A 135,849-nucleotide genomic window follows, 5' to 3' on the forward strand; every position below is an offset into this window, starting at 1 on the left:
GCTGTTGCCATGTGAATCAATGAGTGTTTCGTGAGCCACTGTGGGAGATGAAAGCAGTCCCTGTGAATGGACATAACAGTGTTCGACACACTGCTTGTGTATAAACTCACAAAGATGTAATTGAGGAGTACCAGCAGGGTCAGCTGTTGGCCTGGCAGCTTTGGGGGTCAAATACCCATGTCCTGATGGCTTTATTTTGTGTTTTTCTTACTCAAAGCAGTTCAGTTCCTACCTGTGGGCCTTGTTCCCTAATGAAATAAACCAAAACTAGGTATGACTGCCTCATTTAACAGCTGCAAAATGGGGAGGTTGGGCTGACAGCCACCTCAGCATTATCTTGAAAGGTGAGTGTAGCAGAGAGCCATTAGTACACTATTTATCTGCAGTCTGATGGGTAAGGTAACCGAATCTGCTGTAAGATGTGCCGGGCTGGAGCTCATTAGATCTTCTCTTTCATCTCCATCAGTGATCTCTGCCACCTCACTGCACGACCTTGGCAGGCCGTTCCCTCTCACTTTTGCACCAGAAAAAGAGACTTGCAGCATCAGCTGATGTAAGCAGCACAGGGAAGGCAAAGCACGAGGGACCCACAGGATATGGGACCTGCTGGGGAACGGGCTGCTGATCTCTGTCCTCAGTGCAGAAAGCACCAGGATTTTAACTTCTGCTGACTCTGAAAGCAGCAGCCCCGACTTCTGCTTAGTTTTTGTCAAGCAGGGCTATGTTAAACGCTAGCTGCAAACTGTGGGAACACATTTTTTCATCAGACCTGAGCACCGCTGGGGAGGGCAGTGCGGTTGCAAAGCCTCCTCTTACAGCTCCATGCAGCAGCATGGGCTGGACACGAGCCCACTTCTAGGAAGTAGAAGTGCACTTCTACACTGCTTTAAATACGGCTCTGAAAACCGGGTGAACTTTGCTGCTGAATTTTTAAAGAGATTCTTTAATGTTTAAACGATGCTGATTTTCTAAGGGTTGTTAAACACGTGTGAAAGACAGCTGGGAAGTGACTTGGTGTGACGATGCAGAAAGAGCTGGGCTGTCTGTGTGATGCTGGTTTGCCATCATCTTCTTCCTGCTGTGTGAGACAGCCCCTGCAGGGCTGACCACTGCCACAGACCTTCTTCAGAGGTCAGATGCTTTTGTAATGAAGTAAACAGGAATAAGAACACCTTGAGCAATCCCTACAACTTCTTTTCCACTCCTGATTCAACTCTCACTTGAATTGCTGCTGGTTTTTGGTTTTTTTTTCCAACGTATACCCAAAAATGAAGCAGGGAAGTTGAAGAAAGAGAGAAAAGCCATTGGAAATGGGTGAAGTGGAAGCTGGATGGCGTCTACAGACCAAACGTCCTTCCTGGGGGTTGTTCTCATTTCTAACCACAGAGATCAGGTTCCTATCAGCAGCACTGAGCTGCTGCAGGGTGAGAACTTCCTTCTGAACAGCTCCTGTGAGAAACACCGAGGGCTGAATGCCAGCCCTTGCAGCCAGCACCCCATCTGTGTAGGTGGTAGAACAGTAAACTGGAATGGATGGGTTTCAGGGCAGTGGGAATGCCTGCAGAGAGCTTCCTCTGGGTTGGAGAAAAGGTATCCTACCACAACTGCAGTGTTCCAAGGGGAGTTGGTGACAGGAGACCAATGCGTATGGGAGAAGGGGAATTCTAGTCAGGGCTGCCCAGCAGAGGAGAGGATGGGAAGTTACTTTCCAAGATACTGACCTGTTTTCTATGACTAGAACAAGGTAAGAGCACTGCTATTGAGCCACAAAGTAGGAACGGGTTGGTGCATTGCAGCAAGAGGGCAGAAACAGTATTTTTTGTTTCCTGTTCCCTCCGAGGAAACTTAACATTAATAGAGGTGGGAGAGAAATACCATTCCTTTGAAAATGTTACATCCTGAATGGGAAAGGAGAGCATAAAAGCAGGTGTGAAGGCAGATGCAGGGTTTGGATGACTTGGTTTCAGCACCCAGCCATTCAGCACAGCCTGCAGGAGAAGTTGGCTGCTCTGGCCATGCAGGATGTGGCTTTCCCAGAGTTTTGCCATTTGAGGGCTGTGTGTGTTCTTTACAGAGCAATGGCAGGCTGGCCCACTTGGTTGGAGGCAGCAGAACGTTTCAGGAAACATTACTGATCAGAAATAGGACCGCAGCTTCCTGAAATGCCTGTCTAGAAAAGGAGATGCTCTACAGCTTGAAATGATAAGGAGGCAGGAAAGGAAACGTGATCTTGCAAAGTGTCAGCTGGTCCCCTGGGAGATTTTGAAAGGAGGTTTTTGAAGGTGTAAAACATTGCCAGGTTGGTCTCTCACATCCCCTTCTCACCTCCCCTTGGTGCCCTGTGCTCCTGCCCACAGGTGCCACCAGCATGGGCAGCTCCTCCTCCAGTGCAGCCACATACAACCATAGAATCATAGAATCATAGAATTGCTCAGGTTGGAAAAGACCTTAAAGATCATCGAATCCAACCACAACCTGACCATACTACCCTAACTCTAATAACCCACGACTGAATCATGTCCCTGAGCACCACATCCACAAATTTTTGATTAAACACACTCAAGGACAACGCAGAGCTGGTGACACCTTTCTGCTACGACTGCCTTGTCCAGCAGGTGGCCCGACAGAGAGCAGCTCTCTGCTGTAACACATTCTCTGGTGCAACACGGGGAATTGGAGCACCGAGGTGAGGGGTAACACTGTGAGCACAGGGTGAGGTGAGCCCTGGGCACGGCTGATCTGCCCACCTCAGCACTCAGATGTTGTCTGCTCACCCCCTCCTTCAGGGTCCTACAGCCCTATAGTCCTTTGACCCCATCTGCAGTACTGCATCCAGGCTTGGGGCCCCCAGCACAGGAAGGACGTGGAGCTCTTTGAGTGGGTCCAGAGGAGGGCCACTAAGATGATCAGAGGGCTGGAGCAGCTCTCCTGTGAGGAAAGGTTGAGGGAACTGGGATTGTTTAGCTTGGAAAGGAAAAGGCTCCATGGAGAACTCATTGTGGCCTTCCAGTACTTGAATGGAGTGTATAAACAGGAGGGGGAATGGCTGTTTATGAGGGTGGGTAGTGATAGGACAAGGGGGAATGGTTTTAAACCAAGGCAGGGGAGGTTTAGGTTGGACATTAGGAGGAAGTTTTCCACCCAGAGGGTGGTGAGGCACTGGAACAGGTTGCCCAAGGAGGCTGTGGATGCCCCATCCCTGCAGGCATCTGAGGCCAGGCTGGATGTGGCTCTGGGCAGCCTGGGCTGCTGGCTGGGGACCTGCACGCAGCAGTGGGTTGGAACTGGATGAGCACTGCGTTCCTTCTCAACCCAGGCCATTCTGTGATTCAACCCTTGCAGCGTGCCCCACCTCGGCCCGCCAGCCAGAACCCCAGGAGCGATAAGCCGGGCTCCGAGCACTTCACTCCGATAAAAGCGGGGCGCATCTCGGTTCTGCTCCGCCCGCCGGATCCAGCCGGGCCCGATGGAGCCGGGGCGGGCGTTGAGGCGGAGCCACGTCCCGCAGCACAATGGACAGCGCTCTGCGGCGCCGCGTGCGCTGGGGCGGGGCGGGCGCGCGGCGGTTGAAGCGGAGCCGGGGGCGGCGCAGCGCGGAGCCGGGTTGGGGCCGCCGCCGTCGCTCGGCATGGGGTCGGCGGGGCTCCGCCGTGGGCGCGGTGAGGACGCGCGGGGCCGCGTTAGGGCGTCATGCTGCGGGGCGGAGGAGGCGCCTCGGTGAGGGTCGTGTGAGGGGTTCGGTTCGGGGCTGAGGGCTGCGGGAGGTGCTCCTCTGAGGGGCTGAGAGGGGAATTCCGCCCTAATCGTGGAGACGCGGGGAGCGGCGCTCGTAGCGTGCCGGAATACAGGTTGTGGAAGTTCAGGGCTGACCCCGGTGAGCTTCTATTGAATGCGTTGATGTATTTGGGTCGGTTCTATATTAAAGCTTCACCCCTCCCCCCCGCCCTGGGCTTTAGGGCTGGGTTAAACCATGCGTGTGCTGTTCGCCATTGGGGTGTGGGCAGGGAATGGGTCGCGTGGTGACACCGGCTGTGCAATGTGCTCAACACACCTGGGCCCGAGGAAAACACGGCTGTGAGCCTATGGGTCCCATCCGGCTCGGGGTGTGCTGTGAACCTGGACCTGTTGTGCTGTGCTGTCGGGGCATCGCAGGTGGACTCGTCTCTGTGTTAAGCTGGGGCACATCTCTGCTCCTATGTTGGAGCTGTTGTGTGCGTGTAGCAGTAGAAAAGGCTCTATGTAACCCCTGTGGGTGAGGAGTGAGGTCTGCACCTCCAGGATGACTTTGCTGCTGCCAGCCAGCAAACTTCAACTGCCAGGGAGTCAGAGTTTGGCTGTGTGTGATAGAGAGGTCAGCGGTGGTTCCCTGGCAAGAGGATTCCCCACCAAGTATGAGATAAAGGCACAGAAATATTAGGCATGAAGCTGATGTTGATGCTTGCGTGGAGGAAATGGCTCACTCGACAAATATTTGAGAGCAGAATGCTTACGCTGTTCCTTTTTCTCCTTCCCCTCTCAGCCAAAGGCGCTGTTCCCTATTGTGTTGTGCAGAATGTGGAAATGCAGTCGGGGTGTTTACGTTGTCCGCCCTTGGTTGTAATCCACCACTGGGCTCACATCCGTGCAGGATGACAGTGTGGGGACCAGGCTTCCAGCAGCTCTGCCTTGCAGCCCTCCGTGCCCCCTCACATTGCTGTGTGCACAGCTCAGGGCTGAGCAGAGGATGGAGCCCTGCCTGAGAAGACATCAGCTTCTGAAAGACACCAGAGGTGTTTGCTGGTGCCGTTCTGTTTCTTGTATTGAGCTGTAATAGACAAAACCAAGTTTTTGTGTGCAGAAGCTCTAATAAGCATCCTGCAGCTTGGTACCATGTTGTTATTTAATAAGTGAGGCGTCTGTGTCAGCACCTACCACAGCAAAAGGCTCTCGAGGCAGAGAAGTGTCATGCACAGCTTTGTGCATTGATTTGAAGGGAGGATTATAGGCCGCAGCCCACCAGAGTCATAGAATCCTAGAATGGCCTGGGTTGCAAAGGAGCACAGTGCTCATCCACTTCCAACCCCCTGCTGTGTGCAGGTCGCCAACCAGCAGCCCAGGCTGCCCAGAGCCACATCCAGCCTGGCCTTGAATGCCTGCAGGGATGGGGCATCCACAGCCTCCTTGGGCAACCTGTTCCAGTGCCTCACCACCCTCTATGTCCCCCCTTTCTGTCTGTGAGTGTCAGCTTGGGGACAGCTGGCTTTCATGTGGCAAAAGACAATTTGAGGAAGTCTGGAACTCTTGCTATTTTCAGCAGGGCTTTGTGAAAGCAAACAAACAGAACCCTCAAAAACAGAACCAAACGCAAAACCTGCTTGGTGGTTCTCCCTCTGCTGAGAAGAAACCACCATGGGTAGGAGAAGTGAATAAAGGCTGTGGCTGCTAAGTTCTGCTACTTAACAGGCAATGCTAGCTCTGGATGAGAAGCAGAGCTTTGTGGGCTTCAATCTGGGGCTTTATGTATATTTAATTTCGAAACCCAATTTCTCATTCCTAACCATCTGGCTGTAGTCTGTCAAGTCAGCCTCTCCTACAAATAATAGAATAAAAGTTAAGCATATGGAAAATCCCTCAGGTGCCTGCTGGGTGATTCTAAATAAAGTGGAAGCGTATCGTTAATGTCACTGCCTCTCCTCCCTCTGCTGTGTGTTGTGATTCGTGCTCCCTGCAGGAGCCCTCCCAGGCTCAGCTGATAGTGATAGCTCTGCATGCTGCACGTGCACTTGTCAGGAGCTCACCTTGTCCCTGAAATGCCACCGAAGTTGCAGTGGGGAGTTGTGTGCAGTCAGGAGTTGTTTCCTTCTCTCTCCAGTGCAGTGCCAGAGGTGAATTCCCGAGCTCATAACTTGCTGCCATGCAAGGTTCGGCTCAGCTGTGAGGTGCTGTAGCAGAAGGGCCATGCTGGCCTCTGCAGGGAGCCCCAGCATGCCAAGCTTGCATGCTACTGGCATTGCTGGCAGCATCATGGGGTGCTTTGTGCAACACGGTAGCTGCTGCTGTCCGATGCATCCAGGTGTGCAATAGCTGAGGTGCTTCTAACATCTAATTGGGATGGTTACAGGGATTAGCTGCATGTGTTGCTTCAGTGCACCGGCTGCTCCGGTCTCTCTGAGTTTTTCAGACTGTTCTGGGCTTGGCCAGGCACTGGTGTTACCCAGTGTGGGTAACACACTGCCTCTGAGTGTGGGTTAACCATTGTAAGCCATCAGGCTGCAGGTTACTGAATCACCGCTCTTCTGCCCAGTTTCCTTGTGTGCTTTCAGCCAGATGCACACACGAAGTGGAACAAGTAGCTGGGCTACTGAAGCCTGGAGTGGTATGGTGGATGTTTATGGAGCCAGATGTGTTTCTGTACTCGTGGAGCTGCTTTCTGGTCTTCTTTATAAAGAGGTTGAAAACATCTGTTATAATTTGTGTGAAATACTCAACGACTGCTAAAACAGGTCTTTCTCTGAGAACTAAAATCTATAGGATGTGTTAATGTGTATGTCTTCAGCAAATCTGGCTCAGCAGCCCTCTGGTAGCACCTGGAAATCCTACATCGTTATCACTGCTAATCATCTGCCTGCATCCCCGTGCAAAAAGTCACTACTCTCACTGCCTTTTTTTCTCTTTCCTCCTCAGGAGTTCTAGCTGAAGTCCCTCTTGCTTTGAGAAGCACAATGACTGCTCAGTCTTGAGAACAGAGCACAGAAGGTCTGCCAGCACACTCTTCCCAAGGTATGAGAGGTTTCTAGGGCAGGTGTGAGTTATCAGCTGCCTGTTCTCCACTCCTTCTGTGGGTACAGTTATTGCTGACCCCTTTGCTCTAACTTCCCTCAGCTAGAGCAAACCTGTGGCAGGCTGGCGTTGCGGCTGCAGGCTGGCGTAGCGACAGAGCAGTCCAAGCAGTGTGGTGAAGGCTGTTCAGCTACAGCTTGTGCCGTCCTCTTGTTCTTCTGCTGCCTTTATTCCCAGGCTGTGGGTGGCTCCAGGCTGCTGCGTCCCGAGGCTTTCTCCTGCGGAGGTCTCTGACCCCTTCCTACAGCAGTGCCAGACTTCCAGGTTTAGCAAGCAAGGCTAGAATTGGAAGCAAGATGACAGCTAAAGAGGTGTGACGAGGCTTCTCTTGCTATATTTGCACTTACTCGGAAGGTTCCCGCACAGCGTAGGTATTGCGCTTGCATAATCATATTACAGCATTGCATTACAAGGTGCCCCATGCCTCTCTTGGCTCGGGTATCTGATATGTGATAGCAGTCTGGGCTTCCTGGGTGTTTGCTTGCTCCCGCTGTGCTCACTTCACTCTGAGGTGGGTGCTGTGCTGATGCCTGCTCTCTGCATTTACTCGCTCTGCGAGGACCGGCTCTCAGCATCGATAAAGCTCTCAGCCAGCCAGCAAGTCCTGGTTGTTGTTCCCTGGGTAACGTGATCCTCTGCAGAGTAACTGTCTGACTGTGAGACCCTTCTACAAACATTCCCCGCTCTCAGGTACCCAAACTTTTTAAAGCCTTTTTCCCCCCTCCCTTGCTGAACGCTTGGATTTCTGTGTGCGATGGCGTTTTGCAGCAGTCCTACTAGAGCAGGATCTACTGCCGTTTGCTTTTTTTTAAGTCATGTTTCACCTCCAGGTTTTTGGCTTGAAATGTCAGGGATAAGTTGCCTTGTGCTCGGAGTGTTGAGTTCAGCTATGCTACACTGCGTGGTGCTGCCAAGGGCTGTGTCTGCTTAGCAGAGGAATTTGAGCAGGGTGGAATCAGCATAGTCTCAAACCAGCTGTCCAGTTTGGTGCTTCAGATGTTTTCGGATGACATTAACGGCAGCAATGTAAAGGATTCTAAAAGAATTGCAGGAAGCAGCCCAATAACCTTTATAATGGTTTACCTGCTTCCTTGAGCTGCTCACTATTGATGCCTATTTAAGGGTTAAAACCTCAGCAGAGGAGTGTGAGGGAGGAATCCTGATGAGAACAGTGAGAGGTGGCTTGGAGAAACGAAACACTGAGAGCTGAATTGTTTCCATTGCATGCAGTTATTCCCTCAATTCAACTGGAGGCAGTGGGCATTCAGGCAGTGGGATGTGATTGCTAGCTTAGCATCAGGCATGTTCTGTAAGCATGCTGTTTCCTTTTCCTTTCTTTCAGTGAGTTAAAACAGCTAAATGGTACTTTGAGCACGAAAGTATTTAAAACAATGTACACGAAGCTGTGCAAGCTTTCAATAGGAGGGATTTTGCATAATGGTGTCGAACTTAATGCAGAAAATAGAAGGCAGGAAAAAGAAAAAAAGAATTTCCATTTAAGCTTTTGCAAGATCCCTCGGAGAGGCTTCCTTCTCCAGGTTCTGGCTTTACATCTTTGCTTTAATTATTGTGAGCTTTGTTTGAGCTGTAAGTCGAAGTAGTTTGTTGGGAAGCAGCAAAGGACTCTGCTGTGTGCTGGATGTGCTGGGCTGGGGCTGCACACCCCTGCCTGCCTTTCTTCCCTCGGTGACTTACGAAGTGAGACTGGGCAGCAAACAGACCTAAAATCTCTGTCTGTGGGAGAGAGCTAAGGCTTCCAGGTCTGTTTGTGAGCATTGCTAGAATGTATTAATGCTTGTTATCAGGGATCTGAAATTGTCCAATTTGATCTGTATTCCAGGTGCGTGCTGAAGATGGTGCAGAAATACCAGTCCCCAGTTCGAGTCTACAAATACCCTTTTGAGCTCGTCATGGCAGTGAGTAATGCTCAGCACTTTTACTTCTCCAGAGGTTACAGGCTGCAGCCTCAGGCCAGTGGGAGGTGGGGACTGCAACGTGGTTAGCTTATCTTTGTGGCAACCTCCTGCGGGCATGCTGCAGGAACACAGGTTTAGCTCTCACTGTCTTTTCTCCTTCGTTTTCCATCAAATATAAGGGTCAACATCTCAACGTTTTCATGGAGACAGTTTATTAGTCACTGTAGGAAAAAAGAAACCAAACCAACAACTTGTAAAAACTACTAATTTGTAATTCCCAGTTAGGCACTGGAAGGAAAAGGCTGCTTTGTTGTAGACAGAGTCATTTTGTTGCTATGCACCACCTTTGTGTCATCACCAAATACCATTCTGTTCAGAATGTCTTTAGATATGATCCCAATCAGTATCAGGCTGCCCAGAGGGGCTGTGGATGCCCCGTCCATCCCTGAAGGTGTTCAAGGCCAGGTTGGATGGGGCACTGCACAGCCTGGTCTGATATTAGATGTGGAAGTTGGTGGCCCTGCCTGCAGCAGGGGGGATGGAGCTTCGTGATCCTTGAGGTCCCTTCCAACTGAACCATTCTGTTATGCTCGTAGGATTCTATTATGATTGTAGGATTTGCATATCTAAAAAGTCTTTTCTAAATCAGTGAGCTTCCTGATTTGGTTTAAAAACTAGAGATCTTTGGATAAAATCTTTCAAATTGTTCTTCCTTTTCACCCCGTGACTGAAATGCTGGGAGAGATCTCTCCAAGTTTTGTGTCATCCAGAAGGAGCTTGAGAGCTGTAGTTCAAGTTCTTTTGCTGGTGGTGCAGAAAGCTCATGTCGCCTCAACAGCTCCCTGAGGTGAGGCTTTAAAAGTATTTGTGATATTTTGGACTTTTCCACTGCTCTTCAGGGTTCTGAGAGCTCTCCTCCTTGCATTTTGAGGGCAGCACTGAGCACTTGGGTGCGCATCTGAGATGCTTCCATACAGATTCTTGCAAGGTTTTGTTTAGTAACCTCTGTTGGGCGTTTCAGTCTGCCCTAGGAATCCATGAGATTCGGTGTTTGAGACTTTCAGTCTGGTATTTTCTTCCCTGCTCAACAAGGATACCAGTTGTCTTTGGTCTTGCAGGAATCTCAGTAGGAAGGTGGAAAGCTGCAGAGTGAAAGCAGTCGAAGTCATTTCCACGAATGGAAGGGAGAGCCCAACACAATGCATTGTGTTCCTTTTGGCAGCATTGCCTTTCCTAGATTCCAGGCAAATAAGTGCCATAAAATTGGTTTTATCCAAAGCAGACTCCAGTCTTTTGATTCGGCAGTTAAAATTGAAGGGGAGATTCTTTGCTTCATCCTCAGTGTAAATAAAAGGGCAGCAGCAGTTCCTCAGCTGTGAGCAGCTGCCATTCCCTTGGATGCTCTCTGATTATCAAGACCTATCAGCCTTTCTTTCCGATAGCTGGGCTCCCACCGCCCAGTTTTCCCCTTTTTTCTCCTTCCAATCTTGTCCAAGTTTGCTGTGTCTGTAAGCAGCTAAGCCAGTAACATGAGGTAGATGTGCCTGCAACCAGTCTGAGGTTAATGTTTGTAGTAGTGAAACTTTTCTAGCTTTGTTTTCTTGTTCTCCCAGTGCATTCTGTGTTAGAATTAGATACCAGTGCTTGCTATGGAGGTACTTGGCTCTATGTACACCTCTCCATGTTCTCACTGCCTGTCTTAGTAGGATAACCCTCACTAGATGCCCATCAATAGACTGGCTGCTCATACAGCAGGCTGCCTCTAGACAAATCCTTTGTAAGCTTGTTAGCAGAATGCCTAAAGGCTGGGGTTTGATGGGTTTATTTTTCAAGTGGTTTAGTTTTATTTGCTTCCAGTTTTTCCAACGTGATAGAATTTAAAATTCCCTGGGATTTCAAGGTTGGGATTGTAAATGTCGTCCTTCAGGAGCTCAGCAAGCTCAAACTGCTGTTACCTTAGCAAAGTTATTAGTCCTCTTATAAAGATTAAATTACTTGCTCCAAGGTCACCCAAAGGACTGTGTGGTAGTCTAGGGAACTGAATATAGACCCTGTAGTCCCTCTGTAATCTCCTGTGAAAATCCACAGCAGGACCTGCAGTATTACAAAGACTGACATGTTAAAAGATTCTAAAGGCAGTGGTTGAGGCTGGAGGCTGTCCTCACGGGCCAGATTGGATGCAGGCTTCGTTATCATATTTGATGTGTTTGGATGGAGCCCTCCGTTTGTGTGGAGGCAGCGTGGATCTCACAGAGCTGTCAGGCACTAGCTGTCAGTTGCTGGAAGTTTTGCAGGCAGTGTAGGCGTACAGTGAAGCTGTTTTGCTCCTCAACACGTGGCATTGCTGTTAATCTGCCTCAACATAAATCTGACAGCAGCTTCCTCAGTACTGGGAACCTTATATTCAGCTGCTTTCATCTCTCCACCTCAAATGCTGTCTGTGAACCTTTGGAGCGCAGTGAGCTCATGCTGAGCTTGGTGTCAGGAAGGCAAGGATGGTGTGAGTAAATTCCCAGACATCTCTCTATTTTAAGGGTCCCTGTGCACTGATAACACTTGTCATGGGGAGAGTGAGACTTCTGGGGCTCTGTACAGGCTGTGCTGTGAGGGAAGGAGGGTTTGTTAGGAGAAGTACCCCAGAATCTCTGATGTTTGGACCCTACTATGGTAAACGATGCGTGTGCTTCCTTCGGTTACGAGGAGCTGAGAGTAAGGTGGTTGTGGCCAAATGATTCATTGCATCCTGGCCTTGTTAAAAGGCATTGTGTTTCCCATGCCTTTTGTTGAACCCTGCCACCAGGAACATGATTCATCTTGTTGGAGCTTGCACAGTGCACACTGTGCTGCTCATCCTCAAGACAGCACAGGGCTGTGCGTGGCAGAAGAGCCCGTGTTAATACCTTTATTACTGTGTATCTCTGGATAATTGTCTATGGATTTACACTCTACTGGTTATTAAAGCTTCTGCTGCTGGCATTCTGGCACGGGCAGGCAGTAAATTTGGCACATCCACAGAGTCCTTCACACTGCATTCCCCTTCTTGCTCTCTTTGTTAGTCCTGTGCATCTGAGAAATAAAAGGGAATCTAAAGGCTTAGCAAGCATCTCCTGGTCATGCAGGAGTTTCAGTTGTTTTTCTCTTCCTCTTACTAGAAAAGTGCTCCCTTCTTTTTAAACAAAGGATCATCTTCTCACACTTGTCCACATCCACAGAAAGGATTTTTCACATGCTTTGTTCCTATTCTGTGCTTGTATCAAAGGGTCACAAATTAGCTCATTAAATTATATCCAGTGCCTGACATCTTTGACTTGAAAAGAATCTTGACTGTTTTTGTTATCATGTCATATTCTTCCCTTTCCATTCTGTCTTTCCCTTCCTTTTCCTTTCCCCTTTTAAACGTAGCTGTTCAATCAAGTGGATTGTCCTCTGATACGTGGTGTTGAGTTTGTTTTGGGCGTGAGTCCATAATGTCTAATTGTACAGGAAACAAGGCTAAGAGAGAGACTGGATTTTTCACATTATTTGTTGCCAGTGAATTGTTAGGTCAGATATGGGAGGGATTCTTTCCCTGTTAATTTTAGTAGTGCATTCAGCCTGTTACACTTGCAGTTTACATCTACCATATTTGAATACTCTGTAGCATACCCTAATTCTGCTTTGTTTCCAATGCTACAGACCTGAAATAGCTGTGCACTCTTATGTGGTCTTCTGCACTTCACGTGCAGTTCTAATTGCAGCCATAATGGTGTGAAGGACAGACTTCAAGACAGCACTTCTGTCAATTATTTGCTCCTCTTGCTGCATTTATGATGCACTTCATATTCAGCTCTTATTGCTACTAATGGCAGGTAATGGTTTCTGCTAAGAGAAATGGTCTTTCTGCCCAGCCTTAGAGATCTGTTAGGGACAGCTCTTCTTCCCTCTGTGTTGGTCTGCAAGTAGAAACTTGACTGTCTAAGGTCCTGATCTGCCTCCTGTACTTCCAAGCTTCTATCATTCTTTTCTAGTTGTAGAGGCAATGCAGTGTTCTTTGTGTTTACTTGATCTGAAGTTCATTATTTGTCAGGTAAGATTAACTGAATGGAACCACGATGGTGGATGTACTTCTGCATCTCTTCAGTGTGCTTTGAGTGCTAACAGGCTGGCTGGCGAGTTTAGTTCAGGCTGCAAATGTTGCAGTTTTTATCTCAGAAATGACTTCACATTGAAATTAGTAGTAAAAAAACAGTCCTCCTCCATCTTTGCCTCGTGCTGTAGCACAGAGCTGTAGCACACAGCTACATCCCATCAAAAGCAATTACTTGTGTCCTTGTGTAGGATGTCCTTCTCATTAGCCCAACCCTGCTGAAGCAGTCCTGCTGATCTTCACTGGCTCTGCCAGGGATCTTCAGTCTTGCCCCCAAATAATCACCCAGCAGATCAGCCTTGTCCTCTGGGTATGTCCAATTGTCCAAGCTGCTTTGCAGCCACTGAAGTTTTTCTCAGATGCACCAGTTGAGGATCTGGCCCATAGCTGTGTGCAAGACTCAAACATCCACTGCAATTAAAACCAAAATGCATCATTTTCTATCTCACTGCCTGGTATTCTTTTGTGCTAACAGGGACAGGAGGTTTGTATAGCAGTCTAATTGCAAGCAGCTTGTTGCTATTTCAGCTGTCAGGATTAGTTGTAGGAGGAGAAACTAAACACTGTTGAAGTCCTAATGGCTAGAATTTCTCTCCACATAACTTTTCAAAACTATTTTTGTTCCTATCTTTGCATTATGAGTATGTGCTGCATTACAGATGTTAGGTCTTTAGGAAGCTTTACCTAATGACTGATTCCTGTCACATGCAGCACATTGGCTTTATAAAGAGGCTGATTAAACCCTGACACACTGCGTGTGCTCTGCTCTCTGATATTGTGGTTTCTTAAAGGATTTGATATTTCACTGACTGGTGCAGGTTCCCTTGCAACAGAGCATCTCAGGCTTCTTGTGCCAGGTAGGTACTGCGGTTTGGCCCAAACAGCTTGCAGTACACATTGGTAACAGAGGGAATGGTGTGCGAAAGCAGTGCAGTGTACAAGCAGAATGATGTCTAGCAAGAATGGTGATAGCTCTGAGGGTGTGTTTGGTGTGACAGGTTCAGCGTGTCTTCACAGCCCATCTGGGTCTCAGAAAGGCTGCTGCTGTTGTGCTGCATCAGATGTGCAGATCAGCTGTCAACTACAGTGCGGTATCTTACAGTACCTTACAATGCCTGCAGCACAGATGCACCACAGAATACATTTCTGGGCCTTGCCGTGTACTTAATTATAATTACAGACTCCCCAGCTGGAGCTTCAAGATGTCATTAATCTGGGAACATCCCAGGCTGATTTTTAAACAAAACAGAATCTTAACCAAGATATTGGATGCTGGTTCACAGCCTCTGCTTTCAAGTGTGAGCCTGGAAAAAGAAGAGCACTTGCTGCAGGGAGAGCAGAGCGGCTTCTGGCAGCTGGAATGCTTCACAAGCACAGAACAGCAGTGCTGCAGCTGTGCAGAGTGGCTGAAAAGATGGGAGGAGAGCTCTAAGTGCAGCACCAGTGGAGTTCCAAAGAGGAGGTGCAGTGCCTGCTGCCCACTGTGTCCTTGGACAGCCACAAGTGAGGTGTGGTAGAGCTTTGCAGCCCAGTGCTCGAAGGCTCCTTTGGAGCAGCTGATGTGGATAATGAGACAGATTTCAGATTGTGTTGGAAATGGGATTTCTGACTGGCAGGGCCCTAGAGATTGGGAAAGAATCAAGGTGAAAGGAGGAAAATGTTTTAAAATAGCTTCTCTTTGGTGCTCAGTCCCTGTAATATGTGACATGAAGTGTCCCAGTAGGCATCCAAGCACTAGCTGAGAAATGGATGCTTCCCTAGAGAAGTGAATGTACTGCCTGCAGCAGGACTGTTAGGTATTCAGAACATGCTTACTGAGTGCAGACAAATCATCTTTGGATCCAGGTGGTCTGTGTCCAACCATTGTCCATGCTGGTATTTTAGAGGAAGGCAGCTTCTCTTGCCTCTTTTCTTGCCATGCTGTGAAGGAAGGCTTGTTGTAGCTGTCAGAAGGGTTAACTTTGCATGAGCTTACAGAGGATCTAGTGTTGACTCAAGACGTGATGCTTTGGTGTGACTTGATGGCTTGAAACCACGCTGTCAAGATGCACTATAAATATCCCATCTTACTGCTGAGAAGCATTTGGCAACAGAATTCTGAAAGTAATGATTCCTGCGTTAGCTGGGATAATTCTTCACAGCTGTATTCAGTTGTTCAGCCCCTGTGCCCTGCCACCACCTCCTCAAGTTATTAAGCAGGCTAAGAGTGAGCAATAGTCAGGCTGAGCATAGAGCTGACATTTCTCTTGAGATTATGGTGTGGAACGCTTCCCCATAGGCAAGCAGATGATGTTTACCACAGCTGCTGGAAGTGGATAGAAGTGCTTATTTGGATTTCTGGAGACAAGATGCTGGCAGTAACCATGTGCCCTGGTCTGCTTTGTGTGCGCAGTGGGCATCAGACAAGTCATAGAATCATATCAGAGAATGGCCTGGGTTGCAAAGGATCACAATGCTCATCAGTTCCAACCCCCTGCTGTGTGCAGGTCACCAACCAGCAGCCCAGGCTGCCCAGAGCCACATCCAGCCTGGCCTTGAATGCCTGCAGGGATGGGGCATCCACAGCCTCCTGGGCAACCTGTTCCAGTGCCTCACCACCCTCTGGGGGAAAAACTTCCTCCTAATATCCAACCTAAACCTCCCCTGTCTCAGTTTAAAACCATTTCCCCTTATCCTATCACTACCCACCCTCATAAACAGCCGTTCCCCCTCCTGTTTATACTCTCCCTTCAGTTATTGGAAGGTCCCTTGAACAGACTTGCATCGCCAGTGCTAAGACTCCATTAGCTTGGCAAGAGTGGTTTAGGAATGATGAATCTGTCATCATGTGTGGATTTGGAGAGGTACTGGATCATTTGAGGAATCTGTATGGGGTTGTCCATGTTTTCTTTGATCACCTGCTCCAGGTGCAACATAGGATCTTATTGCCTTGGAGAAGGATTCATTTCTCAAGCTTTGTTTGAGGAGTGCAGTCTGGGGCTGGAATGGATGAGCTCTGAACTAAGTGGCACTGCAGCCTGGTGCAAGGAGACACAATATAGCTGGAAGTTCAGCTTGTATTCCAGTCGTGTCTAGAAGACTTTTTTTCTCTTATGCCAAGTATATAAATGTAGAAGTTAAATAATAAACTCTTGAGCAGGGAATAAAATTGGTGAGACAACTTAAAACCCATCATCAAAGGTTAAATCTCAAACAGTGTAGATTTTAAATTCCTAAGCACAGTGGCCTGTTCAGATTTGACCCTGAGTTTACATAAATCATCCACAATTCTTACAGCTGCTTCTGGCAACAACAGATTGTCGTGCCAACTAAGCATTACTTTGTGAGCCAGCCTTTTTGATTTGGGGCTGGTTCACTGAGCAGCCTGCATGTGATGTAACGCTTGGTTGCTGTGTTTTGCTCTTTAAGGTGTTAGTCACCAGGGATGTCTGTTTCCTTGCCTCCTAGTTCTGTGCATCTTGCATCTTTCTGCAATAGGCAATGGCAAACCTGCCCAGCCATGTAGCAATCGTTCCTGTATAAGGCATTGCTTCTGTGGCTGCTGCACAGTGCATTGTGTTGTTTGTGACTTGAAGTGCTCCATCACCAACCATTCAACTCTTTATGAGGGTGGATGATAGCAGAACAAGGGGAAATGGTTTTAAATTGAAGGAGGGAAGATTTAGGCTGGATGTCAGGGGGAAGTTCTTTACAGAGAGAGTGGTGAGGTGCTGGAACAGCTGCCCAGAGAGGCTGTGGATGCCCCATCCATCGCTGGAGGTGTTCAAGGCCAGGTTGGATGGGGCCCTGGGCAGCCTGGGCTGGTATTAAATGGGGAGGTTGGTGGCCCTGCATATGGCAGGGGGTTTGGAGACTCATGATCCTTGAGGTCCCTTCCAACCCTGGCCATTCTGTAATTCTCTGACAAGCAGAATACTATATCAGAGTAGCTTGAAGGGGATAACATTTCTTCTCAGACAGGAAATTGGGCACAGTGGTGATTTCCCAAGTTAGCTCTGTGCAGCTGCAGTGCATGTCTTGCTTTTGGTGCCATGTCACTCGACTGTGCCTGTGTTGTCATGGGCAGCTGGTGCTCCCTGAATTGTTTCATTCACCCAGATCTGAAGGAATGAGACAAACTGCAGATTGGCTGCAGTCCAGAGAGGCAGAATCCATGTTCCCAGCCTGGGTAACTGTGGTCCAGTGGACCTCTGGCAAATCAAAACTGGCTTCCCAAAAGATTGTTATGTTTCTCTGCAGGTTGTAGTGATTAAGAAGCAGATGGGTTGTTGTCTGATGAATGTGTGTGCAGAACCTTTGTTTTCCTTTCTGCATTTAGTAGGAGGCTTTCCTGGATGAAATGATTACTTTTTTCTGGAAGGCCATAACCTGAAAATACTTGAATCTGGAGATAAGTATGTCTCATGAGAGCTACTGAAAAGGTAGAATAAACTCCTCCACTTCCTGCTTAAAAGTGGTGAGGGGTCCTATCTTGTTCTTGCATCCCTTTCCAAAAGGAGGATGATCTTGACACGTTTAGATCAAAACGTGATACCGTATCTTCTGTTTCCCCATTCATCTGAACATAGATGCGTTTTTCTGTCACTTCATCCTTGGTTTGGGTTTGGAGGTGTTTTGTTTCGAGCAGTAATTCAGTGCTTGGACTTCCCCATTGTTTGTGATTCCTAAGGCCTCTGTTGTGTAACTGACTTCAAGGTCGCTTGCCAGAGAAGTTGTTGAAACCTGCAGAGGAGAAACAGGAGTAGCTGTTATAAAAGATCAAAGAGTTGTTTGAGTTGAAAGGGACTCTTAAAGGTCATCTAGTGCAATTCCCCTGCACGAACAGGGCTACCACAGCTCCATCAGTGCTCAGACCCCATCCAATCTGACCTTGGGTATCTCCAGGAACGAGGCACCCATCACCACCCATCACCTCTCTAGGCAACCTGTGCCGGTGCTTCACCACCTGTCTTGTAGCAAACTTCCTTATATCCAACCTACATCTCCCTTCCCTTAGTATGAAACCATTTCCCCTTGTCCTGTCACAGCAGACCCTGCTAAAGACTCTGTCCCCTTCTTTCTTAAAGCCCCCTTTATATACTGAAGGGCCATGATCAGCTCTCTCCAGAGCCTTCTCTTCTCCGTGCTGCACATCCCCAGCTCTCAGCCTGTCCCATAGGAGAGGTGCTCCTCACGAGCAAATCACGATGAGTGACTTCAGCCTGATGGAGATGACTACAAAGATTTAAATGACTCCTGTATGTTTGTGAGAGGATGGCATACAGTCCACCACCAAAGGACAGCATGGCAGCAGTGGTTCTACAGGAAAATGGAGACAAAACCTCTTGGCTTAGAGGAGGACACTGATGGGCCTGAGCCACCATTTCTTGTGAAGTGGTTGTTTGGGAGTGAAGCGGGGACAGAAATCTGAACTCTAAAGAAAAGAATTTCTTGTAAGCTGAGATGTTGAGAGAGTTTGCTTGGTTCACCACGCGTGCACAGTGCTCAGGTTTGTGGGACAGCCCCTGCAGCTGTGCTGGGGGATTTTCTTCCAGTCCAAGCTGGTGTGAAGTCAATAGCAGAGTCTGATGATGCTGGGAAAAGGAGCCCAAGCCCAGGATTCAGGGTGACGTGCTGGCTTGGTTGGGTGGGAGGATTTGCAGGAGGTGTGCAAAGTGCAAGCTAGTGCTGCCTGACAGTGCTAATCCCTGTAGGATTTAAGGAAGGGGAGGGAGCAGCTTCACTGAGCCTTTTTTTTTTTTTTTTTTTTTTTTCTTTAATGCAGCATTCAGTGCTTTGGTCATCACAGTGTTTGTCTTAAGGCATAGTGAATATGCACTTAGGGACAAATGGTGGCACAACACTGCTGTAATTCCTGCAGCAGAGAAGGGAGACAAGTTGTAGTTTCTATATACTTGTCAGTGCAGAGTTGCTGCAGCACAGAGATGAGAGCACACGCAGATGGATTAGCAGCTGAAGTATTAAAACAAGCTAATAATAAATCCCTGTGCCTTTCATTTGACTGGGGTATTGCTGTTCACCTTGCACTCTGCAAAATCATGGAGGAGGAGAAAATTATGACCAGTTCTGGTGCTGGATGGGGATAAAAAAGGAGATGTTTGTGTCCTGATTTTCCTCAATTTCTCTGCTGGAGCAGGAATGTGCTGTTCTATAGATGCTGATCTTGATAAGAGGATGCTGGATGCTTGTGATGGAGGGCTCCTGAGAGCTCACTCTCTGCAGTGGTGAAGGATTGAGCATGTTGACAATGTAACTTCATTGTGGGTGAATCGTGGTGCTTCAGCTGTCCTTCATGTGATCTCGGGCATCTTTGGGCTGCTGTATTTTTAGAGTTGTTGCTGCGCAGAGAAGCTCAGCAAAAGACTTAATATCAGTGTGTGAAAGGGATTTTTTTCTCAAATATGGAAACGTTCCACCTCTGCAGGTGATGGGTTTGGGCTGTTGTCTTGGTTGTATCACCACGGTTGTGCATAGATGTGTGCATCTGCTTCCAAAACTGAGTCTGACTGCACTGTTAATAGGTGACCTGATCTTGGTTTTGCAAGATTTAATGATGGTATATTAGGAAGCCTGTCTCCAACTGGGTCAAGCACATACTCAGTGGAGGGAGGAACAGCTGTGTGTTGAGATCCTGGGGCCTCATCTTCAAACAGAAGCAGAGGTACCTGGGTTCAGTGAAGTTCCAGATTTGCCATGGTGGTCTCTTTATGGCAATGAAGCACTCACAGGTCTGTATTCCAGGTACAACTGCTGAGGTGGGGCTTTTGGGCGATATCTGTGCTTTGATTGTTCACCATCTAGTGGAAGAACAGCTCTTGTTTCTCTGCAAACTCCCTCGTGAGTGTTCTTGGTACAGCTGCAGCCCTGAAAGAGCAGAGGAATAGAGGCTACCATTGCTACACTTGAGCTTTTCAGTCTGCCTGCTTTGTACTTCTTCAGCTTGTGGGAAATGAGGAAAAAGCCCAGCCTTAGTACTGGCCTAGGGGTAGAGATGGGGTTGGCTCATTTTCTTATGGTTAATCCTTGTTCTGTGTAATCCTTGTTCTATGTAATCCTAGTTATGCTTCTAGCAGGTGTGTTAAGGGCATATTGATGTGACCCATTCAAATAGCATCCTTTGGTAGGGTCTGACTTCATAGAATGGCTTATCATTATAACGAGTTCAGCTTCTTAAAGCAGTGGGTTTGCATTCAGTACGTGGAGCCATGCAGATTGGTGTTGCAAACAGTCACTTGCTGTGGGAAGATTTATGCTCATCTAAAATAGTTTAATTTTTCCTTGAGATTAGAAGAGAAATGCTGAAGTGGAGGTCTCATAGGTACAGCAACAGCCCTCCAACAAATACAGCAGAGCATCACTTAGTGACTTGTAGAAGGAGTGTTAAAGGCTTTGCTTACGGCTGGGACTCCAGCTAATAATCTGCTTTCCCTTTCTTCACGATATGGCCATCTGAAATAACTTCTGTTCTGAGGTCTAGGATCAGGAGATAGGAAATGTGTCCTTAAGTGCCTGAGCTATTTTAAGAGCAGGTATTTTTCCCAGCACTAGGGTACACGAATGCACGCTGGGCCATCCAACCTATCAAACTGCTGTGGGAGCAGAGAATGCAGCCAGCTCTCAGCAGGGCTGTTGTGCTGGGCTGATCTCAATGATTATCACGTTAATAATTCTGAGAGAAGATGGGGAGACAGCATCATTTTGCAGATGGTAGGGCTCTCTGTGGCATCATAGCAGGAATGTCTTGTGACCAAATGGATGCAGCTGTCCATGAGAGTGTAATGGAAAGGGAGCATGGGTTACCCTGCAGTCACAACTGCAGGTGAATCCTGGGCTTCTTATGCAGCATCTGCTCGTGTTGCTTCAGTTATGTTTGCAATAGCAGCCCAGTGTGCAAGATGTTCCCTCTGAAATGAAAGGAAAATGTTCCATCCAGCAAAGATCTGGAGAGTTAAGGAGAAATTGACAAGTAGGGACAAATGAGCAACAGTAGGTAGCTGTGCGTGTTAACTTCATTTGCTGCAAGTGCCATGGAGACTGAATTTTTTCTTTTTTCTTCTTCTTTTTTTTTTTTTTTTTCCAAGAGCTGATAAAGAACCTTTGGATAAAAGACTTTTTGGAAGGAGGGGAGTTAATTAAAGCAAAGGTTTCAGAACTAGAACTGAATTATTTTGGAAGCGGGTGGATCATGGTAAACTGAGTAGCCAGCAATTGCTGGTCTTACCCTTGGTGGTCTGCAGCATCCATAACAGTTTGACACACCACGATTTTAGGACAAAGGAATATTAAATATTTCAAAACAGTTTCTTCATACAGGCAATATATCTGATTGGAATGTTGTCATCCCTGGGTCAAGTCCATAGCTAGCAGAAATCAGCATAGCTGACCTTATGTGATAGCTGAAGATTTGTTCCTGATGTTCAGGGTTTGATTCTCTTCCCACTACTCGTTAACAACATGGTTTTGTTTCTGCTTTGTGTGGGAAAGAAAAGAGATGTGAAGACATGATTAGCTGTATGACTGGCACGAGTGGATGCCAGTGGTGTTCACACGTGTTTGGATTTAACTTCACCCCCTTCATTGGCTCCTCTTTTATCAGAGAAGAAAGGCATTCATGTGTTGGGCTCTTACTCTAAGGGAAACAAGTAGAACAGTTTGGGTTGGAAGGGACCTTGACGATCTTCTTGTTCCAACCTCCCTGCTGTGGGCAGGGTTGCCAACCATTAGATAGGTGCTAGATAGGCAGCCCAGGGCCCCATCCAGTCTTGAACACCACCAGGAATGGGGCATCTACAACTTCTCTATAGGCAACCTGTGTAATTCACAGCCAGTTGGTTGATCTGGCCAGAAGCAGAAATACATATATGTACAACTTCAGCTCTATTTTTTACTTCCAGGCATACGAAAAGCGCTTTCCTACGTGCCCAGAGATCCCGGTCTTTCTAGGAAGTGAAATCCTGCATGAATCCAAAAGCGACGATGGAGCAATCCATATCATTGAACGGAGCTGCAAACTGAATGTGGATGCTCCTAGGTTGCTAAAGAAGGTGAGTGGAATCCAAGGGGCACGGAGTGCTGGGTTTTATTGGCAGGTTCAAATCGGTGAAGATTCCTAAAGCTGTTCTTTCTCTCTTCCTCTTGCTTTTTTTCTCCTCTTGGTTCTCCATCCTTCTCAGATTGCAGGGGTAGAGTATGTTTTCTTCATACAGAAAAACACAGTGAACTGGAAGGAGCGAACTCTCCGCATCGAAGCCCACAATGAGACTTTTGCCAACCGTGTGGTCGTCCTTGAGACATGCAGCTACTCAGTGAGTGCCTTGATCCTATTTGTCTGTGAGGAGATGATTGAAAGCCACGTGCTAACGTGTAGGGCAACATTTCTTGAGAGAATTTGAGCTCCGGACAGTACAGTACAATTAGATAATGGAAGGCCATTGGGTTCTGGGGAACAGACCTTTTCCAGGGCTTTTGTAGAGCCTGGGAAGTTTCCTTAAGTTGACTTTTTTCTGTAATTGGAGTGTTAGGATCTAGAGTGAGAGCAGAAAACAGGAACGGTGAGCCAGAATTGACAGTGTTCCCTGGATTTCTTTAGGTTGAAATTGAGGATGTTAGAGCATTGGGGTTTGGGACATGTATCTAGATTTGGGTATTTAGGAGGAAACCTGTACTGCCAGGGAAACTTGGCAACTATCTTATCTTTTTGCCTACAATTGAAAGCTTTAGCATCTATTTTGTAATGATCTTCTTGCTCTAAACATAGAATCATAATCACAGAATGGCCCGGGTTGCAAAGAACCACAGTGATCATTTAGTTTCAACCCCCTGCTACGTGCAGGTCCCCAACCAGCAGCCCAGGCTGCCCAGAGCCACATCCAGCCTGGCCTTGAATGCCTGCAGGGATGGAGCATCCACAGCCTTCTTGGGCAACCTGTTCCAGTGCCTCACCACCCTCTGGGTGAAACATGTGGAGAAAAGGTCTTATCTGTGGCCTGGGGTGCCTTGTTTTGTGTCTGTGCCTTCAGCAACAGCGTGCCACTTCACTCTAATTGTGCTATTAGGGGTCAATCACCATTAAACAGCTTTGACTGTTTCTTGAAGCGATCAGAAACTGCTTTTTGTTCCCTAAACAAAAGTCTAGATCCCGTTACTTACCTGCCCTTTTGGCAGCTGGACAGCAGCTCGGTTTCTTGGGAGTGTGCAAACTGTGAGTAGCTTCTGCTTCAAGCAAGACAAATAGTTGAAAAGCTGTTAACCGTTTTGGATGGTGAGGTGGAGGTTCCTGAGCCAAAGATCAGTCGGTGGCTACGTGGCGTTTCCCAAAAATGACAGGAAATCAAACTCCCATGACTGTGAAGGGTGTTGACAGTTGTGAAATGCGTGCAAGGTCAACTCTGGAATTGCTCACGCTGCTGCACTTGCTGATTTTGGCTGTGCTGCCTCTCCGGCTTGAGTCCTTCGGAAGGAAACGTCAGCAGCTGGGCTTTGAGAAGAGAGCTCTTCCTGGAACAGAGTGGGAGCAAGCTGTCTGCATCCTCAAGATGGTTCTCTGCTCTATTTTTATCAGCTCTCTTTTCCCTGCCAGGACGTACCGGAAGCAGGTTTATTCTCATCTTTCCTTTTCTGCAGTGTTCTCTGAAGCAACTTACAGAAATACGATTCTTCTCTTGCAGCTGCTGTATTTTTCCCTGAGGGAATTTGTGTCCTTTGTAGAGCTCGCTGTGTATTTGTGAGTGGGCTGGGTTTTCCTTTCACGCCAGTTTGTGAACAGCAGCACCTGCAGAGAGGAGGCAGAGCCCCCCCAGGAAAGGATTAAGTTCAGAAGATGAAAAGAAAAGCTTGTGTAGATTTTAACCATGTGTAGGGTAACCAGGGGGAAGCAGCTACATAGATAAGATGGATATGAGGAGGGAGTTTTTCCCCAGAGGGTGGTGAGGCACTGGAACAGGTTGCCCAAGGAGGCTGTGGATGCCCCATCCCTGCAGGCATTCAAGGCCAGGCTGGATGTGGCTCTGGGCAGCCTGGGCTGCTGGTTGGTGACCTGCACACAGCAGGGGGTTGGGACTGGATGAGCATTGTGCTCCTTTGCAACCCAGGCCGTTCTGTGACTCTATGACATTGAACTGGTAGTGAGAAGATGCCTGGTTCTACCACACAAGCTGTGTTTGGTGGGGAAGTTGATGTTCAGAGGCTGAGTTTCCTACCCAGAAGTAGAAAAACCCTGTTTTTCTTCCTTTGCTATAGATGTAGATTGAAAGATTGTCCCAAGCCTTCTGCAAGGAGGTTTTGCCATGACAGTTTCAAAACAGCAGTCATGCAGCTATTTTAGTTTTGCTATTAATGCAGCTGTTCAGGTGTGCTGGGTTTTAAGCTTATGTTCTTTGTAAGCGTGAGGAATGCTGCTTTAACCACGAAGGTTCACATGTCCAACTCGTGACGTGCTTCTGTAACTCTGGGAGATTCAATCTGTTAGATGTGGGTCTGTCAGCACCCTGCAGGATGCCTCGTCTGCCCCTCTGTGTAGCTCTGGAATTAAATTCAGCCCAATTCAGTAGCAGGAGTGAGGGCCCTGTCGTACTGGATGCTACCATCCAACCCTGTGTCTGTCTGTCTTTGGGCTTAGGTTCACCCTGAGAACGAGGAGTGGACGTGCTTTGAACAGTCTGCATCTCTCGACATCAAGTCGTTTTTTGGCTTCGAAAGCACGGTGGAAAAGATTGCCATGAAGCAGTACACGTCAAACATCAAACGGGTGAGATGGGCTTCCCTCTGTGCCTTCACTGAAGTGCCTGCTGTCAGTGCAGCTCTGTTTTCTTTTCTGTAAAATAGGCCTACTGTAGCTTTCTATTGCTGCTTATGCCTCTGGAGTTGCTCAGTAGGGCAAACAAAGAAAAAAGCCACTGTGCAGTGAGCAAAACCAGGCTGTTCACTGAAATGCTTCTGTGCAGGGGAGGGAGCAGGCTGTGCCAGCGGGTGCTGCGGTGCCAGGCTCCTCAGACACTGAGGACACTGTTCTCATGTAGGAAGAGAAAGTTGTGGCTAAAAATCAGCACTGTCCCTCCAATTGCCCCGGGGAGAGGTGCTTCCCCATGGCTGCAGAGGAACAGCCTGGCTGACTGACAGCTAATAGGATAAACGTGTTGTAAGAGTTACATCCAGAGCATCGCAGTGTGCCTGGCCAGTCCACCATCTGTACGTGCTGGTATTTCTCCTGGAGGTTCATGCAGGTGGAAGGAGTCAACTACTTCCGTTTTGTTTATCTCTAACGGCGATAGACATCCATCCTGAGGAGGAATCTTTGGCATCTTGCTGGCTTTGAGTAGGTGGGGGTATTTCTTCCTAACGTCAGTTTTCCTCTATCAGGGCAAGGAAGTTATTGAGCACTACCTGAAGGAGCTGATCTCCCAAGGAATCACGTTCATCCCTCGTTGGACACCTCCTGTGGCACAGGGACAGAAGGCAGAGCAAGCCCCAGCAGCCAGCCACGACACCAGTGATGCAGCCCTCGAGGCTGGGGCTCATGGAGCTACCAAAGAGCAAACGGGCAGCTCCTGCCCCCCAGCAGAGCCCGTCAGCCCTGATGGTATGCAGTGTCCAGGCAGCAGCAGCTGCTGGCAGTTCAAATGCCCTGAGTAGCATTTCATAATGAGTTTATTTATATATATATATGTATTTTTTTTTTTTTGCATGAGGTTTTTTTTCTTCTCGTTGCTGATGGAGAAGAGGGAATGTTATTTTCCTTCTTCAAGAACAACACAAAGATTTTTTTCCCCCAGCCTGAAAAGCCAAGAAAAGCTTTATAGGCAGTATAAGGGGTATTCTTTTCAGTTTAAAGAAAAACCCAAACCCTTGGCTTTGATCTGATATTTAAGACATTTTATACTTTAAACGTTTTTACTTTATGCACTACAAACTATACTTTTTTACATTTTATACTTAAAACTGGAGAAACTTAAAAGTATCCTGAGCACAGTGCCGATGAATTACTGCTAAATCCTTTGTCCGTTTCAAAATGAGTGTTCTCGTGGTTTTGTTTGGTGCAGTGGATTTTCCCCATACCAATCTAAGGCACGATCACAGGATCGAACCTCATCTTTATGTGCATCGACCTGATGATGCCTTCTAGACTAAAGAAACTTCTCTGACTGATAGGAAGAGAGCCTTTTAATTTAGATCAGTGATATTGGAAATAGCTGTCACTTCTCAGAAGCAAAGAGCTGCTCCTTCAGCTGAATGTAACTCAGGAAAAAGCTTGAAATTTGGAACTTTTCAGGGCTCTGCTCTGTGTGGGCCTTCTTTTGTAGCTTCTCTTTATTGGAATTTGCCTGCAAATACGATCCAAATCCATATAGGAGCTGAGAACAAGAAATCTTTCTGTGCTTTGAGATTAACTTTAATCTAAAAGTGGCAGATTGTGTCTAGCAGAAGGGGAGAGCAGCTCTCTTTCTGTTTATATTCATGTTCATAAAGTGATTAACTTCCTCGAGTCTGCTTCTCAGCTTGCTAGCTCTGTGCATTCTGTGTGGGTGTAGCACTTACTGCATATAATTTCTATATCATCAGCCAGAGACGGTGCATGCTGTGGGTGTCCAGTCCTTATTCTGCAGTTAATGGTATCTGCTGGGGGAAAAAATTAGCCTGCTGTAGAGCTATCTCTGAAGTCCTCCTCCCAGCCCTTCTCATGTGCCTGCCTGTCTCCACACAGCGCTGCCCTGTGCTGTTCCTTTTGGGACCACATTCTCCTTACTGGCATCTGCACACACCGGCCTTGCACAGCACGGCTGTGTCTCCCTCTCAGTGCTGGCAGGCTCAGAGCCCTTGTCCTTTGTCCCTCTCTGATCTGGAGGGACTTTGGGCTCCTGGTTTACACAGGGCATCCTCGTGCCAAAAGCTTCGCTTGCTGTCTGAAGTGTTCAAGCTATTCTCCCTTTCCCTCTGGTGTCTACGAGCAGAATAATGTTTCAAATAGCTGCTTTGCAACCTCTTGTCGTTGAAATTGTGAGTGAGTTTTTTAGGACGCCGGGGGATTTAAGTGCCCAGGCCTCGGAGTGGTCAATGAGATGTGTGCCAGAGCTTGTGATGATGGTTCTTTAAAAGCTTCTGTCGGAGTAGTCAGGGTTGAATGGAATATCAGTGTTCTGAGAGACAAGTGGAGTGACCTGGCTTTACACAGTCTGTGTCCTCGTGCCCTAATCACCATGGGAATTGCTCACCCACTTTTCTCAGGCGTACATAATGAGTAACCTGATGTGTAGAAATAACCGCATACCTCTCTTCTGGCTATGTCACATCTCCTCCGAATTGCTCTCTTTCTTTCTCCAGCTGACAAATTGGATGCTGATTACATTGAGCGATACCTGGGCCAGCTGACTCCAATGCAAGAGAGCTGCTTGATCCGACTTCGGCAGTGGCTTCAGGAAACCCACAAAGGCAAGGTGGGTTGATAACACAGAGAGAACCCTTCTGCAAGTCTGAAAGCAGTTGTTCTCAGAGCTCGGATGTCCCACAGTAAAATGCAGTTGTGATAATTGTGTGTTGAGACTCAGCTGTCGTGGCAAGGTGAGGGTTAAGCATGGAGAACAGCCTGTGTGATCTCACAGCAGCATGGACTGCAGCTGTAGCCCTGTGTGTGTTGGAAAGCCTGCTCTCTGGTACCCAGGCATAGTGGTTTGGCTGTGCATTTACAGTGGGTGCTAATCAGGGTTGGGCTGGGATGGATGCACTGTTTCCTGGGATGGATGCACTGTTTCCTGGGATGGATGCACTGTTTCCCAGTGCAGTGACAGATGTGGTGTTGATGGCACAGTCCTTCTCTCTTGGCAGCTGCAGCTCATCAAAGAGGCAGTCAGTAACCCCTAGCTCTCAGTGCACGTCAGCAGCGTCCTGTGCGTGCTGGATCAGGCAGGTTGTGTAAGCTGGTACAGCCAAGGGCTGAATTCTTTTGAGCAGAATTCGTTCTGATCTTGATTTAATCCCCTTTATCAAAATGTACTGTTTCAAAGCCACACTGAATTCAGAAAGTAGAGAGCATGTGAGGTATATTGTGTACACTGCTGAAATAGAGGAGGTGAGGGTGCTAAGCTGGAGCAAGTACAGCTGGGCTTGGCCAGCTAATATAGTAGAAACATGCTTTTACCCCCCAAAAATCAACGTGGGTACCATAGGCTAGATGCACCTCTGAGGCTGCTGTAATGTTTGTAAGCTACCTTGACTCCTCTTAGTTGAGGGGGAGTCTCTATATCAGGCTAGACAGTAAGGGGTATGTGACTGAGAAAAGACCTGGTGCAGCTCAGATGTCTTCAGAGGGGTCTGTCTGCAGATTTACTGATGCAGGGAGATTGGTGAGAAGGAAGAAAGGACCAACGGTAGCATGAGATGGGTTAATTGAATGGTAATGGTAGCGAGACTTAGGAAAAGAGGAAAATGGGAGATAGTTGGGGCTGTGATCTCCCTTGACAATAGAGTAGAGCTAGATATGTTTTCAGTAATAATATTTTCCTGGCCTATAAGATGACTGCCCAGTCAGTCACAGAATCATTAGGACCCGCTCTGCATTCACAGGCTTTGGAATAGCAGTGTTTGTTTGTTTGTTTTTAACTAACTTTTCTGAAAGAAGCTATTAACAAGGAACTGTGCCAGTAGTTTCTGCATGCTTTGCTGCATCTTTCTCACCTGTGGATGTGGATGGAGAAAAAGTTAAAATTAAGAAGAAAACAGGAGGCTGAAGATAATAGCAGTGTGTGTGTTGAGGTGGGAAGTGAAAGCTTTTGAGAAGCTGACAGTCTCCAGCCACCAGCAGTGCTGCTGGGTTCGTTAGAGCTGATGAGTTTGGAACACCAAGCACCTGGCAGATCTGTCCAAGGCCACTGGTATGTGGCAGCATCAACAGCAGGTTGTGAAGGTTGGACCATGCCCAAGAGAGTGGGGGCTGCTATAGACAGGGCTACGTAACATACATGTATGTGTGTGCACTTGCACACAGTAGAACAAAGGACCCCCTGAGGGACTGTCTGAACACCTACCAGCAAGCTGCTAGCATGCTGCTGTAGTGATCTGAGTGCACATATCTGGGCTTGGCTTCCCAACCAACCAGGTAACTGAGGGCATGGGGGTGAACCATGTGAGCAGTTACCTGCTAACACCAGCAGCTTCACTAATAAAATATGCTGTACTGCATATTGGCTACCATCTGGGTCTGCCCTTGTTTCAACCCGCTGTCAGATGAAGGGGAGCTGACAACAAGCAGGCACAAAGCAAGGGGCAGGGATTCCCAGGTGTAGTTACGCTCTGAAATAGAGGATGTGGGTTTTCAGGTCATCAGTGATGTGTCAAATGAAACAGTGTGGGCTTTCTGTGATGGGTAGGAGATGTCTTGGCTATTGGGTGTCCAGCTGAAAATGAGCCCTAGATGAGAGCAAGGCTCTGAGGCTTTATCCATGTGTGTGATCTGCTAGGGTCTCAGTTTCAGGTGGAGGAGGGATGTTCTAAATGTTTGCTTGCTTTGTTCTGTAGGTTTTTCTTTCTCCTCTTAGAGGCCAGGAAATGGTAGCTGGGAAAGGTAAAAATGAAAGCAGATGAGCAAAGTGAAACAACAGGCTCTTGGAGAGGCTCTGTGAGTGCGTGCAACTCCCTTCCTCTTCAGTCCTCCCCTTTTGCTATCCAGTTCCTGTCCCTTTCCAAGCAGACATTGTAATCAGATTTATCATTCCTTGTGTGAAGACACAAACTTCAAATAGTTACAATTGCAAGTACTTAAAGCTAGTAATGGTACTGAATGAATTTGTGCCATGTAGTGCACAGTACACAGAATTTCACTGGTAAACACCAGACTGGAATTAAATCTGTCTTCTTGCAGATGGAAGTTACTGCTTTGGTTGGGCAAAGACAATCAAGAGAGTATGTCCCCTTGGAGATACCTTTCTTTGGTCTAAACATAAGCACTGAATTTGCCTCTTGCCTGTTAATACAGCCTAGATTTGAAAACCAGTAAAGGCAACAATGCAGCAGCCGTAACCTCTCCCTCCCCTTGCAGGATATCCAGGACTGTTGTAGATGTTTTGTTTTTGTTTTTTCTGTTGTCCTGAGAGTTACGGCTTCCTCTGAGCAGCAAAAATGCAATTTAAATCATCTGATGAAAATGCTGCTCTCTTTAATCTTACTGCGATGCAGAAGAATTTGGTGACATTCATCTAAATACGTCTCAGATCCTGCTTAAGAAAGCTGCCGTTTTCCTTTCTGTGATATGCAAATGCAAAGTGCTTGAAACATAACATTGTGCTGAACAGGACTGATATCCTATCTCATCTGCAGGTAGTTGGCTTTAAACTCCTGAGCTCTGCCCATCACTATATGGACTCAGTTCTTAATATTTCTTACAGCTGCACAACTGAGGTTGCTCCCAACCTGACACTGCTGGTAGCTTTTCTTCTTTTCTTTCTGTTTTCATGAGCCTGTCAGGGAGCAAACAAAAGAGCTCTGATTCTGAAGGCAGCCGTTTTGTGTCACAGCAAGGCTCAGATGGCTCAGATGCATTGTGCTGAGCACAGACACTCTGGGGCAGGCTATCCCAGCACTACAGAGCTTACATTTTTAATGGGAACTTGATGTAGCAACTGAGGTCACACACTTCTGGGGAAGTTGGGGTGAAGGAACTGAGATGAGGAATCAACAAAGTGTGAAAACAGTTGGGTTCCAGCTGCATAGAGGTTTAGGTTGGATATGAGGAGGAAGTTTTTCACCCAGAGGGTGGTGAGGCACTGGAACAGGTTGCCCAAGGAGGCTGTGGATGCCCCATCCCTGCAGGCATTCAAGGCCAGGCTGGATGTGGCTCTGGCAGGTTGGTGACCTGCACACAGCAGGGGGTTGGGACTGGATAATCTTTGAGATCCTTTGCAACCCAGGCCATTCTTTGATGTGATTCTATGAACTGAGTGAGAGGATGTCGTGATCTTTGGGTTATTTCTTCTGGTAAGAGTTAATGTAATGTGATGGGCAGTGCCTGTGGAAGAACTGGAAAGCTTTGCTGTCCAAACAACACCAGCAGCAAAGCAGAAGAGATCTGCACAAGAGCTGAAATGCGGTGCTAAGGGGTAATTGTTTGAAGCGTGGACAGTGCTGATCCACCTCCAAAGAGCACGTGGGTAACTTGGGCAATGTGTTACCTACAAAGGCTTCTCATCCTTTGCTGATTTGCCCTACAGGGAGGTGAACTTGCAGTTGTGTTACTGAACAGAGGTGTTTGGTTTGTCCCTGTTGATAGGTAGCTGTGGGAAACTTCAGCCAGACAGGAGCTCATTGAGGTTTCTGGTTGTTGGCTCTTATGATGAAGGGGCAATGCTCAGAGAAAGTAACAGGCCCATATCTCTCAAAGAGATGTGGATTCCTCACTTCTTTCATGCTCACAGCACCACCTGCTGCACTGGGCTGGACTAGGAAAGGAGAAGGAAGAAGGAACATATCTTCAATCTTTGTTATCGTGGCTCTGAGAATTTAAAACCTGGTGCACGCCCTCAGAATTTCTCTCTTCCCTCAGATCCCCAAAGATGAACACATCCTTCGATTCCTGCGGGCTCGTGACTTCAACATTGACAAAGCTCGGGAGATGCTCTGCCAGTCTCTGTCCTGGAGAAAGCAGTACCAGGTGGATTACATCCTCCAGTCCTGGAGGCCCCCAGCCCTGCTAGATGAGTACTACACCGGAGGATGGCATTATCAAGACAGAGGTTAGAAGCTCCCCCCCTCCACTGATCAGTGTAGCTTGCATTGTAAGACCTCATAAGTCACTCGTGTTTTTAGGAGAAGGTTGTGTTCGTCCTTTAAACACTGACAAAGGAGTTTTAACATCTGCAAATAGTCAGCCTCTCTCTTTTGCTGTAGCTCCTTTATTTTCTCTGCACAAATCAGGCAGACTAGAGCTAGTGCAGAGCAGCTCTATCTTTGATAGGATGTCCTTTGGGTGTGATTTTTATCCTGTTCAAATATTTTGTGTGGCATTTGTAAAAGGCACTGGAGTGATAGCCTGGGAGGTTCTGTACACATCTGTTTGCAGTAGAAGCTTTGTTCTGTGCTTGATGTGGAGAGACTCTAAAATCTAAGGGGACATCCCAGTTCCAGACAGTCTGGCTGTGTTGCTCTTACCTTGTCCTCACTGCACTGAGAATACCAAAGACCAAGCAGTGTTTTGCCACAGGGGACACTACAAATGGGGAGTGCTCCTAGCAGCAGCCCACTGAACTTTCACATGCAATGGTGTATTATTTCTTGCAAGAAACACATTAGGATAACAATCTGCATACCTGCATTCACTGAAGATCTTTACACCTCTAAGCATTTTGAGGTCAGTTACTGTTTTTAAACCTGTATGTTTGTTTTGAAGATGGGCGACCACTCTACATCCTTCGTCTTGGCCAGATGGACACAAAAGGTTTGGTGAAAGCCCTGGGAGAAGAGTCACTGCTGCGACACGTAAGATCTACATTCATTTCCCACTTGAGGAACTGTATTTCTCTTGGTGTGTAAAAAGTCTTGCTGTAGTGCAGCAGTAATCTACATGCCTGACACGAATAATTCCTGTGTTTCATGACTGGAAACCCCAAGCTACACCTTTGGCATAGCACAGCTTCTCGTCCTGTGCAGGAAGTGGTATTTCTGTGATGGTGTGAATGGACCAGAAGGATGTTCTCTGGTAACATGCAGTTCAGCTGTAAGCTTTCCGTGCCCTTCTATGCAACTCAGCTAACAGCATTTGACCTTGAGACTCTTGTACTCTATCTTAGATTTTCAGTGTCTGTATCTTCTATGTTAAGCTGAACTTCTCAATAGAGAAGCTTTTCTACGTATTTTTTCTGCACGTAGACTCACTGCTTTGCACACTGTAAGTTCTCAGACTGGTATATTTCTGGATTCTGTATTTTTTTGAGAGGTTTCAGGAGCTCACCAGGTTCCTCAGTCATACTTGGCCTAATCCAAGTCTATTCTGTCCTTAATTTCAGGTTCTGTCAATTAACGAAGAAGGACAAAAGAGATGTGAGGAGAATACCAACCTCTTTGGGCGCCCCATCACGTTAGTACATCCATTTTTCTTGTATCCTCATAGGCTTTGTAGTAAGAATAATAATTCTGTGGGGGCTTTCAGATGATGTTCTTAGGGTTAAACTGCAGGCAGCAGTGTAGTCTGTGTCGTACAGTCAGTTCTTGTCTGGACTGGGGGTATCTTACATAGCAGGCCTAACTTTACAGCTCCATATGAAAGCAAGTATTGGTTCTTCCTTACATTTTTTTTTCTGTCCCCCTTCAGATGAATGTAATCACGCAATTACAGTGATTTCAATTCAGAACCTTGACGTTCCCTCTCTTTCAGAAAAACATTTCCACCTCAAAATATAATTTGTAGGACTTTTAGAAATATGCTGTTATACCTCTGCCTTCTTTCACACTGACAGCTTGTGCTCCTGCCTTTGGGGCTGGACATCTCTTTTGTCCTTTTTGGATTTGGTGTGCTGAAAGCTCTCTGGGTTCAAGCTGCATGCTGTGCGGGCAGAGATCCGCTCATCATTGGAACTGCTGGTCTCTGCCATTGGCTTCTTTAGGTCCTGTTCAACCCACGATGTTACTGTGGGTCGTATGCTGAGCAGCCACTGTGCGGTGAAGGCTCTGACTGGTCATCTTCTTCGTGTTTATTTCAGATCCTGGACGTGTCTGGTGGACTTGGAAGGGCTGAATATGCGGCACCTCTGGCGGCCTGGAGTCAAGGCCCTACTTCGGATTATTGAGGTTGTAGAGGACAACTACCCTGAAACTCTGGGACGACTGCTGATAGTGCGAGCACCCAGAGTTTTTCCTGTGCTTTGGACTCTGGTGGGTGAAATCGGGACTGTAGGATCATAAGTGCATGTACAATTAGCTAAATCATCTCGTTATCGTGAGTTCTGCTTATTCAAAGAGTTAGGGAATGAATAAACTTCCAGACAGCTCGTGGCTGATCTCCTGAAGAGACAACAGCTTTGCTACAGAGCCAGTGTGCTTGGTTCTAGTGGCTGTCCTTCTGCCAGGGCAGGGTGGAGGAGCTGAATTATAAATCCTGGTGCAGCAGGGGTAGCCCAGACGCGGTGGGGTTTTATGTTAATGGAAAAAGACAAATAGTTCTTAATCTCATGCTGGAGGGTAGTAAAGAGAAAAGAAATCAGTATGGATCTGCCTGGTGCTTACTGGTTGTGATGGCAACGTGAGAGTGTGCCTGATAAATTTCTTGTGAGGTTTCTCTGTGATGTTGTGAGTGCACGTTTATTTTACCAGAGTAGAAAATCTTTTCTTCCTCATTATTCCTCTCTCTGGGAGAGAACTTCAGAGTTGAGGAGTTCTGTGGAGTTCTATACTGCTGCTGGTCTGCATTCTTGCTGATGGGGCCTTCCAGTCTGGACTCCAAAGCATCCATGTTTGATTGTACCTCAACAAAGTTGTTTCTAACTTCACTCAGTGACGGAGGTGTCCTTTGTTCACTTCTTATTTCAGGTCAGTCCATTTATTAACGAGAACACAAGGCAGAAGTTCCTTATTTACAGTGGGAACAACTACCAGGGTCCAGGAGGGCTGGTAGACTATGTAGACAAGGAGGTGATCCCAGACTTCCTAGGAGGAGACTGCATGGTGAGTTTTCCTTCCTGTTGCATAGGTGGAATCTGCAATGGTTAAGCTCCCTCAAATCTCCTCCTATGCACCCACCTACCCCACCAACCTTCTGCTCCTTTCTGATTTCTGCTGTGGTTGGGGTGTCACTGCTGTTAATTCATGCATGGGAGGCTTCGCTCTGAAGCTGTGGTGTTGTCCCAGAGAAGGGAATTTCAGGTCAGCTCCTTCAACAGAACTTAAAGAAATCATCACAATAAAAATAAACTTCGTGAAATCTTACACCAGCTGAGGATGTCTGTCCTGTGTCCGACAGCAGGCAGGTGCTCAGACTCAATAGTTTACCACTGGCTTAGTATGAAAACTCCTACATGTTTGTCTGACTCTTCCAGTGTACTGTTCCAGAGGGTGGGCTCGTTCCCAAGTCACTTTATCAAACGGATGAAGAGCCAGAGAATGCAGATCACATCCGATTATGGACAGAAACTATCTATCATTCTGCAAGTGTCCTCAGAGGAGCTCCACACGAGGTACAAACCATCAGAGCATCAGAAAGCTGAAGGTGGTGCTGAGCTGATGTGTTCCTTTTGTTGAAGTTGATTAGAACAGCAGAGAGCTCCAAAGCAGTGAGCATGATGTGTTTCAGCAGCATCATGTGTTTAGTGGGAAGCCCAAGGCTAGCTAACAGCTAGAGGTCGGGAGGTTAAGAACTGTAATGTAGAAGCAATGCTTTTCTTGCCCATGGCCTGATTTCCTGTTGATGCAGTCTCTTCCTCATCCTTTTGGGGGAAATGAAGCTCCCTCTGCTTCTCTTTTGGTAGTACTGCTTCCATGCTCAGTGGCTTAGCAAGGTTGGTGGTGATACATAAGCTGGGCCATCAGGAAGGAGAGCATCCAAAGAAGGAGCACTTCAGTCTCAGAACAGTTGGTGGCTTCCTGGCAGTGGGTAACACTGACTTGGTTTGTCTGGGCTCCTTAAAAAGCCTCAGTGCCTTTTGGAGTACGCAGCTGTCCTGAAGGTGCTCTTTGCTGCATCCTGAATGCTTTGCTGCTGCTCCATGGAGGTTTTCCTAGAACTGGCAAGTGATTTACAAGCAGCTCTGATACAGGGGAGAGATGGCATAAAAATGGCTGAGCAGATGTACTGGGGCAGCAGCTGGCAATGGGAATCAATCTGTATCCTCCTTAGGAATGGGGCCAATCCCTTACCTGGCAGACTGTAGGGAAAAGCGTGTTTGCAGAGTGGGAAGGCAGAGGCTGGCTGCAATGAAGTGCCTGGCTTGTCACTGTGCATGAGCTTGCTGTATTTCCTTTACAGATAGTTGTGGAGATTTTGGAAGGGGAGTCTGTGATCACCTGGGACTTCGATATCCTGAAGGGAGATGTGGTGTTCAGCCTCTTCCACTCAAAAAGAGCTCCAGAAACAAGTCATAAAGAAGCCACGTTACCAAGTACCTCTGCTGCTGGGGACAACGTGCAGCTGATTGATAAGACGTGGGTCCTTGGTGTAGATTACAGCCGTGTGGAATCTCCACTGGTTTGCAGGGAAGGAGAGAGCATCCAGGTGAGATGTTTGTGTCCTGGCCTGTGCCTTGCAGTCCTAGCATGCTCCAAAATGGTCTGCTGGTAGAGAAGGGAAGGAATGAGTGGGACGGGAAATTGTGAGTTGCTTGGAAATAGTTGTCATGGCAATCCGCCTCTGAGTTCCTTGTGAAAATGACTACTATTGCACTTTGTAATGGTTTTAAACTAAAAGAGGGGTGATTTTAGATTAGATGTTGGGAAATCCTTCACTCAGAGGGCAGAGACCCACTGCTGTGGGTGCCCATCCCTGGAGGCGCCCATCCCTGGAGGCACCCATGGCCACAGATGGGCTCTGGGCAGCTGAGCTGGGAGGCACAGCCCACGGCAGGACTGGGGCTGGGGAATGGGATGGCCTTTGCAACCCAACCGTGCTGTGATTCCAGTTTAGGCATAGCCATTGCAAAGAGATTCCATAACCTGTGATTAAAAAAACTGATGGAATATAATCAGATAACCTTTTTGTTTGGTGGTGGTTGTTTAGGTTTTGGGGGTTTTGTTTGTTTTAAACTAGCATTACAGAGGTGTGTCTCAGGCATGTAAAATGAAGTGAATGATGTATGCTTCCCCAGGTGGTTAACTCAACAGCGTAGGTCTTTCACCGAGTCACTCAGTCATGAGACTCGCAGTAGTCTCTCAATAGCACTCTTACTTCCAGGGATCCCATGTGACTCGCTGGCCCGGCTTCTACATTCTCCAGTGGAAAATGCATGGTCCCCTGCCCTGCTCTGGCACCAGCCTCCCTCGGGTGGATGATGTTCTTGCCTCTCTGCAAGTTTCCAGTCACAAGTGCAAGCTAATTTACTACTACGAGGTGCTTGCATCCAAGGACTTCAGGTAGGAGACTTACTGTGCAACTTGCAATGAAAAAGCCACATGGGAGCACTAAGTGTGACTTTAAACACCCAGATACCAGTGATCTCTAGAAGGTGTGTGTTTAATTGCTAATAAGTTGGGTGGAGACAAACTTGGTGTTTTGTGGCAGCCCTCCATTAGCATGGGAGGCAATAGGGTTTTCTCTTTGTAGTAAATACCTTTTGGATGGATGCCCACCGGTGGGGTTTGTGCTTCTTGATTACAACTGCCTGAGGCTGGGAGGTGTTTGGGAGATGAACTTTTTGATAGCAGTGGGGGACATTTTGAGAAGTGACTGAATGAATCCCAGCTGGGCTGTTTCATTCATTCTTCATCTGGCATTTGAGGATGATGTTTGTTGTGACTTTGAGAGCGCCTTCCCAAGTTGTGTACATCCATCTCTGCAGGATCTGTTTAGCCTCCTTTAACACAAAGCATCCTTTTCAAAATCATCCAGTAGTTTGAAGACTTTGCAAGGATTGCAAGGACTACTGTAGGAGCTGGGAGGAATTGTTAGGTAGGCTGGGCTTGCAGATAGGTGGGTGCTGACCTTGAGAATGTGTGGCCTGGCCAGATCCACTGGCTCAGAGCAGCAGCAAGTTCCTGACTCAAGTTGCACAAATCCGTTCCCTGTTGCTCCACCTGCATAAAATGTGCCAGACACAGCAAGCAGTCACAGCGATGGGGACTCCAGGCTGGGTTGGCAGGGGCTGAAGACAGCAGCTGGAAACACCAGGGGCTGGGACTCTTGGCCTGGTGGGCTGCAGCAGCTGGGCTCACTAAGCTGTGCACTCCCAGGTAAACTGTAAGAGCTGTAATAGCTGTTGCCAGCAAAATGTCAGTGACAATTTAACTTTTCATTATGATACAGAGGAACCCTGAGGTTGTTAATGATAGGACAAGGTTTTAAATTGAGACGAGGAGGTTTAGGTTGGATATTAGGAGGAAGTTTTTCCCCCAGAGGGTGGTGAGGCAGTGGAACAGGTTGCCCAAGGAGGCTGTGGATGCCCCATCCCTGCAGGCATTCAAGGCCAGGCTGGATGTGGCTCTGGGCAGCCTGGGCTGCTGGTTGGGGACCTGCACACAGCAGGGGGTTGGGACTGGATGAGCATTGTGCTCCTTTGCAACCCAGGTCATTCTAGGATTCTATGAATGTGGTGGGACGAAAAATAAAATACTTCTCTAAGCATTACAGAAAGCTGATCTCAGATATCTGAAGTTATCCATGAAATAGCAGCCTGCCTTAGCAAACACATCCGTTTTGTCCCATGACAGGGGATCCATGTCAAGCCTGGAATCTTGCAACAGCGGATTTTCCCAGCTGAGTGGAGCCACGACATCTTCCAGCCAGTCCCAGAGCAGCTCCCATCTCTCCAGATAGCAGGGCTGATGCTGCAGCACAAGGAAACGTTGCTCAGGGCTTCCTGGCCGCCCCGGAGCTGCTCTGTGCACAAACCAAAGAACCTGCAGGGCTGAGCAGTGGGGCTGGCACTGTGTGACTGCAGGCAGCAGCCACTGCGCAATGAGGAGCTTCTGTTCCCAGCAGGGGACTCAGTGCTGAAACAGCAGGTGTAGTTTTCTATCAGATGCCTACTTCTCAGTAGAATATTTCTTAAATGGTGTTTTTGGATGAATGTCAGTTTGCATGAATTTGTGTATTACTCAACTCTCAAGGGCTCCTTCCAATCAGTCCTTTTCCCTCGCGTGGTAGAGGAGACTGATGTTGCCTTATCTGATTGGTCTGTAGGACTAGATTATTCACCTGTAGCAAAATTAATCTCGTTTTCTGGGTGCCCAGGGTACCAATTGCTTGTCAGAAGGTAAAGTGGGCATTTCAGGTGCAGGGACTTGAAGCAAACTGTAAATACTTCAATATGGGTATTTTAGAGATTAGATCCAGGTCAAACCTAAAACCTCTTCCTATCTGACAGGATGCTATTAGGAAATGTGTTGGATTTTTTTTTAACCCACCGAGACACAAAAATCAAAACTGTTCTCTAGAAGGTAGGGGCAGAGACCCTGCCACCATGAGCAGCATCTTTCTTAAAGATACCTTTCCTTTTTCCTCAGGTTTACAAGCAATAATAGGTGGATCTGACCCATCTCATCAGAGTAGATGGGAACCAAATCAAATAATAAAGGGCTAAGAAAAGCAATATTTTATTTCCTGAAGGCACAAAATTTTATGGCAGTATTATGGAAGTCTTCAAAACGTGAGCTAACTTGAAAGCTGTAGAAAGGGGGACAAAAAAAAAAAAGCATGTATGTATTTGGGCACTTACTGAAACGTATTTATTCAAATGATAGCTTATTTTAAGTTCATTTTTAACTTATTTATAATTTGAAAAATGAGTTTTTATTAAATCCAATTGCCTTTTATTATTATTATTATTTTAAACGGGATGAACTTTGTTTTAGAAAGGAATGACTGATGATGGAATGATCAGATGCATCTCCTGATCCCTGTGGCTGCTGGATGCTGTTGTGCAAAGGATTGATGTTGAGCACTGCGTGCCTGCAAGGTTCAGTTAAAGCCCAAAGCTTCTTGGGCTCTAGAGGAATGTTTCCCAGGGCTAAAAAGCGTTATGTGCAGGAGCTGTGACCAGGTGGTGCTGGGCTTGGGGCAGAGTTGAAGCAGTTTGTGGTGGAAGTGTAGCTTCTTCCAGCACAGCAACTCAGGTATCCATGGCCATGTTTCTCTGTTCAGACCACCTTTCTTCCTCTCACTGAGCTTTTCTTAAGGTTGAAGAACTCGTGCAGATGAGAAGGTGCACACAGAGTGATTCCTTCTAACTCTGTTTCTTTAACCAGTGATTTTGAAGCACAAAGATGAAAAGAGCCCCAATAATTGGAACAAAAGATGATGTGCTTATGTGAGTTGCTTGGTGGTTTTATTGTCCTTCTTTTAAGGAACAGAGCCAAGGAAATGACTTCCCCAGCTTACATCACTGTGTGAGCGTGGATCAGGTAACCCAGTTCTGCAGGTCCTGGGACAGTTCTGATGTCCAGGAGTTCCTCAGCTGCTCTGCACACTTCACCATTTCTCCCAAATGAATTCAGCTTCTGTGTCTGGGATTTCAGCATCTGACACAGAGGGAGAAGCACTGCCTTTGCTCTGGAGAATCGAGAGTCCTGGAATTAAAAGTGCACGTGTGCATCCTGAATGTGAAACCCTGCCATTAGTTCAGATGCTAGAAACACAAATCCAAACTGATTCCTAAAGCATGGTGAGCAAACCTTGCCCTTCTCTCTCTGTGATGTTTCAGGTTTCCAGCTTTTTATGGCTGGTTGGTCTCATCCCATAGTAGGAACATCCCTGTATTCCCTGCATGTGGCAGGGCAGTTGGAGATTCGTGATCCTTGAGCTCCCTTCCAACAGGGGCCATTCTGTGACTTCTAGATCCCCATTAGCTTGCTCTGGTTGCGAATCTTCTCTGTTATGCTGGATTCATTTAATTTTAACATGGGGCACGTGCTGTTCTCCTCCCACCTGTAAAAGCTTCGGCTGCTTGGCTCTTGCCAGGGGAGGTCCCTGATGAGCTGGGCAGAGGTGGAGGGCTGCTCCTGCGTTGCTCCTTCCTGAGCTGAGATTGCAGCTCAGTTGAGACGGAGTTCTGGATTCTGCTCCCAGTGGCTCCTTGCAGATCTTACAAGCCAGAACCTAGGGAGGGAGCTGGTGATGCAGTAGGGCCTCGCAGCTGTTTTTCAGTACAGTGGGCTTGGGCTGCGTTCACACAACCAGCTGGGTGTCTAATTAACTCCTCAATTAATGAGGGCTTTCTCCTGTTTCAAATATTCCACGTGCAAAACGTAACGCCTACCTCAAAGAGCTGTTGCCATGTTTAATGTGTTTGAAGGGAAACGGTACCGTGGGTGAGCTGGCACACGGCATTGTGCTGTTGTTTACGACTCAGGCCATACGTGCAACCTTTGTTCTTAGCAATCCCTGCAGGTCCACCTTGTCCTGCTGCTCCCTGCTTCTGCCTCAGTGGGACCGAGCACGGATACGGTGCACCACAGAGGGTGGATGTCACACCGTGCAGAGCAGCAATACGGTGACTGAGCCACTTGGGTGAAACGTTTTGGGTTAGAAAAGGGCTTTTTTTTTTTTTTTTTTTCTTTAATGGTTGTCGACAGAATAAGTTGGCCTTATGAAAGGCCTGAAGGAGACTTTAGTCCAGGGAGATGCAGAAGCAGCACTCTGGGCTTTGTACCACTTTCCACATGCCAAGGGTGAAGCTGAATGCTGGCACACAATGCACTCTTGGGCGCTCAGTGCAGGTCTGTGTTGCTCCTGGGCTCTGTGCACCCCTCTGTTGGGGGGAGGAGTAACCCTCGTTGCCCCATCAGTACATGAGACCACAGATGTTTGCTGCAGAATTTCAAGCACAGCCATGTTCACTTCATTGCAAGGTTGGCCAGGTTTTTTATTTTTCAGTAATCAGAGGCAGGGGTGCAAAATATCACAGCTTTAATATGAATTTACAACCCCTGATTTAACAAAATAGCTGAAATACTGTTGAGTTTTCCATTCTTTGGTCAGCTCTCTGTTCTATCAGCAGTTCTGGCAGCAGTGCCAGCACTTCTTTATTACCTGAAGTGCTCCCACTGGGAGCCAAATCGAGCAAAAAGCTGAGCTGTTCGATCCTGAGGCTTAACACTGACATGTGTCTGTCAGATTCCTGCATGCTATTGGCTTTAGCATTTCTCTAGCTTGTTTGCAATGGTGTTTCTTATGCATAATTATTTCTCTTCTGGAAGGCTAAATTGGTATTGTGTGACACGTGCTGGCTTTTAATGACATCGACGTCCACTTCCAAGCTATCAGCTACATACAAATTAAATGGGCATTATTTTTTTATTATGATTGATTTTTAGAAAGTAGTGTTACTTTCTGTCCCTCGCAGCTGTCTGGTTTTATATACTGGGGTCCTGATTTCTCTCAGCCAAAAAAAAAAAGGGGGGGGGGGAATAAAAGAACCAAGGAGCTATTCTTGAAGAGCAAAAGGCTGGGTGCTCCATACCATGTTACTTGACAACAAATCTGATGCTAAAAATGTACTTGGTTACAGTTATTTGTAAAATTAAAGAAAAAATACAGTATTTGTAAAAGCTGTACATTTCTGTATGTTGGGAATAAAAAAAGAAACCTCTGAAGTATGTCTGCTTGTTTGATGAAACTCAATTCTTCACATCTGTGGCAAATCCTGAATATTTCAGCACATGTGCTGCTCTGTTTGGGTATCCGCAGTAACTGACGTTGTTTTGCTTGTATCCAGTTGCTTTTACCATATAAATAACTGAAATGTCTTTATCTTTTCCTGTAGGACCAGCACTTGCTGTTTATTTCTACACCGTGCCGCAGTTTGGTAAGGGCAGCCCTGCAACTGAGACTGCTCTTTAACATGGGAAGGGCTCACTAGGTCTAAATGACCCACTGAGAGCAGAGCAGCTGGGGAAAATGGTTCCTCCTCCTGCAGCTGAGCATTAACCAGTCCACTTTCAGGCAGTTATTACTAATTGACTTTATTCAAGTTTCAAAATGCCACTGTAAGTAATAGAAAAATAGAATCTTCAGTTTACAAGTTGATTTGATGCCAACAGTGGCACAAAAGTTTACATTTCCTTTGCTTGAAGAGATTAAAAATAGAGTGCATAAAAAAAAGTTCAGGCTCAGTCTTTCAGGCTTAAAAAAAAAAAAAGTGCAGCATTAAAGTAGCACATTAAAGGCTAGTTTCTCCTCACAGGGAAGCAAACTCGGACACTTTTTTTTTTTTACACTGTGCAAGTACGTGTTCCAGTAAAACATCCAGTTTCCAGCTGAGATGTTCAGGATATTGGGCTGTCTGAAGTAGTGAGCACAGCCCCAGCTCCCTGGTGGCTGCCACCCCCATAATGGAATGCAGTTCCAGCAGCAGGAAGCAGAAGGGCTGCAGGGACCCTGTGCAGCTGAGGGAGGGCAGCCAGGTGCTGAGAAGGCTGAACAAGGCTGTGGTGTGGTGAGCCCAGCCCGGGGCTCAGTCAGGTCCTGCTGCCTCCTCCATCGATTCCCCAGCTGGGAGGGCTCAGTGCTGCAGTACCTCTGGCTGAGCTGCTCCTGGGAGGTAGGAGAGAAGGCAAGGCTGAGGTGCGTGCACCAGTCAGACTTCTCCTGTTGCTGTGCTGTAAGAATTGACCAAAAAGACAGTGCTCATGAAAACCTGTTAGACCAGTCCTGGGACTGAGGATGTTGACTGCAGTCACCGTAAAGTTTGGAGGGGGGCAGAGGGAAGAAGGCACAAGAAAGCCACAACCCTGTGTGTCAGCCTCTGAGCCTACTGCTGTGGCAAGGAGGAAGAATGTTGTGGTTTCATTGTGTTTAGCATCTTAAAATCTTACAAGGGAAGTGCAGATAACCATAGATCAGATAATCCTTAAGGCAGCTTCCTTATGCCTATATGCAAGAGGCAACATGCAGTTTATCTTACCTCTTCAACATACTTAGCGACTGTACCACTGTGTGTGACAAAGGACCTTTCTGAAGTACCCATGGCTCCAATTCTGCTGCAGCTGTGGAACTCCCTCCTATGTGTGTGGAAGCTGGCCCCATGGCTTGCATCCTCTCATGGCAGCTCTCATCTGCTCCAGTCAGAGCAGGTGGGGAGGTGAGGGAAGCCAGCCGTGTCCTCAGCAGGGCTGGGCAAGAAGCGAGGGAGTTCTTGGACTAAAATCTCTTGCTGCTGCTCTTGTGTTTGTCAGCAGTTTTACACTCTAGATCTAAAAATTCTCTGTAACAGTCAGTGCTGAATGGCAATACAAGGTGCAGAGTGAAATACCTCTTCTCTTTTCCCAGCTGGGATTCTAAAGGAGTGTCTGACTTTGGTCCTGAGCATCTTCTGCTTCACAGGCAGCAGACGTGAAGGTATGGCTGGCTTCTCCATTCATCTCCCTCAGGGGGTGATAGCGATAATCACCACCTCCCTGTTGCCTCTCTGACCTGGCCTTCAGAAAAAGGCCCACGTTTCCCATGGCACTAATTGCGAGAAGCAGAGCCAAGACAAAGGTCACGGAGATCCAGGTTCTTCTATCAGATAAAAGAAAAATCCACATAAGCAACGTCTCCTGACCTGCTCTCACATGTTTCAGTGTGCAAATGTTTTCTCAAGGCTTGTACTCCCTTCTGTGATGACAAGCTTGTGGTTCTGCTCTCAGGTAGGCAAGAAAAGGCTCTGTGAAAGCCTTTGAAAGGCTCCTGTGGCAGCTACAGCTAGTGGGTATTTTCTGCTTTACACTCAGCAAGTGACCAACTGTGCCTGCAGAGAGGCTGCAGCTTCACTAATAGTACAGAAGCTGTGCACTGGTGTTGGGACTGTCACTGTCCTTTTGTTTTATACACAGTACATCAGTGGAAGAGTAAAAGCAAGTGGTATTTAAGTGTAAGCTGCTGTGTGCTAGGCTCAGTGTATAAATAGTCACCAAAGGTGCTTCAGCTCAGCACTTGTTTTACAGTTGGGATTTAGCAGTTTGCTCTATCACTCTGTGCATGCATACTTGTCTGATTAGTGTTACACGCTTACTCTGACAGAGAGAATTTTTCATTGCTTTTTTCCTTATCTGGGCAAGCCAAACACCTCCAAGCTGGAAAACAAAAAAGAACAGAGGGAAGAAAGTGAGAGGTTAAAATTCCATGTAACAAAGGTAAGCTTAATGAAGGTAACAGAAACCCATGCCTTGTAACTAAGCAAACAGAACATGTGCCAAAGCTGCTCTTCCAAATGCTCAAAACAAAAACAAACAACACACAAAAAAAACCCACCCCACACCACTGTAGTGGGCAGTACCTTTGTTGAGCTGGTCCTGTATGGCCAGTTCGTAGGTGATGTTACAGCTGCCTGTCTGTGGGTTGCAGGGACACGAGTGCTCACATGCACAGAGCTGCTGGCAGTTGGGCCCATACCTGCCCATGGGACATGCTAGGGAATGGATTACAAAGAAGTCAGCCACTGTCAAACCTCCACGTGCTCTGCATTCATCCAGTCTATCACCCTGCAGTTCCTTCTGATCCCCACCCCATCCTCCATGCCTGTTCTGTCAGCTGCACCAGCAGAGTGTCAGGAGATAGGGATGTGCTCAAGGCATTAGGAGAAGCTCAACCATTGCATGTGGCTCAGGTGTTCAGGTTGCTTCTGGCCCCATGGCAGTCTCTGACATTGCTGCTTTCAATGTGTCTTCCTCCCTGCCACCTCTGAGCTACCATCCTACTCTTTGGCTTGTAAGCAAAAGCTGGAGGGGGTGAGGTGGTGTAATGGCCAATCCCTAAAGGGAAGGAGGTACTTGTGTTTGAAGACAAGTATCCAGACCTCTTTAGCTGTGCTGAATGATCAGATTCCCAGTCCCAAAGCTTCCAGCAGCTTGACAAAGCTGTTTGCCTCCCCCCGCATTCTCCAGCAGCCTGAAAGCACCAAACTCTAAGTTAACTGCCTTTATTTTGTTTACTTCAAAGAGGTTTTTGTAAAATTGGGATTGGGCTGAGTGTTCCTATGCTGGGAACAAAGCATCACTGAAGTAACCATGCACAGCAGAAGTTCACACCCACACCATAATTAACTTGTCCTGTCAGCAGAGCAGGCTGTTCAGTCAGGTTTGCAGGAGCCTTGAGTACTTCAGGGAAGCTGCAGTTACACAACTGAATGAGTTGCCAGCTCTTTTACTGCTGTATGTGCACAGCTGCAGTTCCAAGGCAGGAAGCCAGAAGGGCCCTCAGGAGTCTTTGCAGCTGCTGATTTGGCTCACCTGAAGGCTGAGCTCCAGGCAGAGCCTTGCACAGCACCTCCAAGGGAAAGGCATTCAGATATTCATGTTCTACACTCAGAAGCTTTGGAAAAGCAACACAGCTTTTCTGGGCAGAGACTCAACAAGGATCCATAGCCTTCTAATGATAAAGAGAACTCCTTCTTCCTCTCTGCTCCCTCTGTTTCATTTTAGCCAACTCAAGTTGGAAGGGAGGCCCTTAAACTGGAAACCAGCAGCTTACACTTCAGCTGTGAACCTGACCTCACACTTGATTTGCCAATGTGAGGTGGCTCAAACAAGACAAGAAAGGCTCTCCCCAGTCCTTACCATGCTCACAGCTTGTGCCATAGTACCCGGCCGGGCAGGAGCAGGTTCCATGCACAGGGTCACACGAGCCACCATTCTGGCACTGGCATTTCTGGCTGCAAGCATTCCCGTAGAAACCGCTCAGACAAGCTGCAGGTGAGCAGAAATCTCATCAAGCCTCATCACAGTCATAAGCAGCCTCACCCCATGCTTATAGCCCAGAGCATTCCCTGCCCTGGGATGTTGACATCTGCTCAGAAAAGCAGGTGAGTCTGGGTCTCAACCAAGGAGCAGCAGGTCTCACCCCGGGAGCAGATGAAAGGAAAAGGGTGGTTTGCAAAGGGCTTAAATTAAAATGTTTCATACCAACCCTATTGTAAATTTTCAGGCTGCAGTTAAACTCACACTGACAAAAGAGAGTGCACTGCAGCCTCCCTCCCCCCACTGCTCCCTCTTGGAAAAGGCTCTTAGAGGAACTTCCTCACCACTGCAGGCAGCCAGCCCACAATGAAGGGGTTCAGACCATCCCCTTGTTGTCTATGAAACATCAGAGTGGAGTAGAAATCAGCATTACCTTCACTGCAGTTGCTGCCAACCCAGCCAGCCTCACACAGGCACCCAGCTGTGTAAAAACAAATGGGCATTAACAACAACAACAACACAGGTTTAGAAACAGCAGGAACTCAAAATTAGGAGCCTTGAGATCAGGCTGCTTCTGCCAGGGAAGCATCAGAAGTGGAGTCCTGAACTCACTGAGTTTAGGCACAAACACCCACCCACGACAGCTGCCAAACAGGGTAGCTCCCAGCACACCTCCCACTGCTCGGATTTAGAGATACTGACTCAGGGTCAGCTATTGGTACCCGCCGAGCTGCGTGCAGCAGGGACTCACAGGCGGTGCAGGTGCCGTGCAGGCTGCAGTTGGAAGGGCCACAGTCCAACGTGTCACAGGCTGGGCCTCTCCAGAAGTCCCCAGCACAGTGGCACTGCCCCTGCACGCACTCCCCGTGGCCGCTGCAGTCTGCAGGCTCGCAGGCAGGCTCGTGGACACACACAATGGTTGAGATGCTCCGAGGGCATCGCCACATGTTGTCAAAGGAGCTGGGGATAGAAGACGGGTCCCGTGAGGTGTGCGAGCACTTTGCTGCTTCCAGCCCTACGTGAAACAGGTTGGTACAACCACAGATACTCATCCTGATTCTCATTGGCAAAGGAGGATTTCAATAACATAAAATTAGATTTGAGTCAGTGTTTTAACTAAGTATTAACTCCTATTGGACAGGAGTCATCTCAAATACTGGATTAAAAGTAACATGCAAGCAAAGTGCCTCTTTAAGCAGTCTTAGCTTTCCCAACTTAGGTGTTCAACATGCCTTTATTTGAATGGTAAATGCTTGGATGAAGTGACATCGCTGCAGTAACAGCAACACTTGGCTTTCAATGGCCAGACTGTAAACAGGACTTCCTCTCATTTCTTGTTTACAATCAGAAACAGCCAAAAACCTAAATCCAATGCACGTTATTCTTTAGGTACCCTGCATGAGGCAGGACAGGGTCTCCAAGTCAATGCTTCTCTTCCATAACAACAATCTGTTTACAGATCTCTGCTGATTGGGGTGAACATGTAACTCTGAACCTCACAGTGGAAGAGCTGCTTTCATACCCCATTCTCACATGTCCCTGATGAAAAAGTAGGTAGCCACTAAATTACTTGAGACTCACTCTCTCTGAAAACCTTGACACTTGCCTTTGCACTGCGAACTCTCAGCAATACCAAAAGAAACACCTGCAGACCAGCAGGGTGGCACTGAGCTCTGCACACTAACAGAGCTGTGCAGTGACCATGCAGCAGCACCTACCAGTGCTCTGAAGGGTAGCTTGCGAGGGTCCCGTTCAGGACCAGCGTTGCCGACCCTCCACCATCCAGGTTGATTGCATTGATGATTCCCTGCTGTTTCAGAAACTCGGCCATTTCCCAAAGGTTGATCCTGCAAAAGCAAATGGTTCTTCACTGATCATTCATGCTATTGAATGATGCTGCTGTGCTAGAAACTTGGTTGCTCTCCACAGCAGAAGGGGAGCAGCTCTCCCATCCCAGACATGCTGACCCTCTACCTGAAGGCTGCCATAGCATCCTGTGGCTCTGCCTCTCTATTACCACAAATTGTCAAGCAGTGCCTTTAGTTGAGCTCTTGAGCTCTGCACATCTCTGCCTTATAACTCATTACTGGAAGTTGCAGAGTTCCTCCAGCTTTGGTGACAGAATTTAAGGACTGGACTTGCACCTTCCCTGGGGGGTTACCACAACCTTGGCCTTACCCTCTAGATTCGGTCTGTCCATCCACGTGAACCAAGACCAGCTGCCCCTGACTGTCATGTCCAACTGCAGTCCTGGCTGATATCACACTGATGAACTTCTCAAAGGTTCCTGTGCAGGAGAGCAAATAATTCACACAGCAGCTGGGTGACAGAACTGGCTGTTCAGACACAACTGCCTGCAAAACAGCTCCCAGCAAGGAGCTCACTAAACTGAGACACAATGAGAACAGAGCCCAGGTTCCTCTTCTTCACCCAAGACTCCTAGGAATCGCATTTGCAGAAGCACTCCTGTCAAGTTTCTATCTGGCACCGGACAAAGGAAGGGGGTTCAGAAGCCCTCAGTTTTAAAATCCTACAGGAGGTATCACCTGCTTTGTTTCTCCAGACAAGCATTAACAGCAACCATGTTGTACAACCACTTGTACAGTTCTTAGCAAATTCTCTTCAGCACTGGGCAGATGAGCACAGCCTCACCATGCAGACAGTCAATTTCCAGTAGTGCACTTGCTGCAGACTTAAGGTAAAGCAGCACAGAAGAAATGTGGACCTCTTAAGTGAGTAGCAACTAGACAACAATCTCCAAAGCTTCCCTCACCTTCCAAAAGCCTTGTGAAGCTTTACAATATTTACCTGTGGTTTGAGTTTCATCACACTCTGCAATTTGACTCTGATTGATGTACACTTCTCCATCTCTCAGGAGCCAAACCACCCCGCTCACGAGCTGCACAAAGGGGTTTACTTGATCCAAGACATCCTCCTCAGACAGGTAACTAGGAAAAAGAGAGCAGGAGGGGTTATCCATAGTCACAGCAGCGTCACGTAAAAGCCTCTTCTGCTGCCAGCAGGCTCCAGAGGGGCAAGAGGCAGGTGAACGAATGCCAGTTACATCCAGAACTAGAGGCCAAGCAGTGCAAAGCATCCCTTCAGCACCCAGAGTGGACCCTCTTCTCAGTTCTAATATACAAAGCCACTGTTAGCGACTGTCCCCTGCACCAAACAACTCCTGCCAATAATGTGGCCTGTGGACCTGAGCCAGGATAAGGGCAGAAAGCATCTGGCAGATCATGAGGACAGAACCATTGCCAAATACTCAGAGATCTGGGGAAGTATCTTTAACACCTCAGCATCTGTCAGCTTCCACTCTGCACAGCAGTGGCACCAAACAGCCTTTGAGGGGGTTTTCAGCAACAGCAACCAGTCTGCCTGCAGCTGCTCTGAGGGATGCTACCTGCTCCCTCCATCAGGGATAGCTGCCTCTCCTCTTTCAGACAGCAAAAGCTTCCCCTGGCAGGCAGCAGGAAGGACTGTTCAGCTACCATTTCCATAATTAGGCACTGTGTGTCATGGTGGGATGCTTCCTAAGGGATATTCTCTCAAAAATGAGGGTGCTGATCTGGTTCATCAAAACTTGCTGCTGCTAGTTGGTGTCTGCAACACACAGAAGACAGCAGCAAAGGTTGGACCTGAACAGTTGTACTCTTGCTGCAAGATCTGCCAGTGTTTTTTGGTTTAATGCCAATTGCTTTACGTGCTCCAAACACGTCTTGTGGGAGCTGGATGCTTACCTGTTCGTTTTTTAGTGTGTAATTGTTGCTGAAGAAAGCATCCTTGTTTGAAGAAAAGCATAACTGAAAATGCCTGAATGGAAAACATGCAGAAAGAAATACCTTTTAACGATAGGAAGTGAACCCAGAATGACCACAGCTGAAAACTGATCAAATTGCACACCACTTTGCAGCAAATCTTGCCGGGTCTGAGGGCATGAGGCCAGCAGAGCAGTAAATGCAGCCAACAGAAGCAGCAGCTTGCAAATCAGTTTCCAGACTGCTTCTCAGTCTTCTGGGAACCACCAGAGGACCCCCCTAGGAACTCTTCTGGGACCTTTAGTGTACCTGCTGCTGCTGGGGAAGGATAGCTGCCAGGCGTTGTACTTCTAGCAAGTGCTTAACTCCTTCTGTCAGCTCTTTGTGATCAAAGGGAGCTCTGAGCTTTTGCCTCCTAATTAGGGAGTGTCACACACCCTTTCAGCTGGTGCCAGAAGAGATCTATATAGCTGCGGGGCAGAGACCACAGCTCTCAGGAGCCAGCAGATGCTGCAACTTGTGCAGAGAGCAGCTGGAAACTACGCAGTGAGACAAGGTGACATCACAGGGCGTAGCATCCAGTATAGCAGATACCCAGGTGCAGTATGAACTGCAGAAGAATGCAATTCTCCAGTCTAAGGCTACAGGCTCTCACTCAAGCTGTGGCCAAAGGAAATGGTGTCCTGCTATATCCTGATTGAAAAGCTCTGCTGGCAGAACAAGTCGCTACACGAGGACATCAGTGCACTGCACAGCTACTGGGATGATGAAAATGCAATGGACAGATAATAACCTGCAGAAAGAGAAGCCTCAACCATACAGCACCCATAAGCAGCACCCAGAATCTGCTCACTGGTATGGCAAACCCTGTGATGATGAAAGCTGGAAGGCTCTCAGCTCAGGCAATAGGGTGGAGCTCTTCCTGCACCCCCAGATGTGTGCCTACAGAGCAAGATTAGTGCTGTATGGAAACTGCTGAATCATGACCTGAACCCCTGATTGATCACCTGAGGTGAGCAGTGAGTCAGCCCTGGGAGCAGGGGTGAAGGCAATTCACCTGTGCTGCAGGAAGGGGTGGAGCCTGGCTCCACCTCTCCTAGACCCATTTAAGAGCTGACTACCAGTGGGGAAGGATCTCTTCTGGAGATCCCCCCCTTTTGGATTTTTCTAGTGAGCTCAGGGCAGGGGTAAGCCCTTTATCTATTCTTTTTGGTGTAATAATCTGCTTAGCCAAACTCTCTTGTATATTTCTTAACTATAACACTTGTGTATTTGTTGATTATACAAGTGCCCTACAGCAGGCAAGGAGCTGGGATTCCTGTGAAACCAAGTGCCAGCCAAGCATGACCCACAGCAGCACCAGAGATAAGTGAGTGATAGTGGAAGGCTGCCAACCTTTCTAGAGAGGTCTGTGTGGGGCTCAGACTTCGGATGCTGTAGGGAGATTGCCGAGGCTTCTCCAGCCCTCAGATCACTGCTGCCTACTGCCCTGCTGTGTGGGCACCAACAATGCTGCTGGGGATGCTGTGAGTGTATCAAGAGCATGGCTCAGAGGCTGCACTGGGATAGCGGTCAAGTGATCAAAAATACGTATAAGGAGAGATCACAGAAATCCTGGAGTGTGTTTGCTTGTGTGAGACGACCTAGCATCCGAACTTGCCTAACTCTATGGGAACTGGTCACTACAACTTACTGAAAGCAGGTTGTAGTGTGGTGGGAGTTTGGGCTCCTCTGCTGTGTAACCAGTGATAGGATGAGAGGTAATGGCCTCAAGTTGCACATGAGAAGGTTCAGGTTGGTTATAAGAAAAATTTCTCTGAAAAAGGTGTCAGATGCTGGAACAGGTTGCCTAGGGAGGTGGTTGAGTCACTGTCCCTGCAGGTTTTTTTTGCTGTTGTACTGAGGGACAGTGTTTAGTGGGGAAATATGGTGGTAGGTGGACTGTTGGACTGGATGATCTTGGAGGTCTTTACCAATCCTGGTGACTCTATGATACTGTTACTCAGTCTGGAGAAGAGGAGGCTCAGGGGAGACCTTATCACTCTACAAATCTCGAAAGGAGGCTGTGGTGAGGTGGGGGTCGACCTCTGCTCCCAGGTAATAGCAAGAGGATGAGAGAGAATGGTCACAAGTTGCATCAGGGGAGGTTCAGGTAGGTTAGTAAGAAAAACTTCTCAGAAGGTGAGGCATTAGCACAGGCTGCCCAAGGAGGTGGTGGAATCACCATCTCTGAAGGTGTCCTGTGGAGGTGAAGAAGTGTGGAGATGTCACACAGTGGGATGTGGTCAGTGGGCACTGTGGGATGGCTTGGGGTTGGACTTCACAATCTCAGAGGTCTTTTCAAACCTTAAAAATTCCATAAATGAACACATCATCTGTGTGTGAGATGGGCTTACTGCACAGCGGGTAACGAATCCACCTTCAGGCAAGTAGGCGGCTACACCTGAGCAGTGCTGTCTGCCTGCATGACCCCCGGCAGCCTGTAGGAGATTCCTGCAAACCCAACCCCCCGTCCTTACCCAAACACCATGCTGCCATCCCTGCGGATGCCGAACTGGGCGTTCTGCAGGCCGCGGGCGTTTTGCACCAGCCTGCCGTCGCTCACCACGTTCCCGAGGCACTTCCCGCTGCTCATGTCGAAGTAACCGCCGTTCTGAGCCACGAGGCACCGGCCCAGCCGCGCCGTCTCCTCCACGGTGACCCTGCGCTGCTCCCCGCAGCCCCCGGCACCGCCGGGCTCCAGCACCGACAACGTCTTCAGCGGGTTCCTCACGAAGGTGAAGTGGCCGTAAACGGCCCGGCGCTGCTTCTCGGCCGAGGAGATGTAGGAAACGAAGGTCCGGGTGGTGGCCGCGGGCAGCCCCGTGCTGTTGTCGCCGGGCCAGGCCTCGTGCGTCACGTTACCGTGCCGGACGGGCTGGCAGGCCCTGACGTGGCGGTGGCTGTGCCGCGGCCCGTGCTGCCCGGGCGGGTAGGGCTGCAGCAGCCGCAGGCCGGAGGCGGCCCTGTAAGACAGCAGTGCGGGGTCACGGAGCGCTCTCCTCGCCGGAACGAGGCCTCCGCTTCCCCCTTCTACCGGCGAGACCCCGACCGACGGAGAACGGGCCCCGCGGGAGCCACTCACCCGGCGCCGCCCGCCGCCTGCAGCCAGCCCAGCGCCGCCACAGCCAGAGCCCAGCGCCGCCAGTCCGCGGCTCCGGCCGACATGGAGGCCGCCATCTTGGCGGGAGCACGCCGCTACTGCGCCCCCTGGCGGCGGGAGGCCGCGCAGCCCTCCGTGCGGGAGCAGCCCGCCGTCTTGGCGGGAGCACGTCGCTATTGCACCCCCTGGCGGCGGGAGGCCGCGCAGCCCTCCGTTAGGAGCGCGGGACTCTGCCGGCTGGGAGCTGCAGCGCGGCGTCCGTCGGTGGCCGCGTTAAAGAGCGGCGGGATGCGGAGCTGCTGAGTTTTAACCATGGGGAGCGGCGGAGTCCAACGCTGCGAGATAATCAGTAGGTAAGCACGGGAAAACTCGTGGTGTGAGACAGGAGGTTTAGTCGGTAAAGCAGAACTTGCGCGCGCACACACACATGGAAAGCAAATGAAGGTGATTCCGCTGTCTCCCATCGGCTGGGAGATGTTCATCCCACGTAACGCGGGCAGACGTGGGCAGCGTTCACCTGGACCGCTGCGATGCACTGCTGTCAGCAGCAGTGGTAGTAGAGGAACCTTCCGAGCGATCCTGCTGCCACAGCTGCGGGATGTGAAGAGCACCCGGCTGTGAAGAAAGTCATGGCACAAAGTGATGCGGCTTGCCTGGGTGAGGGTCTGCACTCCTTTAAAAACCATATGCCTTGGGCAGGCTGATGCAAGGATTCGTCCAGAAGATCAAATGGTACAACTGAATGGTGAGGTGGGAGGCAGAGATCTGTCTCTGAATTGTCATTTAATAGTAAGATTCCTCCCTGTTTAAAAAAAAGTATTTCCCCAAGAGACTGGGAGCTGCTAGAGAGGGTCCAGAGGAGCCACAGAGATGATCAGGGGGCTGCAGCACCTCCCTACAAAGACAGGCTGAGGGAGCTGGGTTTGTTCAGCCTGGAGAAAAGAAGGCTGTGGGGTGACCTCATTGCTGCCTTCAGTACCTAAAGGGAGCCTACAGACAGGAGGGGAATCAACTCTGTGAAAGGGTAGATAACTGCAGGACAAGGGGAAATGATTTGAAGTTGAGGGAGGGAAGATTGAGGTTGGATGTCAGGGTGAAGTTCTTTATAGAGAGTGGTGAGGTGCTGGAACAGCTGCCCAGAGAGGCTGTGGATCCCCGTCCATCCCTGGAGGTGTTCAAGGCCAGGTTGGATGGGGCCCTGGGCAGCCTGGGCTGGTATTAAATGTGGAGGTTGGTGGCCCTGCATGTGGCAGGGGGTTGGAGATTCGTGATCCTTGAGGTCCCTTCCAACCTGGGCCATTCTGTGATTTTTTTTTTCTGCCTTGGATGCAATTTTTCTGATGTTGATCAGACTTCTAACACGTTGCCATGCTTGCCAGTGCAGTCACACGCAAGCACCCACTCCAGGAAACATTCTGCAGCAACAGAAAGAGCAGGGTCCTCACCTACAGCTAATACCATTTAGTGATATAGTAGTGCCAACACAGTAATTAAACATGGGCGTAATTTAGCGTGAAGACTCTTTTAATTTAACTTTGCCTAACAGCAGAGCAAGAGGAGAGCTGCTTCAGCAGCTGAGCCGTCAGTCTGTGGCTGCTGGGATGTCACCCATGCCTGAGTTCAGCCCCCTCCATGCACCCAAGGACTGGAGTCCCCTGGGGATAATCACTTATTTTTGGATGTACCATGCAGGATGCCCCAGCAGAAGACTGAGGAATATTATTGAAGTAAGAACACTTTTTTTTTTTCTCTCCCCCAAACCAGATTCTAGGGATGCTTGCATTTATATCCGTGGTTGGCTGAGCCACGGCTGGTGCCTCTCGCCACAGGAGGCAGATGTTTTGCTCATACTTACTCAGACAGGCTATTTCTGGGAAGCAGACTGAAACAGAGGCACCTGAGATTGCAGGGGAAATGGAGCCACTTCTTATGTTGCAATTAGCTAAAAGCAAAGAAGGCACCCATGTCCCACGGTGATATCTTCTTACATCATGGACTCCAAGAGGAGCTCCAATTTCTCTGCCTGCCTGAAGGTGTGCCTGAAAATTATTATTTTTATATATATATATATATATATATGCTCCAAATGGAAAAATAGAAGCCAATTAGCAATCAAAAAGAATTTTGTCACAAATTGCTCAATTTGATTGCGCTCTGCAATCCCAGACTTTCCACTGCAAAGCAGCTCATTTGGGAGATTTTTGCCAGCACAGTTCTTACCCTTGCTCTTCTAATTAATAAGATGGCGGCCCTGCAGCTTGATTCTGTTTTACTGCTCCAGTCAAACTGTTTAAAGATGTGCTAATGATTCATTCTTCTTTCAATTAGGAGCAGCAGTCAGACTCTGCTACACTCCTGCAAAGTTTGCTGTGAAGGGGGCAATGCAAGCACAGTAACAGTTGCAGATCTCTATCGAAAATCAATGGCTGTTAGTTGGCAAAGTACATCTGGGGCTCTGAACGCGTATTTAATTCTTGTCATCGTCCATTTGCAGGAGGCGAAAGACACAAGGGAAAGCTGTTTCCTTCTTTCTGTGGAGATTGTGTAGGGTATGTCCAGGTGGAGGATGGCCACGAGGGGTGACCCCCAGGGTCCCTCTTGGGACTGGTGCTCTTCAGCTCCTTTATCAATGACACAGACAGAGGGACTGAGTGAACCCTCAGCAGTTTGCTGATGGCACAACAGAGAGGAGGGACGGCATGAAGAGGGACCTGGACAGAACCTGCCATGGCAAGGGGGTTGGAACAAGGTGATCTTTAAGGTCCCCTCAAACCTAAACCATTCTATGATATTCTTAAGCATTTGATTTTTGACTTGGTCTCTGTATCTAAAAATCCAGGTTGCAGGTGCGTTCCAATCTTAATTACCTCGTGGAAGATCATGCCAGTGTTTGGGCATGTGCAGGTTTTGAAGACATGGCCTCCTCAAAAACCTCTGAAGGTGTTTGAAAGGTGAGCTTTAGGCATCTTTATCCCTTAGAAGTTGTAGAGGAGGGCATTTCATGTTACACGAACAATTCTGATCAGTCTTCTCCGTAAGTGGCAACTCTGCCTGTCCTTATTTGTGGAAATCTTTGCATAGAGTGATGAGGGTAGCTGACTTTGTGTCTAACCTGCAAATAATAACTGCTGTTTTGTTAATAGGAGCAGGGCCTACAGTACACATGGAGGTTATCACTGTAAGGACATTACTGTTCCTGGTTTGAATGTAACACATGAACTGGAATCTGTTATGTTAATCTGAAAGGACAAGAGCCACACTCACTAACAGGACACTCTCTAACAGGATACCCTACATCTATGCACTGATAATCACAGACATACACAGATAAGAGAAATATGTGGATCTAAAACAACACTTGTGCAACAAATGCATACAATTAAAAGGCATAAATAAGTAGGGAGGTGGATGTAAGAAGAATGAGCTGGCCTCTGCTCACGGTTTCCCTGTACTTGAATTTAGAGCAGCTATTCACCATGCAATGGCATTCCTCAGCAGATAATAACTGTGGCTGACTTGAGTGGGAGGACTTAGCCACAGCTTCTGTTGATCAACAGCCCTGAGGATAGGTTCATCCCTGAGAGGTGTCCCGACCCAGGTTTGACCAGGTGCTTGTACAGAGCAGCTCCATGGATGGTGCAATCTTCTGGTACTTACCACCAGCGGCACAAATGCCAGCACTTGCTGGACTCACAAATTCCGTGCTGCCGCCTTGGCCACGATCCAGTGCAGATGCACTGGGCTGTCAGGAGATGAGTGACTCCACCGCTGTTCTTGGGCAGTGGGATGAGAAGCAGGAGTCAGATCCAATAAGGGATTGCCCTAACGCTCCAAGCCGCTGCCCCTTGCTGCCCACGGGCAACAGGGTCTGGGCAAGGAAAGGGGTGTGCTGGTCGTACTGGGTGTGCATCTCTTGTTCACAGAGAAGAATTGCAGCATGCAGCGAGAGGCCTGAGAGAAGGGTGCGAAAGTGGGAGGTGGGAGTGGGAGGTGGGTGCTGCCGTTGACACAGGCACTGTCCAAGGCAGCAGAACTCCAGAGCTTCCTCGTGAATCCAAAGCAGAGTATTGCCAAGGGGGGAGGAAGGAAGAAGTTTCAGGTTCAGCCTTCTGGATGGACGTCTTTCTGTGCCCACACAAGTGCTTTGTGCTCTTGATGCTGAAGGCATCCACCCAGAGCTGGGGAGTGGGTGCACAGCCCCTGAACTCTGACCAGCAGGGAAATCGGGAGAACAGAATGCAGGCACTGCTGATTTTTACCAGTTTGCTTTAAGACTCATTGCACTGTTTCAGGAAAAGTGTCCCTCAGAATAAGAAAGAAAAGGAACCGGGTTGAAAAGAAAAAGGGTTGGTCTTAATTGTGTTTTAATTGTGTGTTGTTGTTGTTGTTTTAAAATATGCAATCAGACGATGGTGTTGCAATGTCATTGGTCTCAGAGTATCATTAGGAGCTCATCTGTACCCACAGTGTCCTCATCAGTTTCTCCTTCCTGTTCTTCTTCTGTGATTTCCATCAGTAACTCCTCGAGGTCTTCATCCTCAGAGAAGAGTTCTTTCCCTGCCTCTGTGCAGCTCAGCTGCTGCACCTGATCTGTTTGCAAGGTATGGGATGTTGAGTTGATCTCTGACTGTGCCCCAGAGTCTTCCTGGCTTCCTGAAAGCAGTTCCCAACTGGGGAGAACAAGGAAGAGAATAGTCTGTACCTGGCGTTTCTAACTGGAGATACACTTTCAGCAAACCAGCTCTGAGATCTGTGGTTAACCCCTCCCGCACCTCACACTCACACAGGGATGGCGATTCAGTTAACCTGCGGCTGCCTTTAGAGTGCAAGATACCAGCAGGCACATTGCTCGAAGTGGGAACTGATCTGGACAGACAGAGCAGTTTGAGCCTAGCCAACAGGGGCCAGGTTTTGTAGCAGAAACACATCGCCAGCCTCATTATTTGACTGTAAATATGTGAAGAAGTCATCCTCTGCATAAACCTGTTCACTGACTGAGTTACTTCTCCCCATGACACGCTGTGCAGAGACTTTGAGTAAGCAATTGAAATGATTGCAAATGACCTCTTCCTTTGTTGGATTATGCCATGACGCATCTCAAACACTCGACTTGTCCCCTGATGCGAAAGAACTTATGTGTAATGGCTGAAGGGCACTGGTGAAGAACAAGTAGTGGTCATCACCTGCTTGGAAGCTGTGGGACTTCAACGCTGTCAACGCTGACCAGGGTGTACTCGGGCGGGACTGAAGCAAGGATCGCCTAGGAAGAAACAAGACAGTGTGTACGAAGCAGGGCTCAAAGGTTTTCTGAGTAGCTGCTGTTCTCAGAGAAGTTGTGGATGCCCCATTCCTGGAGGTATTCAGGGCCTGGCTGGCTGGGTTTCCAGGCAGTTGAATCTTGTGGCCGCCACCCCTGGCCACAGTAGGACATGTGGAACACCGGATGGTCTTTGAGGGCTGCTCCTCCCTTCCCTGGGCGCTGCTGAGCCTGATCCCAAGTACGGAAACACAGTGCTCCTGAAGAGAGCGTTCCCTTGAAGGTTACGAGTGACCTTGGGCGTTTTTAGCAGCACAGCATTCATGGACAAAATCTGTGTACATCTAATCACGAGAGAAAATTTCCACAAGTCCCCTGTGAGACATCCGCTGCCTTCGGAGGAAACAGAAGAGCTGTAGAACGTTTGAAATTTCTACCATTACTACAAGAGCAATGTAAACCTTCCTTATGCCCTACTGCTGTTGCTGTTGTTCTTACCATTGGCAGTTTTCTGGCTGGGGGCTCATCGGTGTCCTCAGCAGCAGATGGTTGCATCTGTGCTGCTTTCCGCTTCAGTCTCCGCATTGTGGGGAAGGTGGTCTTCCAGTCAATAGGCCTCCCGCGCACCTTGCGTCCATCTGGAGTAAAAGGAAGAGATTGCTGTGCCTCCAGAGAAATCCACGTTCTCGTATCATTCCCACACAGTGCTCTCTGTCTACCCACAGCACATCGAAAGGAACGAAGAAACCCAGGAGCTGCACTCAGTAATAGTCCAGGGCAAGGAAAACTGACCCAGAACAATGCTAAGTGACAGCATTACTGTGCTGAGGCACTGTAACAAGCTCCTTGTGCTCACCCTTGACTCTCTTCTTGCGAGGCAATTCCCTTGCTTTGCCCGTCTCCTCAGATCGCTTGCGTTTTGTTGCAGCCGGGCCATGGGAGGAAGCTGGGATGTCAACTGCAGAGAACAGTCCAGGAGAGAACAATCAGAAAATCTGAGGAGAAAGACAGCGCATCCAACCCAGATGCCTGTTCAGTATCTGTACCTGTCTCTGGTGCCTCCTCAACCTCTGTCTGGTTCTCCAGGCTTTCTGCAAGGCCGCTGTTCAGAGGAAGGCCGCTCGGGTCAGCTTCTGGCAGAAAGAAGACAAGAAATAATTGAAGAGCATCTGTTTGGAGGAAGGTTTCAGCACAGTCAGCCACAAGCTTCCAATTTTCAAGCATGGTTTCTTACATTTGCCTTTCTGCTGATAAGCTGTTGTGCCATTTCTGCAGTCAGCACAGACCTGCAATGCATTTACCTCTCTCCAGAAAAAAACCCATCCCCATTCTGAAAGCCAAAACGCAAACCAATATTTCACTTATCAGGACTCTTCCCTGCCCTCCCCAATGAATGGTTACCTGACATCCTGCACCCGCTCAGAAGTAATATTCATAATTAAGTCTTTCATGCTTCATGCCACCAGGAACTCACCGTTGCTTGGTGGTACGGTCGGTGCGTTCCCACCGCATTCCTTCAGGTGAAGAAAAGGGCAGTGGGCTTTCTGACAGCCTCCCAGCTGATTCTCCCAATAGCAGGGAATCTCACTGCGCTTCTTCTGAAGAGAGAAAGGAAGGAAGGGTCACGGAAACAGGCAGAGGAGGTTTGCAAAGAGATGCCGTGCTCCAGGTTGTGCCTGAGATAGGTCTGTCGCAGTGCTGAAGCATCATTTATCCCGAAAGGAAACACCTGGGAGCATGTTCTCAACATCTGCATGAGCTGTAACCGCTCGGCATATTTTGCTTCCTTATCCTTCAGGTAGAGCAGACACGTGCTCTCAGTTCGGGGGCTGAAACCAACGCACCTGCAAAATGCTACCATTATTTGGGAGATACAGTGCCTTCAGATGTCGTGGTTTAGTGCGTCAGAAATGACTGGACCAAGCCTTAGCTCTTTACCATCATTTCTTGCCCCACCCTTCTCTACTCCAAGCAGCAAAACAAACTGCTCTGAAGAAATCCAGGACACAGCAGGCGTGATAGAGCAGAACCAAGCCCCGCTGGCAGGAGGGCAGTGCCCGCTCTTTCCTGCCACCCTGCTCCAGCAGATTAAGGTGCCTGTGCAATGCGGTCTTTTTGTACCTGGGGAGGAAATGCCTTTGGCACCTAATGCGATCGTCTCTGGCTAAGGTATACCTAAGGCATTGAATTCTCTTCCCCCTACCTCCTCCCAGTCTCCTCTAGAAACAGAAACCGGTACGATGTTCACAGCAAATGTATCTAGCCTGCAGCAGTGCATTCAGCCCTCCTACAGCAATGAACAGTGGTTTTGTGGACTATCTAGGAGAGCACATCTTTAGGCAAACACTCACATCAATTTTCATGTGTCTGAACTTGCAGTCATTCCGGAAACAGCAACCCTGCACCCACAGTCGGCAGACTCGTTCACTCCCCAGAGCCGCTTCACAGTGGCGGAAGGGACAGCTGTCTCCCTGCAAGCAAAAGGAAGCCACACAGGAAAATAAGAGTACAGCCTGAAACGTGTCCGTGCTGTTAGCCCAGGTTGTTAGCAGCAAGCGCACAATCCCACTGCTGATGAAGGTAACGCATCACCAGCAGGTCCCCACTGCTCCACCGCTTTCTCTGAAAAGTGTGGGAAGGGAAGAAAATCCAGGCAAAAGACAGCCAACCGTACCTTCAGACAGACGGAGTAGAAATAGTAGTAGCAGTCGTCTCCTTGCTGAGCCATGGGGAACTTCTCAGAGCAAGTCTGAGTTGTCTCCAAAGGAATTCCCCGCTCTTGGAAAGAGCCGGCTGCAGTCTTGAACTGCTTGGATCCCCAAAACGTCCTCTCGGACAGGAACCCTACAGGAGGCATCAACAAGGGCAGAATCATGAGGATTAAGCATTTTCCCAGCTTTCTTCTTTTATGCCGTATAGACTCTCGAGGCGGGCAACGTCTCCGAAGCAGCTGGCTGCAAGAACTGTGCCAAGTCTAGATCCAACTTGTGTCTAACTGCCACGGCTTCTCCCAGCAAGTACTGTCCTCCATCTCATCACCAGTTATATACCCTGCAGCACACATGTTGCGTTCCTGACATGAAAAAGACTCCCTTCATCTTCTCTTGCTGCAGCTGCAATGGATGCACTGGTGCGACTCACATGTTTGACAAACGTACAGTTCTGGCTTACCAGGCACAGCTGCAGTCCTTCTCCCTTCCAGCTAACACACCAGACAATGGCTGAGCAGCACCGTCAGCGAGAGCGGGCAGCACCCGTCAGCCACCACCACTATCACTGCCAGCCGGGACGAGAGCTCACGCAGCGTGTCCACACTCCTGCGCAGCGCTCACGGCTGTGGCACTCACTGGTGCAGCCACGGCCCCAAGCACCGTGCTTGTGGTGTCACAGTGCTTGTGGTGTCACAGTGCTTGTGGTGTCACTGTGTTTGTGGTGTCACAGTGCTTGTGTTGTCACCGTGTTTGTGATGTCACAGTGCTTGTGATGTCACCAGACAGTCCATGTCCCCAGCTGAGCACCCGGCTCTCCACCATGACTTCAGTGAGGTTTTGTTAAAAATATGCTGGATACGGCACAGCCAGGGCTCCATGGGTCATTAAAGCACAAATTGCACTGCATGGAGTCTGTGCTCTTCTTCCTTTGTCATGTCTGAGAGGAAGGCTGGCGCCCGGCAGCCATTTTGCAGGGCTGTAGTGGCAATGCTCAGTCACAGCTTGAAGCAGTGATTGAGCACCTGGTGGGAAGGCAGGGCCAACCCAGGGCAGCTCGGGCGCACGCAAACCCTTCCCAGACATCAGTGAAGGGTTGGCAGTGGTGGCAAGGGTGCTGTCTGTAGATCCCTGCCTTCCTGAGGCCTTCCAAGGCTCAGCAGCTTTTTTCCTTTCTTTCTGTGACCCCAACTGCTGCACTTGGGCAAATCCTCACTTGCTGCAGCCTAGGACTTTGCCACTCTGTTATTACTGCTGTGCTTTCCATTGCACTGTAGCATTACACAGGGGAGCGACGACAATTCGTCATCCTCACCGAAACGTGTGACAGAATCTCTCAGAGAATCAGTTTCCCCTGGAAGCAGCCATTGGGAAGGGCCTCGTTTGAGCTGGGAGCTCCTCCCCAGCCCAGCTTTTCTGCTGAGACTCCTTCCAGCAACCCCGCAGCACCAAGCCCAGCTCACCTCTTTGTCCAGGTCAGTCTGGGCTGTGCCCAGGTCACACACACGCCGCAGCGGTGCTTCTGAGAGCTCTCCAAGGATGATCCTTCCAAGGACCGCTCAGAGCTCAGTCTCTGTGTGCAGCACGCTCACCAGAGCACCAGCTCTGCTCACCAGCTGAGGGCCAAACCCACCCACCCCAGCAATGATTGTGACCTCAGCACGGTTCCGCATCACTTCTGCGCTTTCATTATAAGCAAAGGAAGCGGACGCCTCCTAGATCCAAATTCTAAGAGACCGACACAAGGGGCACCCAGTGGGGTTATCTGAAGTAAGACAACAGAGAAATTAAGGTGACTCTTGGGCAGCCATCTCGGGTTGCCCTCTCGCTCGGCTCCACATGATTGGACCCGGGAGACGTTGCCTCCGGGCTGCCTCCAGCTTGGAGGCTGGATGAATTTGAGCTTCCAATCAATCAGCAAGCTCTGGGAGGAGCCAGCCCTCTGGTTTTTACGCGGACAGACACGTCCTACTTGGGAAGCCAGCCCGGCGAAGGCAGAACAGCTCTGGTCGTGGGCTGCAGCACTGCACTGCCAGGCGCCGCTCAAACACCCGGGCTGCATTTCCTCCTGGGCTCCCGCGCATGCTCTGACTCTCCTGCAGGTTTCTGCCGGTTTTGTGGCTTCCTGCTGGGGAGCTCCTCACGTTCTTCTGCAACTGTCCCCCGACATCATTACTGCCGCCTCTGGTAGCACACCAGGAGATGCCTCAGAGTTCATTAGCCTGGACTTCCTGCCTCCCATCAGCAGCTGCTCCTGCACCGACCTTCATTCACAGTGTGATAGCGGCCACTTCCAGCACGAGCTGCCCTGCAGGGCAGAGCAAGGAAACGTGGGATTAGCACAAACACGGAAGCCCGAGGCTGTGTCACCACCACCTATTGCAGTCTTGGGAAGTCAGCTGCAACCCTCCAGCCTTTGTCTGAATTAAAACGGGCACCTTAAATTTTAAGTGGGACCTCTGAGCTGAATAATTGCCACAATCAGAAATAGACACTGAAATCGCTTGCTGAGCTGTAGGTGGTTACCTCCAAATTCTGTTCTTTTGGGAAAACATGGGCTTGGAATTGAAGGATATTAGAAAAACGGAATCCACTTCACTGTAGGTGCTAAGGGTTGGAAGTCGGACTCTGAGAAGAGAAGGTTTTCAACTCCTTGTAAGGCACAAAGTGATGGGATGATTTCCCATGCCTGCAGAAAGCCTGATCTGCTCTGCACCAGGTGGCTGAGTGAAACAAAAGCTGTGCTGCCCATTCAGAAGCACGTGGGGCACGGGCATGGAGCGGTTACACACCAGCACGTGGGATGTGAACGTTCCTTGGGCACTTTTTCCCCATCAGAAGGGAAATCCCTTTTCTGTCATGCCGTATCCCTACCCGTCCTCAAGGGTTGTGGGAAGGCTGCAGAGGCTCTGCACAGGAGAGTGTAATTTCTCCTCGGTTGGTGCAGGATATGGTGTGACCTCTGGGAGCAAAGCAGCATAACGAATGTTGCTGCGTCCCAGTGCATCAGCCGCCCTGCCTTGAACTTACTTTTGCTGCCTGATAAAAGTGATATAAACAAAACCAGTCTGCAGGCAAAGCTCCACAGTACAGAAAAAGGAACTCTAAAGCCTGTGACACTTTTGAGGTGAGAGGGAATTCCAAAATCCAACTGAAAGATTCAGTTTCCTCTATTGTTTTCCTTGCCTTTTCTCAGGGACTGAGGCATGTCCCTGAGGGTGCAAGCACCTAAACCTGCTTTCTTGCACTGGAGGTGTTGCATGGGACTGGGAAATGATTCCTGTGAGCTGTCAGACTGTGCTGGGATGGATGTATGAAAGTATTGCAGCAAGAAGAGCCACATCATAACTCACTTGTAACTTGGTCCTGTTCTGTGGGAGAGGATGCCTTCCCTTGCTAGTTTAACCACAGGTATGCTGCTGTGGTTCACAGAAAGCCTGACTGCCAGCTTCAGTGCCAGGAAATGTCTCTGGACTTTAAATGTCAGCTAATACACTCAGTACATCAGTCCAACAGCCCAATGTCGATCTTCCTCCTCAGCTTCGATGCAGTTCTCGTGGCTGCCATCACAAGGGGGACCTTCTTGCTCATAGAGAGGAGAAAGACTGTCCATCTGCAATTCAAAGTAGAATGCTGTAAGCGTGTGCAGTGTTTTTGAGGAAAGCACTGAGAAATCATTTCTTAGAGCACTACTCTGGCAGGGGTGTGTGCATGTGCGGAGTGCTCAGGTGAGCAGACTGTCACACCTGGGGACGAAAGGCAAAGGGGGGCCTGCAGGTTGGAAATGAAGGGCTGTGCAGAGGAAGGGCTGTATGTTTCTGCCTGCTCTGAGTCCTGACCAATAAATACATTGAGTGTGTTTATCCATCTCCGTGGGATGGTAGTGCAAGTGCTGGGTTGGCACACTGACAGGGCCAGGCTGTGAATGCTGGCAGGCAGGGACTGGGGAGAATGAGGAGAGGAAATCTGTGTGCGGAACCATTCCAGTACGGTGTAAAAGCCGTGGCCCAGGCAATACAGTAGGCGGTGCTGAAGATGGATCCACCTTCCTGTATTCTTGTTTGGTTGTGTTTTGTGTGTAGGTAATGTTAACGGTGCTGCGTTTCATCACGTTTTTGTCAGTCTTGGACACTGGCAGATTTGTGTTTGAGCGTGTGAAGGTCCCTTAGAGCAATGCAAGCTCATTCTTTGGGTTTTCCTTTTCTCTTAATTGCTCAGTGTTTGTCACTCACACACACACAGCCTTAATCGCCCTTTTTCTGTTAGTGATTAAACACCTATCTCCCAAGTTAACACCAGGAGCCCTCCTGGTCAGGCAGGAAGGGGGCGCTCTGCCCGGCCGGGCTCCCCAAGATGGCGGCCGGCGGTGCCGCTCTGGCCGCGTTGGTGGCGCTGGTGGCGGTGACGGCGGTGCTGTGGCGGCGGCGGGCGGTGCGCGGTGCGCGCCGGGTGTGCGTGGCGGTGCTGGGCGACCTGGGCCGCAGCCCGCGTATGCAGTACCACGCGTTATCGCTGGCCCGGCACGGACGCGGCGTCTCGCTGCTGGGATACTTCCGTGAGTGCGGGCGGCGCTGAGGGATCCGCGCTGAGGCGGGCGGCGGGCGGGGCGAGGCGAGGCGAGGCTGGGGAGCCGCGGCTCTCAGCCTCCGTCCGCTCCCACAGAGACGAGGCCGCACCGCGACGTGCTGAGCAGCGGGGAGATCCGCGTCGTGCCCCTGTCGGAGCTGCAGTGCTTGCGAGGTGCGTGCGAGGCGGGCTGTTCGGGAGCTCCTTGCTCTGTGAGGCGCGGCGCTGCTGCCCGGAGCTGTGGACGCCCATCTCTGGGGGTGCGAATGGGCACGGATGGGCTCTGGGCAGGTGAACTTGGGTGAACCTAAAGAGGTTCAACGCAGCGAAGTGCAAGGTTTGGCACTTGGGCCGGAGGAATGGCAGGCATTGATACAGAGTGGAAGGAGCGGTCCTTGAGAGCAGCCCTGCAGAGAAGGACCTGAGGGTCCTGATGGATGAAAAGCTGAACACGAGCCAGCAGTGTGTGATTGCAGCTCGGAAAGCAAAGGGGATCCTGGGCTCCATCCGCAGAGGGGTGGCCAGCAGGGACAGGGAGGTGATCGTCCCCCTCTGCTCTGCTCTTGTGAGGCCCCATCTGCAGTGCTGTGTCCAGGTCTGGAGCCCCCAGGACAAGAAAGACAGGGAGCTGTTGGAGAGGGTCCAGAAGAGCCACAAAGATGAACAGGGGGCTGCAGCACCTCCACTACAAAGACAGGCTGAGGGAGCTGGGCTTGTTCAGCCTGGAGAAGAGAAGCTGTGGGGTGACCTCATTGCAGCCTTCAGTACCTAAAGGGAGCCTACAAACAGGAGGGGAATCAACTCTTTGGTAGGGTAGATAACTGCAGGACAAGGGGAAATGGTTTGAAGTTGAGGGAGGGAAGATTGAGGTTGGATGTCAGGGGGAAGTTCTTTATAGAGAGAGTGGTGAGGTGCTGGAACAGCTGCCCAGAGAGGCTGTGGATGCCCCGTCCATCCCTGGAGGTGTTCAAGGCCAGGTTGGATGGGGCTCTGGGCAGCCTGGGCTGGTATTAAATGTGGAGGTTGGTGGCCCTGCATGTGATGGGGAGGTTGGACCTTCATGATCCTTGAGGTCCCTTCCAACCTGGGCCATCCTGTGATTCTGTGATTCATGAGGATGGTGATTGTGTGGCCACAGGGCTCTGCTGTCACCAAGGGCCGTTATTATGAAGTTTTCTGATAGCTGCTGCTTTCTGACATGTGTTGCTGTGCATGGAACTGTGATCTTCCCATGGGATTTTCTGCTGTTTTGCAGTTGGGCCAAAGCTTTTGCAGTACGTTGTGAAAGTCATTGCACAGACCGTGCAGTTACTGCACGCGATGCTGAGGATGGATCCGCCCTCCTATGTTCTCCTCCAGGTATGTCTGTGTGTGGGTAACGTTATTGGTGTTGCACTGCAATGCATTTTTAGCAGCCTTGGACACTGGCCTTCTCTAGCCAATAAATTCAACATCTCTGTTCATTAAGATCCTTTAATGGATTGTTATCTCCTCCTTTTTATTTTCCTTTTCTCTCTGTTTGATGTTCCTTTTCTCCTGTGCTGGTAGATAGCGATAGGACAAGGGAGAATGGTTTTAATCTGAAAGATGAGCAATGTAGATTAGATATTAGGGTAAAGCTGTTCACTGTAGGGCTGGTGTGGCCTTGGCACAGATTGCCCAGAGAAGTTGTGGATGCTCCATCCCTGGAAGTCTTCATTGGCAGGCTGGATGGGGCTCTGGGCACTGACGGGGTGTTGGCAGAGCTGCCCAGGGAAGGGCTGCTGAAACTCAGTCATCTCTGAAGTCCCTTCCAAGCCATTCTGTTACAATTCTAGTTAAGTGTTTGTCACTCGACCTGAGTCTTAGAATATTTTCCTCTTTTTTATTAAACAGAATCCTCCGGGTTTGCCCAGTATAGCTGTTGCCTGGGTTGCCTGTCTTTTCTGGAGAAGCAAGCTGATAATTGATTGGCACAATTATGGATACACTATCATGAGTCTGAATCATGGAAGGAATCACCCACTAGTGCTCATTGCAAAATGGTAATTACTTCTCTTTATTAATTATGTCCCTTTGCAGGACTTGGAACAATGGGAAGTAGGGAGGAGAACAGATTAGCAAAGGTTTGTTTCCATGAACAAGTTCTGGATTTTGCTATGTTGAATTTTCATTTCAGTAAAAGTGTTCTTTCATATGCTTTTGTTAAAGACTTAGGAAGGTGTTGGTAGTTGGAATTCTGCAGAATACACTAAAGATTCTGTCTAGGTGAATTTCTTCTGTATGTATGTAGCTTGAAGGAATTACATTGTTTTCTAAATAATTTGTGAGCAACTTCTACAGATTCCTTTCTTTTACTTTCTACTACATACTGCAAGACATTCAGCTTAAGAGTTAGGAAGCATTCTTGTATATATGCAGGATAAAGTGCAGAAAGCACGTTTTGTTCTAAGAAGAATAGGCTGTAACAAAAAAACCCCAAATATTAATTAAATTTAGGTGATGGTACCCAATACAGTGCGTGCTCATGCCCTGTGAGCTACCTAGAAAAAGGGAAATGAAGTCATTAGAAACCTTTGTCTTTAGGTTGGTGTGTGAATGCTGCAAGAACTAAAAGATTTGCTGATGTGGTTTAAACATGTTCCCATTAGTTGAACCTGTTTGGTGAAGTAAGTGGAGTGCATATGCAAACTTGGATCTTACTGCCGTAACTTTGTCCAGCGTGGTGTTTTTTATTTTAATTTCTTATTCTCTAATACTGCTTTAAACTCCAGTCCATCTTTAAAGGTCATTTTGTTTCTTGCTGAATCAAGGTGACTACTTCTTGGTAACAGCTTTAGAGAGTTGTGTTCTTAGGCTTTAAAGGACAAGGAATCACACATATCCCTTCTCATGAACTGATATCGCTGTAGTATAACAGTACAAGGAGTAGATGTGTAATTGTTAATTAAACTGAAGTTATTGGGAGCAGTTGAGATTCTTTTGTTTTTGTTTGGCTTTTAGTTAGCATCAGTGCTGGAGGGAAGGTACTGCGTGTGTGTTGGGGTTGCCTTGGGTTCTTAGTAAATTTTAATTTCTGCCAGGTATGAGAAGCTCTTTGGGCGTTTGTCTGACTGTAACCTGTGTGTCACTGATGCCATGAAGGAAGATCTGTGGGTGAATTGCAACATCAAGTGAGTTTAATACTTGTAATGTTACGTGTGTGTGCTCAAAGCAACATGAAAGCATACAGCCCTGGTGAGCCTGGGCCCAGAGTAATGCTAGAGAAGCAACAGTCAGGACAATTTTGTCTTGTTTTTATGGTTGTGTTTCATCTACCTAAGAGGGACATCCTTTGTACAGGATTTTTTGTTGGATCTGATGTTTATTTAACTGGTGAATTTATTCCATTACAGGGCAGTAACACTGTATGACAGGCCAGCTTCTTATTTTAAGGAAACACCATTAGAAGTTCAGCATCAGTTGTACATGAAGCTTGCCAAAGACTATGAACCATTTAAACCACAGCATGTGTAAGTAAAGCCTGCAGTTACAGTCCTTAACTAAATGGCACAAGGTTATGGCATTTAGTCACAGAAATACCTTTAGATGGAGGCGTAAGCTCCTGCATATCAACAGGTGCTGGTCTTTGTGTGCTTTTGGCCAGGAGTAGATACTGTGCAAGTGCATTTAATTACCACTGGAGAGGCCAGAATGAATGAAATCATTGAACTGTGATAGCACATGGCTTGGTGTGTAAACTAAGTGGGGTTGTTTGTTTGTTTGCTGTAAATGTTGGCACTTAGGGAGACTGTAACAATTTCTGAAGTGTAAAAGTAGTTAACTAACTCCTGCTGGACTAGTTGGCAGTGATTGGATGCCACATTCATAGCATTAATTTAGGAGTTGTCTTAGTAATGAGCTCTCCATTCTTTTCATATGGAGAGTTTTCAAGGTCTTGCTCTAAGCATTAAGCATTTTCTTCTGGTTATGTGCAGGACATCTGCTGTAATGGACAGCTTAACAGGCAGCTGCTATACCAAACTAATGCCTGAAATGAAGGGGGAATCCACAGTACATAACAGCTTCCTTTTTGGCAGTGCCAACCATTGGTTGTGTAGGTTCTGACTTTAATTAAAGAAATGCATCGTTGGCTGTTGCCCTCTAATACGTATTTGAGACAGAGCTGGAGAGACAGTTGAGAAAGCTGCCTTAAGGAGAACACAGCATGAAAATATGGGGATATGCTTATAGCAGTAGGAGAGGTTAACACAATCTCCTGCCATCAGGGATGTCTCTGCAGTAATGACTGTTACCAGAGAAGTCGTGTTGCAAATCTGAAACCAAGTGCTTGGAAATTCATGCCTCTGAAGCATTGCATTTCCTTCTCTGTTGGGCTGTGTTTGTGTAGTCCATATTCAGAAAGTTCTGTTTGTGCAGTACAGAGTCTGTCAGTTGGAATGCTGAGAGGTCTGCCTTTACAGAAAGGGATGAGAAGAGTGGGGCTGTGATGAAAAGCAGAGGACGGCCAGCTCTTCTCATCAGCAGCACCAGCTGGACAGGTTTGTAAACTGTTAATTTTGAATATATTGGCACTTTTTAATAAAAGAAAATTAGGTCTGTTTGTACTTCCCCACACTGGACACTTGCCATGCTGTATTTCCATCACAAGTATATAATTGTAGACTTTCAAAAATGAGCATAATTGCAGCACATTTTTAACAGGAATAGCATATTCCATACTTAAATCTTTGAGATGTCATTGATTATAAATGCTAAAAACATGGATGTTGCTAATAAGACCCTTTCTTTCAGAGGATGAAGACTTTTCAGTCCTTCTGAAGGCATTGGAAGGTCAGTACAAGGAATGCCTCTCATCTGTACAAAGGGAGGTGCTTTTTTGCTGGATAGTTGGCGAGGGCTTTTTCTAAATAATACTGCCGCTGTATTCAAAAGTGCAGGTGTGTGTGATTGGCTTGCAGTGGTTTAAGAGTAGGAGCTGACATAAGAAATGAGGCATCTGAATTCAACTCAGAGTGGTGTTGTGGGGAAATTATATTTCTCACTTGTAAATTGCAGTTTATTTTCTGAGCTCTGGGTTTACTCTCCACAGGCTGCTGATAATAGGAAGGAAGGGAATATGCGTTGTCTCTTTAGAAACTACAGCTGCAGTTTCTAAATTCATGTAATGAAATGGCCAATATGGCCTAGTCAAAGAAATGTTTTATGGTTAATGCTTTTTAAACATACTGTAATTTATTTCTATAGAGGTTTGTGGCTTTAATATGTGAGAACATACAACTGTTTGGTGAGACAAATGTTTATGAAGAAATTACTTGATGTAGGAAGCTGAATTATTTGCACAGGGTGACCCTTTATGATCAGCCATCCATTTACTTGTTGGGTTTTTGTCTTCCCCAGATTATGAGCAGTATATCAGTGAGGGAGTCAAGCTTCCAGCTTTAGTATGTGTGATAACAGGTAATGCTTTCTTCGTGTTGTAATTCTTTCTTTTTGCTTTCTGCTAATAGAGGTGTTCACTTTTGTCCTGTTTGCTCTGATGTTGAAGGGAGAGGAGGTTGTGTTGTCTTTATCTGACTGGAAGTCAGAGTGGTAATTTATAGTTGGATTCTTACAGCAATGTAACCATGGTATGTTTTTAAAGAGGAGAGGCTCTCACCTGCTTATCTCACAGCTGTGGGTTGCACCACGCTCAGCATTCAACCTTGACATCTTTAGCATCAAGATCCTGCAGCAAAAGAAACATGAAGGCTGATGTTTGGAATGTTTTAAGCAGAAAAGTTTTCTTACTGCTGACAAAAAGGCTTAAAACAAAGTTTTGCAAAAAAAAAAAAAAAAGTTGAATGAATGCAGTTTAGTCAACTTCCTCACTGAACAGCAGGCTAAATCTTAGTGTGATTTTAAGAGCAAATTGTTCTGATCCTGATGGCTGTAAACAAAGTGCACGTCAGCACTGGCTGATAGTGATAGCAGGCTCTTTCAGTTTAGTGCCAGTTCATCTTGCTTTCAGGAGGACTTCATCTCTTAGGTGTCTTTTGGAGGGTGGTGGTTGGTATATTTTGATGCCTGTCAGGGAGTTTGTCACCTGCACAGCAAGCAGCATGCACTGATTGCACCTGATTTTCAATCATCAAAAATCACTGCTATCTTTTTTTTTTTCCTTGCTTTAAAAAGGCAAAGGGCCCCTAAAAGAGTACTACAATGGACTGATAAAGAAACTGCACTTTAAACATATCCAGATCTGTACACCGTGGCTGGAAGCTGAGGATTACCCAGTTTTACTTGGTAAGCAGTGAATTATGAAATAGATTTGATGTGATGAAGTATGGAAAAACAAATCAGCAGAATCATAGTGCCTGTATTGCTATTACTGCCTGTTATTTATTTATTTTTTCCCATTTTTCTAACTGTGCTGGAATACAGTGTGTGTGTTCATGTTCCAGTTCGCTCTCTTAAGCAGGTCAGAAAAAACACCTCAGTTTTTGACTGAGCACCCAAAAGAAGCTGAAATTCTAAATAGTGATGTTTTTGGAATAGTGTTCCCTTGGCACATTCATGGTATTACATACAGCGTGATAAGCTCAGTGCAGTAGTCACAGAATCATAGAATGGCCTGGGTTGCAAAGGAGCACAGTGCTCATCCACTTCCAACCCCCTGCTGTGTGCAGGTCCCCAACCAGCAGCCCAGGCTGCCCAGAGCCACATCCAGCCTGGCCTTGAATGCCTGCAGGGATGGGGCATCCACAGCCTCCTTGGGCAACCTGTTCCAGTGCCTCACCACCCTCTGGGGGAAAAACTTCCTCCTAATATCCAACCTAAACCTCCCCTGTCTCAGTTTAAAACCATTCCCCTTGTCCTGTCACTATCCACCCCTCTAAACAGCCATTCCCCCTCCTGTTTATACGCTCCCCTCAAGTACTGGAAGGCCACAATGAGGTCTCCCCAGAGCTTTCTCCTTTCCAAACTAAACAGTCCCAGTTCCCTCAACCTTTCCTCAGAGGAGAGCTGCTCCAGCCCTCTGACCATCTCAGTGCCCTCCTCTGGACCCGCTCCAAGAGCTCCACGTCCTTCTTATACTGTGGACCCAGGCCTGGACACAGCCCTGCAGATGGGGCCTCACAAGAGCCGAGCAGAGGGGGACGATCACCTCCCTCTCCCTGCTGCCCCCTCTCTTTTTTAATGCAGCCCAGAACACAGTTGGCCTTCCAGGCTGCAAACACACACTGCTGGCTCATGTCCAGCTTCCAGTCTACCAGGACTCCCAAGTCCTTCTCCACAGGGCTGCTCTCAAGGAGATCTTCCCCCACTTTGTATAAATACCTGGGACTGCCCCAACCCAAGTGCAGCACCCTGTGTATATGTACATATCCAACTTGATCTTGGGTTTCAGATCTGCTGGCTGTAACACGTGGTGTTTAATTGGGAATTGTCGAGTAATGAAGATAACGTCCCTAAAATGACGTGATTTCTCTGATCTGGAATCACTCGAATAGGAGGAGGTCAGTAGTGAGCCGTGCAGCATGTCCTGCCTGGATTGGGGTATCTCCTGTGTGGGTATCTGTTCCGAGCAGGTGAAGAGGCCAAAATGCTGTTCTGTGAGAAATGTGAGATTTACAAATTCTCTTTAATTTGACAGGAACTTGCCTGCTATGTTTCTAAATACAGTCATATAGTTCAATATCTCTTGCTCATATTTAGCTCACATCACCCCAAAAAAGCCCTCACGTATATGTGAGTATGCAGTAAGACCAGAAGAGCTGCTTCAGAATTCAGGGTCTTGCTGAATTCTCTGCTTTGTTTGCTTTTCAGGCTCAGCAGACTTGGGCGTGTGTCTCCATAAATCATCTAGTGGATTGGATTTACCTATGAAGGTGGTAGATATGTTTGGCTGTTGCTTACCTGTCTGTGCAATATATTTTGAATGGTAAGAGTTTGCTTATTCTGCTACTAAGATTTAAAGGATCATATGAGCACTATTCTCATAAAGAGTTCAGCAGCTTCTGCATGTATCAGTGAGATTCCAGTATTGTGCCATAACAACTATTGATTATGATGCAAAAGGACAAACTTTAAATGTCAAAGTTGTTTTATTTAAGGGCAGCTAAAAATTAACATCCGTTTTCTACAAACTGTGGAGCATTTAATGCAACCAGTTGCCTTGGAAATGAATGACCCATCATCCTGTGTTGCTGTATACTTCATTTAAAAAACAATCAAAGCTTCATTCTGAGTAGACAGGTCTTTGTTGTGTGAAGAGGTGAGTATATGCAGTAGTCAGTGCACAGTCCTTTGGGGGAAAAAGTTGTTCTTACAGATAAATAGGTATGAATTGCAAGTATCTCGTGTACTGAGCACGGGCAGATCTTCCTTATGGATTAAAGTTGATTATTGCCCTCATTTTGACATACGTGCAGATGAGTGGCACAGTGACTGAGTGAGGGCCCTTTTGTATTGTACTGCAATACAGTACTGCAGGACAAGTTTAATTTAAACTTCAGTAGCTGCCTTTGGTTCCATTTTGTCAGGAGTTCAACCCCCACCTGTGCTCTTCATAGTGAAGATACACAGTGCAACTTTGGAAACGTGTATGTCCCACTCACTTTTTTTCTTCTGTTTTTTTTTCTCTGACTTTTGTTCACAGTTTACATGAACTTGTGAAACACGATGAAAATGGGCTGATATTCAGGGATTCAGATGAACTTGCAGAACAGCTGAAGGTAAAGACATAAGAGATTATTCTTTCCTACTAGCTCTAACCACAGAAGTGTTACAGTGTGAGCTACAACATTCTTGTGTGACAATCATCTGTATATTTTGCGTTCTCAGAGGGCACTGCTTTGTCTGCTGGGTCTTATTGGCCACATTTCTATTTGAATAAAAATCTGAAGCTGTCGAGAACATACCTAAATATTTCAATATTGAACTGTGTAGAGGGTAAGACCGAAGATCGAATTCTTACTGCAACACTGAAGTCAAGGGTTAGCACTGGAAAAAGCTAGAATTAATCCAAAATGGAAAGCAATGGTGCTTTTCTGTTATTTTTTTTAACTTACAGATGCTTTTCTTGGAATTTCCCACGCTGGAAGGCAAACTCCATGAGTTCAGGAAAAACCTTCGTGCATCCAAGCAGCTGAGCTGGGATGAGAGTTGGGACCAGACTGTTCTTCCTTTACTTAGCCAGACTGAATGACTTTTATGGGGATATTGTGTCAAAAAAGCTACCACTTGTATGCACCTCCAGGACTGTCTTAAGTGGTGAATAAACACTTGGTATTGTTTGCAACTGTAATTTTTAACTGATCAGACACACCTTTTCCCTTACAACTGGAGCTTCTTGTGAGGGTAGTAGTAGTGCAGAAGGTGCAGCTGAGGTTCCTTGTTATGTGTGAGTCCTTAGGGAAGGTGAGGTTCCTGTGCTGAAGAGGCTGATCCTTGTCATCTGCCTGCCTGTATTACTTGCGATGGGTCTCTAAAGCATGGGAAGTTGGGTGACTTGAGGAACTCATGTGTCAAGTCTGTTTAATTGGCCTGCTTGGAGGCTTCTTGTGGCTGAAGGTATTTGAATACATGTATAAACTGCACCAGTTTTACCTCCTGTACAAGAAACACATTCCTGGCTGATTTTATTCTGCAAGTGGGAAACTTCTATTTAATTTGAGTTTTTGCTTGAAATGATGGTACAGTATTTTTCTCTTTTTTCTTATGGTTAACTTTCCTGGCTAGTCTTCCCTAGCCATGTATTTTTTTAAGTTGAGATAGAACTACTTAATTTCAGAGGTTTTTTCCTTTTTTTAATTATTTTTTTGATAGTGTATGCAAGAGTACAGCAGCCCAGCTGCTGGTATGGGACAGCTTTATTCAACACTGAGAGGAAAATACACCTTTCAGTGACTGTTGTGCTCATATGCTGAAGTAAACATGCCCATTTCCCTCGAGAAAGGAATGCATTTTATGTATTATTTCAATAGAATAGAAAAGGAAAAAAGATGAGATTAAAGTACGAGTGATGTAATAAAAGTGCACTTCACTTTCTGAGCAGTCACCCTGGTGTAGTCCTCATCTTTTTTTTTCCCCCTCCTTGTTAACATTTATATGCAGACCCAATGCTTACAGGATGCTTTCTAAAAACCATCTTTTTGAAATAGAAGGCAGCCCTTTAAGGAATAAACATGCTTGGTTTTATCATAGAGCTGCTGCCTGCTTGGCTCTCTTAAGAGTCCCTAGTTCAGCAGTGATGTGTTGTTGCAATGGATCCTGCAGCAATGCTTTTAAACCAGCTTACAGAGTAATCATTTAAGATCTGCTTTTGCCAAACCAGGCAGTCATTTGCAAATGTGACCTTTCTCTTCCACCATGGTAGACACACTTGCAAAGACTGATTTGGTTCCACTGGGAGGAAGATGACAATAAGTTGCTTCCTGTAAGGGTTTGGCAGTTCGACTAGCTCAAATGATCCAGAGAGATTTATTTGTGATTGTTTTTCTCTACTGTTCTCCAGCAAATTCCTATCCAGTGTTACAGCAGTCCCCTTTAGCCAGTGATACACATGGAGGTAAACTAAGCATTTCTCTGTCGTACACAGTGATGCTGGTAAAAGCTTTAGAGAGGTTTGTCTTCCTGTAATAAATTTGGTTAGATCCAACATGAGCCATCTAGCCATACAGAACTATTTAGTGACACGAGGGCTTTTGTAGCAGGGAAGATAAAAGCAACTGCTGATTGGCTTCTAGTTTGCATGAACTCCAATTCTTCCTTCTCAGGAAGAAGCAGCTAAAATAAAAATAAGGTCTGGTCAGGCTACTTCTGTATATCCAGCTTAATGCCAGCAGTCGTGGGCTTCTTCAGCTTGAATGTTTCTTCAATTACCTGCCATTTGCCTTCTCTCAATTACTGCAGAAGGAGGAAGTGAATGCATGTCTTCATTTTCTTAAAGTAGCTTCTAAAACAACATCTAGAAATGCAGGTTAATGGAGGAGAAAATAATCCTGAAGCAGAACTGAATACATTAATACTGTCCAATGGCAAACTGGCTAATGGATTATGTGAAGTTTCAAAGCAGGTAAGCTAAATTCTTCATCTTGCAAAAGTGACAGTCGCTGTGTGAGAGAAATGCAAATCTGATTTTTGTCAGCACTGCAGAGCAGAGATGTTCCTGCAGCATCAAATAATCCTGTGACACTCTGCATATTCTGTAGGCATTGCTCATGTGGTTCTGGGATGACACGCATTGCAATTTTGCAAATATGCAAACATACCAAAAAAGCTGACATCAATTACAGCTGGTTTTAGTATTAAAAACGTTTATTATAAAACACTGTTCTACTCCTCTGTCAGTATGAGATGCACACCTGCAGGAGCACAGGGCGAGTCTGTGTTGTTTACAAATCAAAAGTGCATTTAAATAATTGAATTCAGTTCTACAGAATCAAAGTGCATCACAATTAGGGCGTTTTTCTGTACAGCTTGTGGTGCACAGATGCTTCTAAGGCGCAGCTGCTCGCCTGCACGCATGCTGGCAACTGCAGGAAGAAACATAACTCATCTTGACAACAGCTCGTGCACATGAGGTACGTGCAGAAGGGTATTCTTGGTGCATGCCTCTCAGATGTTTCTAGAATTTAAGACAGTCCTGTAGCAAGGATAAGATAGTTCCTGCTCCTCTGAAATCCTGTGTTGTATTTACCAAATCTATATGAATAGTTGCAGGATAGTCACGTTGGGCTGTGTGTCATGGAGAAAAATACTACTGCTGTGGGCTGGAATGATCTGCCATCTGATCCCAGCTTTGTCTGCAAAGAGAAACGTTGGAATCATATTTCTGCTTAATGAAATAAAGGGCAGAAGTTGCACGTCTAGTTCTGTACAAAGAGATCTCTGCATGCTGGTACGAATGTAGCAGCATCATTTTGTTAATTAGCCACCACTGTGGTCCAGCTGTACTGCTGTCAGGCTGCAGAAGATAGAGCTTTGAAGTGTGAGAAGTCCTGCATCCCTCCCCTCTACTTAAATCTCTCCTTAACCCTCAAAGAACAGTTACAAGCTGCAGGCCACATTTAAACCTTTTCACAGTTACAATGCAGGTTTTTTCCTGTTCTAGGCTTAACCCTTACCATCTTTCCTATTAGCACCAAACTTGTGATGTGTCTCAAACTGATGCTGTAACAAATGAGAGTGGTGACAGGATGCAGCAAAAGGCTGAGATGTCTTAATTTCCTGAGCAAATCCATGCAGGAGGGTTGTTGCTCTCAGGCAGAACTCTCCTGAATCCAAGGATCCCATTACTGGACAACACCCATTGCAAAAAGGAAATGTTCCTGTTCATCTCCACTGCAGATTAAGTAACTGGGAGAGGCCAAATCTATGGATACAGTGAATGAAAAAGGCACCTACCAAGTTCAGCCTGGAACACGTGGTAAGTGTCTGCGTTACGGACTGTCAAGGCAATATAGACCTCAGGTTTTCTATCTGCTCTTAAAGTGGAGAACTTCTGTAGCATGCCAATAAGGGAGAAGGTTACCTCTGGATCATACACCACATCTGCATGGGAAAAAAAGGGAAATACTCAGTATTTGTTAAGAATTGAGCAGAAGGTAAGCTACAGAATATAAAAGATCAAATGTTCACCTGAAGGAGGAAGGATAATTACTTTTAACTGAGAGATCAGAAATTTCCAAGAAGAGATTTTAGAAGATGCACTGTTTTCTATGATTCTATGATAGAAAATTCAAGAAAACAGCTGTTTCCAGTGTTATCCCTCATGAGAATGCTGAGATTCCTATTTAAAATTATGAGGGTCTTAAAGTGGCAGATTTATTATCTGTTTCTGGATTAAAAAAAAATACAGAAAGAAAAAATAATTTGCTCTTCACTGTTAGGTAAATAGCTACTGAATAGGTGAAACAAGACAAAATGGTGCAAGGAGCTGGGAGGTACAGTACCTACAGGTACAGTAACTGAGGTAGGGCTGTCTGAGCCCTGTACGCAAATCATCATAGAATCACAGAATGACCTGGATTGCAAAGAGCACAGTGCTCATCCACTTCCAACCCCCTGCTGTGTGCAGGTCGCCAACCAGCAGCCCAGGCTGCCCAGAGCCACATCCAGCCTGGCCTTGAATGCCTGCAGGGATGGGGCATCCACAGCCTCCTTGGGCAACCTGTTCCAGTGCCTCACCACCCTCTGGGGGAAGAACTTCCTCCTCATATCCAACCTAAACCTCCCCTGTCTCAGTTTAAAACCATTCCCCTTGTCCTATCACTATCCACCCTCACAAACAGCCATTCCCCCTCCTGTTTATACGCTCCCCTCAAGTACTGGAAGGCCAACAACGAGGTCTCCCCAGAGCCTTCTCTTCTCCAAGCTAGATAAACACAAATATCTTTGTGTTTATTTCTGTTATTCTGCTTTTTCCTGCATGATACTGCAAAGTCAGGCATAACCAGAAGGGAGAGGTACCTGCTGCAATGATGACATCTGCTTGCAGAGCCAGCAGTTGCTTTTCTGTAACTGAACCCCAGTCGAGCTCTGCAACAATGAGTTTGGGCTGTTGGTATTTCTGCCCTTCTGCCTCCTGCCCTTGGGCTGGATTCGTAGTTTCAGGCTCCAGGGTAAAGCCATTCAAACGGATGTTTTCTGTCAGCTGTTTGAGAACACAGTGGTGGTAATCACTGAATATGTATGTCTTGGGGTTGCAGGTTTTGCAGATCACCAGTCCAGTGAAGCCGACTCCACTTCCTAATTCCAAGACTGTCCTAAAGGTTAATGGTATTAAATAAGTATTAATGAGGACTCTGTCATTTAGTTGTGTAATCAGAATATTCCAAGTTTATCTAAAGGTAAATTCAGCTACAGATTATCCCAATTTTTGAGCAAACCCTATAAGATCTAACGTCTGTTTCAAGTAACTGGTAAAGCTGGCAAACGAGATAATTATAAGAATTAATCACTGGAATTATTAATTCCATCATGGGGGTGAGAATCATTCCACCTATTTCTGGACTTCTGCAGCAGTTATCTGTATCTGAACTGGCTGTCCACTTCTTTTCGTAGTGGAGAGAAGCGGGTGTTTCTAAAGCACAGTTCTTTTCTTCGTGAGGTACTTGAAATTAATATAGCTGAAGCCGTGCCCAGAAGTGCCCATTCCTTTCTGGTGCTTAAATACAAAGCATCTTTCAGTATCTGCAGGAGGGCTATAAGAAAGAAAGGGACAGATTCTTTAGCAGGATCTGTCGTGATAGGACAAAGGGAAATGGTTTCAAACTAAAAGAGAGGACATTTAGACTGGATATCAGAAAAGAAGTTATTTAACATTACAGTGGTGAGGCTCTGACACAGGCTGCTGTATATGCCACATCCCTGGATCACCCAGAGCCATGCGTGGGGCCCTGGGCAGCCTGAGCTGTAGCTCTCAGCCCACACCATGGGCTGAGGATGGAGGGCTGTAAGGCTCCTTCCAACCCAACCATGCTGGGATTCTGTTCAAAGTTACTGGTTAGACAGGATGTGAGCTGAAATTCAACAGCCTGCAGCACAGAGCAGATTAAAATAGGTGCTGTAATGGTTTTCATCTTAAAGCCTGTTTTAAAGTAACTATGAAGTCATCTCTTGAACTGTTGCAGGATAGGAGGAAAGCAGTTGTTATCTGGCACCAAATCTCATTTCTGTCCATGATGCTGTTGTTACCTGTTAGTGAAAACCTTGGGGTTCTCTGTTGCCCACTCAGCGAGATGCAGAGCAGCATCCCATGTGACGAGCCCTGTGGTTCCCTGAGAGATAATGGCCACATTCTCAGAAAGGGTCACGGGTTCTCCTGAGGGCTGGAGGTCACACACAGGGGAGAGAGAGATGTCAGCAAAGGCAGCAGTGCTGCAGCCTGGAAAAGAGAACTGGAAGCACTCTGGGTTTCTGGAAGTAATGAACACTGATTCATAGAATCACACAGAATCACAGAATGTCCCGGGTTGGAAGGGACCTCAAGGACCATGAATCTCCAACCTCCCGCCACAGGCAGGGCCACCAACCTCCACATTTAATACCAGCCCAGGCTGCCCAGGGCCCCATCCAACCTGGCCTTGAGCACCTCCAGGGATGGACGGGGCATCCACAGCCTCTCTGGGCAGCTGTTCCAGCACCTCACCACTCTCTCTAAAGAACTTCACCCTGACATTCAGCCTCAATCTTCCCTCCCTCAACTTCAAACCATTTCCCCTTGTCCTGCAGTTATCTACCCTTTCCAAGAGCTGACTCCCCTCCTGTTTGTAGGCTCCCTTTAGCTATTGAACAGCTGCAATGAGGTCACCGCACAGCTTCTCTTCTCCAGGCTGAACAAACCCAGCTCCCTCAGCCTGTCTTTGTAGTGGAGGTGCTGCAGCCCCTGTTCATCTTTGTGGCTCCTCTGGACCCTCTCCAACAGCTCCCTGTCTTTCTTGTCCTGGCGGCTCCAGACCTGGACACAGCACTGCAGATGGGGCCTCACAAGAGCAGAGCAGAGGGGGACGATCACCTCCCTGTCCCTGCTGGCCACTCCTCTGCGGATGGAGCCCAGGATCCCCTTTGCTTTCCGAGCTGCAATCACACACTGCTGGCTCGTGTTCAGCTTTTCATCCATCAGGACCCTCAGGTCCTTCTCTGCAGGGCTGCTCTCAAGGACCGCTCCTTCCACTCTGTATCAATGCCTGCCATTCCTCCGGCCCAAGAGACCTTCAGAGGTCACCTGGTCCAACTCCACTGCACAGAACAGGGACAGGTGCTTTAGATGATTAAAAGCGATTTGAAATGAAGCAGTTTTGTCGGTGCTTACCAGTAAGTAGCTTTTGTAGCAGCGAGTGGATTCTTCCTCATTTAAGATAGGTGCCAACGCATCGTACAGCTCGTCCAGGGGGTCGGCCGCCGTGGATTCGTGCTGTGAAAAGAGAGCAGAGCTTCAAACCGTGCCCCAGAGCAGAAAACACGCTAAATACCCAATTAACGAGCTGAAGCACAGAGGTGCGAGCAGTCCTGAAAGCAGCGCTACCTTCTTAATGAGCTCGGTGAGGAAGCGGCGTCTGTAGGAGGCGGGCGGGGGAAACCGCACACAGAGCGGGTGGAGAACGGTCTGAAACAAGAAATCTGCCACTGACCCGGGAGGGTTTGTGAAGTGCCGATGGCTCCGTGCTGCGCTCGGAGGCATCGATGCTGAAAACACCCGGCGTATTTTCCTTCGTGTGCGCGGTGCTTTGTGCCGTACCTGGTGCAGGATGTCTGCGAGCAGGGAGGACTGGGAGCGCTGCGGGGCGGCCGTCAGCTGCTGCTCCAGTTCCTAAAGCACAGCGAGAGCGGAGCTGAAGCGCAGCGGCCGAGCGGCCGAGCCCCGCCGCCCCCAGCCCGGCCCAGCTCACCGCCCAAGGCATGCCGCGGAGCTGCCGCGCCGCCAGGAAGCGCCGCTGGAAGAGCAGCCCGAGCTCCGGCCCCGCCATCTGCCCGAAGCCGCCGTGGCCCGGCTCCGCTGCCGGCGAAGGGGAGCGGCGAGAAGGAGCAGCGCCGACGCCCGGAACGGGGACTCGAACCCGCGACCCTCGGATCGAAAGCCCGACGCTCCCCGCGCCTGTGACTGCGGCCCCAACCGCGCTGAGCTCCACTTCCGGCGCGGCGCGATGACGTCAGTGTCGCGCGCCGTCGCTAAGGACACGGTGCCCGCTGCGGAGCTCCGCGCCGGGCCGAAGGCCGGGTTGGGGTCGGGCCTAGCGGCGCTATGGGCGGTTACACCGCGGACGAGAAGCTGCGGCTGCAGCAGCTCCGCGCCCTGCGGCGCCGTTGGCTGCGAGACCAGGAGCTGAGCGAGCGGGAGCCCGTGCTGCCGGAGCGGCGGCTGGGGCCCATAGCCGCCTTCTGGGAGCGCTTCCTGCAGCCCGGCGGCCTCTGGCGGCAGAAGGTGAGCGGGGCGGGGGGCCCGGCCCAGAGCCCCGGCCCTGAGCCCCTGCCCCCGAGCCCCGGCCCTGAGCCCCGTTCTGCTGTCCCGCAGGTGTTCAACGCCTACCAGACCAGCGGCTTCATCTTTATGCGGGTGCTGATCCCTGCCTGGCTCCTCCACTACTACCTGAAGTACCACGTCTCGGTGTGTGGACTGCGGGGCTGGGGAGGGCTTGGCAGTGCCTAAAGGGAGCTTTTAAACAGGAGTGGGAAAGGGTTTTTACACGGGCAGATAATAATGGGACGAGAGGGAATGGCTTCAAATTAAAAGAGAGGAAATTTAGGTCGAATGTCGGGAGGAAATTCTTTACCCACAGGGCAGTGAGGTGCTGGCAGTGCTGGCCAAAGCTGGGGGTGCCCAACCCTGGAGGTGCCAATGGCCATGGATGGGCTCTGGGCTGAGCTGGGGGGGGGGGCAGCCTGCCCACAGCACGGAACCAGATGGGCTTCTAACCCAACCCTGCTGTAATTCTGTTACTGTCACTGATCCTCGGAGATGCTGGGACAGCTGGGCTGCAGCTGTTGGTGTGGGAGGGAAGCATGCAATGACCTAATGCAAGGATAAAGCTCCCATTCCTATGTCTTTTCTGGCATTTTTTTAACTAGTAAGAAGAATCCAGACTAGTGAGCTTTACATTTAACAGTGCAGAAGGGTTACACTCTCTGTTTTGGAAATTCTTTGTACTCCCTCTGGGTGATGTTCCTTTTTCTTTCTCCCCCTCTGTGCTTTCAGAAAAAGCCGTATGGTATCGTTGTGTCCAATCCAGCAATATTCCCAGTAAGTCCATTCATACTTGTACAATCTTCTAGCTTTGTTAAACAGTGGCAGAGAAAGGATGGCTTCAGAAGTAGGGGTTGGTGCAGCAGCTGTGCAGGGAGGATTTCTGGAAGGAGGCACCTGATGCTCACAAGGCAGCTCATCCTGGAGCAGCGCTGCACAGTGGGTACAGTATTTGTTGAGCCCTTAGAATAGATGGTACTGATTTCTTAATTACCTTCCTTTTCACTGCAGACTTGTAAGTATTTGGGCTGATGGCTCAGTCCACTCTGAGCACCATCATCCCCTCCCAGGGCTCTGATAGTGCCTGTAGTGGGTTCTGTTGCTGGAGGGGCACACAGAGACCACGGGGGATTCACTGGAGTCTGAAGCTTTCTTGTTTGGTTCTCACTTGGGACAGTGGACAGCATCTGTCAGACTGTTTGGTCTTTACTGCTTTTCAGTTGCTAGCTGATGGCATAGTGAGTTAGTGAGCAAATATTCTCAAATAAAAGTTACAGCCCTAACAACTACATAGCAACGTACTGAAGGTCAAGCTGTGAGCTGCTGACTTCAGCCTGATCACTCGAGCTAGGTCAGCTCAGCAGGCCAAGGCAACGCCTGCAGCTTGAAGAAGCAGAAGTCAGGCATTGGGTTGATTTTGCTGAGGTTTTGTAGCTCTCCACATTCAGCTGGCTTTTGGGTTAGAGACTGCATGGAGATCAGCAGGAGTGGTGCTGTGTTGGAGGTGGTTTTGCAGAGCAACAAGTCCAGTGTACGTTTTTAAAGCAGTATTCATTTTAAATGCTCGGCTGCTTTTCTGTGGCATCAAAAGGGTGAAGAGTAGAGATTTCACAAAATTTGGCTGTGATGTTATGGCAGCATCTTGAGAAATGTTGAGGAAATTACACCGTTCTGAATAAATGGAGTTCTTGTTTAGAAGTGGGACAGTCACAGTTTGATTTACAAAGTGCGCTGCGTAAAGGAATCGATTGTTTGCAGGAGAAAACCTCACCATGTTCTCTCATCCCACCAGGGGGACAGAATTTTAGAGACGGGAGAAGTTGTTCCACCTCTGGCAGATGAACCTTCTGAGCACCACTGACAGCTGAAAGCTGATGTCCCTCAGCAAAGAAGGCGAGAGCTGCAGCCACCTGTGTTCTCTCTTCCATAAAAGAGTCTTTATTCTGCACTGCCTTCTCTTTTCTCTCATTTACTTTCTCCTTAGTCCAGACTCTCCCACTTGGTACTTATGTGGGAGTTTCCCTTGCTTTCATTGAGATTTATTGCTAAGCCCTGGTGATTTCCCCCCACCCCCATCCCTTTTTTTATCTGGCTTGACTGTTGAGCAGTGTGGGCTTTACAGTAATGGCAGGGACAGTATAGATTGCTGGGAATTGGGCAATAGTCTGCTCAGAGGAGGGGTCTCATGGCAAGCTCCTGCATGCAACAGCTGTCCTCTACCAGACAGCCCAGTGAGCTCTCTTCTGCTAACTTCTGGTATTTACAGTGAAAATGAAGCTTCCCCCTGTGTCATCCCATGTCCCAGCCAACAGAGGGGAGCAGAGACAGCACCATTGCATAGTGGTGCCATCCTCCCCATCCCAGCGTATGAATTGGTGTGATGTGGGTTTAGACACAGAATCCAGCTGGGAAGGAGAGCAGAGGTTTCTGAGTCATCCCAAAAGGTTGGTTGGTTTATTTGAAGAGAAGTAGGAAAATGAGGTTCTGAGGAGCTAAGCCAAAATTCTTTACTCCTTCACCTTTAACACTTCATTCTGTCTTCAGCCTTTCCTGACTTGGAGTCTTCCTGCCTTCTCTGTCCCCTATTACTGTGGCATTTTCTACTGGGAAATACCAGCCTTTAATCTAGTGCTAAATCTGCAGATATTTTGGTGACTACTTTGATGATAGAAATGACTAAAAGAGGAATCCTGGGTGTGCCTGGAGGCACGGAATGTGAGGGGCTGGAACAGGAGCGTGGTGACCTCACAGAACTGTGTGATAGCAGCAGTCTCTGTTGACATTTGTGACATCAGGCCTGCAGAGTCGTGGCCAACACGTGGATGAAAACTCTCCTGCAGTCAAAGGAGATCCAGGAGGCCATGGACCCCTTGACAGGCAGCCAGGCACATTCCCTTGCCCCCCCTTCTTTGCTGGTCCGCCAGGTCCCCACCAAGTATGCAGCCACCTCCACTCCTAGGTAAAAGGCAGCTCAGAGTGGGTACAGGGAGTAGGGGAGTGAAGGGTGGTGGTCGTGGGCTGTGGGGAGCACCGGGGGCCGGGGGGAGCAGCAGGATCCCTGCAGGTCATCAGGAGGTTCTGGGGAAGGGAGACGCTGGGGAAACTAGAGGGTCTATGTGAGGGCTGGAGGGGACAGGGGAAAGTAGAGAGTAGGGAGATAATGGGGGTGATGGAGGGTTATTGGTGGTGGTAGGAGACAGCAGGGTTAATGGAGGGGTTGGAAGGGTCTCGTGGGTGGGCGAGGTGCTGTGTGCTTCCTTGCCATGACTGTGGGGGTCACTGCCCCACGATGTGTCAGCTCCCCTGGCACAGAGTTGCCCAGGATCAGCTCTTCCCAAAGCGGCTACAGCCTGAAGCGATCCTTCGGCTGCACCAACTTGCTGCTGCTCAGCCTGGCCAGCCCTGACGACTCTGTGGGCAGTGAGGCATCCCTTGTCCCCCACATACGCGTGTCTTGCTCCAAGGATAAATCCAAGCCCACCACCTCCACGGTGAGTGACTTCTAGGGGCACCCCACATCCCTGGGAGCTGCCTGGTACCCCATCACACAAATGAAGACTGGGGACATCCTGACACCACTAGGGATGCCTGATACTCCCAGGGAAACACTGGCACTCCCCACCTGTAGTGAAAGATCCCCCAGAAGTGCAAGGCATTCACAGTACCTCCTGAGTTCCATGGACATCACAGCTCCAGCACCCCTAGGGGACCTGATGGTTCTCCCCCTAATCACCCATGTCCCACGGAGGTGAGGCTTTGGTGGCTGTTCTAGGATACAGACTTGGTCCCAAGTCTTGAGGACTGGTGTCCTGTGCCAACCAGTGCACGCAGAGCTGGTATGTGGGGCGCCGGGGTTGCCATAGGAAGGGAACAGATACCTCTCCCCAGAACAGAGAGGGTTTGCCTGTCACAACCCACCAAAAAAGACAAAACACGACGGAGCACGTCATGGGATGGTTACAGCAGGAGAACTAATTATTACTGCAGGAGAATTGATCATCACCACGACTGTCCCACTGAAGAAGGCAGCATGTGCCACGCAGTGAGCAGGACCGGGCACCCACTACAGGACATCACAGTGCTAAAAGCATGTTGCTTCTGTGCAATGAATATTCTTCTGTACAAATGTGGTGTGATTCTTTACACAGGCTTTACCTGTACCTCTCTGAAAAGTCCTTCTGAGTCTTACTTACATCACCCACATTTAGCACAAGAGGCTTTATCTCGACATTGAGTTCAAAGCTATTTGGGGTTTGTACAAGATCATTATCTTCAATGTCCTCTATACACATAGGATCCCATATGCATGTATGCACTTGAGTACATCTACTACATAAACTGCACACACACACACACACAAACAGATTTTTAGTCAAGAGTTGCATGTTCTTTCACCTTTGTTGCATAAAGCTTTGCTACTACAGTTTAAGGACATGTGGAGGAGGATCTCCTCGTAAATAGGTATTGCATCACATGCTCTGAGCCGTGGCTTTCCTTCAGAGCTCAATCAGGACCTTCTTGTTCCTTATGCTGTGGTTGAGGACAGGTGCCAGGACAGCGTGGGAAAAAGCCATGTAGTGGTCTGGAGTCAGGGTAAATTGGAAGGTAAAGGTGGAGGGAAATGCTCATTAACAGCTTGCTGGTTTGGGAGACAAAGGCTGGCAGATGCTCTGTTGGTTGGCCGCCACAGCCCTTCCTCCCTTTTACCTGATGCCCCTCGAGCAGGAGCTGCTGGCTCCAGCACTGGCTCCAGGAACTCAGCCAAGAAGTCTCCACATCCTCCTGTTCTCTGCATTGCTCTTTGTGCCATCCTTGGTGTTTGGCTAGCAGGGTGGGCTCCAGCTCAGCCCCACCACCATCCCATGGGATATCCATCCCTCACGTCCCTCACTAACATGATGGCTCACCTGAGGAGGAGACACTGCAGATTTGGAGCCCTCTCAGTGCCTGCACTGATACACAGTGAGGTTTTGGATGGCATTTGCTCGCTGGATCTCAACTGTGCAAGTCCGTGGGTCTAGGAGGCTGCACCCAGGGGAGCCAGCTGATGTCCTCACAGAGCTCTTGCTGCAGTCTTTGAAAAGCTGTGGTGACTGCAGGAGGACCTTCAGGCCTGCAGGACAGCAACGTTTGCACAATCATCCAAAAAGGGCCCAAAGGATGATCTAAGCCAACCAGCTCCACTTTGGTCCTCAAGAAAAATCATGCAACGCGTCCCCATTAGAAGCTATTGTTTGCAGATGGAGAAGAAAGGGCAGGGGAGCAGTCAGCATGGAGTTACAGTGGGCTTACAGTGCCTGAAAAATGCAGTTGTTTTCTGTGATAAGATGGCCAGGTGTGATAGGGCAGAGCTGTGGATGACATTTCCCTGCACTTCTGCACAGCATTCAGTGCTGCTAAGGCATCCGTTTCCAAGAGCACCGTTCATTGAAATATTGATGCCTCCGCTGCGTTGGCTGAACATTTGATTCTCCTTAAACCAATGGCAGAAATAGGAACTTATCTCAGGTGCTGTAATAAGTGAAATCCTCCTCTGCAATTATCTTTCTCCATCGCTCAAACACGTGGTGGTCAGCTCCATTTAAACGCCTCAGTTCATCCATTTAATCAGGTGATGTGAACCTGTTGGTGTGCCTTCCCATCATCCAGTACTTGAAGCTGCTTTGTATCTATGCACAGTTGGACGTTTATGTGTCTCCTGAAGGCAGAGGAATGAGCAAGCCGTGCCATCTGAGCCCCGCGGCAGCAGCAGAGCTGGATGTCACAAGCTGGGAGCGATGCCTTACGATGCTGGAAATCCACGGGCAGTGAGCAACTGCATGAAATTGAACGAGCGAGTGCTGGAGGCTGGCTGTGCTGCTGGGGGCAGCCCTGGCTGTATGCACGGAGCGGGGGTGAGAGGTGGGGGGCAGCACCAGGGAAGGGAGCTGAGGGTCCAGCTGTGGTTCTGTGACAAGGGATTGAATTAAGTTCTTTACAGAGGTGATGGTGAGGTGCTGGAACAGCTGCCCAGAGAGGCTGTGGATGCCCCGTTCAAGGCCAGGTTGGATGGGGCCGTGGGCAGCCTGGGCTGGTATTAAATGTGGAGGTTGGTGGCCCTGCCTGTGGCGGGGAGTTGGAGACTCATGATCCTTGAGGTCCCTTCCAACCCAGGCCGTTCTGTGATTCTGTGAATTGCTGACCGGCTTCTGCACCTGTGAAACGGGAGCACGGGGAGCTCAATTGGAGTCGGGGCTCCCGGGTTTGCAGAGGTTCCCGTTGCTGCGTGCCCGCCCGGCTCCAGGCGGACGGAGGGATGAAGCAGCCCGAAGCCAAATCCTAATTCGCTTCACGCACCGCCAGGTCATTAAGAGATGCAATTAGCAGCCGGGCGGGTACGGAGCACGGCAACGCCGAGCCTCGGGGTTCCGATCTCAGCACCGGGCACGCCCGAACCCCGACCTCGCCTCCTGCCACCCCCGGCCTTCAGAGCCGCCGGCTGTGATCCCCGCCCCTCAGCCCGGCTCCCCCCGCCCCTCAGCCCGGCTCCCGGCTCGCACCGCTCCGCCGCCTCCTTCCGCTGCTGTCGCCCGGCGCCGCTCGGGGTTTGTAGTTCGCTCCTGCTATTCACGACGGCCTCTGCGCCGTTTCCGCGCCGTAGCGTCCGGAGGGCGGGATGGGGCGCTACGCCACGGCGGCGGCGTAAGGGCGGGCGTGGGGACTCTGGGGCAAGGCCGGGCCGGCGGCGGAGCGGGAGGAAGGCGGCGGCGGAACGGCCGTGCGCCGCGGAGGAGGGAGAGAGGGAGGAGGAGGAGGAGGAGGTGGAGGAGGCGAAGTTACTGCGCCCGGCGGGAAGTGCGGGGCCGCGGGCACGGCGAGAGCAGCGCGGCCGCTCAGGTAAGCGGGGCCGGGGGGCCTCTGGGAGCGGGGGCCGCTTCCTCGCAGCCCGGCTGGGGCCGCACGGAGCAGCCGCGTTGCCTGCGGCCGGGCACGGGCCGCCCCCGCGCCGATCGGCACCACCTGTTGGAGGAGCGCGACTCTGCCCCGGGCGGCTGCGGGGCCGGCGGACTCGGGGGCTCCGTGCCGTGCCGAGGCGCTGGAGCTGCTCCGAGGGTCCGCTGCCGCACGGCTCGGGGAGAGGAAGGAGCGCCGGGCTCTCCGTAACCGCTCCATTTTCTGAGCGGCTCATCGGTCCGCATCCCAGCCCTCCTCGGCTTCGGGAGCAGAGAGTTGGGATAGCTGGGTGATGGGAGCTGGGTGTGCTGTGATCCTGGTATCAGGTTGGGATGGGAGCTGGGTTTGCTGTATTCTCATGGCAGGTTGGGGTGGGAGCTGGGTGTGCTGTGATCCTGGTATCAGGTTGGGGTGGGAGCTGTGTGTGCTGTATCCTCATGGCAGGTTGGGGTGGGAGCTGGGTGTGCTGTGATCCTGGTATCGGGTTGGGATGGGAGCTGTGTGTGCTGTATCCTCATGGCAGGTTGGTTCCTCTGAGCGCTACCTTCAGACTGAAATCTCAGCATGCAATGGGTGTGGATTTCAGGTGGTTTTCCATGGTCAGACAGAAGGTACAACGATGGAGCTGATGCCCTGGGGAGCAGCAGGGCCTGGGCATGATGCCTGTTGATCTCATTGTGGGATCGTGGTCACAGAGTCACAGAATGGCCCAGGTTGGAAGGGACCTCAAGGATCATGAAGCTCCAACCCCCCTGCCACAGGCAAGGCCACCAACCTCCAAGTTTAATACCAGACCAGGCTGCCTGTGCTCATGTTGGAACCTCTCCTCACCCTGCTGTGGGACTCTTGTAGAACCTCCTCTTCCTCCCCTTTCGTGCTGGCTGTGGCGAAGTGCAGCAGGACTGGGCTGTGGGTGAGGAATGAGCTGCAGGAGCATTTGGGGTGGGTGAAGCACCTGGTGCTGCTGTCCTTTGGCTCCAATGTGAATGTGACCCTAACGTGTGTCAGAGAGATGCGATCCAAAGTGCTGTGGTTTCAGGTAACTGGGGATGTTAACTTGCTGTAACTTGTATCAGCTGCTGTTCGTGTCCGAGGCTGATGCAGCTCCTTTCCCAGGTGGGCCCTGAGGCTGTGGAGCCCTTTGGGGAGGTTTCATGTGACTTGGAGCCTGCCAGGCCGGATTGCTTGGTCAGGGAACAGGAGAACTGCAGGCTCAGTCTGGTGACTTGGAGCGTACGGGAGCACAAGGCATGTGCCAGTCATAATGCTTTCTGAGTTGGAATAAAACAAAAGTGCTAAAATTTCACAATACAGGGGAAAAAAAAGGAAAAAAGCTGGGTGTGCTGTTCAGCCTGGCAGTGGCTGAGGGATGGGGTGAGCCCTGGAAGGGCTGGGCTGCTGAGGAGCTGCTGTGGAGGGAATGGCCCAAAGCCTATGGCTGGGAGTGGGGGGTTTTATCATGGGGGAAATCCACTGCTTTTGGTTGTCCCAGAGGTTTTGTGGGGAGGTCCGGAGGTGGCTGTGTAACAGACTGGGAGCTGATAAAGATGAAGGAGAGTGACTTTTTACGTGGGCACATAGTGACAGGGTAAGTTGGAAGGGTTTTAAACCAAAAGAGGGGAGATTTTAGGGAGAGAATTCTTCATTCAGAGGGCGGTGAGGCACTGGCACTGCTACCCAGCGCTGGGGATGCTCGCGTGGGTGAGCTGTGGGCAGCCTGAGCTGGTGGGGGGCAGCCAGCCCATGGCAAGGATGGGTCTGGGGGGGGCTGTGAGGGCCCTTCCCACCCAGCCACGCCGTGGTGCTGTGCTGGGGCAGCACCCCTAGCGAGCGGCACTGCACACCGTCCCAGTGAGCTGGAACATGGGGCTCTGAGGAAGGTCACAGGTAGCGCAGCCTTGGGCAGGTTGCTTATGTGGGTTGGACGTGGGATCTGGGAGCTTCCTCCTCCTTTTTCTGCCTCAGCAAGTGTGCTCTCCCAGATTTTCCTGCACTTGGCTGTTTCAAGGGGTGTTGCTCTCCTTGTGCTCAGCTGAGGAAGGCACAAGGACTGCTGGCTGTGCATGAGGAGCGTTTCACTCTTGCCTTCACAGCTCCCTGCACGTTTTGTCTTGGATGGTGGGAAATGACAGTCGTTCCCAAAGCTTGCTCACATTTGGTTTTAAAGGCGAGGAGAGGTTTTTTTTGCCATTTCCTCTCACTCTGGAAAAAAAAAAAAAGCATGCTGCCCGAGTGTCTGGGCAGAAGGGGAAGCCCTGGAAAGGAAGTAAGATCTGAAGAAATGTGTCACCAGCAGAAAGCACAATTGTTTTTCTACATTCACATCGCAGAGCGCAGCCCCGCTCATCCAGCTGCTGTTTGACAGCCAAGATAATACATTTATATTGATGCAATTAGCAGGACGGGGGTTTTGCTGGATGGCTTGGGGGCAGCGAGCTTTTCAGTCTAACTCCAGCAAATAGATTGGGGAGGGCTGGAAAGCTGCCGTGGTTTGCTGCAATTGGCCCTTTGGGTTTCTGGAGGTTGAGTACATAACTGCTGCTATTTCCTATTGTGTTGTACCCTGCCTCGCTGAAAAGAAAATAACTTGAGGGAAGACGGGGTTATTTTTGCCAGCTTGAAATGATCAAGTTTGATTTCTAAAAACCCGAGTCTTTAGGCTTGTACATTAGAAACAGCATTGGAACCACATCGCTGTTCAAGTGCGCTTTGCCGATGGTAGGAACTCTGAAATGCATTCATAAAAGAGAAACAGCTCTTCTGTTCCTGCGATGCAGCCCCTTTTGTAGAACCCAGGGTGCCTGTTCAGTGCCGGGATCCTGCCTGGTGTTGGCGTTAGGGCTGATGGAGCTGTGTGCCTGTGGCTCAGCCCGCACTGCCTGGGCTCTGGGCACAGCCAGAAGGGCTTTACTTTAAGCTGCTGGGAGTTAAGCGGTTTGTCTTCCCAGACAATGCGTATGTGGACACATCTCCTGCAAGGAAAATGACGTGGTGTGCTGGCAGCTGATGTAGGCAGCTATGGGGTGCTCTGTCCTCCCGTGTTTAGCTTGCCGTCTCATCAGCTCTGAGAAGACCTCTGGCTTTGCTGTGAGTGCATGGCAGTGCTGCAGGCCAGGCATTCCCTGTGCTGTGCAGAGCTTTGGGCCAAAAGGGCCAGGGCGGTCCCTTCAAACCTTGATCAGAGCATTACTTGCTTTCTGCTGGTCCCTAAGCAGCATTTCTTGCCTGCTCCATAGCATTCTTCATGTGCTGGTTTGCTGTGGCTAGCAGTTTAGGCCCAGCTGTTCGCACTGGTCCTCCTTTTCCTACTGCCTGGAATCTCTGTGTTATGCAAGGAGAGAAAATCCATGAATACTTGTAACCTGTAACTGTAACAGCAGCAGCCCAACGAGGTGGCTGAAGGGGCAGGGTGATGGGCACAGAACAGGGTCTGTCGCTCTCCTGTGCTTCTCTCACACCCCTCAGTGTGAGAGATGCTCAGTGATGCTCTGGCTCAAACCTCATTTGCTTTTTTGCCTCCTCCCCAATCTAAAATAGAGATAGCAGAAGTGTGCCAGCAAACCAAACGGTGGTGAATGGGGGTTCTTGTTGCTCTGTCTTATAGAAGCCCACCCTAAAGGAGTCGGCGCTTTCCCTGAGTGAGAATTTCCTTAAAACACGTTGCTTCAAGAGCAGGGAGTGTGAAGGGGCGTGGGGAAATGTCCTGCAGGAGGGAGGACAGCTGGGTTTGCTGGGGCTGGTGTTCAGCCTCCATACCTTTTAGGGACGGGATGGGCACATTTGACACGATCACATTTGTACTTGGCAATTAGCAGTAGCTGTAAGCGCTGACGATGCTGTGACCAGCAGGGTAGTTAACGTGTCTCTTTGTGTTTGACCACGCAGGCAGCGTGCCCCTCCAGTCCCTGCACAGGAATCCTGCCCTGCTGCTGGTTGTGGAGAGCCGTCCAGAGCCCTTATCGTTGGGATCCTGCTGTGCTCCTGAGGCGCTGTGTTATTCAGCACAGCGAGGCCGAGCAGCCGCCTTGCTTGCAGGGTTAGCAGGGCGATAAATCACAGCCAAAGGGGCTGAAACCCTGAGTGAAGAGTGCGAGTCGACTCAGAAGCAGACCAAGCTCTGTCTCCAGGCGGGACCGAGCGCCGGCCCATCGCCAGCCTGATGCTGCAGGAAACACGGAGCCTTCTGGGAGCTGTAGTTCAAGCGGACGCCGATTGAGTGACCCAAAATGTGAGAGGTTGGTGGCGTGGGCTGCTGTGATGCTGATCGGCCCCCAGTCTCAGCAGCCCTTATTCTGACGTGTCTCTCCTCTCTGTTCCCCAGCCTGGTGCAGCTGCCGCTCCTCCTGGCAGGCGCAGCTCGTTGCCAGGGCTCTGTGCAGACCATCTAGCATGCTCCTCCAAGCGGGCCGTGCAGCTGGCGCCTGCAGCAGCCGTTCCATTCCGGGGACACCGGGCTGAGCTCACACCAACTGGGCATCGCACCCGCAGAGCTGAGCTGTCTTGGGTGAGAAGGCTTTTCTGGCTGCAGCTGGCTCTGTGCTGGGCTGGGAGGGACTGGAAGGAAAAAAAAAGGCCTTTTCTCGTCTGTTTCGTGAGCGTGGTTACCCCTGCTGCTTCTCTCCTGTGCCTCTTGTCTTTCTGTCTTGTTTTAATTCCTTCTTGAAGTGTTCTCCTCTCTGTCTGTGTGAGGGCCATGGATGCTGGCCTACCCTGGTTTTATCACAACGAAGAGGAAATTGAGAATGGAAGAGAAAGCGTGTGGTCATTGCAGCCTTAAGCTGTGGAATCTGTGTGCCTGACTGAGGATGTATATGAGGCAGTGCATGAGTGGGAAAACTAATCAAAGAAATTCTGCACTGCATTTCCTGTGATGACTGCAGAGCCCTGGCAGATCCCTGCACGAGAACAGCAAGGTCTTTTTTTTTTTTTTTTTTTTGGTTTGTTTTTTTGTTTTTTTTGAAAGCTTGGCTGCTTTCATAGTGGTGGTTCAGAGCCTGTCCTGCAGGGCCAGGTGGCGGGCAGTGGGCTGAGCTTGTGCTGAGGACATGCCTGGGGCATCCCATGCAGGGGGATGGTGTTCTGATGGTGCAGACCTTGCATACAACTGAGCTAAGCTAATGTGGCTGTTCTGGAGCAACACGGGTTGGCCTTTTTGGGCTGGCTGTGCTGTGCTACAGCTTCCTGAAAGCATCTGCGTTAGTTTTCAGCCCCCTCATCTGGAGCACAGTGTTTTCCTCGTGCAATGGTTATATTTGTTCAAATAATTGCTCTCATGGGCGAGGACTGCTTAAGGCCCTGTGTAATTGAACACATCCTATGGCTTCGACTGGATTGGTGTAGCTGTATAGTGAAGCAGACAGCAAACCAGTATGGTTATTCCAGGGAGGAAAGGGGAATGTCATAGTGGCACCAGGCACCGCTGTATCTATATCACCTCAATTACACCAGATGTTATTCCAGCCAAATCCAGAGGTGGAGGAGAGGAGTGGGCAGGAAGGTGGTGCTTTTCCATAAGGTAACAGCACTGAGCTCTCCCTGCAGAGAAACCATCCTGCCCCCTTGGGTTCATTCTCCCTGTCCCTTCCCAGTTCTCTGTGCTCCTGGTGAAGTTCTCAGCCATTCGTATACTTTTATCTTCTGGTTGTTTGTGATGGAAATGCCAAATGCCACTGTTGTCTGTCAGGCTCATCCTATCTCTGTGCTTGCTTGAGGCACAGCCAGAGATGTGGTGGTTTAAATTGAGGTTGATTGTTTGGAAATTGGGACACGATGCTTCATTAAAGCAAGGAAAGTCTAAATTGCATTCAAGTGGCAGAAGGAGGCATGTGGTACTGCTGCTCTTGTGAAAGGAGGCTTTTTTTGGCTCTGGACGTGGCAGTGCACTGAAGACTGGGATTTGTCTCTAGTAAAGGAATGCAACTGGATGTGGTTTGGGTAAATTACGTATTTATTGTCTGCCTAATGTCTGTTGAATTAAAGCTGTGGCTGAAGTGTCTGGGGACAGTGTGCTCAGGGGACATCTCCTCCTCCCTCTTCCTCTGAGACTGCTTTTCACATCTGTGCCCTGCGCTTTCACTGGCTCTTAGACTGCACTTCTTGCTGCAACTCTCTTCCCCTCCCTTCTTCAGGCCGGCTCTTCATCTGCTTAACTGTCAGCTTAGCATGATCGGAAAGTACAATCCCTGATGCCCTTTTGGGTATGACCTTGCGTTTGTGCTACGCTTGGGCATCTGTGACTCCCCATGAACTGAGTGGCTGATGACACACAGCTGAGATCTGCCTTTCTCAGAGACCAAGAAGAAACTCCTGGGTCAAGTCCAGTTCAACACTGTTGAAAGCGGTGTAGGTCGTGAACTTTACCAGGAATTAATTGTTGGAACTAACTGCGTGCTTTTTCCCCAGCACTTCTGGAGCAGTTGGTCCAGAGATCTCCACTTTGAAAGGCTAGAAACTCTCCTCTGACTTCCAGCCCTTTCAGCATGCGGTTCTCCTGGGCTGGTTTCTTGTTCTTGTGCCACAGCAGCGTTGTCTTGCAGATGAGAGATGACTTGCAAATTTTGTTTTCCTTCCCTGCTTCATTGTAACTTTTACGTCCTGTATCAGCCGTGGCTCTTGGTGTAGATTTATCCTGAGATATGTGAAAGCTGTTTTGTTTTTCTGTTGTTTCTTTCTGGGAGGTTGGTGTTGTGGAGCCTGTTTATTTCCATGTTGTGCTTTTGTCTGTTCTAAGTGCAGGTGGAGCTCTGAGCTGCACAGTTGGAGTGTTAGTGAGTGCAGAGGGGCACTTTTTTGCATTACTGTCACTTCTCTTTTTTTAATGTTTGTCCTTGCTACTTTTGCAATCTTGCCCATTCAGGAGGGAGAGATGTTGTCAGAAACAGCTGAATCAAGGTGAACTTGACAAAGCAAATGTATTGGAGAGCCAGTGCCTGGCTCTTACTCGTGTTTATCTCTAGCTGTGAATGTGCAATAACAACAGTTCTGTTCTGCACAGGCTGGCACAGCCTCAGACTGGAAGATCTGCTGTTTACCAATCAACACTCTGCTGTAAGTGAGAAGGGGAAGAAAACGTTTTATTGCTGCTGGGTAACCCAGTGTCTAGTTAAACCTATCCGAGGGGAAAAAATAAAGAAAAGGAAACTAAGAGCGCACGTGTTACTCAAGATGGGTTTTCCTGGCAAGAGGCCACGTATGTGTTTTTCCTGCAAAGCATCCCTGCTTATGCTACTTCCCGTTGAAGCCATAGCATATCAGTAGCAGCAAATAAAGGCTTCCTGGTTGTCACAGTGTGACTGGTCTCAGCAGGCAGTCTGTCAGAGTGATTTTTCAGCCCGGCATGTTTTGTTGCTGGGGTATTCTGTGGGCTGAGGAGGATGACAGAGCTCTGCTGCCAGGATTGTAATGCACAGAGAAAAAGATCTGGAAATTGGATCTGTTGGTAAAGCTTCCCAAGACTGGATGCTGTGGCTTGTCTTGTTTTGTTTCTTCCCCTTGTCTCTGTCTGTGGCAGTACTGCGACGTTGCTAATGAGATGAACAGTGCCAGCCCACACACGCTTCTGTTAGCTCTGCACTCCAAAGGCAGCCACAGTTGGCCAGTAAGCTGGAAGATACAAGTTGCCCTGTTGCACTTCACTGAAGTAATGCTAATTGACTATTTAATAGAGCACCCGGTTGGAGAGATTTGTTTGTTTTGTTTTTTATTCTGTGCAAATCCAGGCCATGCTTCTGCTGTGGCTTTGTTGCTGTTCTTCATGCTTATTCAGATGGGCCTTCCCACTCTTTAGTGATGGAGATGGGTTTGAAGTTAACCTTTATTTTGAAGAAGCCTTCCTGTCCGTCGTCTTCACCACAGCTTGTAATTAAGGTGCCTATTTCCCATTTCAAATCTGTATAATCCCCTCTCAAAGTGACCGTGATAGATCTCCAGTAGCTCACTGGGTAATCTATCACTGGTTTACAGTGTGCTGTGCAAGGGAGAAGAGGAAACTTTTCAGGCTTTGACGCTAATTGCTTTGTGGCTAAGCTGGCTCTGCAATAAATCTACTTTTCCTATCAATCTTTTGCTTCAGGCTTTGGACCCCTCTTCCTCTGCCTGCATACTTATGAAGAGTCGGTGCTGGGCATTGAGTGCAGCTCAGCCCAACTCAGCTGATGTGCATGAGTTTCTTCTGTGTTAAAGTTGGGCCAGAACCTCTTTCAAGGCAGCTGAAAGAAGGTAAAGATCCTCAGGCTTGCCTTTGCATGTTCATGTTTGTGGCCAGAAAGGTGTGCTGCTGTTCTGGACTTTGCTGAAGCGTAGCATGAAGTATGAGGTCCTGTTATGTGCTGGTCGAGGTTTCCAGGTTAAATTATCTTGTTACCTCCTTAATAGCCCATCTAGAAAACTGTGTCCAGGCACCTAATTTCATTTAATTAGATCTCCACAAGTGGATCAGCAATTTGTTTCTTGCTGTGATTAAGAAAACAGCTTATTTGCAGCTTCCAGTCTCCTAATTGTCATCTTGGGCCAGGAATCCTGATACTGGCCTCTCTCCTCCCAGCCCTACTGCCCCATAATGAACATTTGAGTGGGTAAGCTTTTCCCTTTTCTCCATCTCCCTGCCCTCCCATTTGTGGTGCTGTGTAACGCCTGGCATCCTCGTGCCTTGTGAGCCTGAGTGCTTCTTGGCCCTGGCAGGTAGAGCAGTGCCTGGAGTCACAGGACTGTGCCCTGAGTCACGTGGGAAGCTCTGTGCTAGAGCCTGAAGGCTGAAACAGCTTCCCACTGGGCTGTCCTTCCTGTTAGACCTATTCCTCCTCAGTCTGTTCCTGGAGGGACTTTCCCACCTCTGCCTTCCGGCAACTTTGCAAGGAACTGGAACTTTCTGACAGCTTAATTTCCTGCCAGGGCTGCAGCACTTGGGCTGTCTTACAGTGCTGGCTCAGCAGGTGAGGGCGGGAAGAAAGAGCAGCAAAACTCCATTTGTTGTCACCAAGACTCCAGCTTTGTGCAAGACATGGGGCATTTGGTTTGCTTGGCTATTTTGCAGCATGGGTCTTGCTGGCAGCCGTGGGAGCTTTTGCCGTGCTCGAGACATAGAGCTCTCCTTGAGTTGGGGCTTAGCATCTTGGATTTCAGTCTGGCCTGTTTCTGTCTGATGTGGATGTCTTTCTGCTTGTCTGCTCTTTTCCTGCCTTGTGGGGAAAAAGAGAGCTTGTTCTCCCATCCTTCCCTGCTGTCTCTTCTTTTATCCAGGTCCTCTCAGCATGGTGAATGCAGATCGTGCTCAGCTTGGTGCCCATCCCTGGCTTTACACGCGCACAGGTTTTGCCACCCTGCTCTGAGCAGCGAGGAGCTTGGCTGCTTGTCACTTGCTGTGTACACAAATGCTTGAGCTGCTTTTACTTGCTCAGTTGGTATGACACCATCAGGTGCTACGTCCATCCCTAGTTACCTGTGCCTGACCTCTGACTATTTAGGTGGGGATGTCTCAGGAACCCTTGTTTCTGCTTGCAAGGAGCAGGTTGCATGTGTGTGAAAGCAGAGAGCTTTGCTCCTGAGGGTGAGAGCAGGTCCAGCTTTTCTGATGCCCAAGGCAGGGACATGCACACAGCTGAGGGAAGAGAAGGGCTGGTAGTAGCAGGAGGCTCTCATCTTCCTCTGGCACAGCTCTGAGGATGCTTTTCCTCCAGGTACATGGGGGGATGCTGTGAGCAGAGCTGTATGGTGTGCAGGGTGGCTGTGTTTTCATTGCTGGGTCCTAGCAGAAAAGGCAGTAGCTCAGAGGTGACTTTATGGGGTTGAGAAACTAATGAGGTGACAAAGTCTTGGTCTTAGGTGTGGGAGGCTGAGAGCAGCGAGATGTTGGAAGACTCAGGCAGGAGCTGAGCTGTGTTACGTGAGCAAATAGATAACAAAGGAGCATGGGGAGCATCTATCACGTACCAGGGGGCTTCTGCACACAGGACCAAGTGAGGTGAGTCTGCCCTTGGCATTCTCAGGGGCTGGAGCAGCTCCAGAAATCTGTCTCTTCCTGCTGCATGCCGGAGGGAAGAGCTTGGGCTCAATCCTAGGAAGATCTTGGGACAAGCTGATCCTGCAGTTTCCTAGATACATTGGAACATGTGAGCTAGGTCTTGTTTTTCTTTTATCTTGTTTGTTTGTTTGTTTATTTGCTTTCCACTTCAAAATGGAAATCTGCTTTGGAAGGGAAGGTGACTGAGGACATCTGTGCTTGGCTTCGTGTGCTGTGGCAGAAGGGCTGGGACCCAACCTGCTAGCTGGTGTTGAGGCATAGAGTTCATCCTGCACCCTGGCAGCCTCTCTGCTCTTCCCGCAGCAGGAGCAACCTCTGCAGGGAAGCTCTGCTGTCCTGAGCTTGCTGCCAGTGCCTGCTGCTCCTGGTGTCAGTGGCAATTTGAGGAAGGGTCTGCCTCGCAAACCAGCGTGAATGCATGCGAGTGACTTGGAAGCAGAAAGATGAAATCTATTTTAGTTTTGGAAGCAGTATTTTGGGAGCAGTTAAGCAGTGTCAGTTGATAATTATCACAGCTGCAAGGGGTAAAAAAAAAAACAAAAAACAACAAAATCCCAACTCAGCATCTTACTAAGGTGCTGAAGTGCTCATTTCCATGAATGAGTTCCACCCTTCCCGAGACACTTCAGTCTATTCGCTTTGTTTCTTCCTGTCCTGATGAAGTAGGTGGAGGCAGTGCTTTATTTATTAGAAGGAAAATCCTGTTCCTTCGTGCCAAGGCAGAGGAGCTGTTGGCAGTTTGCTCCCCCTGAGGTCTGCCCTGCTCAGCACGGGCTGTGTACCTGCGTGGGGCACCTCCTGGGGTTCTCCTGCCCAATGGGAGAAGCTCCTAAAAATAAAGCTCAGTGCTTGCAGAAAGGCTTTCCTCTTTGTAGCCTTTTTTAATTGACCCCTTGCCTTGCTAGGGTGTAGTTTGCATTCTCATCTTTCCATCTTGCAGACTCTTCCTTTGCTTATTGTTGGCCAAAGGCGTTTTCTGGCTCAGCGTGGCAAGCAGGTACGTGTTTTGCATTGAGCTGCAGTGATGCCTCTCCTCCTGTTTGCAAACGGACTCCGTTCAGCGCTCCCCTCCGTGCACTGTTTGCTGGCTGCTCTCACCTGGTGCGAAGGGTAACCCTGGAGAGCAGGATTTACTGCTTTGCCCAGAGAAATCCGATTTCACGCGGCGCTCGCAGCCAAGCAGCCCATATAGACCAGACAGTCTTGGAGATCACCGGGACTTAGCAGGGTTATCCTGCACCTATTTATAGGTCCCTGCCCACCTCCACCCACCGTGGGGTTTTACCACAGGGTTTTAAAGCGGGGTTCCCAGCCTCTCTCCTTCCTGCAGCGTGCTCTGGTCCCTGGTGCAGACCTGAGGAGGAGGAAGGGCTGAGACGTGAGCCAGCAGCGATGCCGGCAGCAGGCATGTCTTGTGCCTGTTGTGGTGAGCTAAAACTGACGGTTCTGCACGTAGGAGGAAGAAGCAAAGGGCTCTGCTTTTCCAGCTCAGGACTGAGAGGAGGAAGCGATCTCGATCCAGCCTGTGGAATGGCTTCGTTAGGCAGTTTGGCTTTGTGCAGGGGAGAAGGCTATTAACAAATCGAGCATCCCACCTTCTGCTTGGCACTGCCTGGAGTGAACTCTGCGGGGCTGTTTCTGCCCAACTTGCTTTTACTTTATATTTTTTCTTGTGGGAAAACACAACTCCTAAGGTGAGGCAGCTTGTTCTCTTAGCAGGGTGCTAACTGGGCTGTCTCAGTCAGAGTTGAGCTGATGGCGCTGGGAGACACTTCCCCTCACATCGCTGCTTTCAGTTAGCCAGAAAATCAGATTTGTTGCAAGCTAATTGCCTAAGTTGGAGGAAATGAGAGGGGAAGCGCCAGGGATCCACGTTGGCTGGACCTGCAAGAAATCGAAGTCCTGCTGTTGTGCAGGGAGCTCAGTGTGGAGATGTGTTGTCTTCAGTCTGCCTGATGCACAGCAATTAGGCAGAGCAATTACAGCGAGGTAATCGAGGTAGGGAAAATCGTGTTCTTGAGCTTTTATTTTTACCAGTTCTATTTCCTTGGCTTTGCAGGTTACAGAGAAGGCACCATGACAAAGTAGCTAATGTTCTTCAGTTAATGGCCTTATGCAGGCACGTTTCAGTATTAAGCTTGTAGCAAAACTGCACCTGCTCCTTGAGCTGCTGCATTTGAGAGGCTGTTATCTATCAAGGCCTTTCTTGGTCCCTTAGAACAACCCCGGGATTGAAAAGCTGTATTTTAGAAATCTTTGTTTCAGCCTTTTCGCTGTGCAAAGTAGATTCTTCGCAAAGGTCTTTCTACAGTTCATTCATCTCTGTAAATCCTGGTGGGTAATTGAATAAGCTCAGCTGTGCTAATTTTTTCTTCTTCCTCCTTTCTTCTTTTCTCTCTGTTAAATGTTCCCTTGATCCGTTCCTTCTGACACACATCCAGATTGCCATGCCTCTCTCCTTTAAGGAGACATATATGTTTAAACTTCTTTGAATGTCAGAGGACAAGAAATGTTTTTGGGTTTTAACTGTGAGATTCTAAGAAGCATGAAAGAGAGAGGGTGAAAAGGAAGAACATTCAAAGCCCCAAACCCACTTCTTTGGGTAGAAGAATCTTTGCTCAGAATCTGCTAAAAATTGGCTTGAGCTGAAAGAGAGCGTTTCATTGCCCTGTGTGAGATGGTCACAGAAAACATAGCTGTGCAGACAGCCAGTCAGCCCGTGTGCAGCGTTACTGCAGTGTCGGTGGGAAGCAGGAAAAGAGGGATATTTAGTTTTACGTACATACATCCTCCCTGCAGACAAACCTGAGCCTGGAAACTCCTGGTGCTTCCCTGGGGAAATCCTCTTCTGCAGCCCTGCGCTGCACATCTCCAGGCAGCAAAAGCAGGCTTTGGTGACATGGCCCTGGTCAGAGCACGCACTAACAGGCTTCTAAGACAGGAGGGGTGTTGCTGAAATCATACCTTATCTTTCTCTCTTTTTCCTTTTTTTTTTTTTTTTTTTTTTTTTTTTTTTTTCTCCTTTTCTCTTTGTTTTTTCAACTCTTGATCAGAACCGACCTTCCTTTCTCCAGTGAGTCGGGAACCTTACAGCAGCCCATGCCGCGGCGCTTCGCCTATCCCACCCGAACTGCCTGTGCCACTGCCTTGGACCTAACCTAGGATAAAGCTCTGCGTGGCCTGGGTAGGGGGGAACCATGGGGAGCTCTGCCTCGTCGCTGGCCGCAGAGACGGAGTCGGACCATGGCTTCACTAGCCCACCCTACCCAGGGCACCCAGCTGTGGGCTGGTATAGGAGTAGTCACGGTGGTCCTGTTTGGGAAAGTGACCTTATAACGCGGCAGCAACAGAATTTACACCACCGGCTGCGAAGGTAAGGAGAAGGGGAAGGAGCCTGCTTACCTGCTTACCTCTCAGCTTCAACCCAGGGCAGTGCAGTGGGGACGAGTCGCTTTGCGTCCTGCTGAGTGTCGGCTCTCATCCAGAGGCTCAGTTCCAGTCCTTGTGAAACTCAGAGCTGAATTTGCACCGATAGGAGGGTGCCAAAGCTCATCTTATTTACCAGGCTGCCAGTGTTTCCTGCAGAATAAGTGCAGGACTCATCCCACCTCTTCCTCGCTCACCCCAGTGGTGAAGATGTCTACCTGGGAATGGGATCTCCATTCCTTTAACAAGCTTGCCACCTTCTTGCTGCTCCCTTTTCACCTCCCAGCTAACTGTAACTATCAGAGATGAAGCATTATGACTCCAGGTTGAGTGGGAGAAGTAGCAAGGGTCTTTGAACTTAAAAGAGCAAGAGATGCTGTTTTCCTGAAAGTGCAGTGAAATGCTCTGAATACCGGATTGTGGGGAACAAAACACACCAAAACAGAATGACTCTGAAAAAGAGCTCAGTGTTTCCTGCTCTCGTTTTCTGTCCCTCCTTGATAAAATCAGCATCTCAAGATGTGCCTCTGAGTCATTTGGCTGTGCTCGCTCCCCATCAGCCACCTGAGAGTGAGGAATATTTTCTCCCGTTGGAGGGCTGTGTGCTGCATTCAGACTCTGCTAGGCTGAGAGGTATGCTGAAAGCAGCTAAAAATCCCCAGCCCGGGGGCTTGACTACAGAGACTGCCGTGTTTAATGCTAACACTATCTGAGCCTTTGCCTGAAGCCTGCTTTCTGTAATGCCAGCCTGGTTGGGTGTCTGTACTTGCTCGAGTCTGTTTGGAGCCACTAGTATTTTAGGAATAGCTGCTTGCTTCTGAGTGTGCCCGAGCTGTTGTGGCTTTCCACTGGAGACATTGCTGTGATGGTCACGTCCTACCTGTGGTGTAGTCCTTGTTTTTGTTGCTGCTGCCAGTCCCAGCAAGTTCACTTCCCAGTGTCTGGTGAACGACTCGGGGTGACCCCAGGGCACGCAGCGTCGCGCTCTGCTCCTTTGTAGGCCCTGCCTTGGGTTTCCTTGCTGGGCTTATAATGGCATGGAAGCAATTCGTTGTTGTCTTTGCTCTCGGTCACGAGTTCTAGCAATGCCTAAGATGCTTTTAAAGGCTGTTTTGTGCAGTTCCCCACCACCACTGCTGCGTGTCCCAACCTGCAGGGCTGCCCATCCTGCTTGGACCTGCAGCTCTTGGGGATCCTGCAAACAGAGTTGGGCCCTTCCTGCAGGATGACTCCCTCCAAGCTGCTGCTTTCTCCTCTCTTCCCCAGATGAGTCGGGGAAAGTGTGGAAATGGCAGCAGACTGCCCTGGTACTCCTGTGCACGGCCAGCAGTGCCTCTCAGGAGCTGGCAGTGCAAATCGGTGCTCGGTGCTGCAGGGTGATGTTTGTGCAGCCCGGTTTGTGCCAGCTGTGCCTGCTGCTCCCCATCCTGAGCCTGCAGCCTGCTGGAGCTGGAGAAATTACGTGAAATCCTCATGTGTAGAAGCACATTTCCTGCACAGCCAGCCTCCGCAGCGCGGCGGATGTTGGGGCAAGCACAGGAACTTCTGCTCTTTGTGCAGATAAAGGCAGTGTCCTGTTAGGAGCAGTTTGGTGAGAATTATGCTTTTCCTCTGCTGAAGGAGAGAGCTCATCCCGGCTGAGTGCTGCGTGGTTCCTGGAGACAGGAAAATAGCTGGCCATGATTCACCGAGCAGCCTCTGCGTGGGAAGGACTTGCTTTAGGCGGTGATTATGGAAGCGGGTTCAAAAGACGTGCTGAGATCAGCCGGGCTGCCAGGCATCAAAGTCCCCACGGTTCCCATGGTGAGACTGGTGCAGCAACGGGGTGAAGCAGCAGCAGCTGCTTGGTTTCAGAGAGAAACAGATTAATGCACTTTTTTTTTTTTTTTTTAAAGTAAATAGAAGCAGTCCAAGTAGGTGGGTCCGCCTCTTCATGGCCTCATCCCTGGAGCCATATAGTGCAGGAAGGAAATGGATACTGGGGAGTTGGTCTGAGGCTGGCCAGGAGTTCTGGGATAGACTTTGCTTTTCCTGCTGGTTTCCTACCCCTGCCTGAGGCCGCCTTCAGAGCTCCTAATGTTTGGCTGCTGAAGGCCAGCGCAGAGCCAAGCCTGCTGTGGTGTATCCCATGCCTCAGGGATGCATGCATATCTTGTTAGGAAAACAGGGGTGGGAGTTCTTCATGAGTGGGTTGTTCTTGGGGGAGACTTCTGTCACAGTGAGGATAGGATTGAGGGCAGAAATCAATGCTGTGTGGTGTTGGAGGTGTGCTGGAAGCTATGGTGCCTTGAGGGCTGAGGCTGGTGGTCTACAGCCCTGTCTGCTGGGGACAGCGAAAGGACCTTGGTGATGGAAGCAGTAGCCTTGTGACATCCAGATCTGAGTGCCTGTTCTCTTCTGAACAAAGCTGCTTAGTCTCTGTGCGTGTTAGCATCTCATCTTTTAAACAGGAACACACCCCTGCTTTCCCCAGTGTACCAGGAGGGTACAGCTACCTGTGGTTAAAGTTACAAGTGCATGGTAGTGAAAGGAGTCTTGTTGCTGAAATCTCTGCTTGGGGCAAAGATTTTATTTTTAAATAAATCCTCAATAGCTGTGTGTATATTTCAGATGAATTCTGGCTTAGCTTCAAGTCTGCTTGGGCTCCTTCTTGCTTGCACACATGGAGGTGTTAGGGCGTTCAGCTGAGCCTGCAGACTCTTTGTGGCCAAGGTGAGGTGCCACCCCTTCATGGCAAGGTTCCTGACGTGCCAAACCCTTCATGAAGCCGCTCAGCACAGTGCCACAGGTGCTGGTGGCAGGACCTTGCTCTGCTGATGCCATTGAGTGCATTGGGAGCCAGGGGCTTGCAGTGCCTTCTCATGCTGCTGCTGGAAGTAGTGGTGGCAGCTCTTCACCGTGCATCCTTCCGTACCTGTAAGGTGCTAGGAAGGGATCGGGACACTGATTGTCTTTGAGATTCCATCCCATTCCCCATCCATCGTGAAAAGGGGAAGCAGGGTCCTGTTCTGGTCAGGGCTTTTGGTAGTTGCTTTTGCATCACTGCAGAGAGATGGGCCTTCGTGAGGTCCCTGCTGGAGCTGTGCACATATCAGCACCAGGCTGCTGTGGCTTGGAGCACCCGTGGGTTGCAGCACAGTTAAATTGTGAGGTCTGTGTAGCTGAATCTGAGCGCTCTGTCCACCACTTGGTTTGGCTGGAGCTTTCTGGATGCCTTCCCTTTTCTGGAGAATTGGCATTTTCTGGAGTTTCCTGCAGCATACTGGAAAGGTTTTCTATTTTTCTCTAAAAACCTTTTCAGAATGAATACCTCTTGTGGTAAAAAAAATTATCCAAGAGATGGAACACCTCCCCTGTGGCCCAGCAGGGGCTGTGCAGCACGGAGAAGGTTCCAGGCAGACCTGATGGTGGCCCTTCAGTGTCTAAAAGGGCTGTAAGAAAGAGGGGGACAGACTCTTTAGCAGGGACTGCTATGACAGGGCAAAGGGAAACAGTTTCAGACTAAAAGAGGAGAGATTTAGATTGATGCTAACATTGGCTCTGATGCTCAGGATGTGCCTGTTCATCACGCTGGAGCAGAGCTGGTGTTGTGCAAGTGCTGCAGTGAGGTGGCTGCGTCCCTGCATCCAGCTGTGTGGCATCCAGCTGGGATGTGGTAGGGAAACCATGCTGCAGGTCGTTGCGGATACCTGCTTGGTATCCATATGGGAACATTGGACTTGGGACTGTTTGCCAGTTCTCACCAAAGCACTGGCAGCTGGAATGGTGCCTTGCCCCAGAAAGTGTGCAGTGCTGAGGAGCTGGCAGCACGTCGTGCTGTGGCTTCCATCCCTGTCCATCCGCTTTCTGTGCTGGCTGTTCCAGCAGTCCGTTTCCTCTCAAAGCCTCTTAATTGTCTAAAATGAGGCTATTTATAGCTCTGGAGCTGTAAAGAAATCAGAGGATGGTACGGAGTAGGAGAAACTGAAGTTTTAATATGGCCCCAGATGGCCCCAGTGGTATGAGGGCAAATTTCCCTTTCTCTTCCTCTGCTGCTCCTTGCCTCCAGGTCACCTTCTTCATCTCTGTTTTCAACAAGCCCGGGTAAAAGCCAGGGCAGGAGGCAGAGCTTGTGCTAAGATCTTACTGAGATGCCTGAGCGCAGTGCCTGCAGTGTTACTGTTACATGTGGAAGCTACAAGTAGGCCTGCCACTTAAATATGCCATTTAGACAGAGCAGCAGCACCTTTTCGTGGTTTTGGGATGCTCTGCAGCAGCTGAGCCCTCTTGATCACAAAGGTAGGGTCAGGTCCTCATCCAGGTGCAGGGATATAGGGTCAGATCATTCTCCAGGTGCAGGAATTGAGTAGTTTTGGTGCTCTCAGGATGTGGCTGTGCATGCAGGAGGTTGGTATCCATCTTTAGCTACGGCCAGATCCAGAGTCCTGTCCTCTTCCTCCCTTTTAGGAAGGGATCCTGGAGCTGCAATCTTGCTGTGAAAGGGGACAGTCTCTTGTGTGCTGTGGTCACTCGTGCTGGGAGGGCCTGGGAGAACACTTGGGTGTTGTGTTTGGAGCAGGTTGTTCCCAGGTGCACATATGCTGGGGGTGAGCTGAGGTGGATTGACAGGAAGTGAATTTGTTGTTCGTTTTTTAAGAGTAAAAGGAACCAAAGCAGGATTTTTTTCTGGAGCAGCCCTTCTGCCTTGCTCCTTTGGCTTTTCTTTGGCTTTTCCTTTGGCTGCAGAGGCAGAAGCCTGGCCAAGTCCAATCCCTTGGCCCCTGGAGAGGTGTCATGCATGTAACCTGGAGCTGTTGGAGAAGCCTCGGTCCTCCAGCAGGAGCTGATGAATGGATGTGGTGACAGCAGTTGCTCAGGAGCCTGAGTGCTGCAAGGAGGGAGCTAGTGGGGAACATGAAGTATGTGGAGCAGAGTCCCTTGAAAGAGCCAGGGAGGAACCACATGCCCTTCCACCTGATGTTGTGCAGTGTCTGTCCTTACCTTAGGGCTGTGCTCCTGCTGCTCTGGGCTTGGCAGAGGGGGCTGGGGGCAGGACCAACTTGCTGCCTGTTTCCAGGGAACTCCCTGCCCCCTCTGAAACTGTTCAGCGCTGCCAGCTGCCCTCTGTCTTCCAGGCTTGTTTTGGAGCTCATTCCTTCCTTCCAAAAGCAGCAGGCACCAGTTGCTGCTGGATTTCCCCTGCTGGTAATTTAATCCAGTTTGACACCAGTGGCTCTGGCCTTGGGTCTCTGACTAACGTGATTCAGAAATGGGGAGGAGAATGTGTGGAGCTGCAGTTCCCTTTAGCCTGCCTCCATCCCTGGCTGCCAGCACCGAGGTGATGCTGATCCCATCTGGGCTTGGGGCCGGTGCTGGTGTGTGCCGGGACGGGGCAGCGCATGCTGAGCAAACCCTGTGTGGCCTTTGTTTGCTCATGTGAAACTGTCTAGCTGTGTGGGACTGCCATGAATAAAAGGCACTTGTTCAAGGGACACAGAAGGGAAAGATAAGCTGTGGTTTGATGCTGTTTCAGCTTGGCAAACTGGGGCTGCAAAACAAAGGACAAATTTGTCTGCTCCTGCCCAGGGGTCCGTGGTTTGTCTGAGGAGATGGCCTTTTCAGCATCTCTCCATCTCAACAGTCTGCTCTGTGCTTTCATTTGAATTGGGATCCTCTCCGTGCTCCATTATGACCCTGCCTGGTACGGCAGGGCAGCAATACTGCAGCCAGCAGTACAATGCATCCTGCAGCATCTGTGCCTGCAGCAGCACCGAGTCCCTGCGAGGGGCAGGTGCTGGAGGCCACAGAGGGGTGGTGTGAACAGCTGATCCAAAAGAACTACTCCTGCCTTCCAGATGGTATTTATGAGGCTGCAGTAGGATGAGAAAACCGGGAGGAAACTTGATCTGAATTGTGAACGCAGCCCTTCTGGATGGCAGTGGGACGAGCAGCAGGAGGCTCAGGGCACTGCCTGGGATAGGGAGGAGAGTTTGGGCTGCCAAGCTGGCAGCTTGCTGGGAGCCAGAGGGACCTTGCTTGCCCTTGCTCAGAGCTGCATAACACAGCTTTGTCTCCAGATGCCTGGGTTTGTGCCCCACTGCACAGTGTGGGGTGGTACTGCATGCTGGAGCTGATAGGTGCAGGGAGCTGGGCTTCTGCATGGAGCTCACTGCAGGTGCTGGAGGCTGGCTCCTGCTGGCTCTTACTGCCTTTCAAGATGCAAAGGACAGGTCTGCACCTGCTGTCCTTCCATAGCATTCCCTGATGGCAGAGTGGGGAGAAGGAGGTGCAGGTGGTCACAAGCAAGATCTTTCATCTTCCTGAAAGCCTTGTTTTTACCTGATTTTTTTTTTTACCTGCATTGCTTGGAAAAGTGAAACTCTGTGTTTATAGGTGATTTTTTCTTCTGGTTCCTTGATACACCAGGCGCTGGTACAGCTAGCTGTACTGTGCTGTGCTGGCACTTCCCATCACACTTGTACCTCCAACTGCAGCAAATGGCTCCTCTTCACCTTTCCCTGCCAAGGAATCCAGGCTTCTTCTGCTGCCTCACCCCACAGCTGCTCTGACTGTCTGCAGAGAGGGACAAATGTGGAAACACCTGTTGCTTCTGAAATGTGAAAAAGCTGTTGCAGAAGCTGCAGGGTTGCAGTGCGTGGCACAAATCTGCCTGGTCACTGCAGCTGTTGTCATTTTGCCTAGCAACTTCTGTGGTCCATGCAGTAACGTGTGTTGGGCACGTCCTTGTGTCCCACGTACCCCAGGGCATCTAGCAAATAGCAAAGCTTGGCACAATGGCTTGTTTTTCTTAGTGCTCGAATGCTGTGTCTTGCAGGCATGCTGATGTGGGAGCTGCAGCCCCTGGCTCACCGTTGTGCTCACAGTGGGGATCCATCCATCCATCCATCCTGTGCAGAGATGAGGTTGGGGCTGTGCCTTCTCTCTGCCCTGCACCCATGGGTGGGCGCCTTCAGGTTGTCCTTGCAGACCTGAGAGACACCAGTGGGAGCATGCATGGTTGGAGAGCTCTGGGAGTGATAAGGAAGAGCAGGAGCTGCCCTCTGTGGTGGGAAGCACTGTGTCCCACTGTGGGGACAGGTTGCTGAGCTGTGGGGAGCAGCCCCAGCGTGGCCTTAGTTGGCACTTCTTAGTGGTGTGTGGACACATGAAGGTTAACCATACGTGCTCCAGCTGGGAGCATCCTCTAGATTCCGGCTGTCAAGGCACTAACTTAAGTATGCTTCATCTTTACGAGGCAGTAAACAGTACCATAGCCTGAATTACTGAGTCCAGAGGCCTCCTGGGGGCAGTATGAATTGTAGTGACTTCCCTGGTAATTACTGTCTGACTGCTGGAGCAGGGCATGTCTCAGACATGTTGCTGGCTCAGCGGAGGTGGCAGTAGCTGCAGAGTGTGCGGTGTGAGTATGCCGTGGTGCTGCTCTGCTCCAGGCCCTTTTCACTCTCCAAAGCCCACCCAGCACTCCTCTGAGATACCAAACAGATGCTGATAACCGTTCCTTCCAAAGTTCAGACACGTGAGAAGGAGAAGTAAGTGACCTTTGTAGGCCTGCTGTACATGGGCATTCACATGCATTCATTTGGAGCTGCTGGTGGTGGAACTCAGGTTGTTTGGCTGTAGATGAGTGTGCAAAGCTGGTGGTCTCCTGGAGGTGCAGGAGCTCATCTCTGACCTTGGTGGGTAGCAATGGAGTTTGTGTTCAAGCAGTGCTGGAATGAGAAGGTGGAAGTTAGGGAGGGACAGTCCTCCTTCTGCCCTTTGGAGATGACCCCTTGTGCCATTTCCTGCCATTTGTGTCAAGCCTGAGTGCAGCTGCTTGTGGAGATGGGTGGACTTCTGTTAACCAGACCTTTTGTGTGCTCCCCTGTGAAGCGAGCCCAGATACTAGCATGGCAAGAAGTGAGGGCTGGAGCACAGCAGCCGGAAACTCAGGGTGAATTATTCCTTGGAAATGTGAGTGATGGAAGCAGACAGCTTTGGAGCTGTGTCGATGCTCCAGTTCTCCTCCCTCCCCTTCCTTTCATTCTCTCTTTCTGTTCTCTCACTCTTTCCTTTTTATTTTAACGGCACTACAGATTGCAGGATAAATCTTAGCCAAGTTGATGTCCACCACTAAATCTCTTCCATTTCCCCACACAGGAGAAAAGTTGCACGAGGAGTAAGGGCTGTGGATGAGTCCCTGGTGCGTGTGGTTTACAGTCCCATCAGCCTTTCCTGTCTCTTTCCTGCTGTGGCCCTCAGTCTGTCTAGTCTATGGGACCTGGTGTTTTGGAAAGCAGTGTGAAATAGTGCTGAATGTGGGAGAGGATGATAGGATGAACATGTATGTTGCTGTTGTTCAGCTGTGTGACATCTGAAATTGTTCCCTTTTCTTAAAGATAATAGAAGATGGTCTTCATCCCAACAAATGGACCTCTTCCTCCAGACCTGGCCCCCATGCAGGTGCTCTTCTGATGCAGAATGCATATATCATCTACAGCCTGGGCACAGTATTAAGGCACAGTATTATGGGTGCAAGATAAAAGCACAGACCGTGCCTCCATCTTAGCCTCATTTTTGCTGTTCCTGAGACTTCAAAGGCATTTTCCATGTTGGATTCTTATAACTCTGGGAAGGTGTTGAAAGCTGCAAGGATAGGTCTGCTTGAGATCAGTAAGGCTTTTTGGTACTGATGCAGAAACAAAGATGCGAAAAGGAAAGGCAAAAACTGCAGAACTGCACTGCAAAGCCGTGAGATCTGGGGGTTTGGGAGAGCTGGGATTTGTGCAGAGAAGCGCAGGGCCTGCAGTCCCTGCAGTGTCTGGGGACTGCAGGGCTCTGACTCCAGATGGTTGCCTCGTCCTTGCCCTGTTCTGTTCAGGGAGCACAGGCTCCTCTGAGGCAGTCTGCAAACCCTCACTTGAAAAGAAATTCCTTAATTGGCTTAAAGGCAGTTAGGGAAATGAAAACAGCAAGTAGAGCTTCCTCGTCATCCTGATTTCTTTCCTCCACGGGGATTACTTTTGGAATGGTTGTTCAGATATACCTCAAATGCAGATGGCTAAGGGGGGGGAATTGGGTGTCTTTTGGTCTCAGGAGTCCACCCATCTTGCAGAAGCTGTCCCAGCTCCTTAGAGAGAGCAGCTTCACGAGTTCATCTTCTTGCTCCTTTCCTTGCTTTTCCCCTCCCCACTGGGAGCAAGTAAATCTAAAATGCAGCCATGGGAATCAGTCCCATCTTTGCTTTTCTGTCTTATGGTCTCACATCTGTAGCACTGAAGGGCTCCTTCTCGTTCTCTGCCTCCCTGCTCAGATCCTCCTTCAAAGACCAGCCAATTCTCTGCTCCTCCAGGGTCTGTTTCAACTTCAAGCTGGAGAGAGGTGATCAAGGCTGCCCTTTGAAGCTTGCTGTGCCCAGGTCTGTGAGCTCCCCCTGTGCTTCTGCAGTTTCCTGTCACAGCTGGGCTGCAGGACACGCAGCTGGTTGATGGGACAGCAGTCCTTGTTGGGATTGTTTTCCCCACCAAAAAGAAGTACTGCCCTTACTGCCCATAGCCACAACTGGCTATTTCTCATCTGAGCTAACTCATCACCTGCACAGAGCCTGCTGCAACCTGTTTATAGCCGAACAGGGATAAGTCTTGCTGGCACTGAAGAAATCGAGTGCATTGTCAGAGAGGAGCTTGGAACTCATTCACAGCTCTTGCTCTGAGGCTGTTCTCTGCTCCTCTGTGGCCAGGTGCTGGTGTTGGGGTGCTCAGAGGTCCTGGTAGCTCACCAAGTCCCAGGTTTGGATGCTTATTTTGTCCTCTTAAGATTCTCTCCACATACACCCACGAACCCTTTAATAGCTGTAATAAACCATATGCCCCTGTTATTTAAATAAAATAAATAAAGTTGGAAAAGCCTCCCAGGAGCATCTGGAACTTCACCACCTGTAGAAAATTGATAATTAAAGGAACTGTGTATGTAGTAGTGGGGAGAAGAGCCCATAAAAACAGCGTCAGTGGAAAGAGAGGAGTGTCTGATTCAGTCTTTCATCTTCCTGTTGGCAGCACTCGGATGTGACTCCAGCTGCTTTTTATTCTGGGATACAGGCAAATGTATGATCCCAGAGAGGCTGGGGAGAGCTGTGCTGCCTAAAGTGGCCATCCTGGCTTAGATGAGGCACAGACTGAGCACTGCAGTGGTGCAGCACGTGCCTTTATGTCTTCACACAGTTCGATTGCCAAGCCCTGTGACTTCTGGGCTGAGAACAGTTCAGTATTCTTGGTCTGCTTGATTTCTGTGATTATTGTTTGCAGACAGCAGGACCGACTTGATCCCAAGGTTTGGAAATCATTAACAAGCAGTTTAGAGGATGATGAATGAATAAAAATTGCAAGGACTTAAGAAATTCATATTTGGCTTCTGGACTTGTCGCAGACTTAGTGGTTGAGGGCAGTCCTTGGTCTCTCAGTGCTTTGTTCACTGTCTGGATCACACACCCCTGCAGGAGGAGAATCCAAGGCTCCAAAGCAGATGCAGAGCTGCACAGTTAGTTACACAGAGGGGTGCACAGTCTTAGCTGTCTCACGTGCTGGTGGTATTTCTTAGGCTGGAGTGGCGAAGCTGTTCCCAATCCTGACCAGAGCCTCCCCAGATGCTTGATAGAAAGAAGCAACTTATCAGCCAAGCAGGTGTTGCAAGGCAGGGAGGACACAGTCATGTCTGCGTTTGCTGGAGACCAAAGGGATGCTGGAGTTACATTGCTTGTAACAGAAGGAAGGAGTTGTGCTGCTGCCTGTATTCTTTTGGCTAATCTGAACGCTTAGCATCCCAGATTCTTCTTGCTGCAGATCTTTTACAAGTTGAAGGCTTTTATTTCCCGGCCTCCTGCACTGTGGACAGTCCGTGGCCAACTTGTTGCTGAATGCCCCTCAGTGCTGTGTCTCATTTCCGAGGCACTTGTGCCCAAAGGTTCAACCACCTCTGAGATGAAGAGTGGGGATGTGGCCCCTCCAGATGGGAATACAGGGAGAGCTGTCCTGGCGTGTATCCAAGTGCAGTGGCCAGCACACTCTGTGCTTGCCGTCCTCCAGGATGCTGGGTGAGTAGGCAGGTGTCTTTTGCAGCCTTGTTCTTCAGAGTTGCTGATATGCATCACTCACACAGGGAGATATATCATTTGACTGCCAGTACCCTCCCCTCGCTGCTCCAGCACGTAAGCCTCTGTGTGGTACACTGGGTTTGATAGAAGGAGCCAACCCTGCTGCAGGCTTTCACTGTTTGTCAGAATAAATTGCTTCTTTCTCCAATTGCAAGGAGGAGATGCTGGTTCATTTGACCTGAGCCTGAGCAGCACCCACGGCAGCTTCTCCCCCTGTACTTCCTTCTTCTAAGCCTACAAGGAGAGCAGAGCCTGCAGGCTCCCCAAAACATGTTTGATGCAGCAGCAGATTTTGTGCAGTACTGCATTCATCTGCTTGCCCTGAAATAGCACGGCAAGAGGAACAGAGCTGGAGAAGGTGCAGGTGATCCAGGAGGGGAAAGGCTGTAGAGGCAGCTGTAAGGTTGGTGGATTTACTCCTCACTGAAGCCTCTGCTCTCCATACAGGGCCAGGCAGCTCTGTTCACCCTTGGCCCTGCCTCATACTCCCAGCATGGATAGAGATGAACATGGCTCCAGTGCAGCAGGCTGCTCCAAACTGCCTTGTTCATTTTTCCAGTGTCTGGCAGTGGGTGAATGTAAGCACCCTTGAAAGCAGTATCTGAAGCCAAGGGCTTGATGGAGAGAGTGGGTGCATGTGTGTGTGAGCTCCCATCCTGATTTGTTTGGGACAGTGCCCTGAGCTGCTGCTCTGTGTGTTGAGATTCTCCTCTGGCATCAGTCTTCTTCTGAGGAGTTGCAACTATTGTTCCTGAGGTAGAAGAGAGAACATTCAGGTTTGTGCTTTGCCTTCAGGCTTCTTTTTGCCAAAGGAGAAGAGCTGTTCAGGTACTCTGGGAGATTGCAGTGCTCCCTGGTTAGGGGCACTGGTGGCCAATGGCTCAGAAAGAACCACCATCCTCACCTGTGCTGTCTGTAGGGTGGCAGTGATCATTGTGCCCTGATCTGACCAGAGGATGAACTCTAGGGACATCGGGAGTTGCCAGAGTTCATCTTTCTTCTTCTGTGTCTTGGGAAACTTTTCCTTTCTGCAGATCAGTGCTGGCTTAGTTGTTAAACAAGGGCTGCTTTCCTGAGGCATAGGGCTGGCTTTGTTTTCTGTTAAGGCCTGTTAATCACCCTAAAAGGGTGGCTGACAGTCACTGTCAGTGACCATGGTGTCTCACCGCCTTTCGTATTGCCTGCCAGCTCACGGTCCTGCCTGCAGTGCTCTGAGCATGGCTGGTAGCTTCATGGACTGGCACGGGACGGTGATGCTGCAGAGCCTGGCAGTGAGGGCTGGCTCCCAACAGGATTCCCTGTTTGCATGAAAGGCGACTGGCATCAATTCTGCGAGGAAACCAGGATGCTGGCTGGGTAACAGCTCCAAATCAGGAGCTGGAGGCTCGTGGCTCTGCTCCCTCCCTCTACCAGTGCCTCACTGCGCAGTTGTAGACTCCCTCCATGCTGAATGACTTGGAGCTATTGATTACTGTAGGATTTTTTAATTGCCCCTTAGAGTTATGCCGTGATATTTTTCAGTGAGAATTTACGGAAAAAGGTAGGTGTTGCCCTAGCAAATAGCAGTGCCCCACATAGCTAATTGCAGGCTGGGAACTGGGGTGACAAAGGCAGAGAGGGGCTCGGCAGCTGCTCCTGCCCCCACTTCCCTGCAGGTTCCCTGTGCTGCCAGAGCTTCCATCACCCTGCTACCCATGGGGGTACCTGAGGGGCAGGCAGCCTTTCCAACCTCGCCTGGCTTCCTCCAACGGCAGCGTTTTGCCTTTCAGCACATTCAATTTCCTTTTCATCACAGGAAGAAGAAATTTAATTTACTCTTTTAAATTACAGAGCAGCGTGAGAGTATGTCTGGAAGCAGTGCCCGTGAGCTCTGTAACATTGCACTAGGTGCCTGTTGTCCCTTGCATCCCACATCTCATCTGAAATCACGCTGAGCGGCCGTGGAGGCTTCACGTTGTGGGATGCTGTGAATATGTTTGTCCTGTGGGCCACGGGAGCCAGTCAGGGTGCTCCTCTTATCTCCCACCCTCTTTGTGGCACACCTTGATGTTTTGAGGACCTTGCCCTGTGTGGGGGCTGTCCTAGAGGTCATCCCAGAGGATGAGATGTCCTTGCTGCTCCCTGATACGTGTGTGGTGGTATCAGTGCTATTCTGTCAGTTCTGACTTGATGGTGCCAGGGCTATGTTTGCTCTGGAATAATTTCTCTGTGTTCAAAGGACCTGAGGTCCCCAGGCTGAGATCTGAGGCTGGATGCTGGAGCCCAGTCAGCAGGCACTGCTCCTCTTGTGCTGGATCTGCCTTGGGCTGCAGCTCTTCCTGCTGCCTGGCAGCTCCACTGCTCTTCTCCCTCAGCTTCACCTTCCTTCAGTTCATCTCTGTTGCTGATCAGGGAAGGTGTCTGCTGGGACCGAGCCATCACAAACCTCTGGGGAGTTTACTGAGCTGCCTCGAGGCCACTCAGTGGATCCATTTGGGGAGTCCCTACACTTCCTTTGAACTCTTCCTTCCTAACTGAGGGGATCTTTGCAGCAGAGTTTGAAATTTCTCATTTACCACCTTTTCTGCAGAAGCGTTCAGGCATCTCCATGTGGGGAATTGCAGATTTCCTCCTGCTGGGACCACTGAGGTGAGCACTTGGAAGCGGCAGCGCATCTTAAGTCTGAATTTGTTCTCAACATTGGTGAGCGAATGGGCTCAGGGGTGTCTGCTGGCACGTGTGCATGGTGAGCTGCTTGTACCATGCTGAGGAAGATGAGCCTGAAGGGCCACAAGCCGAGTTACCGTGGCTCTCATAGTCCTGGCTTTGTGTTTCTGCCTGTTTACAAGACCCTTACCCTGCCTGGCTATGGAAAATGTTGTTTTTCTGATCTTCAGCCTTGGTTTGATGGCTCAGTGTAAAAGTGCTTTTTTCAAGCTTTTTTATAAAAGCCACCTTTTAGGCAGATGAGTGTTTTATTTAGGAGCAGGTCCGTAAGATGCATTGTTCTCATTTGTGAGATTGACTTCAAAAGAGTCCTAACCTTTCTCCATCTCAGCTGCTGGTAAATGTTGCTGGTCAGTTTTATTTTATGTGGGAAGCCTGCTGGAATGCTCTTCAGACCGGAGATAGAACATAGTGAAAAAAACCAACATGCAAGGTAGCTGAATCAAGTCATATTGGGCTTTCTGAAAGACAAGACTCCTGTTCTCTCCATGCTCCATGTGTTGAGGCAGCTGAAGCCACGAGCATCCAATGTGACTTGGCTCTGTTTGTCTTCTGGAGATCAGAGCTTTCTGTTCTCTGGCTCCATTATTTGCAGTGATGCTGAGAATGGTGCAGCAGAAGGAGTTAATCACAGTCTTGTGCATTGCTGTAGTGATCTTTATTGTTCTTTTGGAAAAGATTTTTGTAACAACAACAAAAAAGCAAATTCTTCAGTTCTTGTGTTTCATTTGCTGGAGGCTTTGGGTCTTTTTCACCTGAAAGGGCAGCTTTTGTGGGGCTGTGTGCATGCTGAGGCACTCCCTAATGTTTTAGCACAGCCAGAATGTTTCTTTGCTCTTTCTACACCCAAATTATACCAATTTCCTGAGTCTGGAAAAAAAAAAAACCAAAAAACTGTAAAAGTGGTATACCTTCTTTAAAGCATTTGCTCTTAAGTGGGATTCAAATAGCAACTGTATGTGGATTTCAGTCAAAGTCAGTGAGGAAATGCACCTAAGCAAGGCAAGATGTAGATTGAGGCCATTAATTCATCACTCCCTGAAGCAAAATCAATGTATTAAGACATTGTCAAACCTGTTTAAGCCATAGTAAGATGCCAGGCAGAGTTAATGGCACGCAAGTTTTCCTTATGGAGCAGAATACTTACGTGCAATTGGACCATAGTATTATTTGCTCTTAATCTCCCCAGATACCCCAAAACTAGGGAAATGAGGTACAGAGAAGGCAAGTAAAGTGCTTGTATTGCACTAACGGGTTCATTTAGGGCATGCTGTGCAGCCAGCACTGCTGAGATCTGAATGGATCACATTGCCATAGTCCATCTGTTGTGGGCCCTGCACCTCATGGAGGTGCAGGAGGTGCTGCCTCGGGGTGGGATGCTTGGTCCCTCATCTGCAGATTGCGAGCCCAAAGCTTGCTGAAGCTCACGGCATTTGATCAAAGCTGGGACTTGGACTTGCCAGCCTCCTTGAAATACTCTCTGTGCCTCTTCCTTTTGTGCCCCCAGGGATTCTTCTTATTTGGGCAGAAATTTGAGTAACCTTTTCATTGCAGAGGAGCCCTTGAGAACAGTCTTGTCTCATCAGTGTGGAGCTGCATGATGCTCTCCTAGCCAAACTGGTTTCCTTCCCAAAAATAGTATTTCTAGGCACTGAAGCAAATTAAGGTATATTAAAGGCTAGTGATGCACGTCCTGTTTTTCTCACAAGGCAAGCCTTCCAAATTCGCATTCTGCTTTGAAGATCCTGCATGAAGAATGATGAAAGACTCCAGCAAATCAGCTCAGGTAACACTACCTGTATGTCTGCAGCCTTAGAAGAAAGCAGGTGTGAAGTGTGCTCCTTCCAGCTGCGTTATTTTGCATCCTTGCAACAGCTGCAGGCCTGGAACTCCAGTGCCCACTTCATCAGATGTGCTGATGCCTTCAAAGATTCTGCTCTTTTTCTCCTTTTCCCCAGTCAAACCCAGGCAGGGATTTCAGACAAGAGAAATCTGCAAGCGATGAAGATCTTTGCAACTTCTTTCCTTCATCAAGGCCAGATTTTGGTGCATCTTATAGAGTTTCAAGGTGCTCCTGTTCTCTGCTGTGCTTCTGCCTCTGCTCATTTCCCACCTGGCTCTGGGCACTTCCTTGGGACCTGATGCATTGCCAGCTAAAGGTGGAGAAGCATGTTCTCTGTTCCTCTTGCATCCTTTGCAAGCAGTTGTACTTACAGTGTTGCCTTGGAAATCATTTCTTCTTCCCTGTCCTCTCCCCAGTAACATCTTTGTTAAGACACGCAAGCCCTATTCTCTGGGAATTGACTGCAAAGTAAATTGCTGGGAAAGTTGCAGTTTGAGAGCAGATTCTGTGGTTTTGTTGGCTGCCACAAACATGTACTGCTGGGGCCGATATTTTTTTCTCACACTTCTCATTTAGTAGAGTTCAATTTTCCCCCAGGAGCCTTCTTATTAAAACTCACAGCCTCTTTTCTCCCTGGCCAGTGAATCACATGAGCTGGCTGAGCACTTTGTGAGCTGTGTCCGGCTTGGGAAAAAGTGTAGAAGCTGAATAGAAACTGTGCAAGGACACACACGAGATGTGCTGCAACGGGACCAAGAAATCCCAGGAACTGGAGCGTGTCATCAGCTTGGAAAACCTGTAGTATCTACCTGAGCCTCTTGGCCCCTTGTAGGGAGCATCGTGTGCTGCTCACGGGTCTTTTAATGGCCCTGTTCACCTTCAGGTGCTCACTGTTGCAAGGTCTTCTGCTGCAGAATTTTTTTTCTCCCTTCTACTTGGATAAGTGATCCTCCCCTGCCACCATTGCTTCACCAAACAGAACAAATAGAGTTGTCTTTCTTCATCATGAGTTGTTAGCATTGTCAGTTACTGTTTTCTGTGTAAATGTAATTGTCTGTCCAAGGAAAGCTGGGAGCTCAGACCAGAGCCCCAGCTCCAGTCTTGTCTTGAGAGATCCACCTGGTGTGGATTCTGACTTTGCTGCTCTGGTATGAGCCTCCAAGAAAGCTTGGGTGAGCTCGGGGCCATTTTCTTTGCGATCTTCCCTTCTACAGCTGAAAAACTGTGCTGGGGGAAAGTGGGAGATGAGCACGAAGGGAGAGGTCCCTTCTTGTGCTTTCATTCTGGCTGCGCTTCTCTGAGCTTGGGTGAAGGTCAGTGGAATTTCAGCCTGTTTTATTTCCTTGGCTCACTTTAGAGGAGTGAGGGAAATGCTTATGCAACCTGCACTGTTTGTATGGTGCTGGCACAGAGCTGATGACACTTCTGTAACCTTAGGGGCTTACAAGTGTGAATCAGAGGCCATTTTTCTCTATTGGTGCTCCTATAAAAATCTGTAAATATTGGGAAATCCCCGCTCATAGCTTTTCTATGTTGCCCTGCCAGTTCATCTGCCAAAACCTTCCCCTTGATCCAGCCCAGCCCTGCCTGGCTCTGCAGGAGGAAGGCAGCTCAGCCACCAGTCTCTCCCTGCCCGGGCTGCACGGCGTGTAGGCAGGAGCCAGCAGTGCCACCCACGTGCCCTTCCAACAGCTCGACTGCCAGAGTGGTGCTGCGTGTTTCCTGACCTCCTGCAGCCGTCCTTGCACAGCCATGGCTGTCTTCTGCTGCTGCAGCTGCTGCTGGAGGTGTGGTAGGTCCGTGTGTGAGGCTGCTCCCCCGGCTCAGTGCTGCTGGAAGGAGTTAAACAGAAAACAGCTGCATGGGAGAACTGGTTTACAGCTCACGGATAATTGAGGCAGGATTGTGTTTGTTTGTTTGGTATGACTTTCCTTTTTCCACCGCAAAGATCTAATGCCCTTTCTTGTATTTATCAAGCAGGAGGATTTTGCTACAATACATTCTGTATCAGAGAACTCGGGGCTTGTATGTTGCTGACAAGAACAATTGATTTTTATTTATTTGTTTATTTATTGCTGGAGAGAACTGAAGCAGTAAGTTGTAAGGCTTTAGCTTGTCTGGAGGAGCTTTATTTAGAGAAGCAGCCTGATCTTGGTGCTGACACAAGCTCGTGCAGCCCTGCACACTGCTGGGGGCTGTGCAGCAGAGTGCTGGATATCTCGCTCCGGTGCCCGGGTCACCTCGAGTCATTCACAGCGGTAGTGTGAGCTTCTGGCCAGGGCTGGCTGGCATCTCTTGCCCTTGGAGATGCATGGCACTTGGGGCTGGCACAGCACCAGCTCCCTGTCTGCAGGAAGGACGTAAACTGCAGGTTTGGGGCACTTGCACCCTGCCCTGTTCCTTCCTGTCTCGTCCTGCTCTGGGGAGGCCTCGGGCAATGCCTTTGGTCCCAGATGACACCCAGAGGTAACAGATCTCTGGCTTGTTTGATGTGTGGGTGCCAGGGCTCTGGCAAGACCAGCAAGCTGAGCAGAGCCCTCAGAGGAGGTCATCACTGTCCTGAAGTGAGTTTGGAAGTGCCTTATGAATCCTTTCACTGTCTTCTGCCCTGCTTTACGTAGAGGAGAATTCCTGCTCCTTAGAGGGAAGCAATATCTCTGCAGTAACTCTCCCTTCCCTCCTAGGGACAGCCTTTCTCTGCCACCTCTGTCCTCCTCAAAACGGTATTCAGAGGCAAACAACTGCATAACCTGCCTGGGCTTCTCTCTTTAGAGGCTGTCATCTTGGGCTTTGTGGCACTCATAGATCTCCAGTGAAGAGCAAGCAGTAAGGTTCCCTGGGACCTGATCACATCACACCGATAGAGCTGTACTTGGTTGAGTATTTCATACAGGCCTTTTTTTTTTTTTTTTTTTTGTTAAAGGTATTACAGTTAGGCTGCTAAGGTAGGTGCAGTGCTGCTAAGGTGGTGATGCCTCCTGCCAGCTGACATGGCACATCACAGAGTGCTGAGAGGCTGGGCACCCTTTGCTTGCATCATCATGCTCCCTGCAAAGTGCCTGCTTCCAGGAAAAAGCCCTCCTGTGGGTGGGTGACTTTGCAGGTCACTGCAGAGTGGGTTTTGTGAGGAGAACCCCTCTCCTGCAGGGCACTCGGGGAGGTGGCAGGCAATGTTTATCTCAGTTGCGTCTTCTGGGGCTGGAGAGCATGTGTGTTATCATACAGCAGATGGGTTAGATGGCGGAGACAACTGTATTTTCTCACACAAGCTTGTTGCCTGCCAGGAAATGAGCCAGCCAGGCTCTATAGGGAGAAGTAGAGACCCTGGGCAAGCTGTTGAGGGTTCCTCCTTCACCCAGCATCTTTATGAGAGGTAAGTGGAGCCATGGGAGAATGGCTGCTGCCGTGGTACTCTGAGCATAGGTATGAGGTCTGCTGCATGAGGATAGGCCAAGGGCCAGCACCCAGCATTGCCTGTTCAGTTCTGCACCTGCTGTAACCTTGGGACCCTGTGTTTATCTTGGGGCTCCAGGCAGGGAGTGGGATTGTTCACCAGTCCTGGGCAGAAACAGGCTGCAGTTGTGTACTGCCAGTTGTCTAGGCTTATGCACCAATACTGGGCCGGGGATGGCCCAAGATGCCTGCCCATGACCCCTTCCACTTCTCTGCATCTCCTACTGGATTGCATTGAAAGCTGTGTGGTTGCGACAGCCTCCTGAGGACAAGAAGACAGGGATGTCCCTGCCAGCTTGCCGTGCTGGTGGTCCTTCTGCTGCCAGGAAAGTCACAGATGCATGAGGGAGCAGCAAAAGCAAAAGCTGGCCAAAGGCAAGCTTTTCTGGGTGCTGTCAGACTCAAGCAGATGGAAATCCCAGCGGTGACTGGGCTGGTGTTCCTGGAGTGGACGGCATGGAAGGGCAGAGGGGGGACCAGGACAGGGACAGCAATGCCAGGGAGAGGCAGCAGCTCTCTGTGGCTGCTGTAGAACTTGGGACAGAGCACAGGCAGTGCAGCAGCAGGGCAGAGCCCTGCAGTGTTCTGGCTGCTGCATCCTTTCTGCTGCCTGGAGCTCGCATCGCCTGCCTGGCCAAGGGAAGCCGTGCTGTCTTCCGAGCCTGTAGCTCCTTGCTGGAAGCACATCAGGCACTCCTGGCTCATCCCACTGTCCCCTCGTGTCCTGTTGGGTATCCTGTTCTTTCCCTTCTCTCTACTGACACAGGAAAGGGGTGAATTTCTTTCTGCTGTCCTTTGCGCAGTGGGAGGAGCTGGAGGGTCCCAACCTGCGGTAAGCAGTGCGGCGTGTGCGGTTAGGGGTCGGTTTTTGAGCCTATGCTTCTTCAGCACAGGATGCTGCAGGATGGATGTGGATGGCGCTGGTTGCTGGCAGCCTTTGCTTGCCTTTTGCTGATGTCTGTAGTTTGAGGAGCCTTATCCAGTAAGACAAATGGATGTGACAGGATCACGGTGCCCTTCATGGCCCCTTTTGCTTCCCTGCCTCTGCTGGAGCCAGTCACACAGCTCCTTCCCTTTCTCTGTTTGAAGGCTGGTTTCCCTTTCAGACATTTGTGAGCTGCTACAGGGAGAGACTGTGCTCATGGCTGTAGAACTTCAGGCAGAAAAATCAATGTTTATATTTCTTTTAGCTGGGAAAGATTCTTGAAAGAACTCCAGCAAATAAATGCCTTGTAAAGTTCAAACTGTGAAGGCACGGTATATGAACCCAAATGAATTTTCAAGCTCTCTCTTGAAATAAAATGGATTTTTTTGGATTCAGGCTTTATTTAGAGAAACGTTTGATTAAAGAAGGGATTTGAAGGTTGCATCTGATCTCCTTGTGAGGGAGAGCTGCTCTGCTACTAGCAGCAAGATGTGGTTGGGAAATGTGGTTGGATGCTGCTGGGATGCTCCTGGGAGAGCAGCCCCTGTACCCAGCCACGGGGGGTGGCTTTTGCTGTGTCCTCTGTCCCCTCAAGGCTCTGCTGCTGCAATGCAATCAGCCCAACTGCCTTGGGAAGCTGTGCAGGTGCTGCTGTTCAGGATGCTGAAGGGCAGCTAGCACCACACTCCCTCCATGGAGTGCACAAGCATCTCAGAGCTTTCTCTACCTGTCCTCTGTGGTACAACGCGTTTTCTCTCCCTTCTTTGTTGCGGTCTGTGCTGTGTGGATGGTGAGCCCTCTGATTCAGGCTGCTGGCTCCTTGCTCTGGGGCAGCCTGAAGTCAGTGTTCCCAGGAAGAGCTGAGGGTGTGGGGTGGACTCGGAGGCTCTGCATTACCTGGTTTGAAGTGCACAGAGGGAAGACTCTGGACTCTGGTGCTTTGCATTTACCTGCAGGAGAGCTATTTGGTCTTTGTACAAAGGAGGAGGAAGCAGGAAAATGTTTTAGCCCAGTATGGTTGAATGCTTCAGGAAGTGACCCAGAGCAGGGGACAAAGGGCATCTGGAGTGCTGCTGTTCTTCCAGTTTCTCATTATCACGTGTGCAATCAGGACATCGCCTTCCTGAAAGCACAAGGAGAGCCACAGTGAGGAGAGCTGCTCTCTGTAAGCCCAGGGGCTACCATTGCCTTTGGCGTGTGTTGGATCTGTTCCTATGTTCAGGTGTCAGGCTTTTCCCTGTAGGTCTGGAGGCTGAAGAGCTGCCGGGGTCTGTGGCCTCTCCACTTCCCAGGTAAGCAGGGGTGCAGCTGGGGCACGGTGCCCCTTGGAATCTACTGGGCACAAAAACCTGCTGCTGCCTGAACTGGGGGGAGTTGGGAACTGCTGAGCCCCTGGAATTACTAGCTGGTGCCAGCAGAGGAGATCTTGGTTCCCTCCAGCATGGGTACCTGAGGTGAGCCTGGAGGAGAGGAGAGCAGAAAATGCAACAGAGGTGGACTGGAGTGGCACTAAAAGAGGAATGAACTGATGCTGGGAGCAGAAAAGTGGGCTAGGTGTTGCCCAACTGAGGCACGAGCAATTCTCAGGTGTGAATGCCCACGCTGGTCAGGTGCCCTGCCCTCCTGCTCTCCTTCCTGGTGCAGCAGAGGGCTCACTGGGGTTACAGACTGCTTTCTGTGCCCTTCCTAAGGTGTTTTGGGTGGAAGCTGGCACGCTGCTGTGCACTTGTGGAATTATGTTGTCAGCGCCAGAGAAATGAGTTCCTGGAGAGCAATGGCTGGATTGCTGCTTGTTTCCTTCCTGGAAGCAAGGTCCTGCCTGTGCCAGCCTGGGGAACACCTGACACCCCCGTGTGCCTGCTGGCCCTTTGCTCACCCTGTCTTTGCTCTCTTCCAGCCACTCCCACTCTCCCGGCTCCATGGCTGCCGTGCACGAGTGGTCCTGCACCCGCTGCACCTTCCTGAACCCCGTGGGCCAACGGCAGTGCTCCATATGCGAAGCTCCGCGCCAGAAGCCTGACCTCAACCACATCCTGCGGCTCAGCGTGGAGGAGCAGAAGTGGGCCTGTGCCCGCTGCACCTTCAAGAACTTTTTGGGCAAAGAAACGTGCGAGGTGTGCGGCTTCACTCCGGAGCCAGGGCCCAGCGGCTCTCCCCTGCCTGTCATCAATGGCATCCTGCCCAAGCCTGCAGTGCTGGTGGAGCCCAAGGGCACAGCCAAGGAGGAGGCTGCCAAGGCGGAGAGCAGCAGCGAAGATTCAGAGGGGAAGAGTCCCGACGAAGCAGAGCTGGAGAGCGGCTGGGCTTGCCAGCGCTGCACGCTGCACAACACTCCAGTGGCCAACTCCTGCTCGGCCTGCGGCGGGCCACGCAAACTCTCCCTGCCCAAAATCCCACCGGAGGCGCTGGTCGTCCCTGAGGTCATCACCCCTGCTGGCTTTCACATGGCCCCTTCCACCCCGCAGTCTTTAGTCCCCACAGAGATCTCTGATGGTGACGCCGCGGCCGCTCAGGGCCCGGTGGCGATGGAACAAGAGGCACAGAAGATGCCGGCCTTCAGCCCCTTTTCCCCCGGGCTGCAGAACAACCCAGTGCCCCGCAGCCGGCGCGAGGTTCCCCCCCAGCTGCAGATGCCGGGCCCCGAAGCACCGCAGCCTGGGGGTCAGGGCACTGCGGGGCAGAAGGGCTCCCCACAGGGCCAGGCCAGGGCCGCGCCGGCTGCTCGCCTTCAGGAGCTGCTGTCCAACAAGCGACTGAGCGTGCTGGAGGAGGAGATGGATGTCAGCCCGTCCCACTGGAAGTGCAGCACCTGCTCCCTGCTCAACTCCGCCGGGACCGGTAAATGCGAGGCCTGCAGCACCCAGAAGGGCAGTGACACCATCAATTTGGTGGGGGACTCGGTGAGATTCACCCCCTGTAGCCCCTCCAGCCCTGACTTCACCACCTGGTCCTGTTCTAAGTGCACCCTCAAAAACCCCACCGCGGCCCAGAAGTGCAAAGTCTGCGGTTCCTCCAAGCTGCACGGCTTCCAGGAGCACAGCCCGCAGGGTGAGCCATCCCCCCGCTGCCCTGAGTGTGGGGCTGGTGAGAAGGGCAGCTGCTCCTCCTGTGGCACCAAGGCACCCTCTGCTCGCAAGGTCGCCCGTCTCTTCCCATCCCAGCTGCCTGGCACTCAGGACCGGCCGGGCCAGTGGGCTTGTCCTGCGTGCACCCTGCTCAATGAGCTGAAAGCCAAGCACTGCGTGGCCTGCCATACCCCGCAGCAGTATGTGGCTCAGCGCAAGGGACTCAAGCCCCTCAAAAGGAGGGAGAGCATGCACGTGGAAAAGAGGAGGCAGACAGATGAAGGAGAAGCCAAGGCCCTGTGGGAGAACATTGTGACTTTCTGCAGGGAGGTGAGTGTGAGCTGAGCTCCTCTTTCTTCTGATCTCGCTTGGAGAGTACCCTTGTCACTCCTGCCCTGTGGATCTGGGATGTGGCTTTGCACAAGCAAGCCGTCGCTGTGACTTTGGGGGTTGCAGAAACATTCACTTGCAATGGATGCATGCTGGTAGTAGCACTGAAATGTGTAGTATTTTAAATCAGTGCAAGGTAATTTCTAAGGTGAAGGGACCTTCCAAGGAACCTATCCGGTTCAGTTTGTCCAAAGGTAAGGAAGTGTGAGCATGAACTCTGGCTCATAGTGATACTTCAAATCAGTAAGAGAGAGATCAGTGTTGAAGGAGACATTCCTAGGTGATCAGTCCAGTTCTTGACTGTCCAGGAGTGAAGGTTGGGAAGGAGTGCGTGCAGGTTTGCTGGTGGCCCCAGTGTTTCTAGGCAGGAGCTGCAGTGCAGGTGCAGGAAATCAAGGTGCTGCAGGCAGAGCTCAGAGCACTGGCAGGAGTGCGAGCAGAGGACACTGTTACCTCCGCAGCTGTGTGTGAGCCTGGGGTTCTGAGAGCTTCCAAAGTCCTGCCTTTGTGGCACTGTTTGTCTGTCCTGAGGCTTCTCAGCCTGCAAATGTTTGCAAATATGCAGCTGTAAGTACCTCACCACATCTGGGGAAGGACAGCAGAGGTTGAGCTTTGTCCTGGTTCCGGGTGAGGATCTCAAGAATGTGTGTGCTTCTCTTCCACTGTGCACTACCTGTTTTAATTTGTTGGGTCTCAGTCTCAAAAAGCAATCTCATGGCCCTGTTTTTCCCCCAAGTGGCAGAAGATGCTCCTGCAAATGCTGTTCTTTTTCTGCTCTCCTTCTGGGGTAAGCCTCCAGCTTCTGTGGACCAGATGGAAAGGGAATTGCAGTCCCATTCTGACGCAGAGACAAGATTCTTCCCGCTTGGGCCAAGGACTGCTTCCATGGCTGTGTCTGTGCTGCACAGACTGGCCATCACGGAGGTGTCTGACCTAGGAAGGAAACCACTGAGAATGATTCTGTTTTGGGGTTGTTTTTCTTTTAATTGCTATGTGTCCGTCCTTAATAGACCTTGGTGTCTTTATAGCAGAGAGACCCCGATGCTGCAAGTGAACGGTCTCTTTTGCAGGCAGGGAGCATCTGCAACGTCCAGTAGAATCAGGCCTGAATTAGGTGAGATGGCCAAGCTGAATTAGCAGCTCTCCACTGCTAAAAGGGGAAGGAGTCTTCCTCACCTCATCCTGTGCAGCTGCCCGTAAGAGCAGAGGGGATCAGCGTGGACCGGCTGGCTCGTGGAGCTCCCACAGTGGTGGGATGGTGCTGCTCCCAGACTCCTGCTTTCTCTTCTCCCTGTGTGTCTGTGACTTCTTGCAGCAGCCCAACCACAGCTTCCCCTGGCCAAGCTGGGATGTCAGGCAGCCTCAGAACATCCTCCTTCTGGCTGCTGTGTGTCAGCACTGGAGGGGAGCATCAACTGGCCAAACCTTCTGCCTGCTGTCCATGAGTTGTAGGAGCAGCCTACCTTGCAGCAGAGATTTCTGCCTCTTCTGTTATTCCAGCAGTGCCTTTCTCAGCACTTCTCAGTGCCTGGACCCCATTTTTAGCTTTATCCCCAGGCCCTCATTTTTAGCTTAATCTTTTCATGTTCACCTGGGAGGAAAGATGGGCTGACCTCTGCTCCTCTGCACAGGGCTGCTGCTTCCTGCCTCGTGCTGTCCCTTCTCTTGCTCATCCCCCTGTCTCGTGCTTTTCCTCTCCTCTCACTCAGCGTCCTTCCCCCTTCTGCGTAACGGCGTGTGTCAGCAGTACAGCGTATTCTGCAGAGCCAGAAACATGACCCAGGACTCTGCTCTCTGTGCCTGCTCTGGCACCTCTGCCTGCAAAACCATTCTGTTTACAGTCTTATCCCCTTGCAGGGCAAACAGGCAGAGCTCCTTGTCTGGCACCATCTAGGAGCTGCCCTGGCGAACGTGCAAGGGCCTGGCAAAGTGTCCACCGAATGTCCTGTGCAGCCAGTGCTCCCCAGTCTGTCATAGCACAGGGCTTAGTGGCGTTTGGATGCTTGTGCTCTGAAATGTGCAGTGCCAGCTGCACTTGTGAGCGTGGATCAGATGCTCTCCTTGAGAATGTGAATCCTGGGGACGTGTCTTCCTTGGCCTGTATTGGTGTTTGCGTGGTGACAATTAGCTGCAAAACACCCTTCTGCAAAACAGGAGAGTTAATTGAGGCACTGTGTAGAAAGGGTTCACATCAGTGAGCTAGAACAGAAGCAGAAGAGGAAGGACAAATACCAGCTTGTTGTGAATAAGACCTCATTTAAAGCAGAAAGAATTTAATTTCATTTAATTAACAGTAACAAATCCTGGTTCTTACTTCACCCTGTGTTAAAGTGTCCGGAAAAGCCATTCTCCTCCCCTCGGAGAAATTCTGGGCTTCCATCCTACATCTGCAGCTGATACCTACAGGATCATCTGCCTTTCAGTCCATCCTGTTTTATTTTATTCTTTTTATTCTGTGATTATCTGGAGCTCGGGGCTGGGGCTGCAGAGCCAGGGCAGCTTAGCGTGGGGCTCGTGCTGGGGAGTGTTGGTTGCCAGATGCTCCCTGCAGGCCTGCTGCTCGCCTGCTTCACCGCTTGTAGAGGCAGCCAAGCTTCCCCACCGTCTGACTTTTAGCACCAGTGTGAGGTGTGAGACATTCCCTGCCCAGAAGGTTCCTGTAAAACAGAGAAAGGCAGATTTGAGCTACAGCTGGGAGCCCTGAGGAGGGAATGGGCTTGTGGCTCTCTGAGCTGGAGGCCCCGGGAGCTGCGTGTGCCGCACACACTCATGCTATCCTTGCTTTTTGCTCTTGCAGAACAAAGTTAATTTCGTAGATGACAGTTTCCACCCTGGGCCCAAGTCTGTGGGATTCCCAGAAGGTGACAGCGTGCAGCAGAGGGTGAAGCAGTGGTTGCGGCCCCACGAAATCAACTGTAACATCTTCAAAGACCGATCGGTGAAGTGGTCGGTGTTCCGGACACCCAGACCCTCAGATATCCTTCAGGGACTGCTGGGAAACTGCTGGTAAGGAGGAGTTGAGCTGGGTGACTCTTGCTGCTCCTTCCCCCATCACCCAGGTTGGGTTCAGACCCCTCAACCTTACCCAAGCTCACTTATGTGGGGCCCGTCCTCCCCTTCCCAAGCACTTCCATTTGCTGGGCGGGGCATTGCCCCATGCTGCTCACCCGACCCCACTGAGTGCATCCCTATTCCCTGCAGGTTCCTGAGCGCCCTGGCCGTTCTGGCTGAGCGACCAGAGCTGGTGGAAAGGGTGATGATCACACGGACGCTGTGCCCCGAAGGCGCCTACCAGGTGCGGCTCTGCAAGGATGGCACGTGGACCACGGTGCTGGTGGACGACATGCTGCCCTGCGATGAGTGCGGGTACCTCCTCTTCTCACAGGTCAGCAGCTCCGGTGCCCACGGGGAGACTGGGGGGGTGGGCAGCACTCTGGGGAAAGGAGCTTGTCCCCATTTGACTGCTGTAGTTTACATGTGGCTGCGTGGGTGCTGTTTGCTGCACCCTGAGGTCAGCTGAGCTCTTTGAGGCCGTTGTGTAAACCCAACGTAGACCTCCTGTTGGTATTTTCCATGCTGCGATGGAGAAGTTTATTTTGCAGTTGTTTTTTGCATCACTCCTCTCTGCATTGCAGGTCAATTCGCTGGCATGGGAGGACATCTTTAAATGCACAGCAAAAGGAAAATATTTCTGCATGTTTTTGCACTGAGGGGGCAGAGAGGAGCTGAGCAAAAGCTGTGTCTTTGCTCTGCAGGAAGGTCTGGCAGCTTGGCTTTGCCAGGAAGGGGCTGTGGTGAGGGGGGGGAATGCACAGAGCAGCCTGTTTGGAGCCAGTGCCCGGTGGCTCTGAGCACACTCAGGTGGCATCTGCTAGGATGAATGAAGCTCCCTGAGCCACTCTGGGACGTCATTGCGCATTCTGCCCTGCTTGCCAGGCCCAGGGGCACTTGCTGGGATCATTTCCATGAAGGAGACTGAGAACGTCTTTATTGAAACCCAGACTGCAGAATCTGTCAGCCAAACCGTGCTGGAGACGGGGAGCTGGGACTGTTGGGTTTGACTTTGTTCTGCAAATCCAAATCCTTTTTACAATACACACAGCTCCAAGCATGCAGACTGTGAGGACTGCGCTATGGGGAAACAAGGCCTGGAGATGAGCACTCAGGGAAGCTGCACACTGGTGCAGCTCACAGAGTCCCCAGCCTAAGCTGCACTCAGCATCTCCCACAGTGTGAAAGTGCCCGGTGTTGGCCCTTATGGTGGACAGGATCCAGGCAGATGCAATTCTTTATTTTCAGCGTAGAATTTGCTTTTCTAGACTTCCCTTCCCCTCCCCCCCATTCATCTTCACTCCTCTTTTTTTTGAGTCTGCATTGTTGTTTTGTTTTTTTTTGAGACTGAAGCTTTTCACAGGCACTGGGCTTGTCTTGCTGCTGTTTCCAAATGCGTCTGAATCGTGATGAGATTTTTCTGCGGGGTGTTCAAGTGTGTGAGCTCATATGGGGGCCTAACAGAGGAAAGCCAAAGAATTTTAAAATGAAAGGAAAATCATGTTTTTGTCAGTGATCAGAGGCTGCATCTCAGCTAGAAATAAACACCACGGATTTTGTTGAGACTCAGAAACAAACCAGAGAAAAGAATTTGTGAACTTTCTTCAGTCTTTGCAGCCCTCCTTTCCCCTCCTAACCCTTGGCTGCCACCTGTGAGTCACACACAACCTCGCATGCACCACAGCTTTCCCCTGCTGCCCTCCCAGCACAGTGCTGGAGTATCACCAGCTGAACTGGATTTGTTGGAGACACAGAAGCCACGCTACCTGTCTCCTTGCCTCCTGTGTTTGTACACTTGCAGCCTTTGCAGCCACGTCTCCTCCGAGGGCTGGCCATGCCCAGGACTGTGGCAAAGCACTGCTGGTGGCTGCACCGTGAGCCATGCTGGGTGTTGGCTTGGACACAGCTGAGAATGCTGCACACCAACACCGTGTTGATGGGTTTACAGAGGCTTCATAAACCTCTGGGTACATTAATGCATGTTCTGTGTTTCTTTATGGATCCCTGCTCAGTTTGGCTGTGCCAAGAGTTGTAGCCTGGCACCGCAAGGGTGGGAGGGGAGATGTGAAAACGCATCTTCTCATTTCATCTCGCCTCTGTCTCTGTGCTGGAGCTAGACGAGTTTGCTTGTGAGTTTGTGGAGCTTGTCCTTGAGACAACCTCTGGGTTCCATGTGTGAAATCTGATCAGTCCTGAAGCTGTGTGTGCTCTAGGCAGCCTCTTCCACCAAAGGTGTGTTGGTTTTCGTTTGCGAGTGTGCAAGTGAAGGCCTGCTGTTCCACGTGTGCTCTTATGGAACATTTTGCAGTCTGAACTGCTGAGGAAGGAGGTGGGTAGGAGCCCCCTTCTGTGTGCCCCAGGCTGCAGCTGTGTTGGCATCTAAGGACTTGACATGTCAAGAAGAAAAAAGTTCTTTATGATAAGAGTGGAGAGGTTGCCTAGAGAGGTGATGGGTGCTCCATCCCTGGAGACATTCAAGGTCAGGCTGGATGGACTCTGAGCACCTGATGGAGCTGTAGATGTCCCTGTTCATTGCAGGAGAGTGGCACCAAATGGCCAGTTGAAAGACTCAGACGGTTCTGAGATTCCATGATTTCCCCAAAAGGGAGTTGAACCACACAGACAGCATGCTGAGCAGGCAGCAGAGGGTTCATCCACGGCCTTGTGGAGATGAGCTCCTGGTCCTGCTGCCACTGGGGGTTGGCAGAGGTGGGTGAGCTGGGCTTTGTGAGTGCTTGTCCGTCTCCTGCTCGGAGTGGCTCATGATGTGTTTCTCTTTCCCCAGGCCCAGAGGAAGCAGCTGTGGGTCGCGCTCATTGAGAAGGCCCTGGCCAAGCTTCATGGTTCGTACTTTGCCCTCCAGGCAGGGCGTGCTATTGAAGGCCTGGCTACACTAACCGGTGCCCCCTGCGAGAGCCTGATGCTGCAGGTCAGCTCCACTAACCCTCGCGAGGAGCCCATTGACACTGACCTCATCTGGGCCAAAATGCTGAGTTCTAAGGAGGCTGGGTAAGACGAGGCAGGAGGGGCCGTGGCAGGAGTGTGGAAGCTTGGAGAGGGGGATGAGGGGGACATCTCTCATCTGCAGGGGCTCAGAGGAGGGAGGGTTAGTGCATTACTTGGGGTGGGGCCTTCCACGCTTGGAGTTCACCTAAATTGTAGAGTGAGCCTCCAAGCTCCAAACCACAAGTGAAGTGGTTTTTCCTTTGTTTAATTTTCATATGAAATTAAAATCCTGGTGAACTTTGTGATTTTTATCTCCCAGAAGTTTATATGGCCAGTATCGAGCCTGTGGGGTTGCTTTGCCCATGTGCAGTGTTAGGGTCGCAGCTGGGATATGGGTTGATGCATCCCAGCACATGGTGCCCCCCCGACCTGGCCCATTCAGCCCCCCTCCCAAATGTGTTGTTCTCACCGCTGTAGAGCAGCATGCAGTCAGCCGTACCATTTGCCTCTCCACTTGGCCCAGTCTATGGCAGGACGCTGGGCTCTAGCAGAAAATGGGTGAGGTTTGGACATTTCCAAGCCTGCAAGTGGGAAGCGGTGGGATTGGGCAGGGCAAGGACGGCTCTGCACTGTTTGGTGCAATTTGGAAGTCAACCAAGCGCTCTGCTCTGAGGGCACTGCTCTGAGAAGCTCACCGTGGAGCCTGGGCTCAGCACAAACCCCAGAGAATGGAGGAAGGTCACTTCTGCTCAGGGAAAGCTGTGCTCACCAGGACCAGGGCCCTGCTTCAGGGAGGTTTGCTTGTGGTTGCAGAGGGATGTATGAGAGCCTGCTGGGGAGAGCCTGTCTCGTGCCTCAAGCAGTGGGTATGAGCTTCCATCACGCCTTGCAGGACATCAAGCATTCTGCTGTCCCCCTGCAGGTTCCTTATGGGTGCATCCTGTGGTGGGGGCAACATGAAAGTGGACGATGTGGCCTATGAGAGCATGGGGCTCCGTCCACGGCACGCCTACTCCATCCTGGACGTGAGGGATGTCCAAGGCTTCAGGTGAGTTCAGGGCAGAGGCTGGCATAATGCAGCACGTGTCCTGCCAGGAGAAAACCCTGGGGATGAGTCTCCTTTCTCCTGAGTGTCTGACCCCACTGGTCCCTGTCCTTTAGGTTACTGCGGCTCCGGAACCCGTGGGGTCGCTTCTCTTGGAATGGCAGCTGGTCTGACGAGTGGCCCCACTGGCCTGCTCCCCTGCGCCACGACCTGATGCCCCATGGCAGCAGCGAAGGGGTCTTCTGGATGGAGTACAGCGACTTCATTAAGTACGGTAGCACCCAGGGTACAGAGGCAGTGAGGAGCAGGCAGTGTGGCAGGAGGGAATGTGGGGGGAAACTGCCTCAGTTAGGAATTTGTTTGCTCAGAGGAGGCAAAGCCCCAAAAGCACAGAGCGGTGGGCAGCAGTGGTGACCCAGGGTTGCGCTTCCCCTCCTTTGCAGGGAGGATGAGAAAGGGAAAATGAGACATAGAGGCAAAATGGGGCAGGCATGGCCAGGCATCGCTCTCTGGGTGCAGGTAGTGTTGCAGGGCCTGCAGCTTTGGGCTGTGTGAGCTGCAGCATGCCAGGGAATGGGACAGAGCACTGCACGCCCAGAGGACCCCCCAGGCACTGAGCCCAACTTCCCCACAGATATTTTGACTCCGTGGATATCTGCAAGCTCCATTCAGACTGGCACGAGGTGCGTGTGCAGGGCATGTTCCCCAACAAGGCCAATGGACCAGTGACGGTGACATCGCTGACGGTGTTGGAGCGTGCTGCCCTGGAGTTTGCCCTCTTCCAGGAGGGCAGCAGGTGAGCTGGGGCAGTACGAGGGCTGCAGGAAGTGACCAGAGCAGGGAGAAATGCTCAGGGCTGTCCCTATCATACCTCCTCTTCACACTGTGCTATATCTTGGGCTTGTAGAGCTCAGCAATGAGCATCCATTGAATCACAGAATCACAGAATGCCCTGGGTTGAAAAGGACCACAATGCTCAAGCAGTTTCAACCCCCTGCTGTGTGCAGGTCCCCAACCAGCAGCTCAGGCTGCCCAGAGCCACATCCAGCCTGGCCTTGAATGCCTGCAGGGATGGGGCATCCACAGCCTCCTTGGGCAACCTGTTCCAGTGCCTCACCACCCTCTGGGGGAAAAATTTCCTCCTAATATCCAACCTAAACCTCCCCTGTCTCAGTTTAAAATCATTCCCCCTTGTCCTATCACTATTCACCCATGTAAACAGCCGTTCCCCCTCCTGTTTATAAGCTCCCTTCAAGTACTGGAAGTCCACAATGAGGTCTCCCTTGAGCCTTCTCTTTTCCAAGCCAAACAATCCCAGTTCCCTCAACCTTTCCTCACAGGAGAGATGCTCCAGCCCTCTGATCATCTTAGTGGCCCTCCTCTGGACCCGTTCTAAGAGCTCCACGTCCTTCCTGTGCTGGGGGTCCCAGGCCTGGACGCAGTGCTGCGGATGGGGCCTCAAATTGGCATTTCTCTGATCCCCATGGCTCGTGTTTCAGCCAGAACCCAAGCCTGGACACCAGTTCCTGGAGCAGCCCCCAGTGCAGAGGAAGGACTCTGAACCCATGGCCTCTGCACTCTGTGGGGAAGCTCTCTGGTGACGTGTGACCCTTCTCCCCATCCCGGCACAGGCGGTCGGATGCTGTGGACAGCCACTTGCTGGATCTGTGCATCATGGTTTTCCGGGCCACCTTCACTAGTGGCAACAAGCTGAGCCTTGGCCGCTTGATGGCTCACAGCAAACGAGCCGTCAAGAAGTTCGTCAACTGCGACGTGATGCTGGAGCCGGGTGAATACGCCGTGGTGTGCTGTGCCTTCAATCACTGGAGCGCTGCGCTGGCGGGCCCCACTGCCGCACAGGGTAAGGGGCTGCACGCCCTCCACGTGGCGCTGCTGGGGGAGGCATTGCGGGAGGCGAAAGTGAGGTGCCCTCGATCCTCACTGTAGGAGATCTGCTGGGGATGGAGGTTGCCCACGTGTGGAGCACCCTGGTCTTGAGGAGCTTGGGAGCAATCTCACCCATCTCCCTTTCTCTGCGTTGTTGTCTCTGCAGCATCCAGTCCCACCAGCAGCCGGCCGGCCACCGATTACTCCAGCTACATCCTGGCCATCTACAGCTCCCGCCTGGTGATGGTGGAGCAGGTGGAGGCGCAGCCCACCACGCTGGCAGATGCCATCATCCTGCTGACTGAGAACAAGGGCGAACGCCACGAGGTGAGAGCAGTGGCACTGGGGGGGGACAGCGATGCCAGCAGGACTCTGCCTTCGTCACATCCTCAGCCTGGCAGGAGCCAACCGAGCCCTGGCTGCCCCCAAACCCTCCCCGCCCCACGGGTGCCCATCTTTTTCGCTCCCTGGTGCAGCATGGGGTGCCTTGTGGATGGGCAGTGCTCAGAGGTGGTGCTGCACATTGACACAGCCTGCG

General features: G+C 49.8%; 7 protein-coding genes across 26 annotated transcripts in view; 4 read left to right on the plus strand and 3 right to left on the minus strand.

Moving 5' to 3' along the window:
- Nucleotides 1-3,521: 3,521 nt before the first annotated feature.
- SEC14L5 (SEC14 like lipid binding 5) lies at nucleotides 3,522-42,064 on the plus strand. 5 transcript variants are annotated; one of them, XM_085237896.1, is made up of 18 exons: nucleotides 3,522-3,659; nucleotides 6,664-6,759; nucleotides 6,997-7,186; nucleotides 8,660-8,735; nucleotides 21,756-21,905; nucleotides 22,035-22,166; nucleotides 24,479-24,607; nucleotides 25,219-25,438; nucleotides 27,178-27,290; nucleotides 31,388-31,577; nucleotides 32,231-32,319; nucleotides 32,847-32,917; nucleotides 33,540-33,711; nucleotides 34,366-34,500; nucleotides 34,872-35,009; nucleotides 35,798-36,043; nucleotides 36,719-36,897; nucleotides 38,191-42,064. In XM_085237896.1, exons 4-18 carry the CDS (start codon nucleotides 8,673-8,675, stop codon nucleotides 38,294-38,296), a joined length of 2,133 nt encoding a protein of 710 aa, XP_085094022.1. In that variant the 5' UTR covers nucleotides 3,522-3,659; nucleotides 6,664-6,759; nucleotides 6,997-7,186; nucleotides 8,660-8,672; the 3' UTR covers nucleotides 38,297-42,064. The 5 variants fall into 5 exon arrangements, with proteins under 5 accessions (XP_085094022.1, XP_085094019.1, XP_085094020.1 ...); XM_085237894.1 differs by having other exon boundaries at nucleotides 3,545-3,717; XM_085237895.1 differs by having other exon boundaries at nucleotides 3,545-3,717; nucleotides 6,997-7,130.
- A 361-nt stretch (nucleotides 42,065-42,425) lies between these two features.
- NAGPA (N-acetylglucosamine-1-phosphodiester alpha-N-acetylglucosaminidase) lies at nucleotides 42,426-53,165 on the minus strand. 6 transcript variants are annotated; one of them, XR_014886862.1, is made up of 12 exons: nucleotides 53,020-53,165; nucleotides 52,415-52,900; nucleotides 48,943-49,082; nucleotides 48,313-48,421; nucleotides 47,853-47,981; nucleotides 46,886-47,094; nucleotides 46,568-46,615; nucleotides 46,015-46,143; nucleotides 44,736-44,867; nucleotides 44,472-44,532; nucleotides 43,383-43,978; nucleotides 42,426-43,012 (listed from the first exon to the last, which is right to left on the minus strand). XR_014886862.1 is itself a non-coding variant. In XM_085237901.1 (12 exons), exons 1-11 carry the CDS (start codon nucleotides 53,112-53,114, stop codon nucleotides 43,756-43,758), a joined length of 1,761 nt encoding a protein of 586 aa, XP_085094027.1. In that variant the 5' UTR covers nucleotides 53,115-53,165; the 3' UTR covers nucleotides 42,426-43,012; nucleotides 43,731-43,755. The 6 variants fall into 6 exon arrangements, 4 of the variants coding, with proteins under 4 accessions (XP_085094027.1, XP_085094026.1, XP_085094025.1 ...); XR_014886861.1 differs by having other exon boundaries at nucleotides 42,426-43,077; XM_085237901.1 differs by having other exon boundaries at nucleotides 43,731-43,978.
- Nucleotides 53,166-54,624: 1,459 nt separating this feature from the next.
- Nucleotides 54,625-63,390, minus strand: LOC104915616 (uncharacterized). 2 transcript variants are annotated; one of them, XM_085237904.1, is made up of 9 exons: nucleotides 62,466-63,390; nucleotides 60,969-61,138; nucleotides 60,646-60,765; nucleotides 59,769-59,892; nucleotides 59,341-59,427; nucleotides 59,151-59,252; nucleotides 58,793-58,932; nucleotides 58,221-58,297; nucleotides 54,625-57,707 (listed from the first exon to the last, which is right to left on the minus strand). In XM_085237904.1, the coding sequence occupies exons 2-9, from the start codon at nucleotides 61,020-61,022 to the stop codon at nucleotides 57,470-57,472; spliced, it is 942 nt and encodes a 313-aa protein (XP_085094030.1). In that variant the 5' UTR covers nucleotides 61,023-61,138; nucleotides 62,466-63,390; the 3' UTR covers nucleotides 54,625-57,469. The 2 variants fall into 2 exon arrangements, with proteins under 2 accessions (XP_085094030.1, XP_085094029.1); XM_085237903.1 differs by lacking the exon at nucleotides 62,466-63,390 and having other exon boundaries at nucleotides 60,969-62,438.
- Nucleotides 63,391-65,303: 1,913 nt separating this feature from the next.
- Nucleotides 65,304-75,589, plus strand: ALG1 (ALG1 chitobiosyldiphosphodolichol beta-mannosyltransferase). The gene is made up of 13 exons (XM_085237902.1): nucleotides 65,304-65,557; nucleotides 65,665-65,742; nucleotides 66,824-66,927; nucleotides 67,444-67,592; nucleotides 68,631-68,720; nucleotides 68,943-69,059; nucleotides 69,967-70,088; nucleotides 70,342-70,380; nucleotides 70,948-71,007; nucleotides 71,722-71,832; nucleotides 73,357-73,471; nucleotides 74,189-74,264; nucleotides 74,603-75,589. The coding sequence occupies exons 1-13, from the start codon at nucleotides 65,356-65,358 to the stop codon at nucleotides 74,735-74,737; spliced, it is 1,398 nt and encodes a 465-aa protein (XP_085094028.1). The 5' UTR covers nucleotides 65,304-65,355; the 3' UTR covers nucleotides 74,738-75,589.
- Nucleotides 75,590-76,820: 1,231 nt separating this feature from the next.
- Nucleotides 76,821-82,057, minus strand: EEF2KMT (eukaryotic elongation factor 2 lysine methyltransferase). Of its 3 annotated transcripts, XM_085237905.1 has the most exons (8): nucleotides 81,924-82,056; nucleotides 81,773-81,844; nucleotides 81,560-81,640; nucleotides 81,347-81,448; nucleotides 80,230-80,363; nucleotides 79,003-79,298; nucleotides 77,938-78,084; nucleotides 76,821-77,336 (listed from the first exon to the last, which is right to left on the minus strand). In XM_085237905.1, exons 1-8 carry the CDS (start codon nucleotides 81,999-82,001, stop codon nucleotides 77,236-77,238), a joined length of 1,011 nt encoding a protein of 336 aa, XP_085094031.1. In that variant the 5' UTR covers nucleotides 82,002-82,056; the 3' UTR covers nucleotides 76,821-77,235. The 3 variants fall into 3 exon arrangements, with proteins under 3 accessions (XP_085094031.1, XP_085094033.1, XP_085094032.1); XM_085237907.1 differs by lacking the exons at nucleotides 81,560-81,640; nucleotides 81,773-81,844 and having other exon boundaries at nucleotides 81,924-82,057; XM_085237906.1 differs by lacking the exons at nucleotides 81,347-81,448; nucleotides 81,560-81,640; nucleotides 81,773-81,844; nucleotides 81,924-82,056 and adding an exon at nucleotides 80,846-81,340.
- Nucleotides 82,058-82,276: 219 nt separating this feature from the next.
- NDUFB6 (NADH:ubiquinone oxidoreductase subunit B6) lies at nucleotides 82,277-84,443 on the plus strand. Its single transcript, XM_085237908.1, has 4 exons — nucleotides 82,277-82,456; nucleotides 82,547-82,639; nucleotides 83,228-83,272; nucleotides 84,288-84,443. The coding sequence occupies exons 1-4, from the start codon at nucleotides 82,277-82,279 to the stop codon at nucleotides 84,354-84,356; spliced, it is 387 nt and encodes a 128-aa protein (XP_085094034.1). The 3' UTR covers nucleotides 84,357-84,443.
- A 4,618-nt stretch (nucleotides 84,444-89,061) lies between these two features.
- CAPN15 (calpain 15) overlaps nucleotides 89,062-135,849 on the plus strand; it is a 48,678-nt gene continuing 1,890 nt past the window's right edge. For 2 of the 8 annotated variants that reach the window (XM_085237884.1, XM_085237890.1), the window contains exons 1-13: nucleotides 89,231-89,371; nucleotides 93,314-93,663; nucleotides 93,750-93,932; nucleotides 102,500-102,819; nucleotides 124,825-126,322; nucleotides 129,180-129,388; nucleotides 129,584-129,767; nucleotides 132,219-132,442; nucleotides 133,302-133,427; nucleotides 133,541-133,693; nucleotides 134,059-134,220; nucleotides 135,056-135,285; nucleotides 135,478-135,638. In XM_085237884.1, the coding sequence (XP_085094010.1) occupies nucleotides 102,644-102,819; nucleotides 124,825-126,322; nucleotides 129,180-129,388; nucleotides 129,584-129,767; nucleotides 132,219-132,442; nucleotides 133,302-133,427; nucleotides 133,541-133,693; nucleotides 134,059-134,220; nucleotides 135,056-135,285; nucleotides 135,478-135,638 (3,123 nt within the window). In that variant the 5' untranslated portion in view covers nucleotides 89,231-89,371; nucleotides 93,314-93,663; nucleotides 93,750-93,932; nucleotides 102,500-102,643. Of the gene's footprint in view, nucleotides 89,080-89,230; nucleotides 89,372-93,313; nucleotides 93,664-93,749; nucleotides 93,933-96,422; nucleotides 96,476-97,499; nucleotides 97,646-102,499; nucleotides 102,820-121,464; nucleotides 124,220-124,824; nucleotides 126,323-129,179; nucleotides 129,389-129,583; nucleotides 129,768-132,218; nucleotides 132,443-133,301; nucleotides 133,428-133,540; nucleotides 133,694-134,058; nucleotides 134,221-135,055; nucleotides 135,286-135,477; nucleotides 135,639-135,849 lie in introns of those variants that run through there. The other 6 variants (XM_085237885.1, XM_085237886.1, XM_085237887.1 and 3 more) reach the window with 6 other exon arrangements.

The sequence above is a fragment of the Meleagris gallopavo genome, chromosome 16 (genome assembly GCF_905368555.1).
Source record: "Meleagris gallopavo chromosome 16, MGAL_WU_HG_1.1, whole genome shotgun sequence".
Classification (NCBI taxonomy): domain Eukaryota; kingdom Metazoa; phylum Chordata; class Aves; order Galliformes; family Phasianidae; genus Meleagris; species Meleagris gallopavo.

Bases quoted from the DNA above. Each gene is read 5' to 3' on its own strand.
- EEF2KMT (XM_085237905.1), bottom strand. From the start codon at position 82,001: ATGGCGGGGCCGGAGCTCGGGCTGCTCTTCCAGCGGCGCTTCCTGGCG. The intron at 81,449-81,559 runs GTAGCGCTGCTT...CTCTTTTCACAG, and splicing joins TCACCGAGCTCATTAAGAAG to CACGAATCCACGGCGGCCGA. The intron at 77,337-77,937 runs GTAGGTGCCTTT...TTCTCTTTGCAG, and splicing joins CGTGTTCCAGGCTGAACTTG to ACAAAGCTGGGATCAGATGG.
- NAGPA (XM_085237901.1), bottom strand. From the start codon at position 53,114: ATGGCGGCCTCCATGTCGGCCGGAGCCGCGGACTGGCGGCGCTGGGCT. The intron at 47,095-47,852 runs GTAGGTGCTGCT...TTCTATCCCCAG, and splicing joins AGCTACCCTTCAGAGCACTG to CTCCTTTGACAACATGTGGC. The intron at 46,616-46,885 runs GTGAGTCCCTGC...GTTTTTACACAG, and splicing joins GCACGGCACCTGCACCGCCT to CTGGGTGCCTGTGTGAGGCT.
- LOC104915616 (XM_085237903.1), bottom strand. From the start codon at position 61,169: ATGATTCTGCCCTTGTTGATGCCTCCTGTAGGGTTCCTGTCCGAGAGG. The intron at 59,428-59,768 runs GTGAGTTCCTGG...TCTTTCTGCCAG, and splicing joins GACCGTACCACCAAGCAACG to AAGCTGACCCGAGCGGCCTT. The intron at 58,933-59,150 runs GTGAGCACAAGG...CTTTTACTCCAG, and splicing joins TCGCAAGAAGAGAGTCAAGG to ATGGACGCAAGGTGCGCGGG.
- NDUFB6 (XM_085237908.1), top strand. From the start codon at position 82,277: ATGGGCGGTTACACCGCGGACGAGAAGCTGCGGCTGCAGCAGCTCCGC. The intron at 82,640-83,227 runs GTGTGTGGACTG...CTGTGCTTTCAG, and splicing joins ACCTGAAGTACCACGTCTCG to AAAAAGCCGTATGGTATCGT. The intron at 83,273-84,287 runs GTAAGTCCATTC...TCATCCCACCAG, and splicing joins CCAATCCAGCAATATTCCCA to GGGGACAGAATTTTAGAGAC.
- ALG1 (XM_085237902.1), top strand. From the start codon at position 65,356: ATGGCGGCCGGCGGTGCCGCTCTGGCCGCGTTGGTGGCGCTGGTGGCG. The intron at 69,060-69,966 runs GTAAGTAAAGCC...CTGTTTGTGCAG, and splicing joins CCATTTAAACCACAGCATGT to TACAGAGTCTGTCAGTTGGA. The intron at 71,833-73,356 runs GTAAGCAGTGAA...TTTGCTTTTCAG, and splicing joins GGATTACCCAGTTTTACTTG to GCTCAGCAGACTTGGGCGTG.
- SEC14L5 (XM_085237896.1), top strand. From the start codon at position 8,673: ATGGTGCAGAAATACCAGTCCCCAGTTCGAGTCTACAAATACCCTTTT. The intron at 21,906-22,034 runs GTGAGTGGAATC...CATCCTTCTCAG, and splicing joins CTCCTAGGTTGCTAAAGAAG to ATTGCAGGGGTAGAGTATGT. The intron at 36,044-36,718 runs GTGAGATGTTTG...TCTTACTTCCAG, and splicing joins GGGAAGGAGAGAGCATCCAG to GGATCCCATGTGACTCGCTG.